The sequence below is a fragment of the Fistularia commersonii genome, chromosome 34 (genome assembly GCF_037954325.1).
Source record: "Fistularia commersonii isolate RoL2024-O1a breed Wild chromosome 34, RoL_Fcom_v1.0, whole genome shotgun sequence".
NCBI classification, from domain to species: domain Eukaryota; kingdom Metazoa; phylum Chordata; class Actinopteri; order Syngnathiformes; family Fistulariidae; genus Fistularia; species Fistularia commersonii.
In genome coordinates, this window is record NC_141317.1 from 2,367,379 (window position 1) to 2,511,557 (window position 144,179).

At 39.8% G+C, this 144,179-nt stretch overlaps 7 protein-coding genes across 10 annotated transcripts in view; 6 read left to right on the forward strand and 1 right to left on the reverse strand.

The window, feature by feature from the left end:
* The first annotated feature begins 13,231 nt into the window (after positions 1-13,231).
* Positions 13,232-45,050, forward strand: cntn3a.2 (contactin 3a, tandem duplicate 2). The gene is made up of 23 exons (XM_086142006.1): positions 13,232-13,675; positions 16,191-16,328; positions 17,570-17,705; positions 21,354-21,529; positions 22,551-22,646; positions 23,085-23,288; positions 24,060-24,162; positions 24,574-24,758; positions 25,565-25,701; positions 27,072-27,201; positions 27,673-27,823; positions 27,991-28,118; positions 32,563-32,732; positions 34,034-34,151; positions 37,781-37,939; positions 39,892-40,041; positions 40,167-40,237; positions 40,734-40,968; positions 41,418-41,527; positions 42,747-42,933; positions 43,028-43,140; positions 43,261-43,429; positions 44,511-45,050. The coding sequence occupies exons 2-23, from the start codon at positions 16,274-16,276 to the stop codon at positions 44,606-44,608; spliced, it is 3,081 nt and encodes a 1,026-aa protein (XP_085998132.1). The 5' UTR covers positions 13,232-13,675; positions 16,191-16,273; the 3' UTR covers positions 44,609-45,050.
* A 7,911-nt stretch (positions 45,051-52,961) lies between these two features.
* On the forward strand, positions 52,962-64,133 carry exosc10 (exosome component 10). Of its 2 annotated transcripts, none has more exons than XM_086141787.1 (25): positions 52,962-53,122; positions 54,120-54,256; positions 55,453-55,576; positions 55,660-55,764; positions 55,942-56,101; positions 56,223-56,331; positions 56,427-56,502; positions 56,589-56,699; positions 57,334-57,477; positions 58,058-58,248; positions 58,525-58,681; positions 58,848-58,996; positions 59,179-59,229; positions 59,338-59,449; positions 59,552-59,599; positions 59,684-59,759; positions 59,827-59,936; positions 60,025-60,117; positions 60,207-60,275; positions 60,406-60,511; positions 60,592-60,665; positions 63,299-63,476; positions 63,580-63,644; positions 63,733-63,812; positions 63,924-64,133. In XM_086141787.1, the coding sequence occupies exons 1-25, from the start codon at positions 53,000-53,002 to the stop codon at positions 63,952-63,954; spliced, it is 2,679 nt and encodes an 892-aa protein (XP_085997913.1). In that variant the 5' UTR covers positions 52,962-52,999; the 3' UTR covers positions 63,955-64,133. The 2 variants fall into 2 exon arrangements, with proteins under 2 accessions (XP_085997913.1, XP_085997914.1); XM_086141788.1 differs by having other exon boundaries at positions 63,302-63,476.
* Positions 64,134-72,924: 8,791 nt separating this feature from the next.
* srm (spermidine synthase) lies at positions 72,925-75,793 on the forward strand. Its single transcript, XM_086141833.1, has 8 exons — positions 72,925-73,128; positions 73,350-73,470; positions 73,550-73,642; positions 73,748-73,901; positions 73,979-74,062; positions 74,188-74,333; positions 74,507-74,629; positions 74,726-75,793. The coding sequence occupies exons 1-8, from the start codon at positions 72,977-72,979 to the stop codon at positions 74,741-74,743; spliced, it is 891 nt and encodes a 296-aa protein (XP_085997959.1). The 5' UTR covers positions 72,925-72,976; the 3' UTR covers positions 74,744-75,793.
* Positions 75,794-79,914: 4,121 nt separating this feature from the next.
* LOC147214194 (somatostatin-1B-like) lies at positions 79,915-81,767 on the forward strand. The gene is made up of 2 exons (XM_086141707.1): positions 79,915-80,214; positions 80,460-81,767. The coding sequence occupies exons 1-2, from the start codon at positions 80,110-80,112 to the stop codon at positions 80,685-80,687; spliced, it is 333 nt and encodes a 110-aa protein (XP_085997833.1). The 5' UTR covers positions 79,915-80,109; the 3' UTR covers positions 80,688-81,767.
* Positions 81,768-96,513: 14,746 nt separating this feature from the next.
* On the forward strand, positions 96,514-100,504 carry masp2 (MBL associated serine protease 2). Of its 3 annotated transcripts, none has more exons than XM_086141233.1 (6): positions 96,514-96,626; positions 96,699-96,921; positions 97,013-97,190; positions 98,627-98,761; positions 99,861-100,057; positions 100,259-100,504. In XM_086141233.1, exons 1-6 carry the CDS (start codon positions 96,619-96,621, stop codon positions 100,424-100,426), a joined length of 909 nt encoding a protein of 302 aa, XP_085997359.1. In that variant the 5' UTR covers positions 96,514-96,618; the 3' UTR covers positions 100,427-100,504. The 3 variants fall into 3 exon arrangements, with proteins under 3 accessions (XP_085997359.1, XP_085997361.1, XP_085997360.1); XM_086141235.1 differs by having other exon boundaries at positions 96,521-96,626; positions 96,737-96,921; positions 97,013-97,116; XM_086141234.1 differs by having other exon boundaries at positions 96,522-96,626; positions 96,737-96,921.
* Positions 100,505-103,203: 2,699 nt separating this feature from the next.
* Positions 103,204-108,778, reverse strand: dffa (DNA fragmentation factor, alpha polypeptide). Its single transcript, XM_086141405.1, has 7 exons — positions 108,698-108,778; positions 108,074-108,290; positions 106,915-107,073; positions 106,666-106,820; positions 106,237-106,441; positions 104,440-104,567; positions 103,204-103,841 (listed from the first exon to the last, which is right to left on the reverse strand). The coding sequence occupies exons 2-7, from the start codon at positions 108,168-108,170 to the stop codon at positions 103,638-103,640; spliced, it is 948 nt and encodes a 315-aa protein (XP_085997531.1). The 5' UTR covers positions 108,171-108,290; positions 108,698-108,778; the 3' UTR covers positions 103,204-103,637.
* Positions 108,336-144,179, forward strand: part of pex14 (peroxisomal biogenesis factor 14) — a 46,754-nt gene continuing 10,910 nt past the window's right edge. Inside the window, exons 1-6 of the mRNA XM_086141404.1 lie at positions 108,336-108,823; positions 109,749-109,799; positions 126,814-126,898; positions 133,312-133,440; positions 139,918-140,003; positions 141,734-141,836. Coding sequence (XP_085997530.1) covers positions 108,788-108,823; positions 109,749-109,799; positions 126,814-126,898; positions 133,312-133,440; positions 139,918-140,003; positions 141,734-141,836 — 490 coding nt within the window. The 5' untranslated portion in view covers positions 108,336-108,787. The remainder of the gene's footprint in view (positions 108,824-109,748; positions 109,800-126,813; positions 126,899-133,311; positions 133,441-139,917; positions 140,004-141,733; positions 141,837-144,179) is intronic.

The window sequence follows — 144,179 nt, forward strand, 5'->3', positions numbered from 1 at the left end:
TTAATATTTTGTTGTGATTGTATCGTCTTGCTAATGAGAAAATTTCCATCAAATGTGGATTTTTTTTTTAATTTTTTTTTTTTTTTTATGATTCAACACCAAGTTGATATAAGTAAAATATGACTTCAAAAGGTTGTGATTTAAATAAATAGAGACAATACATAAGATGACTCTTTGCCATAATCGGATTTATGCCTTATGAAAGAGCATTGATGCGGCATCATTTTGTGAAAGGTTTTCAAAGATGTGCCTCAGAAAGACAGCAAAATATCAGCAGGTACCGATTTGCGAGTCAGAAGAGTGAAAAGCCCATTTCCCAGCGGTTAGTGTCTGGTGCTGCCCAAAATGTCACCCGCCATCCCATCTGTGAGAGTCTCCATACAGTTAAAGGGTTAATACTGTAGATATTAGCATAATTAAGCCTCTGGGTGTAAAGAACTGTAAAAAGCAGTCATTAAATGTTAAGATTGATACATAAATATATAGCAAGCAGGTTCACTCAGGTGAAATATTTAACCACCCCAAACACGGTCTTATTGCCTTGAAGCCGTTATAATTACCATGTGAACAAAATGAAGGTGATGGAGTCAGGCATGGTTGATACCTGAAAGCAGGATATTACTGAAATCTAAAAGAGAAAACTAAAAGCATGGCCAACCTTGCTTAAATCCTCAGCTTCGCATCATTTTTTTTTTTCGAAATTACATATGTAGGTTTAGATGAATCCACCCACAACTGGTTCCAATATTATCTTGCAGGCTCCTGCAGCTTACAGTACCTCGGAAAATCCTCTTACTGTCAAAGATTGGTTGACGCAAGGGTCTATTTCTGGTCCGGTTCTGATGACATTACTTAAACAATAATGTAATGTGTCGGGATCAATGTTACAATGTCCAGTTTTTATAAATAATATAATTTTGCATGCTGCAGGCTCCACCACAGCTGAGATCCTGTGGTCTGGTCAATGGCATCTATAGAAATAATTCTCTTTATTTCAATCAGCAAACACTTAGTGATAATTCTAATAAATTAGAAACGGCACCATCATCCAAATTGCCTTTTCTGAGTCTAACAAACACTTGAGATCTGATTTGATGACAAATATATATTAAAGGAGCTGTTTCAGCATATTATAATTTATTGTTTATTATTTTGATTGTAAATATTCCTTATTTTCAAGCTATTTTAGGAGAAAATAATCTTAATCTTGATAGATTTGCTTGATCAAGAAGTCGCTGCTTTGATTGGTGGATTGTAAAGGAAACATTCGTCAATATAATCAGGATAACTGTGATATTGTTCATGGCAGTATTTCATAATCTGACCAAATAGCTGTCTGTAGGAGAACACTTAACTGATGAGCAACTCTTGAGGGACAACATGGTTGAAACAGGAAGCGGAACATAGGCAGGTGCAAAAAACAAAAACAAAACAAAACAAAACAAAAAAAAAGATAGAAGATCCAAGGTTGTAGAACAAAGCCTCCAGGACCAATCCAAGTTTTCATTCATTCATTATCCATACCGCTTGCTCTGTACTCTGAGTTTTGGGGGTCACTGAGCGAGATGCTCGGTACCACCGGTCGATCACAGAGCCACATTCAGACACATACAATTATTCTTTCTCTCAGTCACGTGTCATATAGAGGATAACAACCGTTCACTCTGGACAATTTAGGGTCTCCAATGAATTCACTGCTTAGGACTGTGGGAGAAAACCAGAGAATCCGAAAGTCACCTGGGGAGACACACATGCAAACTCCACACAGAAAGTTTCAAGAAGCTCAAGAATGATCGGACCAGATATTTCCAAATTGAAAGTTCTCAGATATGTGAAGAATAGAGCTTTTTCGTTGAGATGCGTAGTTTTCACATTTTCCAAGTGGGTCAATTACTGTTCACGGAAAAAGGGGTCAAAATTAAGTATGTAAATATCGGTTGCATAACCGCTCGATTAAAAGCAAAGCAAAAATACCTTCGGCCGAAGAGCAATTAATAAAGTGCGGTGAGTGACAGTCTTAAAAGTTTATCTGGAATAGTGTCATTCGGTGACGAGGGTTTGATATGAGAAACAGCGCTCTCAAACACAAAGGAATACGTCCGATGAAATTGGGTCAGATATGTAGAGTTTAAGGAGAAGACAGTGAGGAAAGGGTCGTCTTTAAAATTCTAAGACTTCATCCAGTTGAGTATTGATCTCTATAGAAGTCCAGCCACTGAATACATCAGCGCGTTAAATCACCCTGAGTATTTTTGATAAGGGAGGCTGACAAGGAACCTTATTCATGACTTTTACTTGAGCATTTTTTAGTACGTTACCTGACTTGTTATAAATGTTTTTTTTTTCTTTTTTGTTGCCGTTATGAAGCTGTTATTCGGTGCATAAAAACTACTTCAAAGATTATCCACGGGGTCAAACTAATTTTACCTGAATGACTCTCCAGAGTTGAGCCTCTTTCTTTTGAGTCCCAGCATGGGGGCAAACTGACCAGATGTTGGGAGGCTTTCTCATCACACGTGATCTTTCAAACATGCTACACCTAAGCTTCAAGTGCCCGCAGAATCAAAGATGAATGTGTAGAGAAAAAAAAAAAAAAATGCTGCGAGAACTCCACATGATGAAGTGTCCTTTCAAGAATACAAAGAGCATGTCTGCTTTGTGAAGGGCAGGCTGCAGGATGAACGCCATTACAAACGCAGACCGCATTGTGTAAACAAAACTGTGAACATCATGCGAAATTTCTGTTATCTGGAAAATTGAGTCTTTTGTGTTTGTCGCAACACAAGATGACATTCTGAAAGCGCTGTGATGGATGCTTAATGCAAGTGGACTGAGAAGAAATGTAGACTGATAAGTGCAATCAAAGACAGCTGCCTACATTTATTGACTTGAGACCCGGGGGTTTGAGTATGTGGGAATACCAGTAGCATCCGTGTTGCGGTGGAATGCAAGGAATTACATCATCAGCACTTAACAGTATTACAGGGAGCTTGCTAGACTGTGGGAGCCGATGGGGAAAATGGAAATTGAAACGTTAAATGACTTTAATACACACGTTCCGAGGGAAAATGTGACTCGGGGTTGCGGTGAGACTTTCTGGAGATTTGGGGAATTTTTCAATCCAATACTTATCAGTTCAATTTTTTATGGTTCGTGTGTGTGTGTGTGTGTGTGTGTGTGTGTGTGTGTGTGTGTGTGCATATATACATATATAATCCATGCATACATGCCTGTATGTATACACACATATCAATGGCTGGAATGCAAAACCTCCTATCTGAAAAAAACACTGTTTTCTGGAAATGAAAAAAACATTTCATTTGATTATAGTATGGTCTTTGTTACAAGAATATTCTACTGTTCACAGACTATATTTCTATGTTATAATTTAAAAATACATTGCATGTATTTTTACTCAAACATATCGATGGCTGGAATGCAAAACCTCCTATTTGAAAAAAAACAGTTTTTTCAGGAAATGAAAAAAACATTTCATTTGATTATAGTATGGTCTTTGTTACAAGAATATTCTATTGTTCACAGACTATATTTCTATGTTATAATTTAAAAATACATTGCATGTATTTTTACCAATGACAATGCAGATAAGTGTTTTTTTCCTAATTTGTTCTGCTTCATTGTGCACATAGGAGTTTTGTCATGTGACATTTATGTCAAAAGAAAGGACGGGATTATCCTGCAGATAGACTGAAAATGTGGAGCCATCCCATTTCTCACCATTCAATGCAAAAACCCAAAATCGAAAAATTTGCAGATAGGAGGTTTTGCATTCCAGCCATCGATATATAGATCTACATATTCATACATGTTTATGTAGATGTACCCATGTATAAATGTCTGATATGCATGACTGAAATCCTTCAATATATATTGTATGTGTGTGTGTGTATGTGTGTGTGTGTGCGCGTGTCTGTCTGTCTGTGTGTGTTTGTGTACAAGATTAAACTAAATTGTAACAGGACATGAAGATGATTAAAGCAATTCAGGCTTTAGTCAGTTTCCTCACAGACCAGTGCAACAAATGTTTTATCTTCTTACACTCATAATATGGATTTTCTCTTTTAAGTGTACTCATCAATCAGCATGTTGACCACTAAAGGATCCCTTATGTTAATTCCAATGTGTGAATAATTCATGTGTCTGACATCCTGACTGCTAAGCTGAACAAAGACAAACAAAGATGTGTTCATCTTTAACCGTCTCAGAATCTTGCGTGAGCCTCCCGTAATAAAATCTTTGCTCGTTCCACACGGTTTCCGCTTTGTTCGTCATCGAGCAACGTGAAAGGAGAAACATGACGTCCTCCGAGTGAAGCTTCATCACTAGATGTATCAAGATGATTGTGTTTTGGCTTGCAGACTTGATGCTATAAATGAGACGTTTTTCGCGCTGGACGCAGGGGTGATATTGATGACTAATTGCAAGTCTTGCACATCTTTAAAAATCAGGAGACATTTTCTTTTTAAACTGAAGCCAATAAGCATGCAACTGTTAAGTGGAGTGGATCGTTGCATTATTGACAAGAAAAGAGTGAAAACAGTCGTTAGGAAGATAATATAGAAAATCAATAATGCGGTCTGCACCTTGAGCCCATACATGGCCAAAACTCAATCACCACACAAAGATCTTTTTATCGAGCGCTCGAGAACAGTGCAAGAAAATAAAATTCAGTGTTGGAGGTGTATGTTATAAAACCAACTTTGGTGATATACCCGCTGCTTGTTCTATTAAATTGCAGGTTCAGTAACGGAAGCTGCTAATGCTCTCAAAATGAAAGTAAACCCACCAACCAACTAGATTTTTTTGTGAAGGGAGCTAAAATTGTGTTTATGGTGGCATGCCATTCGGAACGGTAGGAAGTTGAGGAGCCGGAGAATTTTATTTTGCCGACATCTCGTCCTAAGTGGAATAAAGCATTTTTCCAAGATATTAGAAAGAATTTTTGCTTGAAAACTGTCAGGTATTTAGGTTACGGTGTATTGTACCTCTCCTTCCTCCCGTATCTATTTCCAGCAAATATTAGAGAGAAATATATAATATCTCACAGCAAGGAAAAGAGTATTTGCAGACAGAAAGAGTCATATACCTTGTTTTCAGAAAAATGCCACACTGAGGCAGATTGTCATGTTATTTGTGATCTTTAATTTATTGCAGATGTCATACAAGCAAACATTGGGCATCAAAACTGAACACTAGTAACGGTATATAGTCACATACATTTCCGCATATGGGCAAAAGGCAGTAATGTAAAGGCGGCGAAAACAAGACCAAAAATATTTATAGCCCATACACATAGATGATAGCTCATATATATCGTCATGCAGATCAGTGTTGCATTTTAAATATTTATAGCTGTTTATATATGTATATAAATGGAACAGCCACACTGTCTGTGTGTTTAAACACATGGCAAATGAGGCTTGTCAGTCTTCGTGGCTGCCAAGAGTTTCGGTGGTTTAAAAGCATGATTTAAATCTGTATGTTTCCCTCATGCTGTCACATAAAGTGCCCCTGAATGTGTGAACAGGACAGACTTCTTGAAAATTGGTAATACATCACGAGTCGTTCCATCAAACAATTCACTCTTCCCACCTTCCACCACAGCTAACACCCCCCACCCACTCCCCGATCCTGAATGAAACAAAGGTATTAAAGCTATTTAGATTCGGTTATCACTTTATGCGGTGCCATTGGCAGAATTTATAGTCCAACAAGCAACACTGAAAACGTCTATAACGATTGGCATGAGGGGGCGGTCAGTAAATGTCTGCTGCCACCTGCTCCTTTCCCAATGTTTTCCGCTCTGCAGTACCAGGCCACGGGCTATGAGTCTAATACTGTCTGCAGTCTAACTTCAGGATTTAGGGACCTTTTACCACCACAAATGCAACGGGAGATGATGATAGTACAATTTAATCTTGTCGAAACTTTCAGGTTAGCCTAAAGGTACGAACGCTGACTATATCAGCAAACTATGAAACTGTAGATTCCTGGCGCTGGGTGAGAAGTGTTGACCATTAAAGTTGCACACTCTCAGCCACAAGGTTGCTGTTGAAATAAACCACAAACACAGGCAAAGAGAGCCCGAGTAAGCCATTAAACCTCGCATTATCGCAAGGGTTGATACACGGCTTCTAACACGAAGAGACCGCTCAATGTTTTTATGCCTCCCTGCAAGTTGCCCTCTGTTGACTTGGAATTTAGTTAAAACTATCATTCTCAGATATGCGTTACACAGGAGATGGCCAGCGCTCCCGGTTCGTGTTCCGCCGGGAACAACTCCTATGTGCGAACCCGTGTTTTAGTCGAAACGTTTGTCACCGCCGAAATTGCCGGTGCATCACCCCAAAAAACAGTGTGTAATTTTACAAGGCTGCAAAGGGAGCTTCTCAATTATCATATTCCACTCACAGGAAAAAATGCTTCACTGAAGTGTGCCAGCGGTCACAAGTAGACCCCACCAGAACTTACTCAAAGCACTTAACAGGACACTGGCCTGATAACACTACACGCTGAAGCCTCTGAATGACCATCGAGTTGAAGTTGTCGGGCTCTCGCGCAACTGACCGTGATCAACACGTCGCGCGTCCGTCCCGGTGTACAAATCTAAAGGACATTTTCGATGTAACGCTGCTCGTGAAAAACAGAGGGTTTCACTATTATCAGGAATCCGTTAATGTTATCAGTGTATATCGGTGTAAATTAATTGACCGGATGAAACTAAGTTCCCGCTGCACAACATCAATTTGGTGATATTAAAAGGTGATTTTATGTGTTACTAGGTTTAAGCGTGGTTTCTTTTGCAATAAGGGGGGCAGCTGTTTGCTTCCTCTGTCATCACTCTGTGTATTACAGTTTTATAGCAAGATGGATTATAAGCGGCGACAACGGATCGAGTCACTTTTACCATCAGGCTTTCACTCACACTATCGTCTGATTCGGTTTACTTCATTCTGTATGAGTGCTGTCAATAGATGGTGAATGGACTTCATTTATACGGTGCTTTTCCTTGGAGCAACACTATTTCACCTGCTCAAACACAGACACACACAAAAACTCACATACATGCAGGAAAATAGGGTGGCTGCCATCTGTATGAACAGATATTACATGATTATGTAAGAGCCTTGAACTTTCAATTTCCCATTTTTTTATTGAAATAGTCTGAAAGGAAGATTTGAAAAATAAATCTAGATAGATAGATAGATAGATAGATAGATAGATAGATAGATAGATGGATAGATAGATAGATAGATAGATAGATAGATAGATAGATAGATAGATAGATAGATAGATAGATAGATAGATAGATAGATAGATAGATAGATAGATAGATAGATAGATAGATAGATAGATAGATAGATAGATAGATAGATAGATAGATAGAGCAAATTCCTTATATTCCTAAGTAATGGCCTTCTGCTGCCATGGAGCTGCTGCATGCAATAAAAGGTATGCTGCCTCATTAGTCTTTTTTCGCCAGAGTATTGAAAGCTGTCTGGGTAATGAACTAACACCTTCACAACAGGAACAAAAAAAGTGGAGGAAAGTTTTAAAGAAAGAGGAAAATGGATTGCATATGAGTGAGGCACTGACAACTTCTACAAGCATTTGTTACTTCAAGCTCATAGTGGTGCTTTCACACCTCCTGCAAATTATTGCTTTCTTTTTACAGCCATATAGGACAGTATCATCTTTATGTTCTATTGTACCATGCAAATTTATATTGAATACAAAAAAAATAAAAAGGCATAAGACATTATCATTTTCTTCACTAAGATTAAAATGCTAGAGCAAATCGCGCATATTTACCTCATTATTACATGAGTTTTTTCTATGTAGGTCATCCTGTATGTTGTTTCCACAAATGAAATTCAACATTTTAACACTTTGGTGCCGAGTCGCTTACACAGTCAGCTCGGTATTTGTTTCCGTGTGTTCAGAAAACACATTCATGAAAGCTGCTGTGGAAACTTAAGACTTGTGAGGAGTAAAAAAAAATAACATAAAATTAAAAGCACATTTCTAATTATCATGCGTCCAATTTTTAAATGTCTTTCAAACCACAAATGGCTAATTATGCTCCCCATGAATGTACAAGTGTTTTGTCCTTTATCCTTTCCCAGAAAAAAAAATCTGTCAGGTGTGCAGTGAGGAAAAAGAGAAATATCATAATTAACATCTTGGATCCCATTTGAAGGGAGTACATTTATGATTTTATGATTTCCCCCCTTTATGGCATTGGAAAATTGCACTTCCTCTCTTACGGTGTTGGAAAATTGCTGCGTTTCGCTGTCTGTTCACTAACCTGCCGAGTGTGCACATTAAGTAGTGATGTTTTCTTCTGCCGAATTGGGTTAAACATGGGGGATGGTGCCTTGTACGGATCCTGCTGCCATTTGCACTTTTCTTCATTCTATTCCAAATTTAGACAAGCCAGAAGAGTCCAATGGCGCTTAACACCTTACGACTTTAGAATTCGGTACATGGATTACGGACACGGCACTCGTTGCCGTTAGACGTGCGCTTACAGCAAGGCAGGAGGAAGCAATAACTTCAGGGGTCTGTTATTAAGATGGTTAATCTGTGGAGCTCAAGAGGAACGGGATGAAATATTCCTAGAGGAAGCGTTCACAACAAGCTCTGAGGATAAAGCGCATGAATAAATTACAGGTATAATTAAAGGAAATGTCAAATGGCTGCTGTTGTGGAGCATTATTAACATCGCCAAAGCTACGTTAAAGAATCCTGCGCCTGAAATAAAGTTGATCAATGTGGGTCTAATGGGTCTCCTAGCGGACCGAGAGACTACGGGACATCAAATAACACATTTAGGCTTCATCAAGTCCCAGAACAGATATTGATGTGCGTTTGTTCTGACTGCAGAAGAGAAGGCGAGAGCCACACTGGTAACACGATTGTGTTAATGCAAAAAAAGGGGGATTCGGAGTTCCCGTCTCAGGGCGGGGGAAGTCATAGCAGGCAGGCAGCGAGGGGTGAAGGGTAGCTGTGCATGTGAGGGAAATAGTGCGAGGAAGGTTAGAGATGAAGGGGGGGCGGGGTTTCTTTTGATGCTTTCATGGGAAACGCATCTTTCGACCATGAAGCAGAGCTGTCAATGGAAACTTATCGAAAACAGAAAAAAAAAAAAAAAAACCTGCCTCTAGCGAGTATCAGTCTGCACGCAGCAGCACAGTCAGTAAGTAATTTATTTTAAAGTTTCAGTCAAGTTAAGCAAAGTGCAATTTCAGTATATAACCAGAAATAAATAAATTCGAGGGTGCTTTAAAGTCTACACAACAAACACCTCCTCACCATCCCCATTTACTTTCCCTTGGAATTTTAGTTTTCAAATAAGGGTGCATTACATACTTTAACAGGGTAGGAGGAATTGTAGAAGAACTGGAGGAAAATGCATCTTTCAGGGGAGGGAAGCCATGCAGAAGGTGATGTATAGGCAGAATTAGCAGAACTAGAGCTTTTAGAGCAATAGACTGTTTGACTTACTATAGTACGGAAAGTGCAGGTGTTACTGATAAGCGTGAATAATGGTTGTGTTATGTTCAGCCGGCTCTAGTAAGTGTGACATGACAGTGTTGCGGCCGACCAGTAATTGCAATACAAAACTGTAGCAGTGGAATTAAATGGAAGACCTGCTCTTCCCTCGGCACGACAGGAGAACATTCACCCGGAATAAAAAAAAAAACAAAACAAAAAGAAAACGGTTGGGTGGCAGTAATCACCATTAGCTTTATCATCAGCTGTAGTCTGTGTTTTAAGTTTTAACCTCCGCAACATGCTCTGCAACACTTCCATTACTGCCAGGTGCATTTTTCTACATGCCCTGAGTGGAACAGGTGTAGTTCTAACCAAAACACTTCAGTCCTCCCAAAACAGAGACTAATGTGACTGATATCATTCAGCCCCCTCACAGTCTTCCATAAGGTAGGATTCAACAGAAAGAACACCCCTCCCCCCGACAACACACACAAACACACACACACACATAACACTCTGCAGCAGCGTGTTTTCATCCACTTTAAGCTCATTATATTGGATTCGTGGTACACGTATGCTTGAGTCTTAGTGCCTCTCCAGGACCCTGATGTTTGACGTTTTAATGTTATGCCACATGTTCTCGTGTAAATGTGAGCCTGGCTGAAATAGATGAGTAACTTGTAAACAGGTAGGTATAGATTACATTTAAGAACGAAAATCGCAAGGTTTCGGAAAATACCGACAACCTCTAAGCGCAGCGCTACGGGGTGTGACATAGAATCCGTTAATAGTAAATACTCATTTGCAACTTTTCCATGGAGGCCTTGAATATGGGCCACTCCTATCCAATGTCCCCAACCTTCTTTGGAATGTGGGTCCTCCACGAAACACAAAACGCCAAACACAGAATGGCATGTTTGGGTTTCTAAGGTGCGCCCAGTAGGCTCCCACCTCCACCTGATTCATCTCTCCACCGGGTGGTCAGCTGTCAGAGCTGTGCTTCTCTCCCCCACCCAATTACAAGGAGACCATCCTCTTGTTCAGCAGAGAAACTCAAACACCTTGGCACTCAGCGGGGGGTGATTATGAGTATCTCTACACCATGTGTGGGGGAGATTCAAACTATTACTACCTGGTATCGCTCTACCGCTGCCCCGAGCTCTGATTTCTTCCCTGCAGGTAACATTGCAAGTCCCAAAGCGGGTGTGCTTGGACGATTTCGACCACTTTGCCTCATCGCCACATCTGAACGATTCCACGTGGATGCGGTGACGATCAAGTAGGACATAAACGTATTTGCGAATAATAAATAGCATACTTTGTTGTAACAAGAGACAACAGCTTATCAGAAGTCACTGAACATCTGAGCGGTCAGGATTTATAAAAGCTAAAGATTTGGGATTTTGTAACCAGTACAAACAGGTGGGTCTGACATATTTGTGCAAGACTCCAATGCTGTTTGCTTAATTAATCCATGTTTGATAACGCATAATTCCTGGCTTTTTGGAAACAGTGATTATAATTAATATATGCTTATTGACAAAGCCACCATTAGCAAATGTTGTGATTTCAAAATTAAATGTTGCAAGTTGTATTATGATAATGTAGGTTTGTGCTAATGTGTGTGTGTGTGTGTGTGTGTGTGTGTGTGTGTGTGTGTGTGTGTGTGTGTGTGTGTGTGTGTGAGAACCTTCTGAGCTCATTGATGTTTTTCATTACCGGTATTTTTATGCAAAGAGACGAATGGATCTGCTGTTGTGGTTATATACACTGCTCAAAAAAATAAAGGGAACACTTAAAAAACACATCCTAGATCTAAATGAATGAAATATTCTTGTGAAATACTTTGCTCTTTACACAGTTGAATGCGCTGACAACAAAATCACACAAAAATGATCAATGGAAATCAATTGTATCAACCCATGGAGGTCTGGATTAAGAATCACACTCAAAATTAAAGTGTAAAAAAAAACTCCAGGCTGATCCAACTTTGATGTAATGTCCTTAAAACAAGTCAAAATGAATCTGTGTTGCTTCCTTAGTGGACACTATGATTTCACAGAAGTGTGATTGACTTGGAGTTACATTGTGTTGTTCAAGTGTTCCCTTTATTTTTTTGAGCAGTATATAAACCTAGTATACATTTTTTTTGCTTTGATTTGTCTGTATCTTTTTTGAAAATAAAAAAGCCCATACGCGCTGCTTTGGGATTCACCACCGTGATGTTGCCAACGGACACGTCGCGAGCACACCTGCCTCTTCAAGCTCGCACTCTCAAGTTGCAGTGTATCAGGACGAGCTCTCTGCATTTCATTTCGATCACACCTTTCCATTCAAATACAGCTCCCGCTGAATGCAGATAAACCCAATTCAAAATTCAAAACTTAGGAAGAACAGCACTGATAAACCCCCCACCTCGCATAATAATCATGTGCTGCATAACAGCCTGGCTGGGTATTTCTCAGCTTTTAACAAATAATGCTTCCTGAAATTATATCTTGGTCAAGCCTTCGACTTTGTATTTCATTAGGGTTGTTTGTGCAGGTGAACACTTCATTACTAATCATGACTGAGGTGTGACTGGATTGAGCAGTGAGTGGTTTAACATTAACCTAACTGGTTGAGAAAAGGACACCACAGTATTTTGCACATCCCCAACGGGTTACATACAATAACAACAATAGCAACAATGCTTACACTCCTCCTCCAACTGATTCTAAGACTACTACTACTTCTACTAATTATTATTACTAGTCACACATAGCCTACAACCCCCCCCGAAAAAAAACAAACTATGAAATGAATGTATGTATGTACAGGACTGCCTCAGCAAATTAGAATATTGTGATAAAGTTCTTTATCTTCTGTAATGCAATTACAAAAATTAAAATGTCAAACATTCTGGATTTATTACAAATTAACTGAAATATTGCAAGCCTTTTATTATTTTAATATTGATAATTATGGCTTACATCTTAAGAAAACTCAAAAATCCTGTCTCAAAATATTAAAATATCATGAAAAAGTCATTTTGGTTTTAAACTGCATTACAGAAGATATAGAACTTTTTCCACAATATTCTAATTTTCTGAGACAGTCCTGTATACGGTTCTGAGATGGCTATTTGGTTGAGTGGTCACTTCTAACTTCCAACTACTGGTTCTTCGGATCTTCGGTGACTGAATTGCACTTTTTATAAGTTGCTTTGGATAAAAGCGTCTGCCAAATGACTGACTATTAATATCATATAATTGGTTATTTTTATATTTAAGGATTATTACCATTGTTGTTGTTGTTATTATTCAAATTTCTTCTCGCAGTCCAAAAATATTCAGAGGGCTATTTGGAAAAAATGTAAATGACAAAAATGCTGCAAAAAAATAAAAAAAATTGCTATTCGTTTGCAGACACGTTCGGTTTATCGGTGGGAATTTCTTGACAATATTCTGGTATGACGCAGGGAGGCGTAGTTCCCGAGCAGGTGCGTCCTCTCCTCCCTCACACACTCACACACTTCAACCATCCTGCCGCCGCTCCTCCTCCTCCTCCTGCCGCCGCCGCCGCCGCCGCCGCCGCCGCCGCCGCTGCTGCTGCTGCTCCCTCTCCTCACCAGCTCCTCTTCACCAGGGAGGGAGTTGACTTGATTCGCATAGTAAATCATCTCTGCGATATTCTCCCCCTTTATTCCCAGAATTCTAGAAACCCACATCGGTTGGATTTTTTTTTTTTTTTTTTACATTTTTTTAAAAAATTATTTTTATGTTGTTTTTTTTTGTTTTTGTTTTTTTTTGGAGGGGAGAACCAGCCGCTTTAAACTGAGGATGATTTAAATGTGATCTGCACGGGAGACAACGTGGGTGTTGTGTGCGTATATGTGAGTGTGAGTGCGGTTTTTTTTTTTTTTTTTTTTTGTTATTTAGTGTGTGTTGTTTTTTATGGTGATGTGGAGTGGAGGAGAAGGAGGGATCAGCGATATGAAACGCGTGTGTTCCCCGTCATTACCGACTGACCACCGGCTCTATTTTACCTGTGTGAACGACCTTGCGATTGCGACCGAAATGTTCCCAAAAAGGTTTCCATGGAGGACAGAGCTGTAGCTTTTCCCCTCAGTGCTCATTTCGGTTCCTGCGTCTCTGAAGATCTTTCAAGACAAGAGGTAAGGTTAAGAAGATTTTTAAAAAATAAATAAATCATCTATGCAGTTTTTTTTGTATTTATACATATTTATCTACGTATGCGTTCATGTGCGCGTTTGGCGGTTGTGAACGTGCGCCAGGAGATGTGAATTATTGAAAATGATCTATATATGAAGCTGCAAGATTCAATTAACGGGATCACACGTCGGCCTCTCGTCCGCCTCCTGCGAAATCGCTCGTAAATTCCCAACACCATGTCAGACCGTGCAGAAATAATAATGATTATAATAAGAACCGGGTTTCAGGTGGAATAACGACGTGCCCTCCCAACTGCAGCAATTCCTCCACGCCGTGGTCTGGATTGGGAGGGTTGGGGAGCTGCTGTGGGGGGGTTTGGGGGGGGGGGGGGGCAGATGCAGAAAACAGCCGCTTCTTGATATCTTTCTTAAACAAGGAGTTGTTTTGTGACTCACTCACGCAGTTCATGCACCAAAGCGGTCAGATATGAAGTGAATGTTGGCTTGTGTGCCTCCGGTTCTCCTCCCCTCAGCCTCACACTGCAGCCCAACCTCCACTTTCAGCCTCATTCTCAAATGCATATCAAGAGGCCAAGACTGATCTGTATCAGGGCCAGATCGGTGCTGATGTGGGTTCACCTGTGTGTTGTTGCGCGAATAATGTATAATCAAGGGTTGTATGGAGAATCCAGTTGATGTTGACAATTAAAAGAATCTGTGACTGAGCATCGATTGCTTCTACAAACAAACACACACACTGAAACATTCCCTAGGTAACTGCATACTGGTATGCCAAAAATCTGTGATGAATCAATCCTTCAAACTAAGTACACTCCCACTCCTACAGCGGAGCTATTTGTCCAAGCAGCGTGTTACTTGGAGGCTGACGGGGTGTGATGGAGGTGGCAGATATTGTGATTTTATATTGGTTTGTTGTTTTTTTTTTTGTTTTTGTTCATCTCAGTTGTGCACAGAGAGGTACGCCACTTGTTTCGAAATGACTTAACTAGTCAGGCTTTCTCGCTGCAAATCATTAACGCTGTTCAGTTTGAGATTAGAAGTATTTGCATGAATCTGTGGAGTCTTTTTGGATGATTGTGCGCATAAGCGGGCAGACATGAACAGTATGAGGATGTGAATCTCGGCTTTTGGGTCCTACCAATGGCAAAATTTAATATTTGGACATTGTTTTGTTATTGAGACGCACTTAAATACATGACTTGGCTACTGCCCTGACAAAACCCCATTACAAATGCAAACCATAAAATGCAAAGATGGCAGTAGTGTAATACCAACTGTACCTTCCATACTCCAATCCTCTGTCCTGAGGTGCCAGCAGTTTGCACAACGTGGGCCTATCACTGAGGTATGGCATGCAGGACTCTTTTTTGAGTGGAAGCGTATAAATCCAATTTTGCAGACTTTGGAGGAAGAAAAAAAAAAGACTAAGCACACATGAAAGGTAGGGAAGAAAATCCTGGCTGAGATCCCATGTGTCTGATTTGACATCCAGGCAGCTGACAAACAATTAGACCCTCTATAAGTAGTGCTCTGAACCAGGCTCTCCCTAGGATTAGGCCACAAATGAGCCACACATCATGTCTTATGTTTCTAAAAGGAAGAGTGTGTGTGTGTGTGTGTGTGTGTGAGAGTGTGTTGAAGAGGCAGTTGGTTGTGTATCGGTCATGGTGGGAATGTGAGTCTGGTTTGTAGGTGTATGTGGGTTACATGACATTTCGCAGAGTGGTTTGGAATATCCGTCGCTTCCCCTTATTATGTCTTGGATACCTTGTGAAGACATCCAGGTTTTGGATATGTGTATTTATACTGAAGTTGCTCACTAAGCAGATCTTCATATACTCTGCATACATGAGCGTGTCTGTGCGGGACTCCTCACCTCAGTGCTTTACTTGTGTTTGTTTGACATTTCATAATTGCATTACTCGCTCAGTCCCCCGCCCGCGAGGAGCGAGCGTGCCACAATTTGCAACACATGCTACAGGCAGACCGACACTTGTCCTTGATTACGGACCTGGGTGGAATGGCTTTCTCGTCTGCTGTCTAGATTCACCCCGGCATGTGGGGAGACACATGCTGCTGTGGGTGAATCTAATTGATTGGATGGCACCCAATTCCCAGGTCCAAGTCTTCACTGGCAGCCAGGGAAAGGATCTGTCCAAGTAAAGGATGAGCTCGGGCATTGGTTACTCCACTTATACATTGGCATAGGATTCTTCTGATATGCCTCTGCTATTACCCTCGGAGCCCAACAAGTGCAAGTTGAGCACACGACAGGGCGCAAAGATTGCGAATCGTCACAGTTTGGGAGTGTGAGAATAGGCCGAGAAGATGTGACGCTTCGCATAACACATCTGAAAAAGCTCTCACGGTTTAGCTAATTTTTTTTCGCTCCCCCCCCCCCCCAAAAATAAATTTATTACAATGTCGAAAATTGGATTTAAAAAAATCCCAGGGTTTGTTTTTATGGCCTTTTAAATCAAGATGCTTGCTCCAACAGGTCAAGCACCCCTCTCCCTGAGATCACGAGTGCCATTTCAGAGCTTATTGGATGAAACTCCCATTTGCCCTTGGCTGCCAAAGATGATGTTGCCATGGAAACAGCTTCTCCTGTTATCAATCATCGACTGTCTGGCAGGTAAACCACCTCTTTATAAGAGTAATGATTATCTCTCGTGTCGACATTTACAGTCGCACGATGATAGTTGAAGAGATGAAAATCATGTCACTGTCAAAGATGATGGGATGGCCCGGGTTTAAAGAAAACCTCCTTAGTATTGATGTGCACTCACAACAGAGATGCAAACTTAAACGGATATTCGACATCTTCACCTTTATGCCATCTCATTTTGCGTGTTTGAAATGTCCACAGGTGTTCTTTATGAGACAAAGTGAATATTCACAGTTTTTACCGCTTAATGTTTTCAGTGCCACAGGGATCGTTTCAGACCGATCGATCCGTCGGATTATTATCCATAAGACAACATTATAAAATCAATTTTCAGTTCAGGAAATCGATCATTAGCTTTCCTCACTCACTGAGATGTCACCACGCCTGCACAAAGTTGAAAATGGATGATTCTCTGACAGCTGACTAGGTTAACATTCCATTTATCTTATTTTGTTTATAGTATCAAGTATGCAGATGCCTGCAGAATGCCTGCACTCATTGCTAGTCATTTATAAACACTGAGATCTTAATTGTTGTTTGCCATCATTCATGCCACCCTTCTCTTAAGCAGCTTTGACTGCGCTAATTGAGGGTCCCTTACTTGCAACAAACATAAATTATTTGTCAAATGCTGCATTTAATGTCCGCTTGAAGTATGGAAAATCCCTCCTCCTGCCAGCAAAAATCGAATAAATGAATCATCAACTCGGAGTTCTTAGTCTACCACTCTAATAAGTCACTTGCGCCATTTTACCACGACAATGCACGGCAACAAAAAAAATGTGTGAAATTTACTTTTATAAGATTTTGTTTTTTGTTTTTTTTCACTTTCAAGCTGTCAGACCTAATCACACTTATAGGTGATGTGCAAATAGTGGGGAGGATGTGCTCTCCACTTCTGTCTTTCCCTCTGTCAAACACAAACAAAGACATTTAACATGTTAATTTATTATTTTTCACTCTATCTCAAAATGTCATTACAGACGACGTTGTATGATAAAAAAAAGTCATTACATTGTAAACATTCATTTCCTTCAGTACATTAAGAAGTAAAATGTCTGAATTCGATCATACCCAAATTCAGCATTTTAATAAAACTTAACATTTCCGCCTGCGATTAATACTTTTTCCAGTCTTTAAGATCAGTCAAGACTCCCTCCTGACATATTCAAGCCTGCATTTTCAAGATGTCACTGTTCCTCTAACAGATTGTCTGGACAGCGGATCATATCACGGTCCCAGATGGCGGATGGAGCCGGGTGACTTGTTTATTCCTATAGACTCCATTGAGGAAGAGGCCACTCTGACTTGTGACGCTAAGGGTACCCCACCCCCACAGTACAGGTACGTACACAGTCAAATTTGCTTTTATTTTATTTTATAGCAGTTATTAGATTGATGTTTAGCTTTTTGGCTTATTTCATGTCTATTGAGTCGGAATTAGTTTAGCAACTCAAAAGTGTCTCGGAAGGAGCTCATTTAAAACACCCACTTCCGATCAAAACACATCATTGAGGTCATTAGTCAGTTGTTTCATGGAGTCTACTCACAGTTAGTTAAGCAAATTTTCTGTTCTATCATCCATGGGTTTATATTCAATCACAAATTAAATCTAATAAGAATTTTTTTCACTCAACCGCTCAAATGTTTCACGCAAAATTTTCGACTACTTTTTTCGCTCACATATTTCTCGATTTTTTTAAACTGTTCTACCGATGAATGATTGAATTTTTCAGCTTTTTCCTTTTTCTTTACGCCTTCTAACAATGTGTATAACTTGATCAATTTCAGCAGTGAATCTTTGTCTTTCTAAATGATGCAAGAAACCTTTTGAGGCACTGGCCAATTGTAAAATAAATTCATATCAGCGTAGGCTTAAGTATGGAAAATCACATTATATCCACTAACAAATAAAGTGAGTGGTTCCACAAAACAGGGAGGAGTATTGTTAAGAGTATTATTTACAATTTACAAAGCATAACTGATGTAACAATTTCGCTATAATTTCAACAATAAAAAATAAATTGCTTCTCGTTTGTTTTGCCCTTAATGCTTATTTCAGGTCATATCTCGCCACTTCTCGGTAATCGGTTATTCCTCGACGCAAATTTACTAAACCGAAAATATAATTTTCCCTCCATAAGAAGTAAACATAGTGTTTTCTTCAAAATAATCACTGGCGTGACGTCACCGTGGCCTCACTAAGGCATATTGACCAACATGCCACCGATCTGTGTCTCGTCTCACCAGATAGTATCTCAGTGACACACGCGTAGCATCTTAATGACGGCCTCTTCTCAGCAAACACTAAGAGACAAATGCAGGTTGCTAGACATCCGTTGTTACCAACTGGCACTGATTACAAGTGTCTTTGGCGTTCGACGGTGGAACTACTGCGGCACAGTTGATCTGAGCGAAAACGGAGTCTGCTCCATAGGCTCGTTATTTCAGGCTTTTCACATTCCTTGCCTAAGACCAGGTATTTCCATGTCATGATTAAAGGTGAGATGAACATGTTTAACGCGGTGTCTTGCGAGACCGGCTGTGCGAGGCTGTTCATGCCCCCAGCACCTTTCTGCCTCCTCTCTTGAAGTGTAAATGTGCTCATACCGCTACCTCAACCATCTTCTCTTTCCTCCCTTTTTCCTTTCTTCTGTCAGTCCTGTCACTCATAGACAGAGAGGATGCTTCTCTCTCATGGTGTGAGGACTGTAGTGTTAAAAAGAAAAAAAAAAAAAAAAGTCATTGAAGAAAGTCACTGCTTGTATAAAATTGCATCTTCTACACACTTGGTGATAAAATAAATGGAGTAGGAGTTTCAAAATTTGCACAGAACAGGTCGTTCCGTCGTTCGTGGCTCAGGACTATCCGGTCTGAGCTGCTCTGTGGCGAGACGGTCGGACAACACGTTCACAAAATGAATCTCAAGCGGAGTAATTCGGTTTAGGGTTTTTATTCAATCATCTGCCCAATGTTCAGAGCCAGTAAACAGCAGAAACACTTTAGAGTAGGTCAAAAGGAGGTGAAAGTGGTGACTCAGGGATACAAACCTGCATTTGTTCCAGTTGACACATACCCTTAAACACACAGGATTACGTTCCACTTAACACTGCATAATTACATTCCTACAGCTTTTCGAACAAAAAATCCAAACAAGATCGTGTGGTTAATGCAATCTCGGTTACACTCAGACGCACAAGCCAAAATATCCAGATTATGGCAGTTCGCACTTAGCAGGCATTCATCAATATTAAGTGGTTCGAAACTATTCTTCAAGAAATTAATTTGAAGGTTAAACTTGAAAGCATTTTGGAGAGTCAGCTATTATAGCCTCCGAACCTTCAACTTCCACTTCAGAAATCACTGAATACAAAAATCTGGCTGCAGGAAAGAAATTGTAATTATTTGAGAAGAACGATTGGACATCCTTGAATGTGCTCCGTCCTTGAACCCATCAACAATCTATTCTTGTATAGCGTATACAGAATTACAATGTTAATTGAATAATGGGACTTTTTGAAAAACACAAGTCGTTTTTCAAGAGTTCTGTCAATGTGCCGCATGTATTTGAATGTGCAAAATGTAACTTGCTATCCAAAGTATTTTCTCTCAATGCCAATATTAGGTGTGGAAATGATGCAGCAGGAGGTGGAAAGTGCCGTGAAAGGAATCCCTTTCACATAAGCCCACAGTTGCCAATTGCTAATGTTTAGTGGTAATGAGAAGTCAAAGGTGGAATAATGTCACATTATGATAATGTTATGTGACAGAGAAGCGGTGATTATGGTTAGAACTGATGACAATATCAAGGATGTCTTCTAAAACCTTTGTCTTCTGCTTCCCTTAAATAGCAAAGGACAGCTTTGTGTATGATACCAAGATTAAAATTTAATGATCCCTCTGGGCAAAATGGGATCGTTGCAGCAGCAACTGGTTACACTGGATGGAAATTAAAGGGAGGAAAGAATAAACACTTTAGTAGGATGGTATAAACACTACTTGCGCATCATGTTTCTTCTACAAACACAGACATGCGAGGCAATTTTGCTCTACAAAAAAAATGTTGCATGTTGAAATTAATATTTAGAGGCATGTGAAATTCAATTGGTGTTTAGTTTAAAAGCTCAATATATGCAACTAGGTCTTCATATTTGTAGATATCAAAGAAAATATTATTGTCTGGGAAAAATCCTTTTTCAAAGTGTAAAGGAAAAAAGCCAAAAGGAAAAAGAAGAATGGCATTCATTTTTAATGTTCATTTAATTTGCTTGATAGTTTTGAAAAAATAGATTGAAAATGTCAATTGTATATATATTTACAAACCTCAAGAGAAAATTCCCCAAGCAATTGATCTATAATAATTTCGAAACAACCTTAAAGGATAAACAAGAAAATTCCAAATGAGAATAAAATCAGCATATAGATCGTAAAAGAAATCAGCAAAAAGAAAATTAAAGAAAAAAACAGAAAATTAGGAGCAAAGTATAGCTAAAAGCAACAGATCATTCTGAGAATACCAAAAAGGTAAGAGCCACGATGATCTATTCAGTTACCATTAAATGAGTGAATTCTAATGGAATAAAACAGCTCCTTATTATTTGATGGACACCAATCTTTTATGTTGTGAATCTGACATGATTTTCCTCATTAAAACGCATACGATTTGACATATTTATATATAGAGATGGGAGAAAGCAGCCCCTAAGAGCAATAATATATATTTTTGTATCATACTGCCCAGCACTTGTCCTTCAGGAAAGTTGGCATACCACAGCTTCCAACTAAAACTCACAGTTTTTAAACCCGATTCTAGAAATATCAACGCGCAACTCATCCTAAACACAACTGCAAGAATGCAGTGTGAATTATTCATACCACATGTAAGATACGACAGGGAGTTGTGCTGTAAACTCAGCCCCTATCGGACGGCATCAGTTGAAAGACACTGATAAAGCCTTTTGCCAGCAATTGATGGCGTCTTTGCTCTCACAGATGGTCATTGAATGGGACTTTCATAAATCTGGGACTGGATCGCCGGCGGCGTCTGTCTGGGGGCAACCTCGTTATAAGCAGTTTGGACCGTTACCAGGATGTAGGCATTTATCAGTGTATGGCCTACAACACAGTTGGAGCGATCCTCAGCCGGAGAGCTAGTCTGCAGTTTGCCTGTAAGTTGCATTCATTTACTGTTGTTCATGACTGAGATGTGACCGATACACTTTGTATTACTGCACTCAGCATATAATGCAAAAGTCACATACAAAGGGGTGGGGAGGTTACTTAAAATATTCATCAGAGAGCTGCGCCTTTGGTTTCACTGCAATTACCAGTGTCTACTTAACACGGGTGTCTGTACGCACGCACTCGCGTAAACAAGAGTGACTGACTCACTCGTGTTGCTTCATTCGATCAAAAGTCGGCGATGTTTCATTGGATAAGCGATCCATCACATGGTGAGTTTTTTAAGACTGTCTTTGTGAAATGGGTTGAGACTGGCAAAAGAATGTAATGTAATAGGTGGGTAAATTGATAACATAATAATGCAACTCAATTAAAAGCAACATTTTATATATGCAAACAGCCCAGACTGGTCATAAGAGCGCCACTAGATGACAAACAAAAGTAAGAAAGACATTTTAAATCCTCAACAGTTTAAGTAGAAATAATATGAAGCCTCTGGTTTGTTTATGATAGGAGTCTTAGCATTTATTATTATTTCGGAGAAGATCTTTCACAATTAAAATTGATTGGAGCAAATTGCACTTAATACACGTAATAGCTGCTGTCTTGTAGAAAAATATGATGAAAAAATATTTTTTGGTATCCTGACCCTCACTGAAATAAGGCAAACTTGAAAGCGCATGCTGATATTGTTATGTGTCATTCCTATCTTAAATTGTTCATAATAAATATGAAATATAACATATGCCTTGTGTTTCCTATCTTGGATGGTCCCAGTGAACGCTTCAGGACTATGTTATGTTTTAAAACCTAATAAACCCTTGTGTACTCTACAAAATCTTGGCCTCTCTCCGTTTCAAGCTCTCAGGAATAGCAGGAGTGCAATTCTCCTGACAATTTCTTTATGGGCATGTGTTAGTGTCTTGCTGAAAGCTTTTACTCTGCACGGTTCTCCTCTCGATATGTAGGATCCTACAGTGATCTTTTCACTTTTTTGTTTTTTCGCAGACTTGTATCATTTCAAAGTCCACACCAGAAGTGCAGTGTCAGTCCGAGAAGGACAAGGAGTGGTGCTGCTTTGTGGAACACCCACTTCCTCAGGAGGTAAATGTCTATTCTTCATGTCAACGTCCAAACAACCATCAAAAACAAATTTGACTTTGCTGTCTGTGAAAAATGGCTGGTAAAATTAGGGGTAGTGCAGCGGCGAAATGGTTAGCATTTCTGCCTCGCAGCGCTGGTTTGATTGAGACAGACCTTCTGTGTGGAGTTTGTATGTTCCCACAGATTCCTCCCACTGTCCAAAAATGTGCAAAAATTGCCAGAGTGTGTGAATGAGAGAATGAATGGTTGTTTGTCTCTTTATGTGGCCCGAGGATGCACCCCGCCTCTCGTCCAGCTGGGATGGGCTCCAGCACCCCGCGTGACCCCAAGTCTAGGATAATGGATAGATAATGGATGGATGGATAGTTGGATGGATGGATGGATGGTTAAAAAAAAAGTTTACCTTGCTCATTTAATTCTTCTGGGATTATCTTTCAGACCTTACTTATGCATGGGTCTTCAATGAATACCCATACTTTGTTCAGCAAGACAATCGACGATTCGTCTCTCAGCAAACAGGAAACCTGTACATTGCCAAGGTGGAGCCCTCTGATGTGGGTAACTACACATGTGTCGTAATGAACAGCATTACAAAGGGCAAAGTTCACAGCTCACCTACATCTCTGATCCTCAGGACAGATGGTAAGATTCATTTTAAGGCCGGGATGTGTTAAATACCGCCTTTCAGTTTTGTATTTAGGGTTTTTTTTTCCCCTCAAAGGTAGCTTCAGTCATCATGCCAGCAGGAGTGCTCTTTGTCCTGGCATGCAGCACTTAAGTTGAGTCACCCAAGTGCTAATGCCTGTAAATAAATAGTTCCTCTTCAATGTAGGCCAGCAAACAAAACACCCAAATCTCTCCTCTGCTGACTTGGCTTTCTTACAACATTCGCATTCCCTTTAAAAGCTTTCCCTGTGCTTTCACATGAATTTGTAAGCCACGGTCTCTTGTCCGTTCACTGTGTTGTGCTTTCATAGAAAGAGTGAATAAAGATTGCTTTTGAAATGAATTAAACATAAGACGCACATCGGCGGACTATTACACTGAGTGTTCTGGCGACTCAACTAGTCAGCTTCCACTCATTGTACCGTACATGTAGCTACATACATTTAAATTCCATCACATTAAATTTCACATGCTGATCTTGACATAAAGACAAGATTTCTTGCTCAGCCTTTCTATTCGACCCAGAAGCAATTCAGATTATTCCTCGCCGGTATTTGATTGCACTGCTGCGACTGCATACGTACGTGATATGCTACATTGTGCTTGCCCATGAGAGAATGTTTGCTCATGTGTGTTTTATTTCTCTTCTGTTAGTTTCACAGTGCTATTGTTCGGTCCACAATACAAGCCATATTGCTGTAAGTCATGAATAATGGAAGACTGATTTCTGATGTTTGCTCTTCATAGGAGTGATGGGTGAATATGAGCCGAAAATAGAAGTTAATTTTCCAGACAATGTACCCGCAGCCAAAGGATCAACAGTTATGCTGGAGTGTTTTGCTCTTGGGAAGTAAGCTGCATTCCTTGAAGCCTCTTTTAAGTCTTCTGCTGTCTTTCATCCCAGATGAGGAACTTCAGGATTACTATGTACTGAAGTTACTGTGCCCATTAATGTGCATTTCTCAGAATGTAGCACAGTGCCTTTGGTGGGTCTGAAAACATGAATACGGCTACTTTGTTGCTTGAAATGGTTAAATATAAATCATTAGTCAAAGTATATATATATATATATATATATTAAAAAAAAAAGCCTCATTAGTCAAAGTATAAAAATGTCAAAAAAAGTCAGTGAATAGTTTAGGTGACATTTTAGAATTCACCGTAGAACCGTTGCACATATATCCTATATTTACATCCTGAGGGATAACGTTGCATTCAGAGGAGGTTAAAGCCGTGCCCGTGTTATTGCTGCCTGTTCCAGTCCCGTCCCAGAGATCACCTGGAAGAGGGCTAATGGCGTTCCATTCCCCAGTAAAGTGAAAATGAAGTATGCAAACGCCGTTCTGGAGATCCCAAGCTTCCAGCAGGATGACACCGGAGGATACGAGTGCGTGGCTGAGAACAAGATGGGCAAGAACACGGCCACCGGTCGCCTGGCCTTCTATGGTGAGGAAACACAAAGAAGAGAAATTAAAAAAAAGGTCGCAATCGTCAAATCGCCAATCTCGCCTTCATATTAGTTCTTACTTCTCTTATTTGTAAATTCGACTTCCTGTTCTTTACTTAACACCAGTTTACGAAAATGACAAACACCCAAGTACGGTAATGCTATGGAATTGAAATAATCCTATCCACTATGTATAGGAAATCACTACGCATTCATATCTGGGATTGGCTTTTAGGAGATGAGGAATAAAATGTGGTGATTTTGATCATTCTATTAATTTGAAACAAAAGTAATTCTACATTCCCCGAAAATTAGCAGGACTGGTTTTAATTGCACTGCAGTTGCTACATTGCAATAATTGGCTTGTATCCGGCGCTGTGTTTTCCCGTGAATTTGAGCAACGGGAAAACTCAAATGTGTGAAAGCAGACTCGACAGCATGTACAGTGCCTGCGAAGTGAGCCGGCACAGCACTCTGCCCACGAAAAAACCTGAAATGCGAGGGGTATGACGCAGAGATTTTTATACAAGACAACATACAAGTAATTAAGGCCGCGGTTGTGGCCGAGTAGAGATTCTTAGCACATCAGAGTTTCCTGCTTTTGTGGCTTGGTGAATTTTGCGAATGAAACGATCAAACTGAGTGACACCCTTTCATACTCTTCCCTCTTCTTTTGTCTTAATGGTAAAACGAAAAAATATGGATTTGATATGTCGATCCGCACGCGCCTTACTTGATTTAACGTATTCGGGATTCTGTTTTTACGGGATCTGTTAATCCCCGGTGTTTATTTGTGTTTGCGAAGCCAAGCCTCAGTGGATTCAGACCATGAAGGACACGGCCCTGGCCATCGAGGAGAGGCTGCACTGGGAGTGCCGAGCCAATGGCAAGCCTAAACCTTCCTACACGTGGCTGAAGAATGGCCAACTCTTACCCTCAGAGGTAAATCACCGCCTGCCGGCAGCTTCCGACCAATGTTTCATTTTAAAGGATTAATCCCCAGCTTCAACCTCCCTTGATTTTTTTTTTGGGAGCGCGGCGTTAAACGCTGTCTTTTCCAAGAGCATATCAGAATTGGAAGAAAGACGGGTGTAAACATAATGCTGAGGTGAGCTGGTAATGAGACATGGATATAACCGTCTCTAATTCTGCTCTACCTTGGCAGATTACACAGTCTTAGAGAGAACATCATTGTATTCCCCCAGGAGATAGCTCCATTTCATCTGAATGAAGCCAGTGACTCTTTTTCATTATTCATGGTGCATATTTAAGCTCCTCCTGATTTAGGGACAATCAACTTAATCTGCTGTGAAATACTCAATATAGAGCGGCGCACCTTACTGCGGACCACCGGAGTATTTGGTGTAAAGGAATGTACTGTATGTTGAGACATGCAACTTTGAGTTTTGGTCGCTTTTAATCTTGCAAAAATGCATTTCTATTGTAGTGCCATTATGAAGCTCCGTGGGAGGCATTTCAATACCACAGTTATATATTACCCAAGTTATATATTTGTATCATCCCTTTATAACACTTACTTATTTATTGTTATTTTTCACTCATTTTTGCACATTATCAATCTTTTTTTTTATTACTTGTTATGGTGATGCATCATTTAGATTGAACATGCTAACTAACTTTATGATTATATTTAGCCTTTTGTAAATGTCATTTTGAAAATGTATTCATTAGTTGATTAAAGTGAGGCACATTGAATTACTTGCGATTTTCATTTAATACCTCAATGAAGATGTTATCTACATAAATAATTAATCAAACGGTTTTCATAGACATATATAATAGATGGCAATCTGTCTCTCGTGAAATAAATATACTCAGTTATTGAGATACTCAGCGGATGAAGGTAATTGACAGCATTTTATTTAGTCGAATCTGTCACAGTAGCATTCAGTACCGACAATTTATAATAATGATGAAGGTGATCAACTCCATTTTCATTTGTTTAAAATGCTCCTTTAGATGTGAAAATTGGAATGTGATGTATGTAACCAACAGGAGCCCTAAATTGAAAGCCTCCTCTCTCGTAAAGAACCCTTATGCCAGAAACAGGGAAAAACAGACTCAAAATATTGTTTTACATGGTAGTTGGAATTAGCGGGGTAATATTTGGAAAACAAAAACAGGATTTATGCCAGAACTGATTCATGCTCCACAACAAAGTCCTGATTTGATCTATGCCCATTGACTATGCCTCTAACCCAATCCATTTCTGCGCCAGAGTCCGCTGAGCAAAGCAAAAGCTATCTGTAAGTCTTGAGCAATAATTGCTTTCTCTCATCCTTTCTCCACAGGATAGGATCCATGTGGAGGATGGAGTCCTGTCAGTGTCAGTGCTGACACTATCTGACGCCGGCATGTACCAGTGTGTGGCTGAGAATAAACACAGCATCATATATTTTGCGGCTGAACTAATGGTTTTAGGTAGGGTGGCATTTATCTTTCCTTTAAATCCCCAATTCATTGTTGCCCAAGGATTTTAAAGGTCATTTTACTGTCATTCGGAAAGGTTGACTGGATAAGCGGATAATGGGGTCAGCTGGGATGTTTTTGCTTGGGTCGAACATTTAGAAAAACATTTTTATTGTCTTTGAAGTGTAACAGTGAGGGTGCGGTGATAGATGGAGGATTCTGACAATATGAGAGGAAGTTGTTGAAGTTGACGGTTGTTTGTTTCCTCCGCGTTTTTACACTTGAAAAAAAAAAGGGAAATCGAGTTGGGGGGGGGGGGCGCCCTCGGACCCGATTTGATTTTCAACTATCTATTTGATTCACGTCACTGATGTTTCTTCAGGTTTTAATTATTTGATTAATCTCACAGGCGAAAGAAAACAAGGCTTTAAACCCTGGCATTTGCTGTCTCGCGTTAAAGTCACTTTTACAATTTCTCATCAGCCTCTCCGCCAGACTTCACGGGGAATCTCCTCAGAGCCCTGCTCAAAGCCAAGGCAGGAACTACCGTGACGTTGGAGTGTAAACCTCAAGCCTATCCCTTAGCCAGCATTTTATGGAAGAAAGGAAACCTTCCCATCCATACCAATGATAGGTAAGGTCAACACTCAAAAAGGTCGTTTTTCCTGGCTTGAAATTGTTGACATCTACAGATGTCCCGGTGTCACTAATATATTGTTTAGATTATATATTTTTGCGAAATGAAAGTCAAATTTTCCATCATACTGTATTTACACTGTCTCTGTGTATGCACTCCTATAGGATCACACTCTCACCAGATGGAACTCTGAGGCTTGCCAATGTGAGCAAGTCTGATGCGGGCAGCTATACGTGTTTCGCCAGGAATCGATTTGGCATGTCTAGCACGACGGGAAGGCTCCTTGTCACTGGTGAGCTCTACTGTTCGGTATATGCATGTCGGGGCCCCTCACTGAACATGCAGATTAATATTACACGTAAATAAAAAGCTCTTGCTGTTCTTCTGTTCGGCAAGACAAAAACTACTTATGCGGCAGTTTTTTTTGCAAAATTGTTGACACAAATGTGATAATGCAGCTCCGCTGGAACCTCAGTTTAGCCCGTCGGTGCAAACCAGAAATGCAGCTAAAATCATATTTCATCAGACTAATGTAGAGATTGGTTTGATATGTGTTGAGGACTGCAGAGACGGGGCCAGGACTGCAAAAGCGCCGCCACAGAAGAGTAGCGGTGCAAATTTGTTAGTAAGTTGGCACCTTAGATGCAATCAACCCACAGTAGCATTTGTAGTAAAGAAGATAAATATTTTTGGAAGATGCCCAAAAAATCAGCAGTAAAAAAACTGTGACCTTCATTATGCTGATTCCCTGCTCTCTATTCTTTATTCTGAGTATCAAAACGGAGTAGCTTTGTAGAATTCACTGCTTCAGTTCCTAGTTTATCTGATATGAGCTTCCTGTTTGCTCCTCAATTTGTCTTTTGTAGGAAACACAATTGTGAACATGTTTTGCATAGAGCAGATGATTGTATAAATAAATCTGCGATAGCAGCTTGTAAAGATCTCGTTGGTACTTGAGTATGCAGAGCAGAAAGTTTTTGCTCCAAGCCTCTTTCTATTTTTTTGAAACACGTCATTTGATCCTTTGGCCGTGTTTAATCGACAGAAATTATCGCGTGAATACTTTCACGTGAATACTGGGAGAGCAAGACCAAACCAACTGCAATGCTTTTTTTAAAAGTCAAATTATTCTTGAGCTGAACAAATTGAAGTAATGGAAAGGGTGGGCTGGTGAGGTTTCCATTTTCTGTGCTCTTGGTGAGTTTCCTGTGGAAAGACAACGGTGCACTCCACAATGGTAGAGGGTACAATGTGTTCAGGAGAGTGTTCTATTTATGTTTCACAGCGGCAGTCAAAGCAAACAACTGGATGAGAAAGCTGTTCATTAACAGCAACTCAACTCTGAAAGTATTTGACTGTTGGTAAAGGAAGGAGAGTATTAGAAGTCGCTCGTATCAGGCTTTGAACACCGACAAGGCAGCTCCTCTCCTACTGTTGAAGGAAGCCAGTGTGTAACCCTACACGTGTGGGTGTGTGTGTGTCACATGCCTTCTGTAACCCAGATAAGACTAACTGACAAAGTCACCCTCCAATTATAAGATGGCCACTATCTTATTTCCCAGGGGATTAATACAAATAAGAAATGCCGCACCACCGGTCCCAAAGTCAATAAGTGATGTGAAGAAAGCATAAACCAGCTTCCAGTGTTTCTTTGCTGAGTAGGTTGACACCACCAAGTTTAAAATGGAAGTCGCCATCAGTGTTTTGACCCGATGACGTGGCAGCATATTTAAATTAGATATATGTATATATGTATGAGGCTATAAAGTGAACAGAAGTATCCTTTCTGTGAGGTCTCTGAGTTTAATATTATTAGGTTGTTCGGTCCATAGCAACTGCAGTAATGTAGTAAAAGGGTATTTGAGAAAAATACTCCATCTTCACTTGAAACACCCAATTTGCTGCATCAGATAAAAAGTGGAGGCGATGAAAGTTTCACTGAGGAGGCGGTACACAATTTTTAGATGTCAATAGTCAGTTTTCTCCCTGCCATCACTCCACACATTTCATCTATATTATTAACCTTTTTCTATTATTCCAGATTCCTTCGTTTCCCAACGCTGTGCACTTACCACCGCATATCTGCTCTCCACATCGCCCGCTTTCCCACAAGCCCCTTATTTCCTAATCTCCTCCACATCTATATACACCACCCAGACTGATCTCTTTGCTTTCTGTAATTTCGACAGTTTACCGGTGAACCACAGACTTCCAGTGTTTCAGCATTTGCTGACAATTCCTGGTTTGACTTCACCTGCCCCTGACTGCTGCTGATTGCCAGTTACTGCAGCTTCGCCTTTTCATGTACATTTGATTGAGCCCTTTCTCATCAAGACACTTTGCAGCATTCATAAAGGAATATTCTACCCAAAACAACATTTGAAAAAGGACCGTATTTTCTGCACTATAAGGCGCACCCGATTATAAGGCGCACCTTCAATGAATGGCCTATTTTTAAAAAAGAATCATATATAAGGCACACCGCATTATAAGGTTGCATAGAATAGATGCTGCAGTAGTGGCTGGGGTTGCGTTATGCATCCACTAAATGGAGCTGCGCTAAAGGGAATGTCAACATAACAGTTAGATAAGTCATTCAAACTTTATTAATAGAAATACAAACCAACGATTTGACAACTCCGTTCACTCCCAAAACAAGTTAGTGCATTCACAATACAGTACGGTACGTACCGGTAGCTCTTACCGGTATTTGTGCCGCCTTCGTTCAAACAATGAATTTCCAACTCCATTTGTCACAGTTCAAAGCGTTTCATAAAATGAAAGCACCAAGAAGGACCGCCTCTAAATTCATTGATGTTCATGTCGCTAGCTAGCGCTGTTGCCTTCATTGGAATAGTGACTGTAGAGACGCTTCTACTTGCTGCTCTGTGTTCAACAACCCACTGCTCAAGTCTGTCCTCTAACTGTTAACCATCTCGCTTTGTTTCCCCAGAAACTCTGTTTAGTCTTCTTTACTTGGCGCAGGTCATCTTGTTGCTTCCTCCACTTCCGTACCATTGATTTGTTAATGTTGAATTCTCTCGCTGCTGCTCTATTCCCATGTTCTACTGCGTGACTGATTGTCTTGAGTTTAAACTCTGCGTCGTAAGCGAGTCTCTTACAGCTCAATATTGATCCATATGTAAAGTGCACTGGATTATAAGGCGCGCTGTCGGTTTTTGAGACGATTAAAGGCTTTTAGGTGCGCCTTATAGTGCGGAAAATATGGTAGTCATTATTTAGTTACAAAACATGCCAAGATAAGGTCGATTAAAGGTCTTGAGTACATAAAACACTCCTGGACATTCGAACGGCTTTGCAGCTAGCTTTCTCCCAAGCATTACAAGTTGACTACCTTTTCAAGCATGGAAGCAAAATGGCTTGAAAGTCTGAAGATGGCCTCATGATACTGACTGAACAAATAGATTTCCGTATACAATTTCACACCAAATTTGCACAGATCTGTTTTTTTCTTTCTATCTCTGCAAAGCATTTACCACAAACAGCAAGATGAGATAGTTTTTCTTTCGTTGAACATGTACTGTAGTCGTTGTTCTTCAGAAACAGAAAACAAATCAGGACAATAAGTTGCCTCAAGAAAGATAAGCTTGCATCTTTTAATCCAAGAGTTGCCTGTACTGTTTATCCTACTCAGGGTTGTAGTTGAGCTGCAGCCATCCCGGCGGATATTAGGCAAAAAGTCAAGCCCGCAACAGTCAATCACAGGGCAACATACATCCATTCATGCTGTTTCACACCAACTGACAATACAGAAACTACAAACAATACAACAGACTACAGGTTTTTGATCTGGGGAGAAAACATGAGAACCAAACACGCTAACTCCACAAAATAAAGGCATCTGTGTGCCATTTGTTATTGTTTTTTTTTTGTCCAGTGTACTAGAGTATAGTGTCTGCTGCACTAAATGTCGAAGTTGGTAGTATTTTTCAAGGTCATGACACCGAGCCACGATCCTGCCTAACTACGAGGTGAACACTCCTCCCGTGTCATAATTCTATCCCGTGACAGTCCATGTAAGGCAGGGGTGGGCAATTCATTTTTCCAAGGGACCATATAAGAAACCTGTATGGTGTGGACGGCTCAACAAAGTATAACAGAAAAGCAAAACGCTTGTATAACATTAACGGAAGAAATGTTTTTTTCATTCATGCTCTGATTGAACTCACGCATCCAAACGGGGATGCCCAAAGGGCCACATGTTGTAAGAGAGCCGCTTCTTTATTTGATTCGGAGACATTTATTCTCTTTGCGTTAAAAGGACAGCAGATTTATCCAAATGATGGCCGAAGTAGACGTTCCTTTTCTCCTCATTTCATTTGAGATGCACAGAGCAGCCCATTACATGAGCAGTTATCTGATCAACAGTGGATTGTAATTGCCATCAGGCCTTTAGAAGATTATACCTGCACGTCACCCTGCACTAGGCCATTTTAGGCATGGCAGGCTGCATGTTATCACTTATTTGACTAAGTAGCTCATGAAACCTGTCTTTGTGTAGATAATACGGCTCTGTGTCAGACTTACAGTATTCAAGTTTTTGTGTTCCCGCAAGCGGCATGTCACTTGCGGCCTCTTTTGGACAGTCAACAAAGCACAACTCTTTTCTTTGCTATTGGAAAGCCTCATGTTCTGTGAGGAATTGGCTGCATCCCATCTGAGATAACTCCCCCTCAAAATGTGTCGTTTTTTTTTGTTTTTTTTTCCTGGGCTAGATCCAACCAGAATCACCCAGGGGCCAGCGGACATGGAAATTATTGTGGGCGAGAGCATCGTGTTACCCTGTCAGGTCACCAGTGATCCTGTGCTCGACGTGTCTTTCTCTTGGGCCTTCAATGGACAGCTCATTGCCAAGGGCGACGGCCACTTTGAGCTAGTGGGTGGGGTGAGTGACACAAGTCGTACTTCTTCTGAACGTGTGAATGAGCAGTTGGCACCTTTTCCCATCTTGCTTCACTTCATCTCAGCTTAAAGTTAATAGAGAAATCTTGTGCTTTGACTTTGCGGTATTCCTTTAAAATGCTATGTGAGTAGTATTGCTGTAATTGGTATGATACCATCCCCTTTCACAGCCCTGAAAGTCGTCTCAGATGCACAATAAGCTGTGGGAATGTAAAAGGGAATAATCGCGCAGCCATTTTAAGCCATCAATTGTGCCGCATTGAATGGAAATACGCTGTGGAAAAATACAATTCCTACATATAAAATCATCATGTAACTAATTTACCGAGCGTTCAGTCGTGCACCATATTTTCCATTGAAGCTCTGCCCTCTGAAGGAACCTATTTCGGCTGCTCTTGGATTCTCTTCAGATCTTGCTTTGACATTAGCTGTTTCACGTAACAGACAGAGGATACACATAATCAAAGGTGTCTCTAAAAGGAATAAAAACATGGCAGAGTCCCAGAATGGCAATATATTTTCAGGAACAACCTCACACTCTTCAAAATGAACAATCCTTCATGTGTGTTTGATTGAAGAAAAAAATTATCTGAAAAGAGACTCCTTCGTGAAAGAAAATGTTGAATTTTCTCCAGTCCAAGGAGATTATCAACTTAACTTTGCAGCTTCAAGGAATTTAATTTCCATAATTAAACCATGTTGGCTCAACTGCACCGTTCCCCTGCCAATGCCAATAGAACATTTTCACCACTAATTTACCATTTGCTGCTTTCGGGTGTCCTCTTAGATGAGAATCGAGGGGTGCTTTTTTTTTCGCCCTCCCTTCAATCGAGCAAAACCCATCTGGTTAACTCAATAGTAATAGCTTATTTGTAAAATTCCTTGCAACAAGTCATGCAAAAAGCTGCTGGAAAAGCAACACATGTGTCAAACATAAAATCTCCATGTACCGCATGCCATTTTTGTGAAGTTCATACAATGATTCTTTTTCATCTGACCGTATTATGTATATCAGCACGTAACTTAAGTGGTGTATCTCATTCCAAATTAATTATCATTAATTCTAACTGCTTTAAAATGGCAAGATTGACAATAAAAAAATATAATATCCTTTTAAAAAGAGACCTAATTTCACCATCCAGAGCCTGAGCTGAATGACTGCAAAATCCGTAAATGTTTTTGGCATGTCTTTGCACCTTGTAAATGCTCCAATACATTCCTTAATAAGCTGTCATATCGTCTGTTATCTTCCATGCTACATAAAGCTTTCTTTCCTGCTTGTAGAGAACAGCAGGAGATCTGATGATCAGGAACATTCAGCTTTACCACGCTGGCAAATATATCTGCGTGGTGGATACAGACGTGGAGAGCCTGTCAGCTGTAGCCGTATTGATTGTGAAAGGTAAGAAAACCTGCTCACCGTTTCGCTGTCACTAATTAAGAAAATGCTTACAGCATAGGAAAGTGTGCCCGGGTGCCCTGTATCAAAATGTCAGGAACTGAACATCAAATCACAATTTCAAAGACGATTATGAGCCAGAAATAGAAATATCAACTTTGGCATCTGTGATTTGTATACGTTACCATACATGTTTATTTTTTATTCTTTGTTTTTCTTTGTTTTTCAAAAGGTGAATGAGAATCCTATTTCATGCTTTAAAAAAAAGTGCATTTCGGAAAATTGGTGAAGTAGTGAATTGGATTTCAATTTTACTGGAGTGAATCTAAAAACCAACACATTCTCTCCGATGTATGTCTTGTTATCTTTTATTTATGAATCACATGATTACCTCCAGTACCACAGGTTTTTTTTATTGTATTTTTTTTATATTACCAGTACAGATGTTTGTCGTGACACAAAACTTTTAAAAAAGTTGTTAAAACTTGGCAGATATATATATTTTTTTTACCTCTTTTTTTTAATTTTTAACAACAATACTCAAAATTGGGATTTATTTGACAGCGGGATGCTTGGATGCTTGTGTGTGCTCACTCATGCAGTATGTATAGCTCCAGAGAGACAATTTGTCAGCAAATACATTGGGTAGTTCTAAGTAGGACAAGTTTTGTTCGATGTTATGGCTGATTCATAACGCTTGCAGAGGGTGAGGAGGAATGTGTCTCGCTGTGATCAATATGCCAAATAGCCCAGCAAATTGACACTACACAAATATGTTAAATGTCAGACGAGGTGAGGGATGATTCGAGTGTCAAGCTTTGAAAAGGTTGAATCCATAGCTCTATCTTGTAAAGATACCCGCCAGTTATTCACTTTGGCATGTAGAAGATCTGGTAGGCACAGAGTATTAATAGGCTTTCAGATTGGCTGATGACTGAGATAAAATAGGAGTGTGTCTTGAGTAGAGGCGATTGCAAGACCATGAGAACTTCTTGGCCCAATATCAGCTACAGAGGAACTCGTGTGTGACTCAGTGTGTGCATTATTGAAAAGTCGCCCTCATGGCAGCTGTCATGTAAGTGTCATTCCTCAGATCAAATGGGATCAGATCATGAACCGAGACAGAAAATCAGCTACTGCTGGCAAAGATTACCTTTCCTTGAATATGGAGTCCAATTACAAAGATTTTTTTTGTTGTTGTTGTACATTTAATGATTCTAATGTACTATAGCAGTAAGTCATGGTAACTATACGTTTAAATGAATACAAAAATAAGAAGTAAGAGGCATAGTGCAAAAGTAAAATAGGGGTATTTTTTTGTCAAATAAATGTTGAAATGGCCGTGGCGAAAGAGCTGAGAGGCTTCAAAGAGCAGCCAGGGATGTGAACGTGGAGCCGGTAAGAGGGCAGGCAGAAAAGATTTTGGAGGTGACCCGCAGAGAGAGCATTGGGTAGAAGTTGAAAAGCTGGACTGACAGAAACAATGGAGGTGGTTTGACCCAAGCGGAAAGCTCAGTTAGCTGGCATGATCAAAATGGTTTTATAAAGCACAAAGCCAAAGGCAAATAATGATTTTTTGACTCTCCTGAAAACAAATTCTCAGGGTTTTGTTTGTTTCAGCATACATATATATATATATATATATACTGTGTGTGTGTGTGTGTGTGTGTGTATATATACATATATATATATATATATATATATATATATATATATATGTATATATTAGCTTGAATATCTGAAAACTTGAGATTTTCCATAACATTTCTAAACATAAAAAAAAAATACTACTCACCAGTATTTCTCTTAAGGAATTCCTGAAGATGGTCAAACAAATCCACATGTATCCTTCCCTGGTGAATTAAAAGGGCTTGGAAATGCAATTTTAATACTAAGATAACAATCTGAATAATGCAATGATGATGATGATTATAAGTGAGTGTGTGTGTGTGTGTGTGTGTGTGTGTGTGTGTGTATTCCCTGGAGACACTGCTTTAACGATTGTTCCCTCATTAACAGGAACATTTGGTTATTGTCAGCAGATACATTCCTGTAATCATGTAATAATATTGGAGCAAAGTAATTTTAAACAAAAACTACACTGAATGTCAGTGATAATCACTCCAGACACGATGACACCTGAATGATCAGTTAGAATCCTTTTCTAAATAGCAACCAAATGTTTTTTCATGTAGCACAACAGCTACGTAAACTTGCCGATGATTTGAATTGGCTTTTGAGAAGGTCAGGGACATGAGATTTAAACTGCTTACTGAACACTTTTGCATGTTTTGACAGTTACAGCATCATATTCAGTGTCTTAGAAGAAAATATATTGTATATAATATATTTTACATAGGTTCAATTCTGTGTTTGATCAGTATCTTCATCACATTTAAAGATTTTCTTATTGACATTTTCTTTTGATATTTGTGATATCCTTTATTATTTGTGCCAAACTGAAATGCAATGATGTTGCTGAGGCTATAAGTATCCATACAGCTGACAGATATTCATTAGCCGTAAGCCAAGTTCACTGCAAAATCCCAGACAGTCTGTCCATATTAATAACAGATTATGTGAACACCCTCAAGACACTAACAGCATCTTCTCGCTTCATCCAGTGAAATATAATTAAGAGGATCAGGAATTGATCCTTGATTGTGTGCTCCATTAATATGTATTAATGAGGCCAGTGTATCAGGGATTTTTTTTTTCTATCAGGAGCCACTAATGAGTTTTACGGAGATCAATATCTCAAAAGCTAGGGCTTTAAGGGTGAATGTATGTGTCTGGATAAACAGTCCTAGTGCAGCAACACCTCACTTTGTATGCATGTTGAGCGCATTTGTAGTGCAGATGAACTTTAGAGCCGTAATAGTAAAATGGTTTGTTTTTAAAAGGATTGAAAATGTAAAAATAATTAACTCTTTCGAAAAAAATCACAATATATATTATGCAGGAGATTAGAAATGACTTTAGTTGTTGGGCAGTGAGGAGTGAGAAAAGAGCTTGGAGCGTTATAATGCTGCGGTCTGCCTCACAGCTCTCCAGTGGTCTATTATTTTGATAAGATGACACGTTCATTAGAAAAGGAAACAGTAGATGAGGTGAAAATAAAACATCACAACTCTCAACTTGTGGGATAATGAAAATGAATGATAAAAGTGTGGTTCTTCAGCACCACAAGGCCCTTTTTCACACGTTTACTTTTTAATTCAAATCCCTGCATCTACTTACTACTGCTGCTGTTTCATCGATCAATTACTTGGGGGGCCATGGAAGGGAAAGATTGCAAGTTGAGTGAATATTAGAGGATAAATCTTGAATTAACTGTTAATTCCCTGTGAAGGGCATTATTCTAATTTTACCCCGAACTTCACAAAGTGTTTTTCTGTTGCTAGTTTTCATTGAAAAGTGTCAAAAGCTACCATCTTTGCACAGCAATCCCTTGCACAATTCAGTTGATCTATTCCCTGGAATCATGGCTGTTCTTGAGAGCTGGGCGATAATTTTATTTGTTAATTAATTCACACTGACACTGACACACACATGCACACAAACACATAATGACCGCTTATTTTGATATTTTATGATGTGTACGTCAATGTCTGTTTATGTGATTGAGCCAGGCCCTCCCAGCCCCCCAGACTCAGTGACAGTGGAAGAGGTGACAGACAGCACAGCGCAGCTGACCTGGAGCCCTGGGAGAGACAATGGCAGCCCCATAATCAATTATCTCATCCAAACCAGGACCCCATTCACTGTGGGCTGGCAGAGGGTTAACACAGGTAGGCAGTGTTTAAAGATGCATTTTCATCTCTCGCACATCAAAGTCTACCCCTGCAATTCACAGATCTGTACGAAGAGATTATCTGCAAAGGGAGATGCATGAGGGATCTAATGGGGAGTGGTGACGTTCAAGAACCTGAATGTACATCGGTGTTTCTCTCCAAAATTCTGCTGTAAAAGTCTTTCGTCTCATTTCAGATACGATGGGTTTTACGTATATTTATTATTTGTATTAATCAAGTATGATGATTTTGATTTCATGATTAATGAAAAACATCATAGTAGTCTACTTTAATTTGTTCATCTGTAGCATTGTAACTCACCCTACATGTACATGCTGCCCTAGTGTTATATGTAGTGCTACAGGTGCACAAGGAGAGATCTGAAAGAATGCTGTTGATAAAAAAAAGGTTTATAATAATAAAAAGATCAAGAATAACATATTTGTCAAATCAGAATAATGGGAAAAAATACACATTCATTCATTCATTACGTCAACCCTGCAGTGAGGGACACAATGGGTCTAGATGTTTCCAGATAGGCTACTATCGGTGCATGATTTTGGGTTTTGGGAGGACCCCAAAGTATGTGGAAGAAACCCACAAAGACGTGAGGAGGACATGCAAACTCTACACAGAAAAGCCTCCTGTCGGGATGCAACCAGAAAGCAGGGACTGTCTTGCTGTGAGGCAGAAGCCCTTACCACACCGCCACTTTGTCAGCTGTAAAATAAATAAATAGATAAAATAATTAAATAGAAAACTCAACAACACCGCTCAGGATTCATGTGAAGCGGCATACAAGCAGGTCTTCAGCTTAGGTGTCCACGAAACAGGCCTACCTGATGTCGAGAAGCAGACGGTTCCACAATGTATATATATAATAAAACTTAATGAATATATATCATAAACATATATATATATATGTTTATGATAAATTATAAATAGTCCTATAAGGGCACACTTTGGTTTTCATGCAATCCATATTGATTTATTTTTCACAAGGTGACAAAATAAAGAGCCAGGTGGGTTGAAGGCAAGGAGTTATTTGGACAAAGAGGATGCTAACAGGGGATGTACAAATTGAAAATGTTGGAGAACCACTGTTCCGTAACACCCAAAAATAGTACTGCAGCTTTGCCAGTGAAATTCCTAACAAAATAGAACACACATTTAAATAATTCATACTATACCAATCTAGAAAGCTATATCCCACTTTAAAATGTAAAGTAGGAAGTGAAGTGGAAAAAGTAATGCCAAGTAAATCAGTGTGATGAATACTTTATCATGAATTGTCCCCCTTTATGTTTTATAAGCCATTATGACATTTCACTGCCGGGTAAACACAGGTTTAATTAATAATATTAATGACGTTGCTGTTCTCGTTCTGCTGCCCAGGGCATTGGTTTAGTGCACGCTGGCCCACTGAAACAACTCTTTTACTAAATAGAATGGAACCATAACTCATGTAATCGATTTTTCACTCTGCAAGAGGCTATATCAGGGAAGGCATTTCAAATGATCAAATACTTTAAAAGTATGTAGGACCTAATTATCTCATTTAAAGCCCCACTTAATCATACATACTGCAGTTTGATAAACAATCTTTCTGTCTAACTGCCTGTCTGGTTCAAGTCCAAAAGTTTGCTTTAAAAATGGTTGCTAGACTCCAGATCTCTTGTCACTGACCTCCTTGAATTCCAGTCAAGGTCCACAGCCACTGCAAAGCCTTGTAAACAACCACCAGACTGCACTTGGTAGCTCTCCACACTCTTCAGAATGACAAGCTCAGAATACAAATGCTTAGACCCCTGAAGTATACGCCTAGGTTTCTTAGACTAGCTGCAGCAAAGGGTGCATTCTACAGGTTGTATGTTAAGGTTTTTAGTTTTCGTTGTGAAATTAGGCTCTATTGTTTACGATTGAGTATTATATTTCTGTGCTTTTATTAGTCCCAGAAATAATTGATGGGGGCACTCTAACTGCCACTGTGGTGGACCTTAACGCCTGGGTGGAGTATGAATTTCGGGTATTGGCCAAAAACAGTGTTGGGGCTGGAGAACCTAGTCCAGTGTCTGTCAAGACCAGGACAGAAGATGCAGGTACAGCTTCTCGCGTTTCCCTTTAAGCATTCATTTTTGGCCTGACATGGCATCGCTAGCCCTTGTCTCATATTATTTATGAAGTTTTCTTTTATTGAGTAATAAATCAGATTTGTGTTATGTAGTTCCTGATGCAGCGCCAGGTGATGTGGGTGGTGGAGGTGGGAGCAGGTCGGAGCTGGTCATCACATGGGAGGTAAGTCATCTGTCTTATGGTCTTGTCTATTCACATAGCCTTTGGTTTGCTTTAAAGTCCTTAATATTTTTTCTGCAACTCCCCTGCATGTGAGGCAGCACCAGTATGCACAACGGCGGATCTGACATTTATCTTCATGAGGTTACGTATTTGTGCTGCTCAGACCAATTCTCAAGGCATACATCTAGCAAGAAGTATAGCGGAGTCATTGAAAAAGTCATTAGTTTGCTAATGTCATCTCATTATTTGAGTTTTCACCACATAAGCAGAAATAACTTGACTTTTTAAAAGATGCATAGACATTCTGTAATGAGCTAAGATATATATTTGATTCCAATTTACTCCTCATTTCATTTTGTCAAATGGGTCGCAAAAGCAATTTGTGGGTCATTCACATCACGAGAGCGGGTAGGGATTCTGTCAGCCAAGCAGCGGGATGAACGTGAGTAGTTTGTATATATTTTAATATCACTATAGTTTTGTGTTTCGATCTCAGCCCGTCCCCGAAGAACTACAGAATGGTGAGAGCTTTGGCTACATCATTGCTTTCCGGGCCTTCGGTGAAGGTAGCTGGACTCACGTGGCCACCTCCGCTCCCGGTGCTTCACGGTATGTGTACCGCAACGACAGCATTGCGCCCTTCTCCCCATTTCATGTCAAGGTTGGCACTTACAACAGCAAAGGACAAGGCCCCTTCAGTCCTGTGGTCACCATCTATTCTGCAGAGATAGGTAAGGCTATAAGGGGGAATGGGATGTTTTTTGTTGTTTTTTTTTTTTTTTCAAAGCTCAAAACCAACAAAGGAGAGTAGTCATGGAAGTATCTCTTTATTTTCAGTTCTTAATCTATTAGCAATGGAGAAAGGCAGGTGGGTTAAAAGAGCTCTGAAATGCAATGTTGAAATTATGCGTCAAGAATAGCACCGTGCTTTTGAAATGCTATTCCCAAATGAAAATCAGTTTGGCATTTGGAACCGTGCTTCCTCGCACAATGCTGAGAGGGTCAGTCCGCGCTAAAGAGTTAGTGCATTTACCAGCAGCACCTGTGTGTGATGACTCACTGAAGAAGTGTACTGTAGTTTTAAAAAAATAAATAAATGAAAAATTGAGGAGATGTATTCTCCTCGCCTTTGCTCTTGTACGAAGGCGGCAATGCTCAGTCTCCTGTTGCTTGTTTTCAGAGCCAAGTGGAATGCCAGCGGGAGTTTGGGCCAGAAGTGTCTCAGCCTCTGAGATTGAGGTGAATTGGCAGGCTCTCTCCTTCACCCCTGAAAGGGTTCTGGGCTATGAGGTACATTTCGCTCTTTCAAATGGAAATGGAAATCACACGCAACACGATTCAAATGCTTGTCATCACCACTGTTGTACCTCACAGCCATTACTTCCAAACTTTTCATTGCCATGGAAACGGCAGTTGAGTTGCTGTTATAGCCAAAATTATATAGTTCTTTGTACCAATATGACAGGAAAACATGTCAAACTGTTTTCAAGAGAACAAAAGAAAATTGCCCGTCCCCACACCTTTTCATGTTTCTGCCAGCTGCAGGGTATCTTGAAAAAGTGCCTCATGATAGTCCATTCTGCAGTACTACATCAGACTGCATGTTGGAGTTGGAATAAAATAGGGCCCTTTATATACCAGAGCAGCTTTTACGTTCCAAAAACAATGGAAAAATAATGTTCTTATTTACTATTAACTTTATTTATTTACTTTAGATAAAAGAAGTAAACTTTTCAATTTGAAAGAGAATTTTTTTGGCCCCCTGGCATTTAAATATCGCAGAAGGGCAGATTGATTAAATGTCATTAAACTGAGCTCAAATTGATTAAACTAAACAATTAATTGCGCAGCCCCAGTGCTAGTCACATCTGAGCTATCTGAACAAAAGCTAACATTTTGTAATGATGACAGAAAATGCAATGCAGGTTGATTTTTAAAATTATGTGTAAATGGGGTAAAAAGACGTGTCCCTACATTATCAATGGTAACTTTATTTGTTGCTTTGATGATATTGCTATTTAAAAGCAAACGTAAATTACCTACTTGATTAACCAGAAAATTAAATACAATACACTATGGATTCATTAATTAGTTGAGCAAAGCATCTTGATATGTCACGTTGATGTGCATCTGCTTTCTGAGTCAATGGCTTTTTTTTTTTAATCTTGGAACTTGCCAACATTTGATAAAGATTTTTTTGACAATATTATTAAGAATAAAATATATTTGATATAGATATCCTCTACCAAAATTAATCATAACTCTCCATCATGTCAAGTTCATGACAAGGAATATTTTTCATTAATAAATGGTTTTTAATGCAGGGTCAAAAGATTCACTGCATATCTGAAAGAAATCAATGGTGATCATGTAATATTACATCCTTGTCGCTGGGACACCAGAATCTACTGCAGAAATGCTGAATGTGATAAATTAGGTCCCCCGTCTAATTTACACATAAGGTTACAATCCGAAGGCATATCTATAGGAGAAACTCTCTCTCACGTAGGTGGCATACTGGGAAGATGACACGAAGCCAGAGACAATGGGGAAGGTTAGAATACCTTGGAATCAAACCTCAGTCACAGTGGGTGGCTTGGCAGGACACACACAGTACTTCCTAACAGTCAGCGCCTTCAACACGGCGGGCACGGGCCCTTTCCTTCCAGCGATCAATGTCACCACAAAAAAGCCACGTAAGTTTCAGCTGGTGAATATGTTAAAGTCGATGCGTTCTGTGTCAGTGGGATGTTATGATAGCGCTGAAATGTTATCGATTATGTCACTCAGCGCCATCCCAACCACCCCTGAATGTTGAATGGACGTTAATTGGGTCACAATTGTCGCTTTACTGGGAACCTGTGGTAGCGATGGAATCTGAGTCAGAAGTTACAGGATACCAAGTGAGTTGCACATAGAACAGATGAAAGCATGAAACCGTCTTTTTCAATAAAGATTCCAAGTCGTACGTGGTAAGAATGTATTCAGAATATACGTTAACTCACTTTGTCTGTCTTTTGCAGCTGTCATACAGGAGAGGTAAACACAAAGAGCTTAACACTCTGACAACAACCAATTCAACGGCGGAACTGACCCTTCTCGTGGACGACGACGACTATATCATCTACATACAAACGTTGAGTGAGGGGGGTCTTGGCCCAGCTTCGGATCCCGTTAGAATTCAACATCTTAGTAAGTTTATTGATCTGTTTTGTCGTGCTTTAGCTTTCACATAGCAAGAGGAAAAGGGTTCAAATGAATCACCTTGCTGATGCAAAAACAGTATGGCTGCAGATTTGGATTCTGTTTCCCTAAAAGTTTTTCAGCAATGGTGAACTGAGGCTGCCATCTTCCTCAGTAAGACAGCAAAATAGCAGCATTTGATATGTGGATTAAAGAACCTATAATCTTTCAGACCCGCTCTATTTTTCTTATTCACCCAGGTCACTTTTTAGTTAATTCTGAAAGGGAAATCCTGTCCTCTGACTTCCACTCACTTGTGTCTCCATCCTACCCCAAAGGGTTTGAAGGGTTTACATTTTGCAGAAATATGCAGGAATTTTTTCTCCATCTCAGGTTGACGTTCTTGTTATCAATATGGTTTTAGTGTTCAGGGGGCTCTTTTTCAGGCTTTAAAACTAATTTGCATTGTTCTGCTTTGAATCTTTTAAAAAAAGTAGTTGAGAGATAGAATTTCCTACTGTTTTTCTTTCAAACCGCTGTTGAACAGTAATCTTTTTAATCAGTCTTTGTATCCCCCGAAGAAGGATATAAAGCAAAAAAGTAAACCGCTGGTTTAACAGAAATAAGTACCTTCCAAAAATACTCGGTTTTTGCATAAATGCTATTTGAAGATGGAAAAATGTTTTATAAGGATATCGCGTAATCAGTGCAAAATGGCCATTGATCCACAAGAGCTTGTACATTCACATTAATCCAGTAAATTAAGGATGTAATCAGCGTGTCTCTCTTGGTCCCTGTAAACTAAGATATAGCGATAAAGGTTTTACTTTTCAGTCACTGTCATAAATGTACCTTTATTACTTAGTAGTTCTGTGAGAGTCACAAGAGAGCTGTTTGGTTTATGTATAGAAATCTCTGGATGCCTGTTTACAGCCGTGTCTGCAGATAAAGCTGCAGAAATGTGAAGTAAGAAAAAATAGGACAGTATTTTCAAATCAACATCATTTCTGTACAATAATGGCTTTCTGTATGTGTGTGTGTGTGTGTGTGTGTGTGTGTGTGTGTGTGTGTGTGTGTCTGTGTATTCCAGGTATGAGCGCCCGTGGCTCAAAAGCCTCCAATGTTGATATCTCGCCCTTCTCACTGCTCATGGTCATCTCACTATCAACGTTCAGATCAACTTTGTGACACGATGGCAAACTCTGCTCTGTATTCTGCCTTCAGTATCATTTTCCCTTAATTTGTGTCTCGATTATTATTTTTTTTTTTTGCTTGGTTTTTTTTTTTGACAGTGTTTACACACTATTTCACTGTGTTGGTTTGCAAGAAAGAGGCAGCGCGAGAACGATGTCAGACCCAGTGATGTTTGGGTCTCTTTTTAGGAAGATCTGTTGCTCCCTTGGTAGCAATGCTCCATTTTGATATTTCTTTGACTCTAGAATGATACAGATGCCTTACTTCCATTCATGTGCCAAAGTAGTTTCAGCCTTCATTTTGTTATATCGAAGATGGCTAAAAGCTTTCTCAGCATCCACATAGATTCTTATGAATGAAGGTGTCGGTTTATTTTACGAAAAGCCTTTGTGACAAGTTGTATTTTGTATTTTTCAACATTTAGATTTTCTCCCTCCACCCGAATTGGCGAATACTCCCATTCACTCACTCACACACACACACACACAAACACACTCACATCCTCACACACACCTGTGCCTTTGGAGATTCTTATAACTGATTGCTTACTGATAGAAGCAAGTGATATGTACAGTCATCTTCATCTTTATATGGTCCATCAAGAATTGGTTGTGTCCTGGTTTGAAACTTCTAAAACACTTCTCAGCACCAGTATCAGCCCCTTATTTACCTTTTAATATTTGATTAAAGCTAGTTTGGTCTATCATCAGGGCTCCCTAAAGTTTTTAGTGCACTTATTGATGACAGCGGTATAACTCTTTCCTCAAATAGATCCCAGAAGTGGGGCAAAAGTGCAGTGACATTCTGTGCATCGACACAAATGATTCAGTAATCAGCTCGGTGATTTGTCAGGAAAAAACTTGTACGGGCGTGAGATTTGTCAATTAGGACAGTTTTGGGTGTGGAATTGCATCAGCGAATGTTTACTCAGAACATACCGTGCTATTCGCTTTTGTAATTGGAACATTTTAAACTCCTTACACAGTTAATTATATTTTACCCATCTACTCCAATTTAACAAGGTTAAAAACAGATTTCCTCATTTGATGCCAAAGAACGATGGCCACGGGCATCCTAGAGTGTTAAAAACGTATTAATTTTTACAAGAAAAGAATATAAATTCAAAACATAATCGGAACTTTCTGTTCTCAACTGGGGTTTCTATAAGAACAATCCACATTCCAACAAATTAAACACACAGTAATGTTAAATTCAACATTTGCAAGTAAGTCAGCATCAATGTGTATCCTTCCTCCTTATTTACAACTTGCCATTTGAACATGAAGAGGTCAAAAAGCACACATTTCTCTCTTCAGACAACCCACCCCAACCATAAACCAACGCAGGATTAAATTATAATGGCCATTTTACAATAATAGCCATATTAAATATCGATAAAATATATGAGAGGGACTGATGTCAGAGAAGCATTTTTTTCTGTTTTCGTTTTTTTTCCAGAATTACTACTCAGTTCCTGTTATTCTGGCTGGCTGTATGGCTGTAGGCAACACCAATGTCCTCAAAAGTTGGTAAGAGAAAGTGATTCATTTAACACTTGAATTGTAAGTGACATTAATATTCATTGAGCATCTAAATTCAAACTTCACATTTGACCTGTAGATCAGCTCTATAGAGTCACCTCTCCTGAACCTTTGGCCTGTCTGATCATTTTGTCCAGCCCCCGACAAACCAATACCTAAGAAGAGAGCCGGGCAATACATCATCGTATTGATTATTGTCTGTGATAATGCGTCATTAAAATGGGGTATTTAAGTGTTGATATTCATGTTTTTCAATATTTGCAAACTATGCCTTGCTAGAGTAACCTGAGTATGAGTATAAAATGGTGACAAAGCTGCAGAATTTTTAGGTTTTGTGCACTTCATTGCCGCAAGACTGGAAGTAATCCTAAAATGTTACTTGTTTTAGATTCTATAAACTACATACTTGATAGGACATTCAATCAATGCATCAACGCATCAGTAATGAATCCATCTGGCAATACACTTTTGCTTTGCTACACAACGCATCTCATTGCGATCAAGATGAGATATTCAAAGTCCTGCCAATTGTACAAGTGTGATATTAAAATCAACCATCTTGAACAGTATTTGGCACAATGTATGTTCAGCTGTGTTTGAATACTCCATAAATCCAGTGTTTTATGTGATTTATGTTGTCACTGCTCATATTTCAGCAAAGGGTCACTGCTTACTTTCGTCTACCTTTTTGATATCCCTGAACTGAAGCAGATTGATCAGAAATGTGGCAGCATATGTCACAAGAGTCTGACATGATGAATGGAAAGCCTAATATGTGCCATGATTTAGAAGACATTAAAGTATCTTAATGAATTAGAACAGACCCTTAAGGGCATGGAAGTAATGACACCAGTGACACCCACACAAGAATAATATGTCAGAATTTAAAAGGGATAAATCAGGACAATCTCATCAAGATGATGAGGGAAAGATTAGTTTGCTTGTGTGTGTGTGTGTGTGTGTGTGTGTGTGTGTGTGTGTGTGTGTGTGTGTGTGTGTGTGTGTGTGTGTGTGTGCGCTCGTAACAGAAAGCCTACAGTACCTTGCCATGTTAGGTGTGTTTTCAAGACCATTCTGCTGTTTGGAAAAACGCATTTCAATCTCCTTTTTTGTTCTTAACCTTGGTTCAGGGATGTGGGCAGCTGAAGAGCTGGGAATTTTCAAATAAAAGAATACAAGGTCGCCATTGGAGATAGAAAAATAAAGTTGAAATATCTGCTTTTCCGTCAAATTCTTGCCAGTGCAAAAGAACAAGTGAAAAAGCTCTAGAATTCCAGGTCATGTGAGGCCTGCAAGATAAGATTTGTATTAAATGTGAGAATTAATTGTTTAATTTCCCGATGGGTGTTAATAACTTCCGGAGAGCTCCTACTTTGTTGTTTTTGTGGCTTCGTGTCTTGTTAATTTATATATATTTTTTTTCCATCAAGGAATGTCATTGTTATACTTACAAATGTTTACACAGGAGATGCATCCTACTGATTATACTGAACATAAAAAAACAACAATACACAGTTAATGAACTGTAATTGTGGATAAATCCAGTAGAAGCATTGCTAACCTCTTTGTTTTGTAATGTAACAGTACTGTGGAGATATTTTAATTAATGCGAGAGCTGTAAAGCTCTCACACTATTACTGCTTTGATTTTTTTTTTCTTATGTTCGCTAGGTTGTTTTTTCTGTTTGGTTTTCTTCACCAAATCTGCACAAAGGTCAAGTGTTGCTTTAAGAAAGAAGAGTCACAGTTGGCTCACTTAAAAGCCACATGATTAGATCTTTTTTATTCTTTTTGCCTTCATACGGTATAATGCATACACTGTATGTGTTTTGGTGTGTTTTGAAGAAACATCCTCTGCTGGGAGGGCAAACTGTGGTGTCCTACTTTCAACAGGAGTTCTCAGATAAAGCCAGTTTTTGAAAAAATATATGTAAAATACTGAGTGGGGGGTAATGTTTCTTTAGCAGCTGCAACAGTGTCAAACTCAGCCTTTTGGTGCAGTTACACAAGCACTACCTGTTACAAGGTAGTTTGGCAGTACATGTGAAATAATATAAGTAGTGCTATCTATCAGTACATTTTGCCTTTTTATACCAGTACAGCTTTCCAACTTTCTTGCTACTCGATCTTGAAAGGTCAGAAAGGTGTAATTGATCAGGAAATGAAAAAAATAGTCACCAAGATCAATAATTCCACAAAAAATTATTGGGAAAGAAGGCTTAATTGGAGCCCTGGGTGACAACGCTTGGCCTTTCTGTTGACTCCTCGGTATTTTGATGTTCAGGTGATCTCTGTGAGATTGTGACAGTAACATTTTCACATTGAAAAGTCATCAGCTGATCTTGATATGCTGAAGCTGTGCATGTATGATATTGTTTGGTGCATTTGTGTTTTCTAAATGAGGGAGTTAATAAAACTGTTCACAAACAAGTGTGTGCCTTTTTTTGGGGGGGGGGCAGAGGGGGATTCATATGACACTGTGTAATTTCGAGCTTCAAAAGCTAAGTGTTTTACTGGAGGCGGAATTTGAGTAGAGCCATGGGGCAAGATGAAAGCTATGAAATGCAAAATAATATGGAAAGCATTTAAATGCAAGTAAATGGTAGCAATAATGGTTAATTCAGGGATGAGGAACACTAACAACTGGGTTTTGGCAGATTTGCCAATATCTCCCTTTCATATATAAATAGAGGGTTTTATCACATGTGGTGTTGATAACATGTAATGCCCGTGCGTGTGTGTGCATATATGTATGTTTGTGCGCAGTTTGCCTTTAGCTTGTGTTTGCAAAAAAAGCAGTTTAATTTCTTTGGTTCATTTGAGCATGTCCCAAAATTTAGATACTTTTCCACTAAAACAACGGAATGACGTGCGGAGCTACATCGAAATATTGATTCATCCAGCGTTGCAGAGATGCTTTTAAGATAATAAGAGGAAAAGGACCCCATGAACAGATCAATAAGGAGGGGAAGTGAAGAAAAGAGAGGTTTCTCTTGTGCACCACAGATCATCCATAATGAGCTGCTGTGTCAATACCGCAGCATTGGCTCTTCTCATTCTATTGACCACTGATCACACCAGGATACCTTTACTTTCTCTTAAACCAGAGACAGGGTGTTAACATAGTGTAACATAGTGTGTGCATGCACTTTATTGCTGAAAACTGCAAAACGATAAAATGTAACCGCTGCATATTTTCAATCCCCTTCTTCTTGCAACACAGTGCAGATACTGTGGCAAAGTTGCTACAGAAAGCAAATGTCAATGCTGCCCCCACATGTTTTTATCATCCTGGTGCAGCAAGTCAGTCGGAGCATGAAATAACCAGCACAGTGGAAGATAAGCCCTGCCTGCAGTGTCGCAGCATTATATTCCTGACAAAGGAGATCAGAATAAACAAGATGTTAATGACAATGTTCTTATTTTTGACATTGTACAACCTCACCAGTTTGTAAAATATCAAAGCGAATACATTTATTGAAACATTTCACCATTTGGACCTGAAACAATATTTCCAGTAGAGTAATGGTGCCACACTCAAACACAACTCAGAGTTTCTCAAGAGCCCACATAAAAATATTATTTTGATTTTCTGCTACTTTATGCTTGTCATAGCGCTTCATTTTTAGGGATACTTAATATTATTGGAAGTTTTAAAATATTCCACTCATGCATGAGATTGAAACAATGCAGCCTCAGGGCGGCATAGGCCAGTGTCTCCCTGAGCTAGCCTCAGGGAGGCCTGGACCAGTGTCTCCCTGAGCCGGTCCCGAGCCCAGATAAATGCAGAGGGTTGCGTCAGGAAGGGCATCCGGCATAAAACTTCCAAACATGCGAATCAAACTTAACAATCTCATACCAGATCGGTCAAGGCCCGGGTTAACACCAACCGCCATTGGTACGGATGACCTACAGGGCACTGGTGGAAATTGGGCTACTGTGAGTCGAAGAAGGAGAGGAGGAAGGTGTGTTCGGAAGCAGAGAGAGAAGAGGAAAGGCAAGAGTTTGGGACTGAGAGTAAGGACTTTGAATTTCGGAACTATGACTGGAAAAGGGGAAGTTGCTTGACATGATGCAGAGAGGGAAGGTGGATATACTGTCCAGGAGACCAGGGGGAAAGGTAGTAAGGCTAGGAGCTTACTCCTAAACTGCTCCTAAAGCTTAGGAGCAGTTCTTCAAGTTGCACTATCATTGTACTGACAGGAAGAGAAATAGAATAGGAGTTACCTTGAAGGAGGAATTTGTCATGAATGTTCTGAGGGTGAAAAGAATGTCAAATAGACTTATGAGTCTGAAACTGAACATTGAAGGTGTGATGCTCAGTTTTTTGATTGGCTATGCCCCGCAGGTTAGATGTGAGTTTGAGGAGAAGTTCTGGAATGAGTTAGATGAAGTGATGCAGAATATCCCCAGAGATGAGAGATTGGTAATTGGTGCAGACTTCACTGGGCATGTTGGTCCGAGCAACAGAGGAGATAAAGAAGTGATGGGCAGATTTGGTATCCAGTATAGGAACACAGAGGGACAGATGGTGGTAGACGTTGCAAAAATGATGGAAATGACTGTAGTGAGCACTTTTTTCCCAGGAAAGACAGGAACATAGGGTAACTTATAGGAGGCAGGTAGGAGCACACAGGTAGAATAGTACTTGTATAGTCGAGGTAACCTGAAAGAGATCAGTGACTGCTAAGTAGCTGTAGGTGAGAGTGTAGCCAGACAGCATAGGATAGTGGTTTGTAGGATGACTGGTGACAAGGAAGCTCAAGAGGACAAAGGCAGAGCAGAGGACAAAGTGGTGGAAGCTGAAAATGGAGGAGTGTTGTATGGTTTTCAGGGGGGAGTTGAGAAAGGCACTGGGTGGTCAGGGAGAGCTTCTAGACAACTGGACAACTACAGTTACTAGACAGATAGGAGAGTATCATCTGGAAGGAAAAGTAGATGAGGAGACTTGGTTGTGGAATGAAGATGTGCAGGAGTATATACAGAGAAAGCGGTTAGCAAAGAAGAAGTGGGACACTGAGGGGACTGAAGAGAACAGACAGGAGTACAGGGATATACAGCGTAATGTAAAGATAGAGGTAGCATAGGCGAAACAAAAGGCGCACAATGACTTGTATGCTCGGTTGGAGAGTAAGGAGGGAGAGAATGATTTATACAGGTTAGAAAAACAGAGAGATGGAGATGGAAAGGATGTGCAGCAGGTCTGCGTGATTAAGGATAGAGAGGGAAATGTCTTGACAAATGCCAGAAGAGTGATGGGAAGATGGGAAGAGTACTTTGAAGGGCCGATGAATGAGGAAAATGAAAGAGAGGGAAGGGTAGAAGAGGTGGCTATTGTAGACCACAACGTAGCAGAGATGAGTAAAAGTGAAGTGAGGAGGGCATTGAAGAGGATGAAGAGTGGAAAGGTTTTTCGTCCTGAGGATATACCCATGGAGGTATGGAAGTGTCTAGGACAGGCAGTGGTAGAGTTTCTAGTTAGATTATTCAGCAGGATCTTAGAGAGTGAGAAGATAACTGAGGAATGGAGAAGAACTGTGATGCCCAATTTTTAAGATTAAGGAGGATGTGCAGAATTGAGGCAACTATAGAGGGATAAAGTTGATGAACCATACAAACTAGTCTGAGAGAAGAAGTCAGCATTTGTAGCCTAGAGACAGTGACAAAGACGAAAAGACAGGATGCAGAGCCAGAGGTTGCAGAGATGAAGATGCTGAGGTTTTCTCTGGGAGTGACAACGATGGATAGGATCACTAATGAGTCCATCAGAGGAACAGCACATGTTAGATGTTTCGGAGAGAAGGTCAGAAAAGCCAGACTGAGATGGTTCGGTCATGTACAGAGGAAGGATAGTGAATTGGAGCTGCAGGGCAGAGGTTCTCGAGGAAGACCAAAGAGAAGATTTATGGACGTAGTAAGAGAGGATATGAAGCTAGTTGGTGTGAGAGAGGAGGATACAGAGAATGGGGTAAGATGGAGAATGTTGATTTGCTGCATTGACCCCTGAAGGGAAAAGCTGAAAGGAGAAGAATGCATAAGATTGAAACCGCATAGGAATTTGTATTCATATTTGATTTGATTATTCAAGTGTCTCATTTAAGGTCACAAGAAATGAATATTGAAATAATGGAGGTCTGTTTAAAAATTCAAATATAGTATTCTAAATGATTTCAATATGATGGGGAAACCTATATTCTGATTCTGATTGTGAAACCTTTATATTGGAGGACAATTAGAACTTTACAGTTACTTGTAAAAAAAAAAAAAATCTCGAATTCTTCTGCTTTGTGTTTATCAATTCTCCAACTATATTTTTTTTCCTTACTTGAAACAAATATTTTGAGACAAGGGCAAATATCACTCAACATATTGTATTTTCCAGTACATGAAACCTAAGCAACACTGGTAAATCGTGGACTATGTTTTGTAAAAGTAGTTAAAATGTGTTGCCTCATATTATATTATATTATATTATATTATATTATATTATATTATATTATATTATATTATATTATTTGTCAAAATATTTTCTTTTTCAACAGTAAAGCTGAGACGCATGTTTTTAAATTCTGTTTTAATCGATGTTGCTGTAAATTAAAACGTACTTTGCCAAGCAGATATTAGGGTGGAACAATGTATTACTTTAATACTCAGTCGACATCTGAAAGCATCGAGTTTAGAATGCCTATCAAATATTTACCAAATATTTCTGAATTCCCCGAATCGTGGTGTCATTCCACCCCGTGCCTCTAGATGGCGCTGTCTTCAGTTTTGTTTACCTCCCAGCAGCTCACACGGGCAGAAGGTTCCTGCGGCTCACATGTACACACACACGTAAATAAGCGATGGATTCAGGGAAGACCGACAATTTACCAAATAGATGCCCTCAGGACAGTGATATGGACAATAACGATGAGACTGACAGCGAGTTTACCCCCGGGTTTAAAGACGTGGATGCTTTCGTCAAAGTAAGTTGATAGAACTTCGTCTTCGGCGGAGGTTTGATCCCATGCTAGCTTCAGCCAGCTGAAGCAGCGTGGAGATGCTGCTCGGCTAGTTCACTCCAGTTAGCCGCATACTCAACCGAAACACTAGCTGTTTCTTGAGATAAAGAGCTTATTGTCAGGTTTATCTTGGGTTCCTAACTACCTTACTATTCTAATAGAAGTGTGGCTTTTGGATAAAATGCTACGTTTTTGTCACGCTGCCTATTTTTAGAAGTAGTCAACGTCGTTTTCCTCCGAAGTGTAATGCATGGACCTCAGTGAAATACGAGCGCAACCATCAAAGGCATTTCCAATGATAACTTAAGAGTGGTCATTTTTCTCATGTAATAGCTGCTTTTAGGCTTTACAAGAATGAATATTACATGTCTAGTATTAAAGTGGATATATTTTTATCCGGATACCTATGCTAAACAAAATATATAACATAGTAAACTGAAACTAGACAAACAACTTCTTTTTGTATGGCTCTGATATCCAGGTATATGTAGACGTTAATGTAATAATCGATTGAACTTTGAGGCTGTATATAAAAACGAATACATTTTGTATGAATGGAGGAAATAGATTTACATTTTAGTATGTATCATTTTTGTTGCCTCTATCAATACATAGTTAGTAATTGGGTATAGACAATTCAACTTGAAAAAATGCCCCATTTGTAATCTTGAAAATAATAGCTCTGCCTTTTATTCTAATACCTCTCCAGAATTATTTTTAGTTACATTTAACTTGAAATTATATCTGGTTTTGTTTTTGTTAATCCATATTTTAAAAAATCAGCAAACCACTCACATTTTTCATTAATGTCACATCAGCAAGTTTTGTTAGGTAATGTCCTTGTGTCACACCATTAAATGATATGTATTCAATGCCTTGTTCCATAGCAATAAAGTATAGAATTAAACTGTTATTGTACATTTTACAAGTTTGAATCTAAATCCCATTTCTCAATCTCCAGTATGGACTGGGTGCAGTATTATCAGCCACCAAAGCGTCTGCTGCTCTGCCTCAATCTGGAGATGAATTTGATTTCTATCGCAGTTTCCCGGGTTTCCAGGAGTTCTGTGAGACTCAAGGAGATAAGCTCTTGCACTGGTGAGTTGATGGGCTTACTTTTGAGACCAGCCTTAGTAGGGAATTTCACCCATCTGTAGATGTTCACGCCATTGCATATTCTGAATCTTATATGGGTTTTTAAAAATTTGCTCTGTTTTTAACACACACACACACACACACACACACACACACACACACACACATATGTGTGTGTATATAATTATGTAGCCTAAATGTCTGCTGGCTTATGCATGGATATATTGCCAACACTACGGTTTACAATTACACCACTCTCAGGGTATTTTAACTAGACTGAATCCAATTCTGCTTAACCTTTTTACATCCCTGTTCTGTAATTGTGAAGTTGACATAAGATTAAATGGTGCTTAATTATGTCATATAAAGTCGGCAGATACAGCAATAGGTGCTCCTCTCAGTGCTCTGTGCAGTTTGCTTATTGAAAGTGATTGGTGATTGGGAATGTTGTCAAGCAGTGATGATGCTATCCTTTCCCTTGACTTAAAGAACCTAAAGAAGCTAAAATGAACTGCCTGCTCCCAAGTGCTTGGAATTATTGCAGTCCAATTTCTCCCCTTTGTTGCTGTGAATTGAGGGATGTTGTTTTGTTTGAGGAATAGCTCTTGCTGGGCCATTGAGTTGATATCAATAAAAAAACATTCAGTAGCAAACAAATTAAAGCGCTACTGAGAAAAACCGGGCATGTTAAACGGGTTGCCTCAAATACATTTTAATCTAGATGATGAAATTAATAAGTCTTTGACAAAATACCTGTAAATTCAAGTTAGCATACAACAATAATATCTAATGGGTATTCAGTTTCTGAAGGTAGGCTATACCAAACACTGCGCATCTTATGTTTGAAATTGTTCATATTGTGTAATGTTGTGATACATTGTGATGTTGGAAATTTGATGATGCCAGTTGTCCCCCTTTTACTAAATGTATGGATCGTAAGTACTTATTAAAGTTACTGATGCAATTCATATGCAAACAATAAAGAAATGGTACGTCTCTCTGCTTTACAATACAATTTCACAATGATAAAAGTAAGATTTAAAAAACAGAAGAGCGCTCTTAACTTATAAAAAGGTCATAAAAGTTTACTTTTGTGAAATAATTAAGTAAAAAATATAATTTTTAAAGCCTGTTTCTACACAGTCTGCCATGAACATATTACTGATATTTATATTTGCTTTTCATCGTGTCCCTGCAAGTATGAGCCAGATCATGCAGTATCACAGCTGCAGGTCTCACATGAGAGACCGCAATACAATCACTGGCATGGAAGAGAGGTTCGACCTGGTTGTGGATTCTAATGATGCAATCCTTGAGAAAGTGGTACGACCCGAACATTTTTTAGGCCCACTTCTACATTGAAATGTTCCTTGACATCTAAGTGAACACTTGCATCTGATTTTCAGGGGATTCTTCTCGATGAAGCTGATGGGGTGAACAGGAGCCAACAGCCTGTCATGCCCGCAGGGTTTCAGCCACCCAAGATTGTTGTTTCCAGCTGGAATCGCAAGGTTGGCTAATTAACTTCTCAGGTGTTCTATTGCATGTGCCAGTTGCAGTTTTGGGCTGTGTTCAAGGTGAAACAGTTTGTGCCAGTCAATCACCAGAAGTGCTTTTTATGAAGCTGGAACTTTCAATAACAATGGTTGTACTTCGATCCTTTGTTAAACAATACTTGTCTCCAACAGGGTTCGGGGTCTAGCAGCCGATCTGAGACCTTCCGACTACTCCACGCCAAGAATATTGCAAGGCCTCAGCTGAAATTCAGGGAGAAAATTGACAACAGCAACACGCCCTTTGTTCCCAAGATCTTCATCAAGCCAAATGCAATAAAGCCTCTTTCTTCTTGTGAGGCATACTTTCACATTGATTTTTCCAGCTTCTCTATATTATGACGTTAATTTCAAACGTTAAACCCAGTTTTTTAAGCTATGCAGGGTCAGCTTACTGCTATAAACTATGGTTGCAGATTTCACCAACAAACAAATCCGTAAGGAAAGACCTGAGGACCTTGATGTTCCTGCAGCACTGGCAGACCTCATTCACCAGCAGAGAACTCAGGAATATGTTGATGACATGTAAGAATCTACCACAATGTACTGTGTTTTTTTTTTTCTTTTACTAATCTCATTGCATGTGCATGTGTATATAATCTTGATTTTAATCCCTGCAGGTTTTCACATCCATATCAATATGAACTCGATCATTTTACGGTTGCTGACAGCCTTTTGTTGAAACCACAACCTCAGGTAAACTAAGGACAGTCTTTCAACTGTCATAACATATATGCTTGTAAGAGCCTCAATTTCACCTTTTGGGTGTGGCTTACTTTTAGATGTACAAACCCATCACTGAGACTGACTGCTTCTTCATTGAAACACTGGAGGATCTAGCAGCACTGAACGAGAAGCTTTGCAGCTTGCCTGAATTTGCGGTGGATCTTGAGGTACGGGATTGATGGGTAGACACTGAGTCATCATAAATACCCATGTAATTATATTGAACTTCATATACAATGTTCCTTTCTGTCCTGAGAAAGTGTTGCCCAGTTCTTTAGTTATTTGAGTTCAAGTAAAGAGGTTTGCAAAATGTTCTTAGCGATCCATTGTTCCTTGGATATTCACATGTTTTCCTTCAACAATTCAAGCTCTAATAGAACTAGCAAAAGTATTTTGAATAAAGTGATTGAAATTATGTTTTTTTATTTTCATTTTACAGTTTTTCTTATATTTTTTCTATTTCATCTTAAATAACCATCATGTTAACTAGAAAGTTCCAAACAGTGGTGCCAGTCATCTAAACAATTAATAAAATATCCTCAATTCTTAACACTTTTCCCATAAAATATCCTCAGTTCTTAACACTTTTCCCAAGCACAGCACAGAGGAATGTGTTTGCTGCTCGACATCAGCTAAGCTTTCTCTGACAATGTTATGAAATAAAATTCCAAACAGTGGAATCCCTCTTGGCATTTCGTGTCTAAGACATCTCTTCGTTTCTGCCTTGTCTTGTTTGTTTTTGACAATGTCTGCAGGCGTTTATATTGAAACAGACGCTGGGTGTTTTGCTCTCTTTCACAGCATCACTCCTACAGGAGTTTTCTTGGCCTCACCTGTCTGATGCAGATCTCCACCAGAGAGCAGGACTACATCATCGACACCCTGGAGCTTCGGAGTGAGATGTACATCCTGAACGAGGCGTTCACTAACCCATCTATTGTCAAAGTAATGCAAATGCACCCCAAGTCCTTTGCCTGATATACTATCCCCTGTGCTTATTTGTAGTCATTTCAGAAAGACTATCTAAACCAGACCTGGGCTCCTTTCATGTTATACAAGTATGCTGCTTTTCTGTTATCATTGGTTTGGCCCTCCAATACCGTTCAGGTTTCTCAATGGCCCCTTGTAAAAATTAATTGCCCGCCCCTGGACTAAATGATAGACATAACTGTGAAAAGCTGGTGCCTAGTGATCTGACTGCTTTTTCCACAAATTGTTTTGGTCTTGGTAGTGCTTTAGGTGGGAGTTTACTTAAATCATCACAATTGATGATTTAAGTAAACAACTTCCAAGTTTTCTATCTTTTGTCTTATTCATTTTTTGTTTTCTTTGTATTGCAAGACACTTATTTATGGATATGGACAGTGAAGCAATGTATCACTGTATTTGGTTTTGAAATACTGACAAGTGTATATCACTGTTTGACAGCATTTGATTTTTTATTCATGTACTGGCCACCAGCCTCCTTGTAACTGATCACAAACATTCTAACTTTTTTATCTGAATGTTATTGTCCTATTGGCAGGTATTTCATGGCGCAGACTCAGATATTGAGTGGCTCCAGAGGGACTTCGCCTTGTATGTGGTCAATCTGTTCGACACACATCAGGCCAGTCGTGCCCTGAACCTGGCCAGACATTCCCTCGACCACCTGCTGAAACACTTCTGCAGTGTTGACTCAGACAAACGCTACCAGCTTGCTGACTGGAGGATTCGGTACGAGTGGGGGGGAAGATTAATTGCTTAGTTTGGTGCCAAATTCTTCTGGGAACTTCATTTCATGTGTTTTGTCAGTAGTGCATTTAGCCCATAGCAATATAATCGCATTTACTACAATGACTACTTCTTTCCTCTACTGCTTCTTGCACGTTTGGTACATTGCTAGTTCTTGTACCACTTATTATATTTCCTAGTTCTTTTTCTACCACTACTACTTAGCACTTCTATGCAGCTGAAGTCAAAAATGTAACATACAATAATTCAACATTGTAGCCCCATACCAGAGGAGATGGTGCAGTACGCCCGGACCGACACCCACTACCTCCTCTACATCTATGACTGTGTGAGGGCACAGCTGTTGGACTCTAACCATGGCCAGCCTAGTCTCCTGCAGAGTGTTTGGAACAGGAGCAAAGATATTTGCTTAAAGGTCTGTGCGAATCTCACCTCTTTGACTCATCATGCTACATACTCCTGTTTGCTTTTCGCTATTCTATTCCCGTTTCTGTGATGCATTCGTAATTGAATTTGCATACCTGAATCTCGTGCATTTTATGACCTTCACAGTAATTCCAATGTGCTTCCCTTCTCTGCAGAAATATATGAAGCCTATTTACACCGAGGACTCTTATTTGGAAGTGCAAAGAAAGCAGAAAAAGTCCTTGAACACTCAGCAGCTTACTGCCTTCAGACTGCTGTTTGCCTGGAGGGACAAGCTGGCCAGGCTGGAAGATGAAAGCACCGGGTGGGGAGTTTGGATGAACTTGCTGTTCTGGGATCTGCTAGAGATGTGTTGCTATTTATAGTTTCGTTTTAGAATCCTATTTCGCAACCCACACCTTACAGACAGTATTGTGTGATTTTAGACCCTTTTCAGACATTTGACATCATCAATAATTTAATACCATTGCGTTTGTTCTTTTTCAGATACGTTCTTCCCACTCATATGATGAGCAAAATATCTGAGGAGCTCCCCAAGTCAGTTTAGATCGCCTGTTAAATTTTGATACATTTGCTGTCCCTTTTTCATCAGTGCCTCTCAATTCAACCAATCTCAGCGCTGAATGTTTGTCTTTATCTGCTCAGAGAGCCTCAAGGCATCATTGCATGCTGCAACCCTGTCCCCCCAATTGTGAGGCAGCAGGTCAACGAGCTCCATTTGTTAGTGCAAGAGGCAAGAGAAATGCCTCTTCTCAAGGTAAGAAATGATGGATTTCTGTAAAGGGAATAGGAATTCAGCTGTATACAGTACTTGAAATGATTGGCTTTTTAACACTGCAGAGTTTTGTGCTTCTCACAGGCTGAGATTGCAGCTCAAAAGAAGAAAGGACTCACACCTGTAAAAAAGGTGAGTTCAACTAGTTATTCAATATTCAGTTTTTGTTATTTTTTCATGAACACTTAGCGCTAAGGAAATGTATTTCTTTTTCAGCCTGAAGTTATTTTGTTTGGTCCTCATGACACATCTAAGGTCTCTGAGAGTAATCTCCCCCACTTTTCTTCTAATGGTGAGTACAGCACTTCTGTTGGTCTTGCAGATTTCATATGTTATGCATAAGCAACACTTTTTTCCAGAACTACCTGAGAAACAAGGGATGCTCTTCTCAGATGATGAACATAAAATGGACGACGATGTAAATAACACAAGTGGTCTCTTTGCATCGGCCAAAATCACACTGTTCGAGGTACAAATTGTCTTTTAGTTTAAACATTGTCGCATTTTAAATGAATGTGAAATCTAATTGGAGAATGGTCTCTACTGTATTTTTTAAGGTCCAGGAAAAGAAGCCTGAACAAGAGGTTCTCTCTGTGGCTCAAACAAAAGCCAAACGTATCATCGAGTCTTTTGAAAATCCTTTTAGAATGGTAAGAGTTCATCAGTTGCATTACTTCAAAGCTTGTGGTATCCATTCACCAAAAATGATGCAGTATCTAATTATCCTTCCCCATTTCAGTATTTACCATCCAGTGGTGCACATATTAACAAGAATGCTAAGTGTGACCCTTCTTCAAAAATATTTGAGGCAAGTGAGCTCCGGTCAATTGTTCATATACAGAATTAAACTCTTAAATGTGTTTCCATCCACTAACCAGTTTGTGTCCTCTTTGCATCATGTATTGAATAACTGTAGCTGAAGCATCTCATGTTTACAGATCAGTAAAAGATGGAAATTACAGAGCACTGAACAACAACAGAAAGAGTTAGAGTCCAAGCGTAAAGCAAAAGTAGAAGCCAAGCAACGTGTTAAGAAAGCAGCAGGTAAGAGAATATCACTTGATCTGAAATTGAAATTCCACTGTGATATTTACCTCATACTGTTGCTATTTAACCCACGACAGAAGAAAGAACAAAGGCTAAACAAAGCTACCAGGAGTCGCTACAGAATGTTGCCACTGTTCGTGAGCAAGCAGGGGTAAGTAATTTGTGCTCTCATCCTTCTGTGCAGATGGGCTCTGCACAGCTTTCCTTTTTGATGTCCCTAATGGGACAGCTAGACTCACCCAAGGGCCAGTTAAAGCATATTAAAGAACCCTCTACATTTTCTTTCGCAATGGCTTATGAATATGCACATCACAAGTGAGCAAAGCACTGCCAACAATCTTCAATACAGGCATGGCACAAGCCCCTTGTGGTTTTTCATCAAAGGCATGGGGCAGGAGCATGAGATACCTGTCCACTGTTCCTCATCGGGAACATGACTTTTTGCCCAAAGCCTACTGTTAGCCCAGCCTCTGGAGGGTACTGCGTAGTTCCTTTCTTCTTGGTTTGTCATATGCTCCTGTCTTCTCATAATATTTCCATCCATCCATCCTTCCATTCTCTTCCGCTTATCCTGCACTCAGGATAGGCAGACTTGGGGGATGCTAGAGCATATCCCAGCTGTCATCAGGCAAGGGGCAGGGTACATATATATATAGACAAACAACCTTTCACTCATTTATTCGGGGCAATTTTCCCAATTTCTTCCAATTAACCTGCATGTTTTTGGACTGTGGGAGGAAAACGTAGGACACAGAGGAAACCCACGCAGGAGAACATGCAAACACCACACAGAAATATAGTGTTCCCATCCCGCCTTAATGGTCAGGTAGATAAGTAATGTCTTTTTTTCTGATGTCCACAAAGTACTGTAGAAAACAATGCACTCACAACCATTTGACTCTCTTTCTCCCTGCTGATGGTGCCATGAGCCATCATTTGCTTGTGCACAAAGTAATGGTGTGTCCCATGGTAATCCTCTGTGTTGATGGCTATGAAAAACAGTGAAAAACTGTTTTTGAGCCACTCCATTCCTAAAATGACCGGTAGCATCATATCACAATTCTGAGAAAGATGTTTTTTTGGCAGTGGCCCTCAAAGTCGTACCCCTCTTCCAGCCAACTGCTGCGAGTTGTCGCTTCCCATCTGTCGGATTTTGCTTTTATTTTGGTTGACTCTTTCTCAAATTATGAAAGATTAATGATTTCCCAAGTTTTTACATTTTCTGGGAAGAATGGTTTTGGATCCATCCATTTACCCAGTGAAAATTGGGCAAGAAAATGGAATTTGTCAAGATGTACCACTTTTTGTAAGGTCAATAATTCTCTGGCTGAAAGGTTGAAAAATGTTCCGCAGTATTTTTTAATAGTGTTAGGTCACAGTTTAAAGAAATGAACTGATCTGGTATTACTGAGATAAAAGTAGTTCAGGTCCTTTTTTTCCCCTTGCTAGGGTCTGTGAATATAATCATTATCTTTTCTTCACTTTTCCTCTCTAAAACAAACAGACACACACAAACACACACAGGCAAGTCCTTGTGCTGCTTCGGAGGTACCGGTAAATAATACATGACTGTTTTAAACAATTATTCATCACCCAGAATACAGCACTAGTAGAAAATAGGCTTGCTGAGTCTCGTGGTTTGAGTCTTTGAAGCAAAACAAACATGTTTAACATGGTGAAAAGAACCAACAAACTTTTAACTCCACGGCCAAGTGACAGTCACCGTTGCACTCTTGCTAAGCATTCATCATTGACAACTCGGTGACTGATACTTGAATTGAGTTGATATGCTATGCATACAAGCCCCTTTGTGGGGTTTTCAATTCAACTTAAGGTTCAGATAACTACTCCCAGTTCCAAAATAAAACTTAGACATGCCATTTCAAAATCTGAATTGCTAGATAAATGAAACATGTTGGTTTCTTTTTGTCCCTTTTTATTTAATAGAAACCAAAATGTTTTTGTCAGGCTTTGTACATTGTAGAGACTGTAGAGACCTTCTTTGTGCCAAGCATATAGAAGGACAAATGGTTTTCTGGAAAAATCTACTAAATTGACTGTCAAGATGGAGAAAGAGTCCTGGGAGAGTTCGAGGTCAAAAGAATGTTTAAAGCTGAAGATGGCTGTGAAAGCTGTATTTATTCATAAGGGATTTAGCTGTGTTGTAATTGCCTGGTCACTCTGGAAAATACAAATTTGAGTTCATGTAGGGAGAAAACAAATATGTTTGACTTAATATCATTGTTAATCTGTCACCTCACGTGTGTAGTTTGTTCTGTTTGGAAACATATTCATTCACGTTTTATCTTTAAAGCTTATTGCTAACATAATATTACAACTTAGGGCTAAGGGATATTTCATGATAGCTAAAGGCTCCTCTTTTGACATTGACTTGTCTCACACTATTAGCTTACGTCCATTATTTCTTTGCCAAACTATATATATATATATATATATATATATATATATATATAGTGATAAATTATCTTTTTCCCTGCATAACAGAACTGTATGTCCACTTTTTCTAACTGCTTTTTATCTGTGCTTGGTAGGTTTGTTCCTTCTCATTATTTAATTAGAATACTGGAAAAAGTCATGGATTGCCACAGAAATAGCTAAAGCATCAAACACTTTAACAGAAAGAAAAATAAATACATTTTTGTATTACAGTGTTCAATATTTTAGCAAATAAATGTTGTATGACAAGGAAAGGTGTTCATTCATCAACCCAAGATTTTAATAGGATGTAATGTATGCATAATAAGTAATAATGCATTTTTTTAGCAGCTAGCCAAAGGTGAAGCAAAGAAAAGGGAGAGGGTTGCCAGTGATGTTGGAGAGTCGACTCCCAAACCAAATAAGAAACAGAAGTTGTTGGAAAAAGCCAAAATAACAGAACCACCTCCTGAAGACACCTTCAAGCCCTTTGACTACAGCCAGTCAGATCTCAAAATCTTTGCGGGTATAAATGTGGATTTCATTTTTATTGATGTTTAGAAATCACAATATACCTGTCTTCGCAGTTGTTAAGGTATACAAAGTAATGCACGGTTTCAATTTTACAGATCCTAAATCCAAGGATAATGAACAGTTCAATCCTAACAGGCAAAGCCAAGACTTTAAGAAAAAGGTATGTATGTCAAACTTGTCACTGATAAAAGTGTGTGCCTATGCACAAACATAATATTTGTGCTTGATGGATTTTATCTTCATCCAAGCACAAGACAGCCACGGGGCAAAAATCTAATTTTGGACCTGGAAACCGAAGTATGTCATACCTTCCTGGGAAGTCTGATAGGTAAGTCAGTTAAATAAATATTACAAGTTTTTTTTTTTCAATTTTTTTGTTGCCCCAGTAAAGGCAAACAACTCAAGTGTGCTAATCGTTATTTATTTTTATTCTCCACAGAGGATTCCGCCACAACTGGCCGAAAAGATAAACTGTCGCAATGCAATTTTCTTTTCATAAAACTTTTTCATCTTAATTATTTCAAATCAACCTTTCAGTGTTTAATAAAGTGATGATTTGTGATTTGTTTTTGTTTTTTATTTCATCTGTGTAACAGTTGAGTCTGTAAATACATATAACAGCAATCCACTTTATTAAAGATGCTTTTAAATGAAACATTCCTTGGCCACCTGTAATCTTTATAACTTATCGTTTCACTTGTTTCACATCTTTATGTAAATCTTTTAGTGAAATGAAGTGAATGAAGTCAAACTTTCCCTCCGAAATAGCCGTAACTGAAGGCTCTTGTAGATTTTTGAAATGTGGTCTATTTTTTTGCATCACGACAGGAGGTGAACTTAACTTGATCATAAACATGATACTTGGCTATTGCTGTGATTTTACAGGTAGTTATTTCATAAAATAAAGAGGTTGGGGTGCTTATCTTTGCAAATATCAGCTTGCTTCATGTTTTGACCTCTTGAATACAATTTAACTGAATGGAGTTCATCCTTGAGCTGAAAGCACCAAAAGATTTTTAGCAAAGGTTTCCTTCCAGATGTTAAGATTCTCCACAGAGTTCATTATGACCAATTTGATGTAGACTGAAAGTAAAATGATGGGCTTTTTTATCTCTTGTGTTATGGAATACTTTATGCTTGCTCTGCAACTAACATACAATATTGATGGATGAGACACAGACTAACGGCAAGAATGTATGCTGAGATGATATGCCATATCAGTAGGTGATACTAAGAAAAAATGAGCTGCTGTTGCTGAATCAATTATGTTAATTCCTTCTATGTACACAATGAGCAAAATAGAAACTATGTTTTAGTACATATGGAGAAAAAGAGGAACTACAGCGGGGAAAAAAGTATTTCGTCAACCACCAGTTGTGGAAGTTCTCCCAATTAAAAAGATGAGAGAGGCCTGTCATTTTCATCATGGGTACACTTCAACCATGAGACAGAATGGGGGGGAAAGAATCCAGGAAATCACATTGTAGGATTTTTTAATTAATTAATTAATTGATTGATAAATTCCTTGGTAAAATAAGTATTTGATCTCCTAGAAGCAAGCAAGATTTCTTGCTATCACAGACCTCTAACTTCTTTAAGGGGTCTCTGTCCTCCATATGTTACCTGTATTAATGGAACCTGTTTGAACTGGCTATTTTTATAGAAGACAACTGTACACAGCCTCAAACAGTCACGCTCCAAACTCCACTACAGCCAAGACTAAAGAGCTGGCAAAGGACACCAGAAACAAAATTGTAGGCCTGTGCTAGGCTGGGAAGACTGAATCTGCAAGCAGCTTGGTGTGAAGAAATCAACTTTGGGAATAATTATGACAAAATAGAGGACATACAAGACCACCGATAATCTCCCTCGATCTGGGGCTCCATGCAAGATCTCCATGGGGTCAAAATGATCATAAGAGAAATGTACAAAAATCCCAGCATCACAAGGAGGGACCTTCTGTATGACCTGCAGAGAGTAACAAAGGCTACCTTCAGTAACACACTATGCCGCCAAGGACTCAAATCCTGAAGTGCCATGTCCCGCCCTGTCTGAAGTTTTCTAGAGGGCATTTGGATGATCCAGAAGAGGGTTGGGTAAATGTCCCAACAGTCAGATGAAACCAAGTTAGATGTTTTTGGTAAAAACTCAACTTGTGCTTGGAGAAGAAAGAATGCTGTGTGGCATCCAAATAGCACCACACCTACTGTGAAGCATGGGGGTAGAAACCTCATGCTTTGAGGCTGTATTTTCTGCAAGGGGACCAGGACAACTGATCTGTGTAAAGAAAAGAATGAATGTGGCCATGTACCGTGAGATTCTGAGTGAAAACCTCCTTCCATCAGCAAGGGCATTGAAGATGAATTATGGCTGGCTCTTTCAACATAACAATGATCCCAAACACACCGCCGGGGCAACGAAGGAGTGGCTTCTTGTAAGAATTATTTCAAGGCCCCGGAGTGGCCAAGCCAGTCTCCAGATCTCAACCCCATAGAAAATCTTTGGTGGGAGTTGAAAGTCCGTGTTGCCCGGCAACGGCCCCAAATCATCACTGCTCTAGAGATCTGCATGGAGGAATGAGCCAAAATACCAGCAACAGTGTGTGAAAACCTTGTGAAGACTTACGGAAAATGTTTGACCTCTGTCATGGCCAACAAAGGGTATATAACAAAGTATTGTGATGAGCTTTTGATCTTGACCAAATACTTATTTTCCACCATAATTTGCCAATAAATTCTTCAAAAATCAGACTGTGATTTTCTGGATTTTTTTTCCTCATTCTGTCTCATAGTTGAAGTGTCCCTATGATGAAAATTACAGGCCTTCCATCTTTTTAAGTAGGAGAACTTGCACAATTGGTAGCTGACTAAATACTTTTTTCCCCCGCTTTTTGTCTTGGTACATAGATTCATACTCAAGGAACATGCCTCGACAGATTTGCCTGGCTCCTGAGAATCTTATCGAATTGAATTTCCATTACAAACTTGTCACCGCTAGAATCCAATGAACCCAACAGAGGAAAGCCTATGAGCCGTATGTTAAATCTCCAGAGGATATATCAAAATTTTTGATCTGACATTCAGGAGAGGCTTGTGAAGCTGGTATACCTGTATCTCCCATGGGATATTAATGCTGATGCCAGGGTATAAGTATACTTCTTGAGAGTAGATAAAGGAACCATTTACTAAGACATACGTGTCTAGGATCTGCAATTTGGGACGAAGAAAGTGAATTGCAATTCCAGAAGACATTTTAGAATGACAAAAATAATAGCACAAAAAAGGCTTTGAGTCAAGTCAAAGTTATCCCTCCACCTGATGGTCCTTTCATTGAGCTCATGAGGAAAAAATATGGGAATGAAAGCACAAATTAATTGGGAATCGGGACGAAATGCCATGGATTCCTAAAAGGGGGAAATTTAAGCCGCAAAAAGATAATGGAATTAGAAAGACAGTTAGGAAAGTACTTTGAACGAAACGGTCTGAGGAAAAGAAGGTAAGGAGGGAAGTGTTTGAAGAAGTCAAACTTCATAAAACATGTTTGGGAATGTGGAAAAAGGAAGCAGAAAGTAGGGAGAGAAAACAGAATATGAAAGAATTACAGTGAAAAAATTCCATATATGTGGGACCGTCTGCTCCGACTGCGCAATCTTCTCTCTGTCCCATGAAAGCACTACAAGCTTTGAACGTAGATCCAGACTTTGACTCTTGCCCTCCAAGGCATCGCCCAAATCCAGCTCTGCAAGAAGCAGAATAGGGCCATCTGCCCTTAGGGGACCAACCCAAACAAAAATCTCCTGACCGTTGACAACATTAACCCGACAGCCACAGACGTGCAGAAATAGGAATACTGGTGACTAAGCTGAAAAACACAGATGTGTACCACCACCCAAACCATCAATGCCATCAGAAACACCTTCCAGGAGCATGTTGACATTACCAAGGTAACACTCATGGGGGGATGGAACGTCCGGAACCTCTCGGGCTAAACCTCACCCCCTGGGAAAGGGGTAATTTCTGCAACCTGATATTAAACGGACTCCAACCTGATGTTGCTGCCTAGGTCCAATACTTGTATGTGGACTGTCACGAGGAATACGGACCGGCAGATCTACAGCGACACACCAATGTTATTTTGCAAAGGAAAAGGGGCACAAAGACAGAGAAGATACAAAAAGACTTGTGTCTAGCAAGTCAAGTAATTCATATAAAACCTTTTCTGAATGAACTTACAGTAGCAAAAGAAAGAATTGTTTTTCTTGCAGATTCCCGGAATGAACTCTGTGAACTGTGATGTGAACAAGGGCCTTTGCAGACCTCCGAAGTTGAGAGGTTGCGTCATGTACCCCATGGGAGCTTCAGGACGGCGGTCACAGGAAGATCAACGGCCCCACTGACATGTGAAACAGAAGTGGGTGAGAGACTCAAAACTATCATTTGTACTATCAGACCTCTATCCAATACATTTACTGGGTCAAGACCTTACGGGTAAATTAGTTTAATCTCCCCTGTAAGCAACAGTACCCACTGAAAAAGGAATCAGTGGATGGCATTACACCGGTGTTCAACTCCCTAGTCATTGAAGGACTGATAATCCCATGTGAAAATTCCCCAATACGAATTCTTTTGTTTAGTAAAAGTAAAAGTTTAATAAAAGTCACTGGACAGCCAACTGATTGACTTCTCACTTATCAAACGTCCGTTGGCTTTGTAACAACACCACTCTCTTGGAAATGGCAAATATTACTGTTTAGTAGATGTAGCATTTTAAACCCCGTCACCAGAGGACGGGGAACCTGACTGTGTCGCAGCATTGGAGCAGTTCTGCACACCTCGGTGTGATCTCAAAGAAACTTCAGTGGCCAATGCCAACTTAGAGCTTTTCATAGACGGATCTGCTTCTCATGACCCTGGTAGTAAAACAAACTGAGTAGGTTATGCGGTGTTCCCATACTGATATTCTCTTATTCTCCCTGATCACATCTCAGCACAAGTGGCTGAGCTGGTTTATCTAACTGACGCTTGCAGGTTGGTGGAGGGAAAGTCTGTCACTATTTATACCCACTCTCGCCCTGTTTTCGGGGTAGCACATGACTTCAGGCCTTGTGGAAACATTGGAATTCCCTCCAATCGGATGGCAAACCCATCCTATGTTGCATCCTAAGTTGCAGCCTTGTTAGATGCCATTCTTTTGCCTTGCAAAATCGCTGTATGGAAATTCCTTGCACATACTTCTAACAATGATTCTGTCTCCACAGGGAACTCTCGGGCAGATGCAGCGGCGAAAAAGGGCTGCCCTCTCCAAATTTACCTCCACTCTTTTCATATCCACAGATTCACCACAACCCCCATCTCTGTCCCTTAATGCCTTATAATCACTTGCTACCTCACAGGAACAGGCGCTTTGGAAGAAGAATGGGGCAAAACTTTTTAACCACGTCCAGATGATAAACCCTGCTTGGCCAAACATTTTTTTCCCATATTGCGCAAGTTTGACATTCGAGTCGGACCTTGCGTTAAAACGGGGGATCCTGGAAGCACTCACAAAGCATCAGAACACAAAGGAATTTTCCGCATATAGGCAACAAAAGTACTGTGAGTCGTGCATGATTTGCACAGCTCACAATATATAGGCAATATGAGTGAACAGGCAGCACATCCGGCACCACAAGTCCCATTTAGTCCCCCATAATGATGGACTATGTGAAATTAACACCATCAGAAGGGGAAAAGTACTGCTTGGTGATGGTTGATATGTGGTCCAAATGGGTAGAAGCATTTCCAGCGAACGTGCCAACTGTAATGTAGTAGCAAAGGCATTATTCATAGACATAATCCCAGAAGGAGAGGCAGACTATCTGAGGGCGTTTTCTGAGACAAGATATGCCAAATCAGTAGCTGATACATATCAGTATCTACATCAGACAGATGTTCATGCACACTATATGTACACAATGAATAAGAGAGAAACTGTCTAAGCACATAGGGAGTAAAAGAGAAGAAGAAGAAGAGAGACCTTCATTGTCACATTCAGTTATACATAGAGCACAACATCAGCAAAATTGGACCACTGCATTTAACCCATCATGGATGAATCATGAGCAGAAGGCAGCTGCTGAACAGTGCCAGGGGAGCAGTTCGGGGTTTAGCATCTTGCTCAACAGCACCTCAAAAAAACTAGGAGGAGCCGTGACTCAAACCAGGACTGGGCGGTTCCAAGGACGCCCGCTCTAACCCCCCTGTGTCACGCCGCCAGGAGTAAGAGGAACTATGTCCATGCACATAGATGCATACACAACATGCATTAAGTGACCCATCTGTCACTGTCTCAAGGTGATGCCCAGGTCAAGTATAGGAGGCATTCATCGCCCTTACTTCAAGATAACACTGTGTTGCAGCTCTGTTGTATGTGTGTACTCCCTTTGACCAAAGTTTCTCCGAAAAAAAGTATCTTTGCAAGATTTGCCTGGCTCCTGAGAATCTTATTCAATCGAAGCATTGCCACAACACTTGGCCACCTTTTATATTACTGAATGAATTGAAGGCTGCAATAAAAGCAGGTCAGTGTATTATGTAATGTTTCATTGTCCGATTTCGAATGAGAGAGCGAATGATTGTACTTGTGAACGACTGGCGACCAGTCCAGGGTTAACCCCGCCTCTCGCCCAATGACAGCTGGGATCGGCTCCAGCATCCCCGCAACCCTAAGTGCAAGATAAGAGGAAGATAATGAATGAATACATGAGAGTGAATGGTTGTACTTGTGAACAACTGGTGACCGGTCCAGGGTAAACCCTGTCTCTCCCCAATGTCAGCTGAGAGGCAGTCCCCCCTTGACCCTGACAACTGGATACAGAATGAATGTAAAATGTGTGATAAAAAGCTTGGAAATTGTCCCTGAAAGAAGTCCCAGAATCACTGCGATCTTTGAATAATTCATCCCACGTAATTTATGCATTTTGATGTTTGATTGAACTGAGAAATTGCTTGTTCTAATGAAGTTGAAGCTTAATGTACAAAGCCAGTCGCTTGAATTTATCGTATTCCTCCCTTCATCAGTACCTCATTTCTTCCCCCGAGTCTTTGGGCTCTCTCAATTTGCGGGTCCCAAGTGGTACAGTTTGATCTACTGAAGCTCTCTTCCTGGGCGTTCACCATTTTAGTTTAATTTATGAATTATTTAAACTATGAATGAATCATTTCAACTATTGCCCTGTTACTAACTAATACTTACCCCTAATAATGGTGCTATTGTGGTGTGACCACACCCCTTTGTGTCCGCCACACTACTGTAATTATTAGTAAGAGTTTATTTGTGTCTATTCCTCCTAATCCTTATATCCCCGCTGCCTCTGTCTCCTCTTTCAGACCTTTGGTACAGGATCCATGTTGTTTGATCCTGTCCCATTCCACCCTGACACTATGTGTGGGTGGATCCTGCGTGTTCGTTGATGAAGCAATAGGAGAAGATATTTAGGCTTCAATCAGTATTTAATTCAGCAGTTAAAATAAAGTGTTCAGAGCTCTGGGTCTGATGTTCTATCCCCTGACAAGCACCAAAGTGTGACAGTTCACAAAGTCAGACTTCTGAAAGTCTTCTCTCTCTTTCTACTCCAAAATGTCGAGACAAGAGGCCGTCCACATTGTGCTCCAATTGTCAGATGTTTTTTTTGTTTTTCCTTTCCAATGATGGTAAGTGCTTACTCATGGAAGAATGTTGGGTTCCTGTAAATCTTAAGTGTGACCCAGACCTCCACTACATGTTAAGTGTCATGAGACAACTATGTTGTGATTTGGCACTGCATACTTAATATCTGACTGACTTGGTAAGGTAAAATAAGATAAACTTTATTGATCCCCATAGGGGAAATTCTTTTGTCACAGGAGTGTAACAGTAATAGTGTCAATGAATATGATTACAAATATGAATAGACAATTAGAAAGTAGCAAAAGACACCCACAAATAAATACACAGCAGAGAGAACAACAACAAGGATAAGAATCGACAACCGAATGGAAAAAAAAGACAGTGAGGGTGAAAATAGACTACCAAAACTAAATAACAACATAAACAGAATGACAATAGCAATGACAAAAATAAAATAAATAACCAAAATAAGCAGGATGTGAATGGGCTGAGACCAACAAAGATAAAATAGAGTTGTGAATGGGTGAGTGAGGCTGTGGAAGCAGCACAGACGCACCTCCGGCCGGTCAGAGTTGTGTGCCGTCCAGACTGCGGTTGTTTGCAGTCTGATGGCCTTGGGCACAAAGGAGCGTCTAAAGCGTTCAGTTCTGCACCGGCGCGGGATGAGACGCTGGCTGAATGAGCTGCCCTTAGGCCACAGCTCATGGTGCAGGGGGTGGGAAGGATTTCCAGGATCGCTCCCAGTTTGTCCTTCATCCTCCCCACTGCCACCGATTGAAGATGGTCCACGTTCAGTACCACCACCGAGCGGGCTTTCCTCACTAGCTTATTGAGCCTATTGACCAGTCCTGGCAGACTGGTAGGTCTTTAGGGGCCCGCTAGAAGCCAAATGACCTCAGTCTCCCATGGAAGAACATCCTGCTCTAACCCTTCCTGTACAGAGCATCGGTGTTGTGTGTCCAGTCCAGTTCATTGTAAATGTGGACTTTAAATTCCTCTCCCTACAGCCGCAGGGAATCTCAAAATCTTTGTACTTAAGACCTTAAGACACTTTATAGCCTTGACTTGTTACTTTGATACTTAATAGTTTTATTTGTATTTCTTATTCTCCCCCCTTTTTTATACTGTTTATACAATTTCCTACTATTATTTCTTATTGTTATGTTTAACTTGAAACTCTGGCACAACAATTTCCTTCAGGATAAATAAAGTTGTTCTTATTCTTACTTGCCATTTCAGCACTTTCGTATAATAGAATTGTCCAAAAGCAGTAAGAAACTGTTCTTTCCTGTACTCATGACAATGGTGTAATCCTTTTCTGCGAAAAATAAAATAAAAAAATTGTCTCATTTGTACCACTGAAACTTCAATTCAAAAATGATTCGTTTGCTATAGGAACATTGTGGAATCGTCCCAGTTGCTGCTAGCTAGATAGCTAACTGCAAATAGGAAAACTGAAAATTCTTTTGTAAAAAAAAAGGGATGATTCCCTCTTTTGAAATGTATCCGTGGGAACATGATACTCAAATACGCAATTCTCTTCGGGATGTAAATCATTTAAATCAAAAGCGAATCGAAAAACTGGGTAGTCCCTTCTGTAACCGGCACTACCCGCTGGTTCAGTTTAATTTGAGCTACTGGGTGGCGCCGGCGGTGCGAAATCAAACAAACTATACGCGAGCACATACAACTCACCTTCCCATTGGCTCTCGTTGCGGCGAGTTAATGACGTCAGCACCGTCCATTCGCTACAACGCGAAGCAGCACGGTTGGCTGACAGACACCGAGCAAGTGTCAAAGCTTTGTCGACACTCTACGGTGCCACACTTTTAAAAACACGTTCACATGTGCTCCTCGCCAGCTCGCATGGACAATATCAAAGACGGCTGGTTTACGGAAACGTGTACGTTATGGCCGGGGCAAGCCACCAGTCTCCAAGTGGAGGAGGTCCTGTACCACAAGAAATCCAAATTTCAAGATGTTTTGGTGTTTAAGAGGTAGGAGCGCCCAGCTTTATGACTTGGCTAACATTCCTAGCTGTTAGCCTCTAGTAGCAATGAAGAGATTCCCCAAACTCCGGGGTGTTTCTCTATGTAAATAAATCAGATTTGTAAGGGTGAACCAGTTGTCCAGATGTCAAGTGCCATTGCCGTAGTCTCGGAACTGAATTCAGGCTTGGTATTTTAATGTGAACTTTGCTGTTACATAATGTTCACAGTAAAACCTACGGGAATGTGTTGGTGTTGGATGGTGTGATCCAGTGCACTCAGAGAGATGAATTCGCCTACCAAGAAATGATAGCCAATCTTCCCCTCTGTAGCCACCCTTCTCCCAAGAAGGTAATGCACAGATTCGGGGAAATAAGTGGCCGGGAAAGTGCCGGCAAGCAGGCCACACTGAATCTATAATAATTTACAGGTGTTAATCATCGGTGGCGGGGACGGTGGTGTGGTACGGGAGGTGGTGAAGAATCCGAAGGTGGAGACAGTGGTTCTGTGTGAAATCGATGAGGTGATGCCACTGTACTCACAAGCCTCCTCTCCACACCCATTGTTTATTTCTTATTACACATTTCTCAATATTAATGACACCATGTTGGTGTTTTCCCCTGTGCAGGATGTTATTAATGTCTCTAAGAAGTTCCTCCCAGAGATGGCCAGAGGGTTTTCCAGTCCTAAGTTGACCCTCCATGTTGGGGACGGTTTTGAATTTATGAAGCAGAACCAGGATGCCTTTGACATCATCATTACAGATTCCTCGGACCCCGTCGGTGAGAACCGGTCACTCTCAATTTTCTTTGCCAAGCATTGCAGGGAACAGAGTCTTGAGTTCTCCTTTGCTTTGCAGGCCCCGCTGAAAGTTTGTTCAAAGAGACGTACTATCAGCTGATGAAGACTGCCCTGACAAAGGGTGGAATTCTTTGTTCCCAAGGTGAATATTCTGATATGCCGGATTAGTTGTTAAAAGTGTAAACTGGTGTGAGTGACTTTTAATAGTATTTACAAAAGCGCTGTTTTTTTTTTTTTTAGTCATCTTTTCATGTGTCAATCTTATAGGGGAGTGCCAGTGGCTCCATTTGGAACTGATAAAGGAGATGCAAACCTTCTGCAAGACCCTATTTCCTGTGGTAGACTATGCTTACACCACCATCCCAACGTATCCCAGTGGCCAAATTGGATTCATGCTTTGCAGTAAAAATCCAGTAAGTGTGCTTTGTACTTTTCCAATGCCCCGCATTCATTGTCAGCATTGATCGGGCTGCTTACTTTTGTATGGTAGTCCCAGGTGGCGTGTTTTTTTTTCTTTTTTTTTCCAAAACCTAGGATTTGATGCTGCCAATTTCAATGACTCGTGTCTCCCTTAACTGTCACATAGGAAACAAGTTTCCGGAAGCCAGTAAAAGAATTAACAAAAGAAGAACTGGGAAGTATGAACCTTAAATATTACAATGCTGAAATTCACAAAGCGTCATTTGTGCTCCCTGAGTTTGCAAGAAAGGTACGCTTATTTTGTTGATCTTTACTTAGTAATTAGAATAATGTGAGACATTTTTCTACTTTTTAATGTTCTTGTCATTTTCTTGAATATTGACAGGTACTCAATGAGGCATGACCGTCAACAGCTGACCCCAAGTGTGAGACCACCCGAGGCCTCGCTGCAGATATTCACTATTGTTTTACAGCTCCTTCATCTCCTCACAATCCACAATTATGAGCTGCATTTCAGAGAGTACACACACACACGTGTGTGTGTGTGTGTGTAGGTGGTGGGGGGGGCAATGTTGAGTTGAACAGAAAATGGTTTGTTCTGATTTGATTCCTCCTTCCAGTCTTAAACACTATTTGTGTTTATTTATTTGTCTCATGTATTGTGTTAATCAGAACTATTCTGTATTTGTTGGTTCAGCATTCCGCAAAGAGCTATTTAGCTTGAGCTGAGTGGGAAGAGCATCACCACCAAATCTGACCTCACACTGAAACGGTTATGTTTATCTGAGTAACACCGTCTACACTGTACAATATATTGCATAGCATATGGAGTATGTATAAGTAATGTATTGCTGCACTTTCAGGGGAGTGTTTTGGCTGCTCATGTTTCAGTTTGTGCTCATAGGAAAACACACACGCCATTTGTCACGACTTTGTCCAGGAAAATATTGCCCTCTACACAAACAAGAAGTCTTAAGAGTGCCTAACGTTGGTTAATTGATAAAAATTTGAATTTGTTCTACATATATCATCGTGATCTAGTCAGATAGTATCTCTGGTGAAATGTCAACTTCCTAGTGGTGATAAAAAAAAATCATCCTTTTAAAGTATTTCTGACTTGGTACTCTCAATATGAAAAAAATATTTAATTTTTCTTTCCCAGCAGAAGTATAGCACCAAGGCTTTTTTGTGCAAGACACGTCACCTGAGATGGTAACTGAATGTGCAGCTATATCTTGCATAATGAGATATTGGGCGCTGATTGTGGGCTCAAGACCCTGCGCGCTGAGTCTTACTACAGGATGCAATGATTTGTTCTTTTTTTGTTTGTGTATCATGCTAACATTTCTTTTAGTTGTAAATCCACATTCAACCTCTCAAAAGTGAAGACATACCTTGACGATAACGTTTTGTTTTTATAGTAATTACAAACGGTAATAAATCCGTAACAAAGTGATAACCGGATCTCTGTATTCAATCTCAGAGATCTTGTTGGGAGTTTTTATCGGACAATACTAATGTTCTTGCTCCTTTGAAAATTAATACAATTGCAGAACAGGGACTTCTCTTTAAATAGCCAAACATTTCTATTTCACTGGTTTATTGGACATGGGAAAAAATTCAATACAAACCCCGTCATAAGTTTGCCTCAATTTTTACCAAGTGCAATACCGTGTTATGACTAACCTGAGGTTTATGTTTGATGTGTTTTAAAAGATTCGCTGTAACTGCTTTGCATTGAGTTTGTAGGTGGGTAGCAGAGGGTAGGGCCTGGGTTTTCGCCAGTTTCCTGCAAAACTCCAAAGACGTGTATTAGGTTACAAGAAGACTTCTACACATATCATAGATGTGACTGAGACAATGACTGGTTTTGTGTCTACAATTGGCCCCGAGATCAACTGGCGTCCAGTCCAAGGTATACCCCAGCCTCTGGCCCAAAGTCTTGTGGGGTTGGCTTGTGGTCGTGACCCTTGGTGCAGAATAAGCTGAGCAGATCAAGTAATAAAGAGGTTGGAGCTGGTTGCAATTACACTATTCTAACGTTAGATGGCAGCCTATCATTTGTCAAACTGCAAGCTTAATTCCTGTATTGAGTTGATTCTGATGTATTCCAATTAGTGCACGCTGAACTCAGATAAAATGTTTTGTCTCAGCAATGAATGGATTTCTTTAACTCATATCGAACTAAATGTAAAAACTTTTTTTGAACAGGTATTTTTCAATTTACCTCTTTCTAGCAGACTCAAATTATAAGCCGTCAGCAATCGCAGGGTCTATGTAGGGTCTACAATGCTGCAGTAATTTGCTACCTCTCAAGACCGATGATACTCATGGTACATTCTGCATACTCTGCTTGTACTGCTGTGAGTACATAACTAGGAAATCAAACTACATACAATATCTTACTAGAGGCTGACTTGTGCTGTGTTTCAAGAGATCATATCAATTTTAGAGTTAAAACATGTTCAATCAGTAAATAAGGTGATAAGATTTGAGCACACATGTGCAGGCAGCCAAATGCATAAACAACATGCAAAAAGGCACGTTAATTTGATTGATTTTATACTCACACACACACACACACACACACACATATATATATATATATATATAGTTATGTATTACATTTATATATATAGGTATTATGTATTACATTTATATTTCAGTAGCATTTAAATGTTGCTGTTTGGGAGCAGATAAATGTGATGTCGCCAGATTAAGAGTTTATAATCTATCCCTTTTTATTGATGACAGTTAAAATGAAAATTTCAACGTCACTTTCACAATGAAAAAGAAAATCCTTTCAAAGTCAAAATCTGTGCCGGACCAACCAAAAATATTTTGCCAATTTATTTGGATTTTGGTTAGTTTTTCTGCACAGCACAAAAAAAAAGTACATCTGTGTCAGTTGACATCAATACATGAAATTTGAATGTTGTCCTTCCTGGAGCGTTTTAGTCAGTGAAACACCCAGGTGACAATAAAACATCTTTTTAACGAGCAATAGCAGTTGTTTGCCATGGCACACAAGCCTGCAATACAACTAACTGTTCCTGCTCAAGTCCAGGTAAAAAAAAAAACAACAGAATTCAATGTACCCAAAACCACAACAGCATCATTCCCAGCAACCCCAAAATCACACAGAAAACAAGCATCAACATAAACCCAGACATTCATGACTCGCTACATTGTACTGAAAACATTTTCTCAATTAGGACGCAGAGATTATAGTTAGAACAAATTGGACTGCAAGCCAAAACATATGCAGACACACCTAACTGTTATTAAACAGTTATCTGGCTTCGATATTTGACCCAATAGCGATCATATTTCATGTGGACGGAGCGCATCTAAAGATAAAACCTGCAATGCAGGACGCTGCTAAAAAGTCAATGCCGTCTTTAAATCCTTGTTACAAATAACCCAATGGGTATTTCCCGGATTAGATAATAAGGTTTAGCAAAGCTACAGAGTGTTTGTTGCCTGACAAAGGTCATGGTAAATGTTCCACTGAGGCATTAGAGGCCCCTAGGTCAAGCTCAAAACTCACTCGGAGATCAAGATGTCATAGAAGCGAAACCTTAAATGCAACTTTCTAACTATATCTTCTTCTTTTCCTTCCGGCTACTCCTTTCTGGGATCATCAGAGCAAATCAACGATACGGGATCTTTCAATTGAAAACATGCTTATAAAAAAAAGCATCGCGTCAACAGTATGAATGTCATCAAAAGCTTGACTATGACAGATGTTGGTTCTGTGTAATATCAACACCACAAAACAAGATAATTTGAGTCTTTTTTTTTTCCTGGTATCCCTTCAGAGAAGAGTCAAGGTGCAATCGGAGGCCTCGTGTGGCACGGACATTGCTGAAATGCAGACATCATCGCTCTTCAATAAGATCTTGAAGCATTGATGAAAGTTGTAATGCAGACAATTTCCACAGTTTAAAGTCTCTTGCAAGGTGGCCAGCAGGGACTTTTAAGGAAACCAGTTGTTGTCAATTCTTCAAACAAACTGAACTGCCAGTATAGGCAGCAGTCAGCTAATCTTTGGACTGGCTCCAGGGCTTCTTAAACTCCGCACTATATGAGGTAAACACCTCAAATACTTTTTTTCAGGGCGCAACAAATCAATTTGAACATATCCAACTGGAATATAAGTACTGTATGTTCCCTGCCAGTAGCATCATCTATAGACGTCACAACACAGAAACTCTTCATTTTTGGAAATCTATCTTGGTTTCTTAAATCCATCCATCTTCTGCAGCTTTTCCTGCACTCAGGGTCGCGGCGGAAGCTGGAGCCTATCCCAGCTGTCATTGGGCGAGAGGCGGGGTTCACCCTGGACTGGTCGCCGGTTAATCGCAGGGACACATATACAGACAGACAACCATTCACTCACTCATTCGGGGCAATTTTCCCAATTTACAGGGGGAGAACATGCAAACTCCACACAGAAAGGTCCCCTTATCCATATAGAACCAGGGTCCTTTGTGCTCTGAGGCCGAAACATGAACCACCTCGCCACCATGTCGCCCTGTCAACTTGATTTTGTTCAATAAACATCACTGGAGAAAAATTGTTGATTGACATTAATTGTTAAAAAGACATGACAAATATATAAATATATCAAAATATATAATGATTCCTATTCAGCATTTTCCGCCTGGAAAGATTTCTCAACTGCTAAGCAGACAGAGCTGAAGTAAAGTGAACATACATACATATAATATATATATACACACACACACACACATATATCAGCAACAGATTGTAATCTCACTGTTAATCCTACTATCAAATTCAGCTTTAGACATTTATCCTTTTTACAACTAGTCAGAATACAGTTAAACAAGTTTGGCAAGCATCTTTTATTTTGACGGCCATAATTTTGGGGCGGAAAAGCGAAACAAAAAATGATTGACTTTCATCGATAGCTCATCTTGATGTCGAAATAGAGCATCTGGCGCTACGCCTCTTGAAAATTGCTGGCTTCTTTTTTAAATGTTATGTTTACTCCAGCAGGTTTATGATGTGCATTTCCCCCCGGGGCACTAAATTCGAGTCATGTTGCGTGTCAGACCATTCGATCGCAATTTTCAAGTGTCACAGAGCTGCATGGTAGCACCCGTGACAGGAGTCAAAATATCTGAAATAGAGTGGCAAGCACTTGTGTGTGGGTAATTGTCAAGGGCTCATCTCTTATGTATTTTGTAATCTCGGGTCTTAAACATTAATGGTAGTCAGAATGGCCTCGGTGGACAAGTGGTAAAACTGTCTGGCCGCCCTCTCGAGAAGGTTGTGTTTGAAATTCTGTCATCACGGTCAATGCGAGGTTAGTCATGATATAGTTCTCCCTTTCAGGTGCTTTCACTGATATGAATATAGCCACCATACACATTGTTCAGTCCTCCCATCTCTTCTGCTCTGACCCCTCATATCCCCTTCATCTTCCACACTCACGTACACATCCAACCCCCCCAAACACACACACACACACACACACCCTCCGTCATACTCCCACCACCCTTTACGTCAGTGGCAGACACGGAGACAGCCATATAAGAGTCAGGGACCTTGGAGGCTGAGTAGAAGCAACATCACTGGTTCCCCCAATCTCCTGACCACCAACTGCACAGCACTTTCTCCACTCTTCTGGATTTGTGGCTAATCTGAGGTCTCTCTCTCTCTCTCTCTCTCTCTCGCTCAAACGCTCAGTCACACACCCAGAGTCCTTTTCCACACAGTCACTTTCACTTCTGTCACAGCATGCAGCTTCTGGTGGTGTTAGCGGCTCTGACGGGGGTTCTGTTCAGTGTTAGGGCAGCCGCCGTGCTTCCTGTGGAGGACAGGAGCTCCATCCATGTGAACAGGGTGAGGAAAGATTATTCTTCATGCATTCATTTTGTATTAACTGCTGATTTATGTTCTTGTTTTTTTGTTTCTTTTGATTAACTTGCAGTTTTTTTTTGTAGGTAATTCCTACCACCTAAAATTACAACTAAATATTATTTGATTATGAACAATTTTTTTTTTCAACCATGAATTTTCACATTTTTCACAACTTGTTCAGTGACAATAATAAGTTTTTTTTTTTTTTTTGTTTTTTTTTTGCACAGGAATTTAGCAAAGAGCGAAAAGAGCTGATTTTGAGGCTGGTGTCGGGCTTGTTAGACGGAGCTTTGGATAACAACATGCTGCCAGGGGACGGGGCACCTGTGGATCTTGAAGAACCGCTCGAGTCTCGTCTGGAGGAGAGAGCCGTCTACAACAGGTTATCGCTGCCTCAGCGTGACCGCAAGGCCCCCTGTAAAAACTTCTTCTGGAAAACTTTCACCTCCTGCTAACAGCGTCAGAACCACACGGCCATGCCCGACGATCGCACTCCTTCCCTCCTGGCTCCACATGAACTGTAGTAGACCTCGGCTGTACATATCATCCAACCTGTCAGACATATGACTTCGATGGACTTCACTGAGACATTGTGTCTGTATGAATTTGAATTCTCTATGTATTTATTTCTGTATACAATATATGTATTTATGTATGTAATGCTTACGGGCAAAATAATAAATCACGGATATAATATTTGAGGCGGTACTTGTAATTGTAAATTGTTCCAAAGGCATTTTCCACCTACTTGCAAAAGATAAACACAAAGTCAGATTTAATACAAAATGAGCAGCTGCTTTTTGTGTGCAGTGTAGAAGAATTCCAACACGTAATGTGGAGATATTTAGGTTCCGGGTTATCAGACAAACATAACACCACACTTACAAACAACCAAGTTGTGGTGAAATTGCATGCTGAATGTACAAAAGATTGTTTTTGCCTTGTCCCTTTGTATTGTTAACTCTCAATAGACCAATAAATGAAATGCAATACTAGAAGTTTAAAAACAAAATGAATACACGAATGAAAAACCCTCCATTTAAATATAGGTTAGGCATTACCAAAATGGGTGTTTGACATTGAAGTTCATTCAAACCAATAAAAAAACTTGAAGTAGACTGATTTAAAACTTAAATGAAATGGAAATTGTTGTGGATTTAAGATTTGCATTCACATAAGTCGAGCTCCCTGTTGTTTGAGGATAACGGTTAGAGCGAGCGGTTCACATTTATTCCCAGTTACAGGTTGTGCGAGACGCTCTGATGAATTATCACAGGTCATTAAACATGCCGGTTTGATGGGAAAATAAATTAGCAGAGTTCCTTAAATCACACAGTGTGATGCGTCCGCTCGGCCGCCCAGAACAGTCATACTGTGTGAAGACGTGTGCATTTGCTTTTTATTAAAACAGCCGAAGCCTCACAGAAATCAATTTGGGATGTTACCCCTCCCCCAATAATCCCGGTGTTCAATTTTTGCAATTAGCTGCGTTGATAATGGCCAATAGGACAATCGGGCAAATGACTGTCACAAGATGCTGGCGTTGCCCTCGCTGAGTAGATATATATATATATTTTCGACAATGCGAAAGGGTTGAGCCGAGAGCAGGGGCCGCTCACCATCCCCAAAATGATCATCCCATGTTTTTTATCTGTTGCAACAGGGACAAGTGGGCTTTTGCTTTTTGCTGTGAAATAAATGAAATGAAAGTATTATTTGCAGATTGGACATACGGTGACTTTGTTAAAAAGTTCTGCGGTGAAGTCATGCAAAAATAAAGCGCCTGACTCGCATTCGGCCAAATTGACATTTTATATTAATGTGAAAAGCGATCAAAAAGACATGAGATACAACTGACCTGATGATGGTGATAAGGTCAAGCCATTATTTATGTTAGTGGTAAAAGTCCAAACACATTCTTCAGTCCTTGTTAAGTCTCACAGCAAAAGGCATGAATTATTCATTCACATCAACTCCTCTCTCTCGTCATCTGTGAGATTGAGGAGTTCTGGAACAGAATCCTGCGCTTTTCTCTATAAAAAGGAGACATCCGGTTGTTTCTGGTTACCTGACGGAAGAACATCGCCATTTAACCGCCCCAATACCTCAAGTTTCTGAACAGCCGTTGTTAATGTTCATTAATTTGCTGAGAACTTTTACGTGTCTGACGATGAAGAAATGACCTGTATGTGAGTCAGACGGGTGAATTATCAAAATAACTCATAATAGAGGCAGAATCCATAGAAAGCCCCGCTAAGCCGGAGGTGAGGGAGAGCTCGCGTACACCCTCAGCAGCTGCGTCACTTTCCCACCATCTTTTCTGAGCAGACTGAATAGGTGTTAATGGCTCATATTTGTACTTCTTTTACAGGTGCAAAGGAATCAATTAAACATAATTCTGTGCCGACGACCGGATCGCGGGTGAAAAATCCGAGGCTACGGAGAAAGCATTCTATCCTTTTTCTTTTTCTGGACGCATTCTCCACATTCGGAGAGAAAAGCTCCTGAGTGAGCCGTCTGCGTTTTTGTTGTGAAAGACAATGTCAAATCCCAAAACAGCGGCTGACGGTGAGGTGCGGTTCGTTGAAGTTCAAAGCGGTGTAATTACACGGTTCTTGCAACATGCCGGGAACACGGTTGCTTCCTTCGATGATATTGAATACACAAAAGCTCCCACGGACTTACTTAATTACGATTCATCGTTTTCTTTCATTCCGATTTTCAGCAAAAAGAACGGTGCAAGAAAGAAACATTTCAAGGGGTTTTTCACCTGCTTCATTTTAACTGTGCAAAGCACAATTCAGAACAAAAAAAATCCCACTCTCATAATCTTGATTTAGGGTTATAAACCCAAAACAATTTGGTGTCGGAAGGTGCTGCACTCTGGACTCGGTGCCCCTGGGCCCAAATGAGCACGCAGAGGAGCAACTTCAAAGCTGATGCCTGCAAGCAAAGCATTTTATTTGCTTTCCTTTTGATCTGAAGGAGGAGGAAACGAGCGCTCTGGCCTAACAGTGTATTTCAAATTTAAATGTGACTTCATATGTGCTGGTGTTTAAAAATAACAAAGGCTCGGTTTTGTCGATGCCCCACGCGGGAGGAAAAACAACTTCAAAGTGATCTCGCCGTGACCACCAAGGTGCAGAGAACCGCTCTAAACTTTGTGGGATGTGACTATAAACGGCTCGGATCCAGCAGATGCTCCACAATTACATGAGTGTCATAATGTGTCTCCTCTCAGAGCCGTTTTTTTTTTTTTTTGGTCTCCCCATACAAATCTCAAAATAACTTTAAATCAAATTCATATTGGTTATTCACCCTGCCACCAAAAATTCAACATTTACTGTGCAGGAACTGTGTGAACACCTGGCAGAAACAATGCCATAAAAAAAAAAACTCTGGCACAGATCAAAAAAAAATTTGATTAGTTTAACAGATTTCTGGATTTAAAAATAGCATACTAGGAGGAGAGACTGAGTCCTTCCTTTTAGGTAGGATGCTTATCCTCTTGAGAAATTAACGGCAACAAACTTTCAAAATAAATCCACAAAAGTGCCGAAAATGGAAGAGTGGTTTCCTCTCAGTTTGATGGTTGACAATGTTGGGATAAACACATGAGGGGGGGATTCATTATTTCAAATCACCATCATATCAAGTACAAATTGACAAGCAGTGTTTAGGTAAGGGATAATTCTCACCTGTAACATGTAAATATAAAGTCCAGAGCGAATTGCTCATGATAGCTTGTGATTTGGGCTTTGGTGAAGAGAAATAAGTAACCTTCATTTACATCAGACACATTACATGACCTTTCACTGGAAATTATGTCGTGTTTTGTGATACAGTCATTTGAGAACATTTTTTAACCCTAGAACACTAACGTTAAAATAAGAAAGTATATTTTACCCAATACAATATCCTGGATAAAATACAGTTTTCGTCAATTTATAGATGATGGGGCCGATGTGAGAAGGGAAACAAACATACAATTAATAACATCAGTGAGCAGCCTGAAGCCACCCAAGGACCCATAAAACTCAGACAATGGCAACACAATGAAAATCACATGACAAGAATTGTGTGGGTGAAAATCACCCGACATTAGTGTTCTAGGGTTAAAAGCGATCTAAAATGAGGTTGTTAAAACATTTCTGTGTCGAACATGGAATGCAAATGGGAGAGAACGTCCCTCTTCTTAAATTAAGCCTGGATTTGATAAGACTTCTCCATTATTACTGGAAATACATGTTGGTAATATCCAAAAACAGTGCGAGCGCCGCATCTGTACGGGTAGGTTAAGAGAGCAGAACTTTGCCTCGGACCTCAGCTGCGACACAGACCTGACACAAGACTCAAGATGGAAATGGATCTCGAACGTAATGCAGGAATCTGACGTTCACCCAATCTGGGGTATTTGGGTAATTTTGTCTTGGATTAAGAATCTATGCCGTTCCAAATTTGGTACGCACTTAGAGAGGTTAATGTGATTTCTAGCTTTGGGAAAGCGGGAATACATTTGTTAAATCCAAACAAGAATTTCCAGTAGGTCAAATGGTGCATATAATGATAGAACAAGTCAAATTTTGCTAGATCACCTCAGAAATAACTCCATTTTATTTTAAATACAGCACAATCATTTCAGCATATGTTATGAATCATAACCCCTGCTCACTACATTACTCCCTCAATCTTCAGCCCTGATTGCAGCTACAAGAGGAAGCTGCAGACAATCTGTAAGCACATTTAAGGAGGCCTGACTGGCACCAAGGTCCAGACAATTCACGGAAGAGATGATGAAGAAAAGCAGAGACTGGAAGCGGTGAAATACATTTCTTTGCTACTTCACCTGACCTGAAGCCAGACTTAGAAGGAGTCTGAGAGCCCCTTCTTTTACACGACTAACAAGCGATTTGGTTATTACATGTTGATGATATGTTAGAATCCTGAATCCATCATTTTCAAGTTGACAATTAATCTGCTCTCTTTTGGACAAAATAAATCATGCATTTGAATATTGGAGTGATATTTTCTAAAAACTTTATATAGCTGATGCAGATGGATATTTTCGCATTAATCATCTTTATACATGATCTTGATTACCGCTTGTGCTTGCCTGGCGGTATCGCTAAAAGAGAGTAGCTTCACTCAAGAGTCACCGCAAACTTAACAGTCCTAATAGGATTTCGAGGACCATCTGACTAAAAATTGGTATACATAGATCACGATTATTCCATTTAAAACATTTATGGCAGATTTGTGTCAGACGGTAATGATGTGCAAGGCTTGAGTTTTAAAAGATGAGGTTACGTGTGCTTCAGTGACATGCCAGTCCTGTGACATAATTGAAGCATGCAATGTTATGCCTCCTGTTATCAAATGGATGCAAGTAGTCGAAATGGCAAAAAATTGACAACAATTACTGGAGTCATTAAAAGAAAAAAGGATGCGTAAGAAGACGACAGAAGCAACTCTTAGGATTTTGAACTGAATAACTGCTTCTTCTTTTGAATAACAAGATGAACAAATTACACCGCATTGGAGTTCAAGATAAGGTCAAGCTGTGATCTGATTGGAGAAGAAGACACAGACGTGCGGGGCTGACAGGACCGAGTGATTGACAAGGTGAAGACAATGAACAGAAAAGGCCGCTCAACATAAGACGACATAAGGCGACCAAAATTTCCTTGTTACAACCGATCATCCGTAACATACGCTCTTAATCTACATTGTTTTTTAACCAGTCCCCCCATCAACACCATCGTCTCGGGTGCTAAAACGCTCAGCATCTATTCATAGAATTTCATATTCAAGTCACTTTTGATTTGTATTCGTCAAGCAAAACCCCTGTTTGGCAACTCAAGTCTGTTTTGATTCAAGTCGTTTTATCGGATCCCACCGCGTCCGTGTCCGAGACATGACTGCATCTAAATACGACGTGTAACACCGGCCTGATGTGCTTTATGTTCAAATCTACTCCAAGCTCCTTCCCTCTTTGCTGTATCATCCTCACTGAATTCTATTTGTTCACTGTGTTTGACTTTGAATTCCAAGTAAGCGTCAGAACTCATTTTCATCCCTGCTCGAGTAAAAACTTAGAAACGCTTAGCATCAAATAGTTCTTAACCTTGCCTCGATTGGTTAAGACAGGCCAAATTAACACTCTGAATTTGGCACTGCTTCTGAGGAAAGGTGTGAACAGACAGTTTGCGTGGCGATTCTAGGTTAAAACAAAGGCCGCGCACTAACACTAACAGCGGTTGCATGACGCAGAAAACGTGATTTGCATAATTTGTGCCGGGTAGGTCGTTCAAAATAAAATGTTTGCAACGATCAGATTGCTCCACGTTATGGATTTGGCATAATCTGAGAGCGCGATTTGATTAAATGTAAATGAAATCCACGCAACATTAATTTTACTTTTGGGAGAATCATCACAGCGCACTGTTTGCTCAATAAATTGCACAATAGATGTGCATGTTATGTTTGAAAAATGGAAATAGCAGTGCTGTGCTGTCTGTATTGGCTACATGTACTTGCTCTTTATTAACCCAGTGACTCTGAGCACTGCCTGTAACAGCCTTATTCATCTCTGTCAGCCAGACTCAATTTGTTTAGTTGTGACATTTTAGATGGGTTGTATCCAGAGCACTGAACAAATGCAATACGGTTGACTAGCTCACGCATTCTGAGGCAAAATAAATGAATTAAAAAAAAAAAAAGCAGCATTTCTTTTTTTTTTTTTTCTAAATAAATGTTGCTGTTAGGAAAGACATACCGGTAGGTATAATAGACATGTCTGTTTGAGTACCCGACAGGGTTATATCACTTCTGAGACTGAGAGATCATTAGTGCCTTTTAGAGAAGGCCTGGTGTATATAACTGTAAGTTCTGTGATGTCGTGTCCCCTGGCAATTGATCAGTCCCCGCCTCCCTTTATTTTTAAATCAAGACTAAAAGTAAACACGTGTCGGTGTAAATGATCAAACCATCAACTGGATATTGTTTCAAAGGGACCACAAAGAGCTCAGTCATTAGTACTATGGAGCCTTTTAGAGCAGAAAGCCGATAACATTCTGGTCCACGCGGCACAAATACTGAAGTATCTCTGATGTATTTCTCCTTGTTCTCCTGTTTGGGAGCACCAATGGGAACGAAGAGGTTTTTTTTTTCCTCCCAGTGGGGCCTAATGATGTCTGATGGCTTATTCAGCTACGCAATGCAAGCTCTAAAAGCTGATCATTACAGGGCCGTCTGTTCTATCGGTGCTACGCCGCGGCTCAGAAAATGAGCTGTCGCCAGCAAGAGGAAAGGATGCAGTGCTTTGGTCACTATCGTGAAAGCCAAATACCGCTTCTTTCAGAAGCCGGGTCGGCTTCTGGTGTGCAAAACAAAGGTACAAACACGAGGTTGAAAGGATTTAGTTAACAATGGCATTGAAGATGTACACAGTAAGATAATACGAGATACACATTTTGTGTCACATCATTGAGATATGTTTTAAACAAAATTCATTTCAGTGATCACGTGAAATGTTTTGCTTTACTGTCATGGAATTAATTTGACTTGGGAGTAAAAAATAAGTTTTGATTTATTTATTTGCAAAACTCAATGCTGAAATAGTTTAGGAGCGAGCTTTGTTTATGTTTTAAAGGTACAATGTTTAACGTGGCATTATGTCAGTGATCGGCTAGAAGGTAAGAGTGGGTAAATTGGACGGATTGAATAGTTCTATGTCTCCATATTGGGCCCTGAGATCAACCGCTACTGATAGGCTGGGATAGTGATAGGCTCCAGCTCGCCTGTAACCCGAGTGTAGTGGCGTATCAATAAATAAATAGCGAATGTTTAAAATTTTGCAAATGAAAATCAAGGAAAGTGAACCGGTGGCTAGTGTTTTTTGCAGCTATTCAACCAAAAATAACACCGGATCATCTCCATCGCCGTCCCTAGAAACCGTTCTTTTTTTTTTAAATTATTTTTCTTTATCTTGGGATTATCCTTTTTTGCATTTTATCAGAGGAATACAGACAGATGCCTGAGGAGTGCAGAAGGGATGGGCCCCGAGACGTCTCGGCCTTATATAAGAGCTCATTTGGATTATAACGCTGTGTCTCTGCAGGTCGCTCATTGCCTCATGTGAGACGTCGCAAGGAAATGGTGCAGACCAATTGAAAGGACTAAAGTTTACATGTAGGCTTTAAAAATGGAGGCTAAGAACTCCAAACAAAGATCGCGGGGTTCGGTCAGGTGTGGGCTATCTGCATTTCTTTTTGTTCGTTCTGCGCCGCCCGCATGACCCCGTTCATCGCTTGGACAGTCATGACGTACCGTGCGTCTGGGTTTGTCAAGGATTTGTGAGAACTAAATTGAAAACCCTCTCCAAACTCTTCCAGACAGGCCAAGGTGACCATTAAATGGTAAAATAAAAATACCTTTCTATCACATTACTTACAATCAATAGCATGACAACAGTTTATGTCGCAAAGTGTGCCGGACGACAGAAAGCTGAAGAGTTCTACATTTTTAACTTCTATGTAAAGCCTTCTTTTCCCAAGCGCTCGCTTTTTTTGTGGTTTCTAAGACCTCCGAGCCGGAGCGATCTATCTTGATAAAGCATTGTGAGTAGCCGCTGTTCATTAGTTTTGTTTTTACACTCCGAGTGGCAGCCTCATGACCTGGAGACTCTTGTGATAACAGTGTCATTAGAAGGACCGGACTACAGAGAGGGGACAAAGTGCCACTAGATAATATTGAATGCCTTATTTAAGCACAGCGGTGTCCTACGTGATGTGTACAATGCACGTCTTTAATGACAATGCCGACACTCTCATGATTAGATGGCAAAACTGTCCTTGTTTGTCTCAGCCTTTGCACCTGTAATAGATTTGTTGCCACAGCAGCGGACGAGGATTCTCCAGTTATGTTATTTTCCCCCGCTGTGTGCTTCTTCGGGCTGTTTTGAGGACAATCGGGCTCTTGAAGGATGGCAATACACCTGATTGCGGTTGAGCCAACAACACAAAATCACCTCATGTCAAATGGTCCGGCTTCGATAGAAACACACGCATAAACTGTACACACACACACATACGCATACGCGCACAAAACAGCCATTATGATCCTAAATGTCACCACAGCATTATATGCAACATCGCTGTTTTTTCATTAATTAATAGCAAAGTATTGGAAATCCATGTTGACTGTTCAGGCCAGCCATCATTTTTCTCATGCCTAACAGACCCGAAAATGTTTCATCAATTATACAAGAAATCAGCGTCCATTAATATCCCGACCGGAGTCTTTGTGTCGCGACCCGTCGGTACATTTATAAGATTTAACATCGGTGACACAGAATGATTATGACAAGTCGAATGCACCGGGTGAGATTATTCAAGGTTTACCGAGAGGCATTTCCAAAACTTTCCTGAAACTCTTATGTAATCCTGCATTTCGTCAGAAGAAAAATCCGGTCTCGGCCTTGAATTGCATTTCAGCACTCTATTTAAGAGAGCTCTTTGAAACATAATGAAGGAAAAAGCATGGTGCTGGTTAGGCAACATAATGAAGGGAAGAAATAAGGGGCAAATGCAGCACCTGTGTGCCATTTCTCATCATCGCTTCCTCACACCAACGTCACTGACTGCTTTACTGCCTCATGGCAGCCCACTGAATCTCTAAACCCGGGGCCAGTTTGAATTAGCAAGGAAATGACCGTATTTGTTATCTGTGAAAAAAGACCCAAGCCTGGCCAAATTGAAAGACTAATGCGCCTGATGTCAGGAGCAAAATCCAGCACAAAAAGGCTCACCATCAATTCATCAGGGGCCATTCTTGATCAGCGGCATCAGCGGGCGCTCGGAAACTGGGTGAGCCATAAATTATACTTTTTTTTTTCCAAGACTCTTGACAGAAGACTTTTTTTATTGTCATTATATAAACATAGAAACTCACAGCTATACTGTAGGCATGCATGGAAAGAGGAAGCAAAGATTTATATAGACAGACATACTGTAGTATATGCACCATGGGCTAAAATATATTGCAGTAAAAAAAAGTATGTAGATGTAATATATGCAATGTATACACACCATGCGATGAAAATACATTATAGGAGCATTGAAAAAAAAATGTATTAAGTGAATGGTTTCCAACTCTTTCTTAATAGCTTAATGCTGTGGATCATTGAAGGGATCCTTGATTTAAACAAATTACAAAAAAGATATTATTATGTACATTTGATAGTAATACATCAACCATAAAAATAAATGTCTCCACTGATTTTGTGGTTTCTCTGACCTTTTGGCAGTTTGGAGATATTAAATAATGGTGGTGGGTCATGTTATATCAAGGGATTCTCTACAAGGGTTCGCTACAAGTAGGGAGAATCCATGAAAGAGCGTTAGGAACATAAAGTTTAAAGTTGCCATCGATGTTGGACAGTGATTTATGATTTCTATTTACTTTTCCAAATGTACACGGAGACTTGACTTGGCTAATGACAATAAAAAATACTAGTAAACCCTCGGGTATCCCTGGCGTCGATTGGGCTGTTTGTAGAAGGATCAAGAAATAGATTTAGGCTTTTAAGACACACACACACACACACACACACACACACACACACACACACACACACACACACACACACACACACACACACACACACAAAGGACATATGCCACAGGGAACCGGTGAAACTATAATTTGAGTTTAATTCTCTGTGAATAAGCCAGCTACATTATTCATTGTAGCCATTTGCAATACTTAATATAATGATTTGGCACTTTTTCTGTCAGCGCCACCAATTGATGTCACATGTACTTAAACCAAAATAAATAACATTTCTGATGGAATCTAAAATTTAAATAATCATTAGGTGCATTCTAATGTTGAGCTGAGTTTATTAAACAATAACGTTTATGCATACTATATTGTTTGAGTCTATCCTACAGCTCAGCACACTAATACAGACAGGCTCCCTTCATGCTTTGTTAACATTTAGACAGGGTGTTATTTCTTTCCGTTATTTGGCTTGATTTATTTCCTTTGTCTTTCTGTTTCTTTGACTTCAACATTGATCCGACGGGGTCATTATTGCCTGAAAAGTACCGTTTCGGCACAAATTTGGAACAAAAACACGTGAGCAATTTGGACTATTTAAATAGTAAGACAAATCAATCTCAGGTCCAATTTTCAAACGTTATTTTCTGCCAAAGCATTGCTGCAGTGAGCTTATAAGTGGACAGGATCGTTGAAAAATGTTAAAGGAGTCCACAGAGAGCGAGGGTGGCGAGATTCTTTCAAGAGTGTTGCACACCATTTCACTTTGCACCGCCTCAAATACACACACGTGTGCATTAAGGACACACAAACATGCACATACACACACACACACACAAATGCACACCAGCAGTTTCAAATCTAGGAGTGGAACCTACCACTTGCCTGTGAAAAAATATGGCAATATGACTTGTAATCAATTCATAATTTCCATTGACATTGGCGTTCTGAAGACATTGGTTTGCGGGTAGAAAATATAAAGTTAAACCGAAAACTGTCGGTGAACAGGGATGACGTTTGTGCTAAGCCAACTGTTATGTGCTGAAGGTAGTGTGTTATGCAAGCTTAAACTGTATTGCTTCTACGCTGATATAACGGACGAGCAAATTACAGTGGATTAACAGCACATTGTTCCGCAGAGTTCAGCTCAAGTGGCACGTTCTCACTTATTCAAGTCCATAATTACAGTTTACAGCATGTGGGTGGTTAGGACTGCATTGATTGCAGGCAGAAGTAGAAAGGGTGACAAGAGCAGGGCCGAAGATGACACGTATGTCACACCGAGAGTAAATACATTCACAAAGTGCACTAGCGAGCACTTGTTTCTTTTCCGAGATCTTAACACAAGCCTCGGAGTGTGTCGACGGTTTCCCGGCGCAGCGACGGAACCGGTGACCAAATATGCGAATCGTTGCAAAACAAGAAAAGATGAATGATGTTCTTTTTGCTTTTGCAGTCTAAGACATCATATTTTTGAAGCAACATCTCTGTTTCATCATTGTACTCTTTGACACTCCAGAGGCTGCGTCTATTTCATCTTTTCAGTTCATCTCAAGTGGCTCCAGTCTTTGTTTAATGACTGACTTCCTATAAGGAAGCACTTTGTTACCGCATGGTAGAACAAGCAAGTGAGAAAGTACTTTGAGCTCACCATCTGTCTTGCGCACAAGGATATTCAGTTGATCATGCTGAAATCAAAACAACCTGAGCTGAGTCCCTGCATGTTTGGGGTTCATGCTCGGCTGTGTGTGAGCCCATGCACGTGCACGTGAACGTGCGTGCGAATGTTTAAATTACCTACGGTACATGCACAGGCACACTGAGGCAAGTCAGGGTTTCGCAAATGTGCCTTGCTCATGACGTATATATGTAATAATGGACTCGATAGCAAGAATCTATCCGGCCTCGATGTAATTCACACATAATGACACACGTACTCAGCCTGTCATATTCTGATTCTTGACACTGTAGAAATTGTATTTTAAAACAAAATCCGAGCAAATAACTAGGCTGCAAATAAATTGAGCATTTAGCACAGGGGAGCCAGAAAAGCTAAATATTTCTAAATATATTTCATTGAGTGCCATACAGTATTTTTAACGTATGATAAATTAAAAATGTCTTACTTTTAATGCGACCTCTGGTGCATGGATTTGTTCGAAGTGCCGCTTTATATCTGACCCTTTCATCGATGCAATTTTATCATAGCATATTAGACATGCCGCAGATACAAATGCAAATTCCTCTGTCCATGCAGCCTGGAATGCACAATAATCATAATCTGTTTTTTTTTCTACATCTTTTCCGTTACGAGGGTCGACGCGGATAAACTACTTGGCTATCTGATAAAATGTATTTCTTCACCTTTACAATGACGTTCTCGGAAGCCATCGGTTCCCGACCCGACAGACAAGTGATCCGTGAAATTTATCTTCAAAACTAATTTCTGTTTACTTTAAAATGACACAGTATTATGAAGAAATATCACAAGTATTTTAAAATCAGTTCCAAACTGATTTTTTCTTTTTCACCTCAAAATTGTCTGGGAGCCATATGCCGTCACCAGAAGAGCCATATATGGCTCGCGAGCCGCAGGTTCCCGACTGCTGATATGGTAAATCTTAAAACTACACATGTAAAAAATACATATACTGAATGCACTCCTGGGATTTGAAATCAAAACATTCAGATGCGCATCAATGAGATTGTTTCAACTCCAATTTTTCAGATTCAACCTTAAATTGTGACCTTGCTTCCAGTCTTGGACAAAATTAGACCGCGAATCCATTTCATGGGATGTCTAATGGAAGACTTTCATTCAATTAAATAGTCACCAGATGTGAATCGAATCAAATACCACTATCCCAGTAAGACCTCCATTAACACTGTCGTGGTGTCAGCAGTCATTCCATTACTCATCATTTGCTCAACGGCTCTGTTTTTTTTTTGTTTTGTTTTTCTTTTGACTGAGTCATCTCTTCGCTTGCCAAACTGCTCTGCACTTAGGCTGAAATACACAGTGATTATATTGCATTCTTTTTTGGATACCTGATATCTTATTCTTATCACATCCTCTTTTCATACCTGGGATCTAGTGTGTAAATTATACTTGTTTCTCTTTCATTCACGCAAAAAAACTGCCCCCAGTCCTGAGCACCGAACACCAAATTGAAAGTATTTTCACACCGCAGGGTACGACCTTAGAATGTGAAAAGGTCATAAAACAGTTCAGCTACAACAATCATGCAATTGGAAAGGTGCTGGTATCAGTAGCTGTGGGCATTTCTGACAGATGAGGTTATTTTTCCACTTGAGCATCAACAATCAGCAATCTTTGATCGGAAAAAAAAAACATTATTTAGCGGGCAGTCAATAGAACGAAAATACACTAAATTATGAAGGAGCAGCTGTCTCGTAATGTCTAATTTTTAATGTTGTGGCATTTCAGTGCCAATCTCTGTGGTGGCATTTCCAACGCAGTTCAAAAACAGCATTAGTAGAGTCAAATCTTAAACACTGGTCCAAAACAAATTTGTCTTTTCCTACAAGACACACATTTTAAAAATCTTTTTGGATTGAACATTTTTTCAGTCTTTTACAAGACATGAAAAAGAAATATAATATCATGAAACTCAAACGCTATGAAGATTAGTATTATTAGTGTATTTCCAGTGGTAAATTAATACAGGCAATACACTGAGACAAATCTTACTTTTCAAGCTTTAACAGTGGAAATAATCATTGTTAACTATTTGATTTATTACATTCTTCTTTGAAAGTGATGTCAAACTTGTGTGCATTTGGTAATATTCAATCTAAAAGACAAAGACAAAAACATGGCAGGAGGGGGGTTAAAAAAATGTGGTTTTCATAATAAAACCATATTTCTATCTTACTTTCTACTATCTACTTATTATCTTGAAAGAACAGCAGTGAAGAGAAAAATCTGCAAGGGGATGCTGCTGCAGCCACCGGAGGCTCCTGTCCTCACATCATATATAAATGACTGAATGTTTAAATAATTTTATGGAGCGCAACGGCTGGAAGATATTTTTCATTTGCAGGTAAATGTCAAAAGGGAGAACAAAGTGTTGGTACATTGAGTTTCTCTTTATTTATTTTTTTAATTATTTATTTATTTGTTTGTTTGTTTGTTTATTTATTTATTTATTTATTTATTTACTTACTTACTTACTTACTTATTTACTTACTTACTTACTTACTTATTTACTTACTTACTTATTTTTATGTGTTTGTTTAATTATTTATTCATATATTTATTAAATGGTTTATTTATTTCACTTAAATTTATTTTTATATTTACTGCAAATCCTTTATTTTCCCTGTAATTGACTGGCAACCTGTCCAGGATGCTGTGTAGGCTCCAGCATCCCATGCAACCGTGAGTGCAGGATAAACGGTAGAAGATGGATGGATGGATGGATATTTTATTTTCCTTCATAAAGAAGTTTAATGATGCTCTCAATGTACTTAAAGAAAGACCAGCTGGGATATCTTTCAATAACTTAAAAAGGACAAAAAAACAAGATGTTTTTGAGGAGAGATGCAAGGTCAGGAGAACGCAAGGAGGGTAAAACTATATGCAACGCACAGAGCAGTTCTAAGCTCTCACCTTTAAAGATTCCCTCGGGATATGGGGATATAAAAGTAGTCTCCGAAGGAATTGACACTTCCAGAGGCAATAGAAACGAGATAGCGCGTCTGAATAACTGATGGTGGTAAAATTTGAAGAAGTAGGATTTTTTTGTGAGTGACAAAGGCAGATTTTTCGTAATACCGTATTTTGCACCAGCGAGCCTGTTGCCATGCTGCTGCCAGCTGGCTGATATACAATAGAAAAGGGGGGGCGACCAGCACAGACCCCATTGTGCCTTAACATATCGCCAGCTCCCAATAACACTAAAAGGTAAAAGGTTCTGGCTCTGTTTAATAACACTTCCGTCCAAGAGGTCATCTGCTAAGAGAAGTTAACGCATGGGAAATTATTGTCATTTGAACTCAAATTCTAGTTATTAGTGCTGTAGGATTCAGTAAATGGCGGTTGAGTATTATAATTCCACTTATCGTAGAAATGTTTCTGCTTGAAAGGCACCATTGTTTTGGTGACATCAATAGATTTGTTCTGTCAAAACAGACAGCATTGACACTCTGAATTGAAGACGTGTGTGTGTGTGTGGAGGGGATGGGAGTGGAGAGGTGTAGAAATGGTTATTAATGCAAGTCTTTCATCCCCATATGATAACCTGATGCAAACACAACAGCTGCAAACAAACATAATGGTTTTGTGTGTTTGCTTTTTGAGGCCCTAATTTGACAACCTCAACACTCAACCTTCTGTAAAGAAGATCTTAAATCATTAGTGGCATGAGTCCGCCCAGATTAGCGTCACTGTCTAAGCAAATATTAGCGTCGGGGGGCACTGAAGTTTTGATTTTAAAATTAAAACATTTTCACACCTGGAAGTGACATAAACTCGGGTCTAATCTACATAGGAAAGGAATTGTATTGAAGTTACAGAAATGAGTGGTATAATAGGATTTTGCTGAACCAACTGAAACGTGTGAAAACAGTCCACACGTTTTGTAGATATTAAACAGAAAGAATGAATGAGGCTGAACAATCAACGATTTTGTTTTGGTCATAAGTTCAGGAGGTTTCTTGGTCTAAAGGAGGAGGAGAATGATGACACCAATCACGTGCCTGTCCTGCTTTGTTTACCCAAATGTCGGCCAGCGAGAACACCTGGGTTCATTTACCCTCGGATCTCCGCGAGAACGCAAAATATTTGGGGACCGTGAAGCCGACATGACCAGGTGAGTGTCAGGAAGAATTTGCTTGTGTGAAATAATCCTTGAAGCTGCTGCTATCACACTAATTTTGCCCAGCGGGGGCTTCATTTCTGTCGTATTTTCCCTCTTCCAAGTCACACTGAGCGTTGAAATGACAGGGTTATATGGCGGCTTCACCTCCCCCAACTTCCCCGAGCCATACCCTGATAACCAGCACGCGGTGTGGAACATCACCGTTTCAAAGGGCCACAGGGTCAAACTCTATTTCACACACTTCAGCATCGAACCCTCAAACCAGTGTGAATATGACTATGTACAGGTATATTTACGTACACGTATGTAAATCGGTGAAACTCCTGTTATTCTATGGTGTACTGGATGACCATTTTCTGACCTTTTTGTCAAATCAGGTTTCGGGGGATGAGATTGAAACCTCGCGATTTTGCGGTGAGGAAGACAAGAGATATGAGAGAAGCCCCGGGAACGCTGTCATCCTGTCAGCCAGGAACCTCATGTCAGTGGTCTTTAAGAGTGACTATTCTAATGAGGACCGATTCACTGGCTTCCAAGCATTTTACACCTCAGAGGGTGAGACAGAATGGTGATAATTCCGCCAGAAGGCATATTCTTGTACAAGAGACCCTATAGGATGGGACATATCACGTATGGAATCCTAAATAAGGATATTATTGCACGATATCATAACATATATATCTGCCCCTAAACAATCATATGTATGAGTAGCAGTAAATTGAAAAGCAATTGCAATATGTACGTTTCTGAGAACGGCACGATTCCTAATTGGAATGACTAAATCTAGATGGTCACTTTAAATATGAGCTTATTTCTGAAAACATTACTTCCACATGAGGTTTAACACAGTGATATTCACATTTATAAACACCTCAACATGCAGATTTGATGTGTGGTGTTTGGACTTTTCCTCAATGTCTACGCTTCCATAGCTTCATAATCCTCTTACGTCCGTGTCAATGAACTCACCGATCAGAAGTAGAAGAACTCAAACTTGGGGATCTGAGTGTGAAAATCTCAAAGGCGCCTGCTCAAACCCTACTATAAATATTTGATCATGAAAATATACAGGACTGTCTCAGAAAATTAGAATATTGTGATAAAGTTTGTTATCTTCTGTAATGCAAGTAAAAAAACAAAAATTACTTTTTCATGATATTCTAATATTTTGAGATAGGATTTTTGAGTTTTCTTAAGATGTAAGCCAAAATCAGCAGTATCAAAATAATAAAAGGCTTGCAATATTTCACTTGATTTGTAATGAATCCAGAATGTATGACATTTTTGTTTTTGTAATTGCATTACAGAAGATAAAGAACTTTATCACAATATTCTAATTTTCTGAGACAGTCCTGTATACACAGCTGGAAATGACTTTTTAACCAAATCAACTAGAATACACTGATTAACCTCACTTGTAAATCTTACAATACAGATACTTTATTTACTCTGGTTTCACAAAAAATATATTTATAGAGCACATTCCATCAAAACGCTGTCCGAGTGAAAAGAATCAAAGATACACATTAAATTGTAAGATTCTCTCAAAATATAAAAATTCTTTATTTCCATCTAACTTAGATGCATGTCTTGCTCTTTCACACCAGCCAGCATTATTTATGTAGGGAATATAGTAAATACAAGTGAAGATGACGCATGTTAGGACCAGGTCAGCATGTAGGTGTTGGATTGTGCTGAAAGCATTTAACCGTCAGCATGTAGTCACACCCAGCTGTTGGCACAATGGCAAATCATATTTGTGAGGTTATTCAGTAACATTAAAAATAGCCAGCTTTTCCCAATTAAACTCCTGCTTGAGTCAGATGTGATAATCAAAAGCCGACGCACTACCTCGGAGTCTCTCAGAGCCTAAAAATGAGCTTTTAAATCTCCGAATGTCACGTTGTTTCGGTCTTTGACTACATGCATCCGTGTAAGACGGAGTCAACACAAACCAAGAATCTCTTTTTTTTTTTTTTTTTTCCTCGCAGACATCAATGAGTGTATATTTCTGACAGACACTGGAGACAAGGCGTGTGATCAATTTTGCCACAACTACATCGGGGGATATTACTGCACATGCAGACAAGGATACCTCCTCCATGAAAACAACAGATCGTGCACAGGTAAGGTCAGGTCAAAGGGAAGCGCACTCACGTTCACCTGATCGGGATCGATTTGAGTCGAGATCTCAGTGAAAGGGGGTTCGGTAATTGAATTTATTAGATTCGGTATATATGACGTCTCTCAGCTTCTTATTACTGGACATGTGGAATTTAGGGGAAATATAAAAACACATATTTAAGCATTTTCACCAGTGAGTACTTCTTTTTCTTGCATTTGAGAAAAAAAACAACACACGCTTGACTGAACTTTCCCAGTGTTCACATTGTTGATGTCGTAACCGGATTATGGCCAAAAATTCACGATCCGTTGACTCAACTTGTTTATGAGCAGGAATTTGAATTCACTGATAAATCAAATAAATAATTCTTTTTGTTTTTTGAAACGTCCTCGCTACTTCACAGAACCACAGAGATGATCCTCTGAACAAAATTTCAGGCATAGTTGAAGCCGCTCTGCATCGGAGTTCTTTCTACTGCAGCCGGCCTTTTATATTAAAGTAAATTCAGACCGAACGGGCATACTGATGCATAAAGTAGTTGATCTCTGCCAGCTGGTGTATGGTAAGGTTAATTACCGTCGATTCCCGAGGGAAAAACAACTTCAAAATGGCATTAAAAATTGATACCTGTGCTCAGCACTAATAGTGCACTGACACAAGGTAATTAATCACAATTATCCATTGATGTGCCTTAACTTATTACTTTTTGCCAAGGGAAAGGAGCTGACAAAACAAATCATCCAATAAATAGGCGAAAAATGAAATGACGATCTGCCTACAGATTTTACTAATTATATGAATTATAGCCAGTCAGCCTCTTTGCAGTGGCCATTTGTTTTTGTCTGTAACAGCATCTGCACGCTTCCTTGACCAATAATGCCACATAAATGAATCTTTGCTGCCAGGAAATGTCTCAATTGACATTAAAAACACCCCCACCTCTTATGATTATAATAAAACACACCTACTTTCATGCAGTATCCACCAACAGTTTTATCTTTTACTATCACCCATCTCTGGTTTTCAAATTCCACTTCCGAGCCGTAAACATGAACACGTATGTGTTTTAAAATGTATGACCTTGTGAGTTTTTCCTTCAGTTCCGTGCAAAAGCCAGGTGCTGACCACGCTGTCTGGGGTTCTGATGAGTCCGGGTTACCCCGGCGTCTATCCACCCATGAGTCTTTGTGATCACACCATTCTTCTGCCGGAAGGCTATAGAATTATTCTCGAATTCTTGGAGCCCTTTGACATAGAGGGACATCCAGATGTTCCCTGTCCGTATGATATGTTGAAGGTTAGTCACGTGACCTTTTAATAGCAACCTCACGCATAGAGGATGTTGAATAAACAATGTATTCCTCCTCATGCACACATAGGCAGTCTGTCACTTGTTTGACGTATTTAGTTGATATTCCGTGGTTTCCAGCTAAATTAAATTTGGCCGGACATCGGTTTGCAGGCGATAAATAAACTAACAACCTTCTTTGTTTACAAGATTTCAACAGCAGGACAAGAATACGGACCCTTCTGTGGATCAAGACCGCCAGAACGCATTGACACGGGAAGTTACCAAGTTCGTGTGTTATTTCGATCCGACTCAACTGGAAAAAACAAGGGATGGAAGATCAAGTACACCAGTGATAAAATTAGTAAAAACGTCTGAAACTAAAGTCTAATTTTCTAAACAAAGTATAGAACAATTGATCATTTAACATGAAAATAAAAAAAACACTTCACTGTATTTTGGTTATTTTGTTATTTATTTGATACTGTATATAATATAATATAATATAATATAATATAATATAAATAATAGTTTCAAAGATAAAAGCAATAGGTTTCGATTCCTCTTTACTTTGACCGAAAGCCTGAAAGTAAAAGTAATTCTATGGAGCTGTGCGTGCTGGTCATTTAACTTTCATACATAATTTGTTATACAGTTTCTTCTTAACAAATACCGGCTAGTATCCTCACAGGGTTCTCCAAGCCCATGAAATTGCCTCTCATACGGAACTTTTGCATTCCCTCACTATAATTTACTCCATCATTGCCCACAAGTAGGTCAAAGGAGCGTACCTGAATGTGCAAATGTGAGAGAAAATCAGAGTGATTTCTCTGGGTTACCTAACTGCTTTCTTTCACACATAATAACCCTTTGTCTTTGAAAAGAATGAGACATCATTTTGTTGTGTGCTAACTTCAACTGAAAAACCCAAAACTTGCTTTTTCGGTTTGAAGGTCAGCGACCAAGCAAGCAGGGTGTGAATTTCTGTAGGTCCTAGGTTGGCATGTGTTCATCTGACCATATAAAATAAGGCAAGGTTTTTTTTTTGGGGGGGGGGATAATACACCCAAATCCTACTAAAGGCAACCTTGGCCACGCAGACCAAACATGCACTTTATACCTATTCAGGATAAAAGCAAATCTAGCCCACTGATGCAGCAGAAAAAAAACATTATTGTACAATTGGCTTTTTTACACCCCACTGACATCTAACTCTTCAGCCTATTTGGCTCAAATTCAACTGGAATACACACACCATGCAACCCATTAAGTGACGGCTCCAAAATACCCAGCAGCAGCGCGCTGCCAATTGGCTTTTGGTAGTGCCCATCATTGCAGTCATGTAACTTAGTGTATGGAAAGAAATAAACGTGACACTTCCTCTGTAATTTAATGTATGATAACGAAAGGACCATCATTAACCATTGGCTCTGGGAATTATCGTTTCAGACTTGTTTCTTTTGTATTTATCGAAGAAAAACATGTCTCATCGGGGGCACTTTAGGTCCTTTAAGTCAACTCACCGGATGTAGTCACGCCGGCTAATTGCTATCTCTAAGCCCGTCAGGTCGTGGCCTCATTAAGGTACAAAGCTCATTTGCAAAAAACAAAGGTTTTGGTAGGAAATATGCATTTGCAATGACAGGGTAATTATGGAAAAACAAAACAGAATAAAACAAACAAAAAAAACAAACAATATAAGAACAACAAAGCATGAGTCAAATCACATGCGCACAACCAGAGGTCATAAAATCACAAACAGCTGGGAGTCAGATTGTGAAAATCAGACATTAAAACAAAGGCGGAGACATAACTCCACTGTATGACAGCACAGCTTTTTATATTATAGAAAAGGAGTACTTCTACAAATTCCCAGTTGTGTGGGAATCATCCAGAATTTTTACAATTAAAGCCTTTGAGTATCATAGATCTTGTTGATGACTTTAGATTTGGAGAACGGATTTGAGCTGTCCTGTTCAATCCTGAAAGGGCACTAAAAACTGAATTTGTCAAGTACATGACAAAAACTGCATGTATTAAATGGCTTGGCCTGGTCTCTTTTGCTTTATTTAGTGTAGGAAATTCCTCACCCAACTATATTTCATTTGTATAAATAAAGCTCCCATAATAGTGCACGATTCCGATAAGACCTGTCATTGACATTTAGATAAAGTAAAAAATAAGAGTGCATAAAGTGGCCTAAAGAGTGTCAGAGTTTAAAGTAAAACAGCAGTCTACCGGGAGACTTTGGCCAAAATAGCGTCATGTTTTGTCTCAACATTTTGTCCCAAGGACATTTATAACTGAGTCAATGGACGGTCATGAACGCCTCGATTTCCCGCATATCTAATAGTCAAGTACAAGCCCATAATGACCTCTAACATTCAACAAAACACAAAAATGATCCAGCTTACTGTTCAAATGCATCTGCTTGCATTGCTTAGCAGAGAGATGATGCACATGACAATGGCTGTCTACACGCCCGACCAATCACAGGGAGCCGCGCACACTGTAGACACGTTACATCACTCACTGTGTAGACAAATACATAACTTTCCAACCAGTATATGATGTGTGGTTTTAAATTAGCTATTGTTTGAAATGGTTGAGGGCCTTTTGCCAGCAGCCTGGCAATGAAGTCTCAAAAACATATTACATTAGCTGAGTGGTTCAGTGATGCCTGCATGTACAAAAATGATGTACATCTTGATTGGAGAATGATAAATTAGGCGGTATGTTCCGCTTTAACACATTAATTTACTTAATAGAGCGATGCCAGCATTTGTGTCACTCTCAGAAATAACACTATGATTATGGTAAAGCAAAATACTTTGGTATATCCTAATAACGAGTTTTATTGTGTTCTACAGATTACACGGATAAACACATATGCACTATAACCTAAACAAAAACATACCACTTCACCTAAATAAGGTTTGTCTTGAATCGGACCTCCTTTTGTGTGCATACTTCTCATTATAGATGTTCAATAAAAAATAAAACAATAAATTCAATAAATGAGACAACCGAGATTTTGGCGACATCTTAATATCAAAAACTAGCTTAGGGTTAAGTTCACTGCGTTGCATTGAAAGTTGTACATTTTAAAAGGTAAATTGATGCCCTCATATTCTGTGAGATAAGTAGGAAGTAGACATTGTAATTATAGTTTATTGTTCCATTTCAGTGATCGCCCATCTAAATATACAAATGAATACATGCCAAAGTTCAGTCAGATTTTTCCAAACCTGCGTTAGATGGTTTGCACTGTAACGGACCGAACTAAAAGGTTGTTACCACAGATAAAATAGAAGGAGATTCACATGTACCTTTGTTTTTGTTTTTTTTTTTAAACATAGCACAACGCTAATCAAACTAGGATCGTAGAAAAATGTAATGGAGGTTTACCTCCTCGAGTGGTTTGGAGAATTTACAAACATATTTTACAAATATCAACATCATTGACATTCATGGATTCCAGCATTATGGATAAATGCCAATTTATTGACCCTGAGGCACGAAATGGGAATTCTTATCAGTCTCTGCTAAGGTAAAACCCCATTGCGGAGCGAAGTGTTGCCTTGAGCGTTTATTCTCCCCCCTCCTCATTCTTCTCACTGGACTGCTTGCTGTCATCGACCGACGACACGTTGCTTCTGATGGACTCAATAGCCTGAACCTGCTGCAGACGCCTGGCGAGCTCAGCTTTGCAGTCTTGGAGCAGCGCTGATGTCCTTTCTCTGTCCCAGCCAAGCACTTGCTCCATTTCCTGCTCCCCTCTGGTCACTACCATCTGAACAGACAAGGAAATACCTTTATTCAAAAGACTGGAAACATAAACACATGTAGCAATTCACTTGTGTTTTGTTTTTCAATGGTAAAAACACATATGGAAATGGCAATAACTGGAAAACAAAATCCAGGCTTGACATATATATCTTGTCGTTGTATAAACCTTTATCAGATGATTTAAGTTACAAGGGGCATAAATAAGTCAGTAACAAATTCTTTATTGATATTGATAATTATTTTTTAAAGGTTCAGCTCATGCTATAGGTATGCTGAACAAGCACTGGTTCTTGCATTATGTATGGGAGTAGAGTCAGATTTAGCTACTACAAATGTTTCTTTGGAATAATAATGGTACAATATAATCACTGAAATATGAGTGTTTTGCAAAAACATCTACATGCTTATGTTATCACTGATCAAAGACTCAGTTGGGCATGTTTGTGCATTAACTCTGAGCAATCGAGTTGGTGGACAGGCTTGCCAAGATCTGCCTTAATTTCTACATGAACACCTTTATGAAACATATAAAAATACAACCCAGCGTATTTCTATCCACTGAATTTTCAAGGCAGGCAGTTCATGCGGTATGAGAAAACTACCTGCAGATCTTCGGTCGAGAGCCTGGTCTCTGGGCTCGTTTTGCCTTTCAGAACCATCAGAGTCCTGGACATGAATCCGAACGGCAGTTCTACCTCCATCCCATCTGGCATATCTCCAGCCCCATCTCCTGGAATTCGGAAATAGATTCGCTTTCAGCCTCTGGATCGCTTCCAGAATTATATCGAAAGGAGGTTCATCTCGGCAGCGACAATAGTTCCATCTAGTGACCAAAAGGCATAAATACAGTTGTCCGCATCTGAGCGAGAAATCATTTTGAGCTGTTTTACGTACTATGTCGCTGATGTATTTTATCACAATTTGCTTCTTTAGCAAATAACAGAATTCAAGTCAAACTCTACTAAAACCATTCCAGGAAGAATTCCAGTATACATGCAACTGCAACATCCCGGCTTTGCGGTGGAATATTGAACTAACACGCTATGTGTTACATAAAACAACATTTATTAATTATGAAACAATTATTTTATTTTTTGACCCTGATTTGCTGATTGAACTGGCCCAGTTTTGAAGCCTCGCCCGTGGAACACCTGAAGTAATTCATCACAAAGGTAATTCAATCCCTGAAGGGTTATACAACACCGCAATGAAATTGATAACTCTGCTGAATCCTATAGTAACAAGTATTGATAGGAAAATTCAATTAAATTCTTTGATAAGAAAGAAAACACATTTCAGCGCCCGGAGCACTATAACAATCCCTAAATTAGAGCACAATAGAAAAGATTCTTAGAAAGGACAAAAGACGTTTAATGACTGAGAACTCATTCAAATCACCTTGGTTTGAAAAAACAATATTCTAGCATTTTACAGTTAATGTCAACAGTGAAAGGCCTTACTTTTAACGTTGTATCTGTGTGACTATTGGCTCTTAAAAATACACAGGACATAGAGCTAAGTGGCACTACTTGAATGTTGACCATATCACTGATACTTACTTTAATACAATATAATGCTGCAGATGAAAACTGAAGGTGGTTTAATTGGTTTTCGAGGGACCTGTATATTACTTTATTTTATGATTGTATATGAGGATTTCCACATTTTTTTTGAGTCATTTGTGTTTGTTAACAAAGTATTCAAACAAAACAAGTTGAATGTTGTTTGGTTCCACTCAAGTAAACAGTCCTTACGGGGTTCGAAGGAATACAGAAAGATAAGCATTCTAGTTTATCTGCATTCAAATGTTATTTGCTGAGCTGAGATCCAGTGATACAAATGATCTGTCAACGCCTTTTTCAAATCTTAAGTATAAATGGGAAATAGTAGAGGCAATCTTGCCCATAGATCTCCTGGCTACACTGAGCCAAGTCTCACCTCAGGAGTAAGTCAAGTTAGTCACAGCCGATTACTTTTTAGATAAGGATTATTAAATTCAGCACTCATCACAAGTCTGTACTTTTCAAACTACAATTACAAAACCACCACCAGACCTGGCTTGACCTGCAACATAACTGCTCTGCTCGGACAGTAAACCACAAGCAAGCAAGACAAGGAAGACGAGGTTAAGCATGAGCCGTGGAAGGCAAGAGCAGAGTGAGTGAAAATGTGCAGATAATGAGGGAACGAAATAATGTTGACGCACGTGTAATCTACCTGACAGCATTGTGGTCATTATACCGTTTCAGTGACTCATTATTCGAGCAGTCAGCGCAGTCAGTTACGGTGCCATAAGACTGGACAAGCTGTCCAAATCATTCCCACATCTTGATTTAACTTTTTCTAAACTTTTAATTGTATCAAAATTGGAAAAAAAAGGCATGATAATGTGACTGTACCTCCCTGGCTTTGCTGACTTGGTTGCTTTTGCAGTCTGTCACCTTTCCCCACAGCTTGGAGGAAGAGTTGAAGCAGCTCCTTTGACTGTCTTTCTTCCTCCCTTCGATCCAAAACCCTCTGCAATGTCCCCTGAAGTTCTGCAGCCTTCTTCTGTTCGAAGCCAAGAGCTGCAGCCAGCTCAGGGCACGGGGCGTCAACTAGGATCTGAAACAAAGGGTCACAGGAATTCAACTTAAACAGTGATATTGAATAAATAATGTCACAATAGTTGGGATAATGGGAGAAATGATAAAGAGAAAAGCGACAGGCAATACAAAAGATGCTCAAGTAACTTGGCTCTCTTAAGTTTGGTGTATTTGGAACTTGTTTGCTGAAATAAACATGACAGCAGATCCTTTTATGGCAGAATAGTTGAATATCATTTGTACCTGTAAGTCTTCCTCAGACATGAGGATGATTTTCGCTAGATCCTGCTTTAACTGCAGAGCCAGGCCTGACCAAGGCGCTGCAACATTAGCAGTGTCTACAGAATCTGGCTCAATGATCACAGAATCCCTGACCATCCATGCGGTACCGCCATCAACTATATTAGGAAACAAATGAAATAAACAGGACATCAGGTGTTTCTGTAGTTAAATAACATTAGAATGTAGACAGAGCACCATATATCTGCTTACGTCTACGAATCGGCGACCATGTCTCTCTTTCATGTAGCAACATGAACTTTGTATTTGATGGCAAACACAAAAAGTAGGCATCATCCTCCACTATAGTTCCATCATCTTCCAAAACAACTGTGACTGAGTCACAGGAGGAGAACCCCAGGGACTCACCACCTGCAAGAACAACCAATGATATATAAATATCCTTCATTGTTAAAAAAAAAGAAAAGGATTTCGGGAGAGTACACTTGTTACATTTTCTATAACTTTTCTTATATTTTGCACATCAAAGATTGGCAAAACTGGTAGCAAGTCAGCTTGCAAATTAAGTATAATAAGCCAGCACAGTACATGACCATCAGCTGACTGTCCAACGTTGCTATGTGTCAAACACTGCCACTTATTTGTGATGTCATCATTGAGTTTAGCTTTGAATCTTTTATTTCACAAACACCTTAGATAATCTGTTATCTGCAAGTTTTACTGGGGAAATCTTTGAATTAAAGTTAAGATTTCTTTTGTTTTAGGATTTGTTAGAGACTGATAATATATTATCCATCATAAATCTGTAACTGAAAGCAAACTATTCATCTTCATATGGAAATCTTTGGGAGGTTTCGTACACTGTGTTTTAGCAGGGTAGGGTACTTCTGTGCATGTTAAAATCTTATAATAATTGAATTTTCTGCAATGCAAACGTTTTTATCCGTGTAGTACTTGAGACTCCCATAAGCAGAAACGGGCAACGCCTGGTGAGTAGCATTCATGGAATGAGCAGGACAGGAGGGGATCCAGCCTTACTTTCCATCCTGTTCCTGCAAGTTTGAACACGATGAAAATGTTTTTCATCGACACTCGATCCTGACCATTTCTGGGCTTTAAGCGCGCCGGTCACGGTGGCTTTTGCTCGGGACATCCCGGTTAGATTCACCACAAGACAGACCTTGTTATAATTAATAATCGCCTTTTTTATGAGTAAGCACATTGAAACGCGCGTTTTAATACGGATGGGGAGATGTGTTTAAAATGATTTAACAAATGAACATTTATGCTGATTTTACCTCTGTCGAAACTTTGTTGCGCTAAGTTACAAACGAATTAGGCAGGAAACAATAATGTTATTTCTTCCAGGCTTTGCAGACGTTTTCAAACACGTTTAACATGAATGGCTCACCTTTTATCTTGAGTTCTTGCAGAGTAGGGACCACCAGCCCATATGATTTCTGTCTTGTGAAGTTACACACCTTACACGGCTTCCTATCTGTCATCATGCGAAACAACTTCTTTTTCCTCCTCCTTTACCAATATCTATCTTGCCAATATTTATGTAGTGAACAGCTCCAAAGGGTCTCTGTCGAAGCGGTCTCGAACGCGGAAGTGCCGCGCAGGCGCTGTGGATTGTGGGATATGTAGTTTTTTATATGAAAGCCCACGCTTTAGACATCGTAAAATGTTGATATGCTCCAGTTTTATCGTTTGCGCATGCTAACTTTTTTTTTTTTTTTTAAATTCACGCTCCGGGGGAAACAGTCAAACAAACTTTTCAAACAGTGTCTCCAAAAGAATTCCGGCTAATGTGGCAGCCGTATTTGCAGACAATTAGTTTGAAGCAATGGGAATGAAATGTGTACTCTGTGCACACAGACGGTCGTTATGCAGATGAAAAACAAATACAGGTGCGAATGGCATTTTGACATTTTCACGCAGCACCGGCAGCGTCGTATATGATATTAGAGTTGTTTTACAATAAAACGACGCGTCGGTTGTTTAGAGTTTGCCTCCTGGACTCTACCGTTACCTCAATTGCGCTACGGTGTTCAGGAGAAGCAATCGACTTCGATCCGCTCGAGCATCCCATGAAGCTAGGCTTTCCGTGAGGCACAGGAACATGGCATCCACCGATCAGCCTGATCTACCAACACAGGTAACAATTCTGAAAGTATGACAATAGTTAGCCCATGTCCAGATTTGACCGTGCACTCGTGTAACGAGCTAATCCCTCACCAAAGGCAATTGCTTTGGTCACTTGGCCGGTGTTCTGCTGGTAGTGGTTAGCAATGTTGCTAGTTAGCATGCTAGCTCCTGGAACGTATCATAAGTTGCAAAACAAGCAGGGGTTGTTTTACCACATGTTACTCCCATTTATGTGGCTTTATCGATCATATGTGGGTTTTACGTCACTAACTCGATCGAATGTATCTTCATCCAGAAGAACGTGTAGCTCTTGGTCCTGAACAGGTCAATGTTTAACAAATTATACTAGTAGTTAAAATGGTACTTCTGACTAACTATTCAAACAGGTATCACGGAACTTTGGCCACAAGCGGCCTCTTGTCAACATCCCGTAAATCAGTCATTTCCATTTATTCAGTCTGCACCATGAATGAAACATTCACAAGAAGAATGTACAGAACGTCTAATAATTTAAAGGAGCCAGTGTAATAAGCAATAGTTCAACTAAAGCATTTCCTTGTACTCGGATAAATCGTGTTGCACACACATGCAGTGTATTGATTTTCACCGGATCGCCGTACTTTAATGGCCCCCTGAGCTTTTACAGGTCTTCTCCAAGTTATGGTATTGTGGGGATCATTTTCTGTGTGCAACCCCTGATGGATGTTATGCAAAGTTTTTATTAAAAAAAAAAAAAAAAATAGGAAAAAAAACAAGGGGTTTGCGTCATCCTTACTATTTGGCAGGCGTTTGTCAAATATTTCAAGATGCTCACAGCTGTTTTGCTTCACAGTTGGGTTCAGTAATTCAACTGTCAATACTGCGGTTTCAAACATGCATTACCGCCTACACCCAGCAGATGTTAGTCTAACACTAGTATTTGTTTATCATTGTAGCCTGCCGGTCCACCTGCTGATGATACAGAGGCGCCCCCCAGAGAAGCATTGGTAAGGACTGAAAAAAATACAACTAATAAGTCACTGAGACTTAAACTAGGATATCAAAAGATTTGCTGATTTGTGGGCAAAAAATAATCGGATTGAATTACAACTGGTGGAGTCTCAAGTAAGTGAGAGTACATTTTCAAAGATGGCTAGAGTATGTCAGGAATATTACTGTTCATTCTTTATGTCCCAAATCTCTTTCATCTGTGTCTTATTCAAGACTAACCTTCACAATTCAGCTTCTGTATTGTTTTGGAATCATAAAAAATAATCACACTAGGGTACAATTTATGACCCAGCTACTTCAAGATACTTGTTTTAATGAAAACATTTTTGCTTAATAAAAAAAAAAAAAATCATACTCTTCAGATAGATTGATTAAAGCAATCAACAGAAGGCTTCTTAAGAGCCACCCAAGTGAACCTAAACATAGTGCTGAAACTTTATTGTCTTTGGGTCGAAAAAATGTGAATTAATCTTGAAGATGGTCCTCTGGTTTTGCAAACAACCTCTTGTCATGTCGGATTTCTATTTCTATTCTTTTTTTCAATAATGTCTTATAATTGTGACAGGGTACTAAGATTGTTGACTGACTTTGCATAAATTCAGCAACCACCAGCCGATTACAAAAAATAAAAATAAATACAGATAAACTTGTGTCAACCATCCCCCACCCACATATTGCAGTTTAAAGGAAACTGTCTTTTCTTCCGACTAAATTCTCCACCTGCAGAAATACAAGTGAGTCATTTAATTTTTGCAAATATCTCTGCTGTCTGCACATATCTGTGCAGACAAGTTACAGAAATAAAGCATTTGTGAGTTCACTTTTGTACACACTTGTCTGGAGTGGAGCATTTTAAGTTTGAAGTGACTTACATCTTACTCAGGTAGCCCACTGTGCAAACTCTTCTCATGAGAAGTTCAATTTGCGTATGCAAAATTGTTTGACGACAATAAATGTCAGCTTTTTTTTTCATTAATGCTCATAGTGTTCATAAATGCTGTGCCCGAGTGATGACAACGATTATGCCCAGAGATGTCTCATCACTTAGCGAGATGAAACGCATCACATATACATTCACAGTCCTTGTATGGGCACCGCATCCAGGTTAGATGAGAGCTGTATTGTTCAGCCAACATGTCTCAATGTCATTCACCGCCATTCACTCTTCATCCTTCCCCCCATCATCCCTTCATGCCAAGGCTAATTTAATCCTGGGGTTATTGATTGTGGGAGCATTCTCCCAGGCTTTCTTTCAATTTACTTCAATTTCATCATCCCAGTGCGCTTCAAGACTGCCTCCTCAAAAAGGGAAAGAAATTCTTGTTATGAAGGTCCTGATTCGAGGCTGGTTGACAAGTCCCCCCCACCACCACCACCCTCACTTCCAGCCCCTTTTCTCCTTTCTCTTTTTGATGAGCTGCTCTTTCCCAGTTAAGTGGATTATTACAGTAGGGATAATTCTTGTCACATGGCATTATTTGGATGAGGTGAATAATTGAAATTTGTGTCTGAAAGGATTTTATCTGGATGAGAGGAAAGGGAGTGCTGGCAGGGTTGGGAGGGCAGAGATCGAGAAGGGGAGGGGGGGGGGGGGGGGGGGGGGCGCACACGTTTGTATAGCATTTCTGTGCACATGTACATGTCAGACAAGCCACTGTGTCAGGCCGGGGACACCAGTCATGTTAAGAGGTTCTGACTCACCTCGCCCAGATCAGCAGGCCCTGGCACACAGAGTTCTGTGGGTTTTCCACCATGGCAGGAGGGCCCAGCTCAGGGCCTGCTGCCATAGCCCCTGCCCCCATCCAGTCCAGAGGCGCAGGTCTGGACCTGAAGTTCAGAGAGGCGAAAAGAAAAAAAAAAAAAAAGGAGACTGTGAGTGTGTGTTCCATGGTTGACTGGTATACCAGTTTCTGCCAGCCGCTGCTGTTGCCTCTGGCTCTGGTCTTTGCTTGCTCTCACACTACTTCATCCCAGTGTATCCCCCACCCACCTTACACCCGGCAGGGTCTGCTCCGACCATTTTTCCTACCAGCGTTCTCCCAAGTCGCCCCCCCCCCCACACACACACACACACACAGATACACAGTCACTGGTACTTTCCATACCGTTGCCCAAAAAAGTGAAATTTTTGTATGTGTATATGTATGTTTGTAACAAAAAAAAAAACATCAATCACATGATGGTGTCACACCTAAAATTTACTTTTCTCTGTGAAAAAAAATCCTTTGACCAGTTTAGTTATTGTTTTTACCCCTTGAAAATCACCTCCCACCTCCCCAGTATTTTTTAATCTTTATTTGTGTGCTAATGAAATCCTGCTTTGACAGGACACCACGTGTTCTTTGTTTTTCCTTTTTTGTTGGTATCTACTGGAGCTTTCTGGTCTGGGGTAGAGGACCTGTCACATTATATAAAGACCCCCTTTTTTTTTTTGACGGATGTCATGATATCTTAAGTGTGGAAAATCGTATTAAGGTTAAGCTACACAAATAATTAACTGTGGTGTTTCTCCAGTGCAATGAAGATTACTTAAATCCAATATTTTAGCTAATTGATCATAAATGTATGTAATGAGTTCCTTTATTTGCCTAGATTATTATTATCACCATGTCTAAATTAAAGCTAGATAGCATATGTCCTAGATAGCATATGCAAGCCCTAGCTGCTGTGTTTTGAGAGAAAACTGTGTCCAAATGATTTCCACAAAGGCTTTACAGTTGATCTGCCGCAGATTTAACCTGTTAATCGAAATATTGTCACATATTCGCATGTTGAAAAAGGAATACTAGGCCCGCAACTTAAAAAAAAAAAGCATGTGCTTGCATTTTGGTACGGTTTCTGTGAGCCAACAACGCGTATGTACCAATTGCGCACACCTCAGAGTGTGGATTGTGGGCATATGTAATATAAACTGTGTGTGAGTGTGTTTAAGTTTGGGGGCTTTAGTACAGCAGAGATGTAATGGGAGGGGACAAAGAATTGTAAGAACATCCCCGGTCTCACAGCAACTTCAAAAGCTCCCCTTCCCCAGGATATTAACCGACTATGATGAAAAATTTAGCAAGCGTTAAATAAGCTGCTTTGAAGTGATCTGTTTTGGCTCAGCAGTCTCCAAATTTCCGTAGCCCCTCTGCAACACCCATCATACGATAGAGGGAGAGGGTGGGATGGCGGAACAGTTTTTTCTAAGGGCAGAAGTTGCAGGGGACCTGGCTAGTTGGCAGAGAATCTGCCAACGGTAATAGGTACAGCCAGAAACATGAAGGCTCCACCGCAGATTCTGTCCCCTTATGTCTCTGGACCCCCCCCGCCCCCCCATCATTTCATTTCTCCCACCCTGACAGCTTTGCTGCTGAGCACCGAGACTCAGGCAGACAGATGTTCCTCATATGTTCGCCTTGAAAGAGTTTTTTTTTTTCTTTTTTCTCTTCACTGACGTGTGGGTGTAACATAAATGTAACACAGTGGTGATACCAGGAAGTCAGAGGTTACTATGGGGTCTTGACTCTGTTATTTTTACTCTTAACAAATTTCCCTGTGGAACATGTGTCTTTAGATGCCTTTTTTTTCTAAACACTTGGAACAAACTCTTTTGCGTCCATTTGTTTCTCTCTCAACATAATTTCTATTCCACAATAGTTAAAAAAAAGAAAAGGAAAATAAGTGATTTGGATGTTTTTCATTGCACATATCCATTAAGGTAACAACAATAGTCCAGACTCATATTTGATCATTCATATTTTGCTTCATTTGACATTCATCGCTTCACTCATTATTTCAATATTTTGAGGTCTGCAGGTTTTTACACACTCAAAATTAATTATTAGGGCAGAATAAGAAATGGAAGCGTTTAATGATTCTGGTATGTTAACTCAATTCTGTCAAGAAACCAGACTACCATTTAGTTAGTCAAGGGAACCTTCTGTGAGATTTTCCTTTTTTCCTCTTTGCTCATTACTTTAATTGTAATTGTAATCCTTTATTGGAGCTGTCTGCAGTAAAGGAGAGTTATGGTCCGAATGGGGGCATGAGCCATAGAGATATTTCATGATTATTGAAGAAGACGGTCACTAGGTGGCAGCCACTAGTTCGGCCTCTTTGTAATTACTGCTTGGAAAGTAAAATTGTGTGTGCCTGTGAATGTGCGTGCAAGAGAGAGAAAGAGAGAGAAAGAGAGAGAGATTCCTCATTTTTGAACTCACTTCCTGAAAGGGAAAAGTTGAATAAACCTGATTACTTGTCATCTTACTGTCACTTTGCGTCACATCATCTCCAGCGCGAACATGATATATGCTCCGCAGGTGCAAAAAAACAAAAAAACAAAAACAAAGGCATGTCTGAAATGCATCCTTACAGATTTCCCAATAACGTGATATGAAAACCTGTTTTTAAACGACATCAGAAAACTGCACCGTCCTTCGGCATCAAGAGGAACATACAGGATAGAGACGTCCTGTTTTTTTCCCCCCTGTATTCGGTTGTATTTTTGACACATCTGCCGACGAGTGTTTGAAACGTTTGTGGGGAAAAGTCACTCTAAATTCTGTTACTGTGTGCAACATTCATAGTGCATCACATGCTGCTTGTTTCAATGGTTAATGATACAGGAAGGACCCTCCATTTTATTGTTGCTGTGTTGCACTTTTTCCCCCCTCCTCACTCAACCCCTCAGCCAGCTTCCTTAGAGGACTCTGTATGAATTCTCACTGTCATGTCCAAGGACGAGTGGCGCAGGGTCAGCTAATTGCTTTTATGATTATGATTTCACGTCAGATTTATCGTGCATGCTCGGAGCACATCTTCCAGGTCCTGCCGACGTTGCTGGCTTGAATGGGGGAAAATGAGTTTACAGCTTCTGGCTTTGACTTTTTGTTTAAGTGCAGGTCACACTTTTTGACTCATTAGAGTTGAATGCTGGGGGGTGAACCACACAAGCGTTTCCTGTAAAGCCTTTTGTTTTCTATTTCAGTAACCGTGCTTATTTTTTCTCCGAAATGCCACATCCAAAATAGCATTTCTTTGTCAGAAACACTCTCAAGTTTAGAGGTCATCAGCGAGTGGCGACGCGATATGATGATTTTGGTTCTTTCGTGGAACTTTTTCTAAGCCGTAAATCCTTCAGATACGTTTGTTTGTAAATGAATTCAATTTACTTATTCCCCTTAGTGGTACGCCAGATCTATTGGATGATGTTTTGATGATAGGGACATTATTCTTCTTTCCAAACCATGAGGGCCGTCCAATTTCATAAATTTTATTTATTTTGTCACTCATGTGCTGAGTAGGACACACGCTTTTAATGATATCATCGAGGACCCTTTGAAAATAATAATTTATTGCACACAAAGAAGAAAAAGTCAAAGGCAGAAGAAAGAAGGAAAGATATATCACTTTATATTAATAGTAGATTTTTTATATATTTCATGCAGATAGCATTTCATGTCATGACCCTGACTAGCTGTGAGACGTAATCTGACCTCGTTCTGACCCTCTTGCCCCGGCCACATGGTGACTAGTCGCGGAGGCAGCAGGGGAATATGGTCCGAGTAGTTTTCCCAGTGCTCTGAAGGATTTTTTAAGGAAGTTTTAATCAAAGTTCATTTTGAAGACCAGATGTTAAGTCTGTGATTAAGCTGAATTCAATAAACTTTAATGAATACGTTGGAAATTTATTTGTAGGATTTTCCTTTCTGCCAGCAAATTAATGTTAACAACTTGGTAACTGAACTGTAATTTCTTATTCTCCCACAATCTAGTGAACTGTCATAACATATTTACGGAAGAAATGATAGAAATACGACACCAGCTTAATTACAGCACAGTCATTTTGCCTCAATATACTTGGGAAAGTGGCCTTATTGAGCCGAGCTTCCTTTATACTCTCTCTTCTGCTTTGTAATTACTTCAGCTTGATTTATCGTCTTTTCTTTGTGTTTATGGCTGTAAACTGCTCGAGTGAGTAACTTGGTCTGAGAGTGGCTTGTCTCCTTGCAGCGAGGTTGGAAATCTCCCGATGAATCTGAGATGTCTCCGCTGTCAAGACTGCTCACATCGCTCTCAGCCTCCAATGTCACTTTCAAGGCATAATTACACAAGTTGTGTTGATTAGTATGAGAAGCAATTACGCCTGCTTTCCGCTGCAAATGGAGAATGTGATGGCTCTTGATTGACAGGAAGCATCCTGGCCTTAATAAGTAAATGACTATGGTGATTCAGGTACTGAGACCCTTTGATTTGTCAGCATATTTAATAATTTCCCCCCAACCCCTCCACCCCCTTTTGCCTCAACCTCCCCACCACTCCCTGTCTGTCCCTGACCAGCGAGCGCTCGAACGCAGGAGATGTACGCGTAACGCCCTCAGAGCCGAGACCGTTCTGAAGCGCGCTCCCTGCACAAATCCGGTGTGTAAAAAAATTAATAAATAACTCGAATAAAATCCCTGCAAGTTTGACACTCCTATTAGAATGCGTTTTAGCATATCATGCTCTCACAAGTATGGAAATCAGAGGAAAAATTATTTGTAATTGACACTTTGGGGAGCATTTTTTCCTGCTTTTATCTGGCTTCCCAGTAAGTTATTAGCTGTTAATTTGTCGGCAAGCTTCCCTACAGCGCCAGATATTTTTTCAAATGCCGGGATCCCCTCAGCGCATTTGTAACTACACTTCTGAAAATGCTGCCCTGTCTAATTATGTAATATAATACTGCCTTTTAGGCGAGTTTCTTTTAATTAACTAATATTAGTTCTAGCAAAGGGTAAGACGTTGGAACAGCAGTAAATAAAAGCGCCCTCTCTACTATATAAAATACATGCCGTTTTACTGTAAATGTTTTCGATTGTGTATGTTGTTTACTCATTACACTATGCTCGTATATCTAAAGCTTTTACTGTAAGATCTATGTATTTTAGACCTTTTGAATAGCAGCCAAACATTTAAATAATGCTGAAATTTGACTGGCCCTGTCCTCAATCTAATATTTCTTTCTTTGTTAACCACAGTTGGCCTAATCAAGTAATTCCCTGTTTGTCTTAGTAACCCCCTAAGAGTCATACATGCATAAATATAATAAAATAATTTGTTCTTGCACCGCAAAGCCTAGCTGTAATTTATATGGATTGAATGAGCGCCGCATTGTGGAAAAGCACGAGTGGACCAAATGCTCGTTTGTCACCTCTAATAAATGTTGGAATGTAAATTATGAAGTTATGCTTCAGATGTAAATGCACTTTATTCCAGTCCTTTAATGTAAACAGCCCACTCCAATACATTAGAAGGTGGGGGAGGCAGGGCGGGAGATGGAGGGTTTGGGTTGTGGGGGGCTTCGACTAGGAATTTTGACTGTTTTCACAATCAATAACAAACACAAAAGAGCCGAGATGGGGAACGCTATAACATATCTGAAGTCACGTTCATAAATTATTGCATGAAAGCTGGCTTGTAAACCAAAAATGTAAATACATTAATGTTATTAATAATGTAGTGACTAATAGTTCTATCAAGACTGTAATGGCAGTTTAATGGAATATGACAGCAAGAACATATTATACTTCTTCTATTAAGATGGGACCCCATACGACATTTATCAGGCATTTCAAAAACATTCTTTTTTTAAATTATTACTATTTTGTTAAGTTAATTGCCTCTTTCCCCCAACATCTTCTCTTGGAGTGGGGCAACAACTGTTAATGGATATTAATTAATATGTGTCAGTTTTCTGGTTTTGATTAGAAATAATGAAAGCAAAATGGTAATGGGATTTCAGAGTTTCGCAGTGTGTGGCACCCAGAGACCTCTGAGACTAGGGTTTTTATCAGGAGAATCTGACGAGAAAGAGGAGAAAAAAAAACAAAACAGATAATAGGCCTTAAATGAAAGTGACAAAAGACAGAATCTCTGATGAATCATCTTAAAACCAATATAAAACAGAAGACATCTGTTAAACTGTTCAGCTCTCATTAGCCCAATAATGATAAACTGTACTGACTGTAAACGAATGCTTAATGGATGTTATAAAAATGTTAAATCTTGGTTTCAATTGATTCGCCAGTCTCGGTATGATATCATCGAAAACAAGAGGGCTTTTTTTTTTCCAGAATGAAAGATATGCATCAAACGTTTCAGATAAGTTGTCATCTTGGTATTTCTTAATGTGATGTTTGTGATCGTGTTTGCTGTGGCTTTTTTTTTTTAGCCTAAGAAATTGGAGAAATGTGTTTTGACCAAGATGTTTTTCCCCTAAATGAAACCGAAGACACTGTTGCTAAAGCTCATCTTTGTGTTTGTCTTCACAGTTCCACAGTTGTCATCACATTTTAGCAAAGTAACATCAGAACATGATAAAAGTATAGACCGGTAAAATTTCCCTGAATTTCCCCTATGGGGATCAATAAAGTGCTATCTTAAAAAAGAAAAACTTTGTCTGCTCGGTTGCTCGGGCCTCGATTTTAGTTGTAGATGAAAGGATTTCAACAATCGAGACGGTCCGAAGACATGGTATGATGAGCCCCGCAACGAAAACGAAACGAAAAGAGCCCCGCAGTCCTTTGACAGAGTTTTCTTTTGCGTCTTTGCTTACAAATCCCGGTTTCCCCTGCTATCTATGGTCACTGTGTGACCGCTCATCTGTCTATAGGAACCATGGATTTGTACCTCACTGTGTAGAAAGTGGTTTTAGGTATCGTGGGGATGAGAAAGGGGGAAGTCAAGGGGCTTCATCAAATGCCCTGTACTTTTGAAATGCAGAGAGTGGCATTGTCATGTGTTTTCTGTGTCAAGGTCGACAGAAAATGTCAGAACAGGTGTGCGTCTGCTGCTGAGCTGCTTGCCAACTCAGCCCTTTGCTGTAACACGCCACCCTGTGTGACATTATAGTGGTTCACTGTGGGTTGTCTGTTCTTCTTATTCTTTTGGACCCAGTATAACATGCATTTTTCTCCCGTGCCTACATGAGCTTATGAAAAGCTCGAACGGGTTTTCACGCACCAGATTTAATTCTTTGGAGCACCAAGTATGGTTGCTGTGTACAATGATTAGAAAACACTTATTTTTAATTATTGTGATTTTATTTTGCTCTCTAGAGGAGATTACTATGTTACTTTGGATTGATAGGGAGCCCAGCTCTCAATAGATTTGTTATAATGTCCTCTATTCTGTTTCTCCAAAAACATATTAAAACACCACGATGAATGATTTTTGCCAACTATGATCATAAAGCTGACAGTCTGCATGTGAGAAATGCTGCAAAACCTGAAAATTGTGTCTGAACTTTCAAGGATCAGACATAGGCGTGCCTCGTATAAATGACAGAAAATCTCACACTTTGTTACATCAGGGTCTCTCAGAACACTTTTTAATCTTCACTTGCAGTTGAGTCCAATCAATACTTGATTTAGGATGGCATGTATCAATACTGATACTTTGATGCAATAAAAACCACCCATACGTCCATAAAAGTGCTTCAGGATTTTAAGGAGCACCTACAGTAGCAGCAGTAAAAGGATTCTCCATGCAGAATGGCCCAATTTAGATTGTCACATTGTAGAGTAATCACATCACTAACTTACATTTATGTGAATACACATGTAGTGTTTTTATAGGTGAGCTAATGTTGTGATGCGTTCAGTATATAGAATGCACTTGTAACTATCTGATCATGTATTTGTTTTGCGTGTAAAACTCTTCTTCTGAAAAGTCAGCGCATTTTAACGTGTCACCCGGCCTCCACGGGACCACCGATGTGACTCTCACAAGGCCAATGTCAAATGTATCATTCATTCTTCAGTGTGTTGCCTCACTCGTTCAGAAAGCTTCAAATGAAGAATTATTATTTGATTTGACGAGCTGTCGTGTTCATACCGGCATGCTGTGAAATGAGAATAAAGAGAACTCTACTTCTGTGAGCCTGGTGATTGTTGCTTTCTGATGCTGTCAGCGCCACATTCTTTTTATGCTTATCCTGCTCTAGAGGTTAGATTCTTGCTGGCAGCTGGAGGCCTCCCAAAAAGGAGAGTTAGCCAGCATTTTTCTTTGTCACTTACTGAGATCTGGAACAGACTCAGCCTGCACTCAGAAACCCGAATGAAGCTCTTCTGCCTCAAGTTTCTCCCCGTCATTTGATTGTGATTTCATTCTGATTTATCCGCCGCTGTAGATGTGTGGCCCATTGTCTTGGCAAGTGTGTCTAAATGTTTCTGACAGGTCTCAGTGAGAGACAGGCCACAAGGGTAAAGTGCCAGCCTCCCCCCTCCCCCTTTGCTTCCACTCCCGTCACCCCTAACCAGTAGATGGCGATGTTAATCTTCTCTGGCTTACCAGCCGCTTTGACTCGTCTCCCTTAACACCATCTTTTTCCTCTCCACTCCGTGGCATTCGCTGAGGAAAGAGGGGTCTAACCCTGTGCGGAGGGTCATGCCACCAATTCCTGGCCCCCTTTGAAGACCATGAAATTGCTGATCCAAGACGCACGATTAGTGCGTTCAGCCTTTTGACTGGAGAAGGGTTGACGTGTGATTATAATGTCACCGGAATGTCACAATCTGTCTAGTTGTCTCGGCTGAGCATATTCCGATCGCGCGTACATCCAAGAAGTAATAATTTGATCAATAAAAGGACACCCTCTGTTGTCACTGGACCGTCCATTCCGGTTTCATAAGACAATTTGGCAGGCCGGTAGGACGGCTCACACGAGCGAAGCCAACTCGCCCTGTCTTAACCCCAGCTCTCGGCCTCATTTACCTATCACAGGGGTTCACTTCAGGTATCTGTGTTTCGTGTGAATTTCTGAGTGCGTGCGTGTGTGTGTGTGTGTGTGTGTGTGTGTGTGTGTGTGCGCGCACGCGCTTGTGTGGATGTGCCGCCTCAATGAGAAAAGTTCTTTGGATCAACAAAGGAAGATAGGCCTGTCAATGTAAGTTGCTCGTGATGGAAGCGGCTCTCCTCCTGACACCGTAACACAACTTCTGTGGTGTGTCGCTCGGACACAAGCTCCACGTTGTTTGCTGCTGGTGCTGCTTGCATTTTGCCTCAATCAACTAACCGAATGTGAAAGGCCAGTGGATCTCGGCGATAAGGAGGACAGCGTGCAGTGCAGTGGCAGTTTTAAGAAAAGCCTTTGTGTTTCTCTAACCTTTTCCTCATTGGAGTATTTTCAAAGAATCCATGTTAATCACTATATTGCAGTCGGGGAAAAAAAAAAAACGTTATTAAATTGAAATGCTTTTTGTCTTTTTTTTTTTTCCCCTTTATTTTATTGAGCGCCACGTTTCCCTCATTTTTTCTTTTGAATAGTTTTAAATTGATTTGATCAAATAAAATAAATTCATTGTATAATGAAATGGCATTTAAGAAATTGTATTATTTTTAAATCGCTTTTGAACAAAACTTCTCCTCTGTAGCACATTTAGTTTGGATTTAATTTTTGCCAGGCTTGTGTTGTCAGTAAAATTTACAAGTCCTACTATCAGGCACGCAGAGCTGCTTGTCCCAAAATATCAGGCTATTGTCATGCCTCACTTTATATATATATTTTTTTTTTGTCCTTTTGTGATCATGATATTTACACTTGTGTTAAAGTTTTTGTTTTGTTTTCCTCATCAGACAAACTTGACTAGATGTCAATTTAATAAATGACGATACAAAGCAATTTTCAGGTTCACCCTCCAGATCTAAAGTTTTGTTCAGGAACGCCGTACAGAAATGTCAATCCTCCACGCTGAAGAGCACATGGTCCTGTTTGTCACAGAATGCCATCAGTGAATGCGGGGGAAAAAAAAAAAGCTTCAAATTACAGGGAAGAGGCACTGCATTAAAGAACAAAAGAGATCGATGGCAGTACATTAAATTTTATGCGATTGAAAAAAAAAAAAATCAACTAATTAAAATTGATTACTCCTGCTTTGTAAATGTGTTTCTGAATTAAATTATTGTATGAAAACATTTTGACCAATCGAGGAGCTGAGGAAGTATCCATTACTGGATTGCAGCTGAGAAGGGGCTGGAATGTTTTGTGGTGGCTAAGTAGTTTGTTGTGCTCCACTGCGACTCCCCTCTTGCACCCCCGCTGCTAAAGTGCCACGGGTTAATCTCTGATGACCCTCGTCTCTCAGAGCAGCCCCAGACTCACGGTGGAGGCCTTTTACCTGAATTAATAGGAATTTCGTGGGATATAGAAGTATTTTTTTTCCCCAAAGTGGGTAAAAGAGAGGTGTCACCGATGGAGTCGCTGCTCTTTATTCATCGAGGCTCTCTGGGCTCTCAGGGCTCCGCTGGGGATGTCCTTATCTAAACAGTCATCTGTCTCGCCAGTTTAGCAAGGGCAACCCCAGGCTGCACCACTGACAGTTGCGCGTTAAGAAATGTCAGGCCCGGCTTTATTCAGTATGTCTGCGATGAGTTTTGATTTGGCCGGATGCCACATGTTTCTCGTCAGGTTTAGATCTCGCAATAAAAGAAATACTTCACATAGTTCTCGCTTGGTCATTTTTTGTGAGAGGAAAGAAAAACATATACTTCATACATTTCATGTCAATCATGTTCTTGTCTTTCTTCCAGATCTTCAGACGGTGAATCATTTAAATCTTGCAGTATAATTAGTAGTTTCAAGAGTTAGTTTCCCAACTCAGCTCTAAACACTGAATCATGAATTTATGTAATCATAATTTTACATTTTAATTGTTTAAAATCTTTATATGAGCGAACTTGATCTTTAGCATAATGTCAGTGCTGGTTTATTATCTTAATTATCTGTACTCACAGTTTTACAGTTTGATAGTCCTTGGCAGATCAAATGTACTTTAGCCCCCAGTGTTTCCTACTGCTGAACCTACTCAACTTTTCCATGTTTGTGATGACAGTGCTGATAGGGAAATGCTGCTGAATGGAAAGTTTGGCCTGCACATGCAGTCTTGAAAAAAAAAAAAAGCTTGATTTCTGTTCGCCCCCCCTCCCTCCAAAATTGCATAATCCCTGTTTGATGTCATGATTGTTGCCTTGCCCATGGCTCTGACACTGATACAGCGCCGTATGTTATTTTTAAACCTTTGCAAAGAAAATGTCAATCAAGTTTTCCATGACCCATTTCGTCTCCTGAAATGTTAACACTGACCTTCTTAAATTTGAAATGTAGGAACATATCAATAAAAAATAACCACATTCTTACAGTAGAACACACAAGAAAACAGAAAAGACTGTATCTGACTTTCACTGCCAGCGCTGCTTCAACAGGTGTTAACATTTACTTGATCATGCAAGGACGCAAATGTAACCTTTGTCTTCTTTAACATTTAATTTGAGTTTTGAGCTAGATTTTTTTTCATTTAGGCTTCTCACACCTTTCCTCAAAAGACAAGAAATGAAAAAGGCAAAATTTTGCAGCGCCCGCCTACATGATTGAACCCTAGCAGCACTGTAGATGCAGCCCGCTGTGTCCGTATGACTGGATGTGGCACTGCTTCGCCAAATGATAGGCTCTGCACCTCACTTCCTGATATCTCTCAGGGTCAATAATTCCCCATAGCTGCTCCCATGAGGCCTTGCTTCAACTGCTAAAGGTCATATTAAGGCGGGAACAGTGTCACAATTAGAAGGCCGTTTAAAGCTCCTCTTTTAAAAAGATTAAAAAGCACTGTTGGCCACATCAACCGGCGACAAAAGGAAATACAGTAATTGCATTAAAACTTCATTCCTTTTTAGCCGGGCTCTTATATCAGGAAGGTATTGGGTTAAGTCATTTAAGACAGCTGCTCCTGATAGCAAATCATCCATGAAAGCACCAAATTAATATAGAGCTTCATTTTTCACCGTCTCTCACTTTCTCTCGCTTTTGACCCTCCAAAAGTGTGTTTGGGGGGAAATCCGAAACTAGCCTAACACAATTTTTGTCCATGTCTATCAGTCTATTATTATATCAGGAGCACTTCTCCACAAATGTACAGGCCAGGGCAATTTTCGAATTAATTGATTCACACTGAGACTGATCCTGTACTTGCAAATGATTTCCTCCCAAGCCCCTCTGTTGTACCTTCTACCCAAATTGTAGTTTCATCATGCCAGCTGAAACCCTTCACTGTTGTGTTAAAATTCTATAGTTTTTTTTTTCTCATTGATTAAAGAATGGCTGAGTATAGAGCAGTAAAATAAAATTGAAGCAATACAGTGCTTGTCATTTTTTTTTATGTGTTTTCTCCATGGAAGATGTGTCTTAAAGGAAAACCACAATATGTTTTTTCTCTAATCCTAATCCGAGTCCTGGGTTGGGTTGACACATGAAACTAAATTTAAGCATTAAAGCTAATACAGACCCTTCCGATACCTCAATAAAAAAATTGATAATTTTAAGTTTCTGGTTTTTTTTTTTTGTTTTTTTTTTCTGGGATCCAAATGCCATCACTAAATGCCTAAATTTGACTATCTACCCTATAAAAGATAGTCATTCAAACACTTCAAATCATAAATCCCTCTGTCTTGCTGCAAAATATTCTCAGATCCTCTAGCGATACTGTAGTTAAGTGCTATTACTCGGTGTATCTTAAATATACAACTGGTTACAACGATTTCCCCTGCTTTAAAAACAATGCGGTTCGAACATAAATGGATTTCGCTCTCATTTCTCGCATGTCAAAGTATCACGGTGGTAATTTTCAGACGAGTGCAGTGCAAAGTCTTGTCCAATTCAAATTCAATAACACTGCTGTAATCTTGTCCGCTCATCAACTTCACTCCCTTTAAGTGTGTTGGTTAATGTTATCTCTTCCTGTGATTGAGTTTTTGCCTCTTTTTCAGCTTTACCTGACACTTTATTGGTTATCTGGTTTGTAAAGGTTATTGCTCTTATTATTGAGCTCTTCGATGCATTTGCGGGGTTAGCTTTGCAATGCAGTTTTTTTTTTCATTCATTTATTTTGTTTCAACCAGAAACCATTCACGAGTTTTCTGAACAGAGTGATAACAAAGTTTTGGTTTTTTTTTGTTGTATTTCTAATGTCGACCCAAATGCATCTTGTACTGTTATCCATCTTACCCCCTAAAAGCTCAGTAGTATGCTACCCAACACTATAACTGAGATGATCCATAAGTCAATAACAAGACAAGCCTGAAATCTGTGCAATGTGGTTATAATTGATTGAGATGTCTGGGTGGAACTTGTGCGAAGCTTCTATGTCATCAGCTAAGAAGTGCACTTTTCCTTTCCCTGAAGATTTACCACTAACCAAATGGACATGTGCCTCATTAGTTTGCCGCTGAGCTTGCTTTGGTCCGTACTAATATGTTGTGCTTATGTCTATTAACATTGCCACAATTTTTTGTCAATATTATTCTATTGCAATGTTAAGGAAATAAAAACATAGTTTGCTCATTCAGCATATTCCTGTTCTATTAGGTCATTCGGTCCTTACAGCATCGCCATTACTCTCTTATTTACCGGAATGAATATTTCACTATTAGATTTCAGCGTGTTTATTATATCTGCTTTCTGCCTTGACTTTGAATAGTTCTGCCAGGTCACTTGCTCGAAAGCAACGAGAGCCTCACCGGCAGCAGAATGATTTTGTCTTGTTATCAAAGAGATATTTTCTCTGCGTTTTGACTGGATCCTTTGGCCCCGAACATGAGGAGGGGGCTCACCATGCAAATGGTTTAATCTGCTTGTCACAATGAAGGTTCCGGGTGACTGACTTTAATAAGCCTCAGCATATAGAGATCCAGGAAATTCTGTAGCCCTTGTGTACATCAAGGTCATGCTAGTGTCACAGTGAAAGTGCAGATTAGTGTTCTAAATACATTCTGGTTCCATCTCTTGGGATAAATCTGACAAACTTGGATAAAATTCACGGTTGCATTTTCAGTGCCGCTTTTCCACTCGTACTTTTGCACACGTACAGCTACCGAAATAGTAAGGTTTCCCTTACAAGAGTTTTGAAAAGTCCAATTCGTTTCTCAAGGGCCACAAAGTGGCCTTTATCGTGATCCTGTTCCTAGAAGCGTTTGTCGCAGAAACTGAGCTATTTAAACTGCCACACCCACCCACTGGACAAGTTTAAACTGCTATTCTTTTGGATTGAAACATGTTCATACTATATGCAATGCATTACCCAAAATGAATTACCACTGGCAGGGCGCTCAATCACTTTGTATCTTTCAACACTAAGAGAAAAGAAGAGTAATCAAAACCTTTCAACCTATTAGAGGGATGACTTTTACAATTGAATCACAGGGACCACAGGTGCGATAATAAGTCATCTAAACCTTCCCTCCGGTGTGTTTCCCCTTTCCCCGCGTTCTTACATATTTATCTGTTTTAGGAGGCGCCACTCATGGCGCCCGCTTGAAATTTACGTTTTAATGCTATCTGAGTAACTTCTTTTTTTTTTTTTTTCCCTCCTCCATCCAGTGCTTGGAAATGCATACCAGGGTGGAAAATTAAGGTGCATCTCGAAGGAAAACATAATAGAATCGATGAAAGCAGTGCACTTAAAACTTCTGATGTTCTGATGCTATTTAACGTTCTAGTGCATTAATGTTTCAAGTCATTACAACATTCAGGCTGGGTGATTTGATCATGGCAGGTTTTTAACTGGAAGAATTACAAAACTTTTCAGCCTCGGATTCTCAAGTTATTAGTTACAAATGATCACCTCTGCATTAAGTATAGATTTTCTTTCACTGCGCACTTAAGAATGGAAGTTTGTCTTTAAGAGGGTAATAGCAAATTAAGCTCCATACTCCATTTGTCCAGAACTCTTGATGGGCTAATTTTATAACTGCTGATTTGGTCATTCTCCACATTTAGCTTGAAAGCGTTCAGGTGGTCTTTCACTTTGCTGTTGGGTGTGTGGGTTTAGGGGTTTAGAGGTAACTTTAAAGTACAACATTTTAATTGCTGTCTGGAATTATAATCAACCATTTTCTTACATGTTTGTATTATTGTAAGCATCACTGGTTGCACCGCTTATCTGTTTCCTCTCTTAATGAAATTATTGTGAAGCTTTAAATGACATCTTTCTTTTCCAGATTGCCACTGCTGTCAAATTTCTACAAAACCAAAAAGTACGTCAAAGTCCCTTGGCCACCAGAAAAGCTTTTTTGAAGAAAAAAGGTAAAGGACATTTATTTTGTCACACCCCTGATATGGCCCCCAAAACTGTATTTGAAACCCTTTTCTTTAAAAAAAAAATGTAGGCCATACATATGTGCTTTTTTTCCTTTTTTTTTTCTTTTTTTTTTTTTAAATTGCTGGGTCAAAGGTTATGGTTGTAGCTCTTTTCCCTGAGGGAAGTAATAGGGGTCGATTTAGCTTCAGAGTGCATGATTCAGGCCCTGTGAGTAAATGACACACCAGTTGGGATGCTCCTTTGGGTTCAGGAAAATTAATATTGACTAACTCCCTCTGCATTTTCAATGGAATTATCAATATTGCCTTCCAGCATTTTAACCCTTTTACTTAATTTAACTGTTATTGTAAATTTGAGGCGTGACAAAGGGAGGTTTTCTAATCTGTGACGGTAGGAATGTTTGCTCACTGCTCAGTTTCTGTGCAATTTATCGAGATTATTTTCGACATGTGGTGCAATAATGTTTGAGCAATAACACTTGGAAAAAGCTTTATTACTTTGAACTCAATTAAGTTTACCTCAGATAAACTCTGGTGATTCTTCCTTTTTTTTTTTTTTTTGCATGTTCGGTACTTATGAGACTGTATCACATCTGCAGTGCTGAGGGACTTTGCTTCTAGCATTAGAGTGGCCAAACAGTGAAAAGTGAGCCTAAAAGCTCCATGACAGGGGAAGGTAACCTGAAACCAAATCCATGGCTGCCGGCTGGTCAAACACACATCTCATGTGGCTCTAATGACTCTTGATATCTTTTGACATTTCTTCTTTGTCTTCGTCTCCAATAATCGACAGCTGAGGAATACTCCAAATCTTCTCTGGGCAACCTTAAATATAACAGGACTCATCAATACCAAATGATGTCATACTCTTCTTTTTCCTTTTGTTTGATTTTCTCTGCTGTTTAAATTATGTGGCATGTTAGAAATAGCTTTCTCCTACTGTACTTCATGTACATAAAATATGCATGAGGCTTTAATGTAGATTTATTTTGGAAAGTTGGTTCAACAATAGATCTAAAAAAGAATCCCCACTTTGAAATAGGGCATCGATCATAGGGATACTGATGATAAAGATTAGATAAACTAGAGCAATGAAACACAAAGCACAGAACACTAGACAGCTCCACTGTATGTAGTGCCATACAACAAAGAAGCTGCCTATCTTAGTCATCCGTAAGTAAGCTTTGCCGATTTGTTTCAAAGAATCTGCTCACCTCAGCCCTTTATATATTTGTAGAAATGCCATTTTCTGTTCAAACACACACACATTCTCTTTTTTCACATTTGTTTATTTTAAGGTACTGTGTCGGGGAAGGCTGTCTCCATAGGAGCCTGCTTGATATTGGATTTTGGAGCTGATAACATTATTACTGTGCAAACCAATCTGATATAGATACATGTTCAAAACAAAATGAATGTACAAAACATATGGAATTCCACAATTTGTGCTTTATTGGCAACATGTATTTAATTATCACGTCATTGAATTTTAGCAGCATTTCAATGTAGTCATGGTAGAGTTAATGCCTAATCAATATACTGTCAAATAATTCATACCAACCAACTGCACTGGACATCAATTTGATATAAGATCTCAATTTAATGTCAGTAAGATGTCAAACAGAAGTGAAATATCACTGATTTAGTAAAATCAGAATGATGTTAAAGTTCACTTTTGGCATTTCAAACCTCAATGTATCAGTGAAAAAACCAATAGATCGCCATGTTGATATATAACTATAACGTTTTCATATCAGCCGAGACATTCAGCAGTACTAATTGATCTGTGAACCGCCGATACGGAATGATTAAAATTATCTGATGATACTTCGGTCTGACTCGAGCCTCCCCTTCCATTTTTTGATGTTGCTTAGTAAATGCAGGTGTTATTTCATGAATACTTTAGTTATCATGACACCGAAGGTCCAAAGTCTTGATTTATGAAGTCAGGAGTAGTATTTGTTATGCTTGATGAAAACACTTTGTACACACTGTTTCTTAGCTTTTGCATTGACAAGATCTCTCATTTCAACAACACCTTCCCATAAAAAAAAAATAAACCAAACACGAGGCCAATATTATGACTCGCCCTGTTTTTGTACCCAGTCTGTGTTGTCCTCTCAGCCATTTGACCTAGAAACTCAATCATCCTCCTCCTTCCAGTCACCACGGCAAATGTGCCAGTCTTAATTTCTAATACAGTTTAATGTCATATTTATGTAAATACTTCTGGATTTTACTTTATATTAACAGCCAGAAATGTCAAAGCACACATAAAATGAAACAATACCATCTCTCGGTGGAGTGGAATTTAAATTGGATTCCTCTTGCTGCCAGTATTTACGCTGGACAGCTGATGAAGGGGGAAATAGGGCCCACTTTGATTGCATGTTGCAGAATCTTTACACAATAATCTTGCTCCTGCATATTATTTCACTGCACATTTGAGCCCTAATCTGCAGTGAAGGATGTCTCAATGGTTACATCGCCCTCTTTTTTAAGGTGATCTTAATAGTGCGGTTTATTTCAATATTCATTGGAAAATATAATTTTCTGTTTTCCTCTAACTCCCAATTTCAGGTTATGAATTGGCAATTATGCAGTCCAATATTTGTAGCTGACCTTCTTGAGTCCTTGTTGAATCAACTGGCTGATATTGAAAGTACACTTTACTTTTCTTGGATATAACGTAAAAGCCGATATAATAAAAGGTGCTATTCCTTTGTTTTACAACGGAGTCTGGTAATGAATTGCATTTAATGTCTTGCTGTGGTCTTGAGGCAATTTAATTGTATTTGTTCAGTGCCAAGATCAAGTGAATTTTATTGTGCTAAAGTGAAATATAATGTGCCACCAACTCATTTAGAGAATTGTACCTTCTACCACCTCCACAATTACAAGGTGCAACAACTAAAGTGTTGAAACCCATTTTGCCACCACAATTTAGCCCAGACAATTAGCAGTTACATACATAATTGGCAAAAAAAAAAAAAATCGTATTCTCAGGACAAAGCTAGCGCATTTTCCAGCTTTCAGCACATCATTTTGACCATGGCCCCAAAACTATCATCGCTTAGGTGCACCCAGATCTGCAAACTGCCTTCAGTTTGTGTGGGGGGAAGTAAAGGACAGAGAGTTGTTAACATTGTTGTATCTTGGGTAAATTCCGAATGCCAAACAAGCACAGGACATTTTCTATTGGTGACACCTAAATGATGGCTTGACTTATTTCTTTTTTATGTTGTCCCAGTTGTTATTGAGTTGAATAAATAATGCTAATAGATTTCACCCTGAGTGGACGGCCTGTGATCAAGGGTCACGGAAAACACAGGTAGGCTGTTGGTCTATTACTATACCTGGTATGAAGGTAAGGCTAAGGATAAGGTTCATCATTCCAGATATTAATAGGGTGCTGTTTGAGAGTGGGGTTATGCGACTCACCTCTCGGACAAAAATGACAATGACCAAGGCCTGTATAGAAGGTAAAGGGATTGATGTGGTTATAAATTACTCCACGGCGCCACCTAGCCTAGGCCTTGCCTACTTTGTCATCAGTACAAGGCAATAAAGCAGGGAAATGAGAGCAGAGTCTCTTTTTTTAATACATAAATGAATACTCTATGAGAGTGGTCATTATTTAGGGTGTAACATTTTCAAGCAGTTGTACTAAACCCAATGACATGTAGTAGTTCCTTTACCATCGTGGCGTCAGAAACAGGTTGCGCTCGACTTCGTAATAACCCATTGACCTCTATCTATTTATGACCCCTGCCATGCATCTTTTTATAAATACGATATTCAAAATGTAAGTAATGTCCCTCAAGGGCAACTTCATAATTCAGGCCGTAGATGAAAAGGCGTTCGTCTTTTACCACCCAAAATATTTTAGTAAGCAATTTTTATAATTGGCTGTCCTGCCGAGGTCTTGACCCATAAAGTCCAGAAGTGCCAGAATTGGAGAAATGGATTTAATGTAAGAGCCTTACTGCCTCTTTGCCCTTAAAAAAATGCCCAGAGAATATGAGCCACTGAAAATAGAGCTGTAAATAACCTGACGAGCAATGGGTTTTCCTTTAAATAAATACCGATCAGGTTTATGTTGAAAGACAATAGAAAACGTAGCCCAGATATGCAGTTTACAGTATTTATAGCTGTAATATCGAGGTGCCAGCACCGTAATTTCATGCCCCAATGAGAATGGCAAGGTCAAAGCAAATGCTTTGGCTGAGCATCTGCTAATACGGTGACTCATAAACAGGCACTGCGTGTATCAGGTGCACCAAATAATACAGTATAATGAAATACAGAATAGCTTTCCATTATTGTTCTTTTTTATGGTGTCGTCATTAGGTGTAATTTATGTCTTAAAAATTCATCTCCACACAGGTCGATCTGAAATGGGGGTCCAGGGGTCATTCCACAGGTTTTGGAACCTCTAATAAATTTCGCAAACCCTTTTTTCTTCTTTGCCTTTTATATGTAAAACTCTTTTTCACCTTGTTGCCTTTTCTTTAGGATCTGAGTGCGCTTTCATTTGCGGCTTTCTTCACCTCAGCAATAAACAGATCAGAGCCTACAGCACATCTTGGCAAGCTATAATTTGTGTAGAAAACTGCTTTAGGAATTTCCATGTATTTTATTTTGATGCATAGTTATTAACAAAAAAAAAACATCAAAGATATAAACAGCCATTAAGATGTACATACATTAAGTTTGATGATGTCCTAAAGGTTTTTGCTTGTTTTTTTTTTTTTTTTTTTGCAATTCAAGGTGAAAGCAAAAGCCCGAAACATGTTTTTATTGTCATTCGGTGAAATTGAGATCCTTTCATGTTTCACTCAATAGTCTGCCACCATGCAGTCTGCTGTGGTCAGATGAATCAGGAGTCCAGGGACACATTATTGCTTATTTGACAGTGCAGTCTGACTGCACAAACTCAGCACATGGCGCTCCCCACTTCCTGGCACTCAGGACCTGCTGTAGACTAAAGGCCGGCCAATATTTGCCTTCAATTATTCAACAAATTTCATGGCCATTTAAGGTCCTTGGAGCATTTAAATAGGTGACGAGAGGGACCTCCTCTTGTCATGAGAACTGTGCTAGATTATCAGTGGGTGCTTCTGGGATGCAGCTTTATGGAGAGGTGAAAGTGTGATTTCTAATCTAGGGTCAGTGTGCTGTTTGGATTTGAATCCCATGGCTGCCGAGTGTCAGAATTAAGGACAACTACATCAGTCATCTTGTCTATGCTATCCAGTTCACACGTGACGAGTACATTTCTGTTTTTAAATGTTCGAAAGGCGACATCAACACTTCATGAGAATGCTTCTGTAAGTTCTGAAGACCAGTCCGGGTGGCAGTATCCGTGTTATTTCGAAGTACCTTTGAACGGCGACTTATTCTTGAAAACCTCAAGAGCCATTACTTGAAACACAACGATATTCAAGTTCTTGCTGATTCTTAATGAATGGAAAGTGCTTATGCTGAGAATTTAATTCTTCTGAAAATAATGTCACTAGAGAGGCTGCGCCATTAATGGACAAACAGGGAAATTGCTCAAAGAGGTGATGTAAAAAAGTAAAGCTAATCACTGCTCATGGTGGGTTTTCCATGTTAAATTAAACAATGGCCCTCAACGTCTATAAAGCATAATGCATGGACGTTATTGTCTTTAGCTTTCTCTTGTACGTTTTGATATAAATTGTATGCTATTTTGCATGTAGTTCATAAAAGTTATGATCCTCTGTTTAGCTGTGAAATACTCATTAAAAGATGGAAGCCACAACAGTGACTGGATATAGTGCCTGGAATAAACCCTTTTTTTGCCACATAAGAGATGTTCATAAGATTTTTTTTCCTCTTCCCCTCTGATTCTCCATCAGGGACCCCTTTGCAATTTAATCATCACTAAAATCATTAAAAAGATCTGAAGATTAAATTATATTGGCATTTGCAAAATTATGTAATACATTTACATCACAATGAAGAAATTAAAATAATGCATTTTAACTGTCAGGGGTGTATGAAATCTACACATGGGAAATCTAACTGGAGAAGTGGACAGACTTATTTTCTGTGCCTTTGGTGGCAGTTAATAGGCTTGCAGAGTTTCAGATTTCATTGAGTGAACCTCAGTGCACTATCTGCCTTGATGGATGTCCCTGAATCAGAGGCTCTCGATGGAATTTCGGAATTATGAAATGAAAATACATTTTTAAAAAGGCTTGGCAAAATTGAATAAAGATTTAACGTACTTCCTTAAAGTCTTCCTGAATGACTTGTGGGGAGCTTCGGAAGTGCTTCACAGTTCGTAATGATAGACAAGGAATCTTTTGGTGTTTTTCCAATGTCTCAACAACCCTTACCGATGTTCATAAAGGTTTGTCTCTTGATTCCAGGGCTGACAAATGCAGAGGTAGAGTTGGCCATCCAGCGCTCCGGCAGCGTAGAAGTAGAAGTCCTGCCCCTGACCCCTGTAGGATCCCCTCATTCACCTAATGCACATCATCTGGCTACCATACCACACAGTGAGTGCGCATTTCTTTTTCTTTCTTTCTTTTTTTTTTTCTTTGCTTTGTTTTATCTTTGACAGTGACGGTATGGGGGTTCTTTCTTGGATTTTTTTTTTTTGTTTTATAGTCCGTTTCATTTATAGATCTTTATCCAAAGCAGATTTGATATGAGAGGTGTTCCTTCTTTTTATGTAACGTACACCCACTTAACTGCATTATTCATGATCCCAAATACAAAGATCTTTACACAATAGCACAGTAGTATTATATGCCAAACAGCATTTGCCTTGATTGTGGTCACAGACACAAGGAATATAGCATTACATAGGACAAGCACATGAAGTCTCCCTTACCATTCTGTTTCGAGTGGTTCCACTCTGGCAGAACCCCACAACATATCCTGTATCTTTATTACCTTATGAGGTTATGAGTGCTGTCCACTGATTTACCAATGCAGAATGAAGTCCACGTAATGCTTAACCCATATGACAATGATTCCAGATGTATTCCACCCTCATTTATTACCACACTGTCCTTGACTCCCCCGGCATCTCATGTTTTGTAATGAAAGTGATGTTGATGGGATGGCCATGTAGTTAGGGAGACTCGTGGCTCTCTGTCCATAGTGGGGGTTTTATATCAAAACGGCTATAAGGGAGCTGCATAATGAGGTGAGAGCGGGGAGTCTTGTATGGGGGGTCATGCCGAAAAGAGGGGGCTACCTCCCTTTGATGTCCTTGTTATAGGGACGGTGCACGGGGACCCGCATCCATCTCTGTCGAAGTAATGGATACTCTGATCTCTATTTCCACACGGTAGAAGGACAGGAAGGCCTCCACTGAACCCAATAAATTTGAGAGGAGATTGGAAAAACGGGGGATGGAGACCACAGATCCATAGCTTAAGTGACCAAATAAAAAAAGGAAGATGGCTGAATGGAAGTGCAAGGAAAAAAAGGAAGAGACAGGAAAAGAATGAAAGGTCCTAAAAGGGAGGGCAGCAAGTGAAGACCCCAAGTGATGCAGTGAGTCTTACTCAGGGTCAACCACCCTTACCAAGGACTCCCAGGCCTTTCAGAAGCACAGTATTCGGGGATAGGTGACATTCTATTGCAGCCATAATGTTGATGAAGACCCAAATTTATGTGGTTACCATATGGATGTTGGGGAATGATTCAACATTTTCGATAGGAAAGGTTATAGGTTTAACCCTGAATGCTGCAGTAGCGATGAAACATGGCCTTGTGTAAAGAGAATAAAATAACATTCACCTTGAAAATACACTGTGTAGTTCAGTCTGAATGCGTTGTTCTCTTTTGATTTGCATGTCAAATCACGTAACTGGTAAGTCAACATCAATAAAGTTTCAGTCGAGCCAGTAAAAATACATCATTTCCATTCAAGCAGGTTAAGTCGGACCTGTTATATAATTTCATTGGTGCAGCTTTGTAAGCTACATGTTTTCCCCCTTCAGAGCCGCGCCAGAAAAACAGCTCTTATATTCTGATGATCTTTTTGTTGTTAAGTGACATTTTCAGCTGAATGCCTCGCTTCTGTGGGAAATTTCCACCTTGACAGACAGTTGGCCTACCCTTATGACAGGCTACACAATAACAAGCTTTCACCTTATCTGTCACTCAGCAAAACAGTCAGCAGCGTCTCAACACAAACACACACTTGACTCAGTTACTATTTTTCTGTTTTAGCTGTTTAAAGTGTATATAGTCCATTAGTTTGAGGCCACACCTTAAATTTAGTCATCCTTCATATAGCAAGATTATGAAGGTTTTCTTTATACACAGACTTGTATACTTATTTTACACTAGATGATATTTTCTATTAAAAAGATGGTCAAATAGATGAAATTATGGTCTTTGGATGGATAGGGTGTCATGGTATCCATAAAACATTGAAAAAAGAAAAAGAAAGGACGGTTTGCCCGGTGTTTTTGATTGGTGCTCATGTGTGCATCTGTAGGGGCATGTCTATTGTTTTATATATATGTTGCAGAGTGTGTGTGTGTGCGTGTTTTGTCTCCATCTAATCATGTCTGTCTTAATATGTGCCATATTGGTTGTTCCAATATTTTGTTTCCTAAATCTATCTTTAAGTCAGTGTAACTGACAAGCCTCAGACAACTTGAACATTTTTTCTCCATCAAAGACACACTTTAATTTGATCCAAAATATTGAAGGGATCCCCAGTTACCAATTATGTTGCTATTTGATCAAGATTTGTAGCAGGCGCATAAATACAATACTAAAATCTCTCTAAATAACTTAGTTTAGATACAATTGCAAAAAGCCTTTCACATGAAAGCTGCCAATGTTGTTTATGTCGCAATGCTGTCTGGGGAGTGACGTCATGTGGTTGCATTGGGTTCTGTCCCATTAATTTTAGCCTACGGTTCCAAAACATGTCACCTGTGCTATCCTTTTAATTTGAACCCGAGAGAGACCTGAGGTTGGAGTAGAACGCCGAAGACAGAAGTCAAAATGAGGGAGAGTCTGTTGTAAGGAGCTCTACTTTTTTTCATCAGCTGTTTACTGTAGACTTACGGGCCGCTGTGTTGATGGACCAGATGACTCGTCATCAGCGTCCTCCGTGATCATGTCGGTGCTTGGTCTTGTGTCATCAGATGGAACCTCTGCAGTGGTAGATTGTTGACATACTCGCAGGAGAACATCCAGCGTCTGCCAGTGGCATTTCTTCGCGCGGACGTCACTCGTTTCCTGAGGACCTTTTATATGCTTGTGAAACATAACTGTAGGCACGGCATTTGGCTTTAGTCTGTGTTTAAAACTAGCAGCATCCGTGAGCTCTTTCAGCAGCTTAGGTCGGCAAAATGCATCAATTGCATCCAGAGAAGTTAGGAAGTTGTGTATGTGCACGAGCAATCTTCTTCTCTCTTGGAAAGCTGTGTAGACTAACATCACATGTTTCCCTTGGACTGGAAATTTCACCCAAAAGAAGCATAATGTGTCATTACTACCATATAGTCTGTTCCATATCCTGCAAAAGTTCACGCTAGCGGAAAGCCAAATCACAATGCAACCAGTTTATGTCATCAACCCAGCATGCCTTGCACTCGTAAAACAATGGCTGCACCTGTAGGTTAAAATATGTGTTATAAGTTGCAATTTAAAAAAAAATGAGAACTTTTCAACCTTTTTTAACAACATATTCTTGTTTGAGACAAACATACTTATGCTAGTTAGTCCCCTCAGGTGGAGCTCTCTTTGATGAAACAATAACGTATCAAACAAATAAGATCTGCAACCACACTTAAACCAAAAAAACTTAAATACATGGCAACAAGGAATTAACTTTCTATGATAATCTGAACAAGTTCTCAGGCATACAAGAATATCATGTCTATAAAAAAGGGAGAACTGGATTATATCAGCCACTCCCTGTCAAGTAAAAGGGTCCTCTAACTCGTACCTGGAATGCAGTTGTTTCCGTTTAAGGTCTTGCACCTCAAAGGTTCTTTTTACCTTTAAGGGTTTTACTTCTTCACTGCTTTATCAGTGAAATTTATGGAAATGGAATAAACAAGCTTCAAGATTGATTTGAAGAAATTCGTCATATTAATGGCTGAACTTGGGGAAATGAGACCAGCAAGATGGCCATCAAGCAAATCACTGATCAGAGATATTAAGCCTCATCATTGGGCATTTAAAAGCACATTTAGCAAAGACATTTGACACACTCATTGCCAGTGTTTTTATGTGTTGGAACACGAGACACACCACTGCCCATTAACCAACCCTGATTTTTTTACATTTTTTAAAAGCTACTATGAGGGCTATTTTTTTTCTTTTTTTGAAAGGTGTTAAGGTAGGCAGATAAATTGCATATGCAAACCTTTTTACCCTGTACACAAACATTACATATATCATTCAGCTTTAATAATGTTGCAAAAGGGAACACCACATTATGTTGTCAGTAAAAAAAACAAACCAAACAAAGATACCCTATTGCAAGATTGAGGTGAATTGGCTAAACCCTTCGGCAAACCCTTTTTACCAGGGTTGCATATTTTTTTCCCGGATACAAGCTGAACTCATTCTTGCTAGAGAAGAGTACACTTATTAAAAAAATTACTCAAATTATCCACTGATACCAATATCTTTCAGATGAGCATACCCATTCTTAAATGCCTTAAAGACTGGACAAAATACAGTCTTTGCAGGGCAAGTGAGGTACTGTTGGGGATTGCATTATTGGCTCTCTAAAATGCACTTATTTGTCTTTTATCTGTCTTGAACTTCTCCCAAGATTACCATAACTATGCCTAGATAATCTACTCTGTATGTGAATGTCTAACATTACTAACAGGCTCTTAACAAAACTTGCAATGGAGTTCAAAAGGGATCTGTTCCAGGACCCACACTCCAGGACACACTTGCGCAACTGTAATCTTATGATGGGATTTACGGTGGGATTTATGTTCCATCCATCCATCCATCCATCCATCCATCCATCCATCCATCCATCCATCCATCCATTTTCCCCGCTTATTCGAAATCGGTTTGTGGGGGCAGCAGCCGAAGCAGTGCAGCCCAGACCTCCCTCTCCCCCGCCACATGGTCCAGCTCCTCAGGGGGGACCCCAAAGCATTCCCAGGCCCACTTGGAGATTTAGTCTCTCCAGTGTATCCTGGGTCCTCCCTCTGGTCTTTTCCCAGATGGAAATGCCCGGAATTTCTCCCCCGGGAGGCGTCCAGGAAGTATCCTGACAAGATGCCCAGGCCACCTCATTTGACTCCTTTCCATGCGGAGGAGCAGTGACTATACGCCGAGCTCCTCCCGGTTGACCAAACTTCTCACCCTATCTCTAAGGGGGAGTCCGGCCACCCTGCTGAGGTAACTCATTTCGGCCACTTGTATCTGCAATCGTGTTCTTTCGGGTCACCCACAGCCGCAGAGATCTGCCTGTTGATCTCCCTCTCCATCCTTCGCTCACTTGTGAACAAGACCCTGAGATACTTGAAGTCCTCCACATGTGACAGGACCTCTTCCCCGACCCAGAGTGGGCATTCCACCCGTTTCCGGTTAAGCACCATGTCATCGGATTTGGAGCTGCTGATCCTCATCCCAGTCACTTCACACTCGGCTGCTATCCGCTCCAATGAGAGCTGGAGATCATGGCCTGATGGAGCCAACAGAACCACATCATCTGCAAAAAGCAGAGACTTGATCCTGTGGCCACCAGACTGATCCTCTCAGCGCCCTGGCTGTGCCTAGAAATTCTGTCCATAAAATTTATGAACAGAATCAGTGACAAAGGGCAGTCCTGGCGGAGTCCAACTCCTACCGGCAACGGGTCCGACTTACAACCTCGCCATTCCACGTTCCTAAAGCCAGTTTCTGCAGCTGAGGATCAGACCGCCATTGTCCCTTGCTCCAGCTGCCGCCCAGCTCATACGTCACCTGACCCCCTTGGCCATTCCTGTGAGTGGTGAGCCCAGGGGAAGAGGGACCCATGTCGTTCCTTCAGGCTTAGCCCCATGGGTGAAGGCCTGGCCAACAGGCCCACACCATCGAGCCCTGCCCCCGTCCCTGGCACCCCCTGGGGGGGTGGAGCGGTGACCCATGTAAAGGGAAAACAAGGTCCAATGTTGGTTGTCTTCATGAGGGTCTTCTGAGCCACACTTTGTCTGGTCCCTCAGCTGGGACCTGTTCGCCTTGGGTGACCCTTGCAGGGGCATAAAGCCCCTGACAACATAGTTCCCAGGATCACTGGGACACGCAAACCCCTCCACCACGGTGAGGCGGCAGCTCACAGAGGGGGATTTACAGTAAGTTGTAGCACTATAAAAAACGTACTTTACTGTACATTTTTTGTTTTGTTTGATGATTTAAAAGTAAAATCGATTCACACTTTGACACCAAGTATAACTTGAAGAAAAAATTCAAGTTTTCTTTTGAGGTCATAAATCTGTACTGACTGATTCAAAACTATTCTGATGTCATGTAATTTATTACCAATGCGCAGCAGATCACTTAATACATGAGGGTTCATCTGGCAAAAATTTCTTAATCACAACCCACCATGAGAACATCTCCAAAATGTCTATGTGCTTGTCTTCCATTGTGTGTCTGTCTTGTTATTGTTCAATTTTGGCATGTTTGGTCTAGTATGTTGACAGTGTTTATCCTGCGTATTCATCCAATGGTAATATACACTTTTACTTTCGTTAATGTTCGGTTGTATTTAATGATCTCTCCTGATACAGCAAAATAAAACAAAGCTTAACTTTCAGGATAACTTTTGCTAACCCTGTGAAACAGTTGAGTGGTGTGTTTTGTGGCTGAAAAATAAAATCGTGGTCAAAAAAAGAATCCTTAACAAATTATCTGCCAGAATGTAGAATTACCACCTGTCAGGTTACGTTCTCAAGTTATGGTGCTTAATGGTGAAAACTTTAAATCTTTGTTTCTGCAGTTAGCTCTGCAATCATTTATTTATTTTTTTACCCCCCCTCCAGGACCAGCAGGCTACAGATGGAGAGACTATGGTGCCCTTACCATATTTATGGCGGGCATTGCCTTCGGCTTCCATCAACTATACAAGGTACACTACAGTTACGTTCTTGCCTTTTTGGCAGTTTCCCCCAGTTGTCTTCATTTTCATGATTAATGCGTTTTTGAAATATCTGTTTTGTATAATATTTTGCATGCTCAAATCAGTCACGACAGCCTCTCCTTGATACTGCGTATAAATTGGTGGGCTTAACAAGTACATCATTTTATGATGAATTAGGTTGCTAGAATAGAAAGCGCCTCTGCAGTATGTAGCGTTGCTCTGGTCTTGCTATTAAAGCTACCCTGTATCACATCAAACATGATCTCATTTGAACTTCTTTTTTAAATTTCTTGGTTCCGCCTCTTTCCAAATATGTGTTTTTTCCCTTTAAAATATATAGTTGCCAACGCAGCAGACAACCATTTTTTACGTCCTTCTACCTAAAAATAATCACCCTGGTTTTTATCAGGCTTAGCAACCCTTGAACATGAGCTCATGAGGCCCCTTCTCCCCAGTGACATTAATCCCATAGTGGTTGTTAGTAGCAGTCTGAGTGGCATGTGGAAGCCATTACTCTCATTTTAGACGAGGACAGGAGCTTTAGCAGTAGCTCTTGGCCTAGATGACAGGCCGTTTTCTCTGTGCAAGAGAGTGAAAGGGAGTACAGGCATATGCCTACTCAACCTTATCTGACATATTGGCTTCTCTTTAGATCCTGTTACATCTTATGATTCAATCCTTCTTTACACAGCTTTCATAAGGCTGCACATGCACTTTCAGGGTATTTTGTACCTTATTAATCTGCCCTTGCGGTCTTTAGCTTATGAAACTAAATAATGGTTTCATACATGAACAAGGGTTTTCCAAGCCTGGCCACTTGGGAGATGGGATTCCCTGGTGGGACAGCACAGGTTGCTGTCATGTCACTAGAGCGGAGCGCCAGTCGCACCATATGTCCAGGCTTCTGCCCGTACTTTATTTATGTTATTGTGCACCTTGTAAACACCTCAGTCCCAGCAACCCCTTTATTAATTACCACATGTTGACACTCATCTATTTTTTTTTTTCTTCAAAAAGTGTTTATTACACGCGCTGGTGTGGCTTGTTGCCACATGAGTTGGAGAGAAAACCTGGCTCGATGGCAACGGGCCACAAACTGGCTTTGAGAGATAAAACGGAGAGATTCTTTTTTTAACATGAAAACAGAATCACATTTGAATTTTTTAATCAGTCTCATCACATGGACTTTGCAGTCCCTCGTAGTGACGTTAAGAAAGATGAAGACATACAATAAATGGCAAACACCCTTATTTGTGTGTCCCTATATGTTTGTCAGACATTTATCATTTTTTCTTTTATGTTTATTCATGTGTTTGTTGTTGTCTATTCTTTATGCGCTGGGAAGATTTTTTTTTTACAAAGCCCCGTAGAATTGTATGAACATAGATTGTTTTGTTTGTCTAAGAGTCTGAAAACCAAAGATGTTAAAATGGCAAATCCTCCATCCTGAGGAGCTGCAACATTTCATACATTTATGCTTGATATGTAACTTAAAATTCAATTGTATTTATTAGTTATCAGAATTATTGAAATTCATTTTTGGACATCGCCTAATTCTGTAAACACTTAATCTGATTGTTTACATGATCACCAGTAGTCTTATGAACCAATGACATTTACCCTCCGCTGCCACATCTAGGTGGCCCCTTCTTTTCCTCATCTCTCTGTCCCCGGCCACCAGAGACGACTGTAATATTTTGCCGTGTTTTTAATTGCAGAAATGCATCCTTCCCCTCATTACGGGGAGCCAAGAGGACAAGAAACATCTGCAGAGAATGGAAAGCAACATTGCAGCAATGAGTGGCACGCTGACACAGACAGGTGAAGATTAATATCTTCATCACTTTCTCCCTCCTCAACATTTTCCCTCATTTATCTGTCTCCAAAATCGGGGGGGCCCCACACATTTTTAACAAATGACGGCGCTGTCATTTCGCTTTAATTTGAAATTGCTTGTTTACTGTCAGGCTCCGGCTCAATTAATTACGTTTCGCTGAAAAGCTCTTAACCTCAGAATATTAATGAGGAGTTGGGAAATGACAACTTTTCTCCCCCCAACCCATCCTCTCTCACCTCCTCCCTTCCATCCTTCTCCTGTTTCTCTCCCCCATGCATCAACCTCACAACCATCCGAATCTCCACCGCCATCATCATCATCCACCCTCTTCCCCGTAGGTGGCAAGAAAGTTCATTTTAATTTTGCATGTGCACATGTTGTCTGTGTGTGCACATGCAAGTGTGTATAATTTGTAGGATCTACAAAGTGTGGCACAGTGGCATCTGGGCTCAGCACTGGGCCTAGTGTGATTAAGTACATGGTGACAGGTGCAGCTCCCATGTTGGACAGGTGAAGAATCTCAACTTGGCTGTCAGACATGTAGAGAGAGACGCTTCCCTTGCTCTTCATTAGTATAATTAAAAATCCAGGGTGGCGTAAATAAGGGAGGCACTCTGAGAAACTTTGCTCTTGTTAGCAGTGGTGATAAGCAGACGTGTTTTCGCACAAAATATTCAAATAGTCATTTGAGATAAGTGAGAAGGCAGAAAAAGGGCACCCCAAAAATATTGTTATTGTTAAATACCACCGTTGAGGTGACAGCTGTGGTGGAATGCAATATGTTTTTGGATTGCATTCCACTATCTCAATGAATAGGGGATAAAGTGGTGATGTCTTTTCGGCAAGTGCAAAGATCAGAGTCCCAAGGGCAACTCTTCGAGGGATTTCTTCAAATTTCAAGAGTAAAAAGTAAATCAGTCACAATCGCCGCTCAAAAAGCATGATAAAACAAACACTCTTCTGGATACTATTAGCTAAACCCACAACTATTCAGGATTAAACAACATGTCATGTAGTGCATTGTGCTTCTCATCAGAAATACAGCAAGCACATCTGAATGTTGCTTTTTGTTCATCTTTAAAAGGAAATGCAATGTCCCAGTCATTCATAGCTGACTGCTTAGCAGATTCAGAAAAAAAAGTTTCCACTGAGGCAATGGCAACTAGTATGTGTTTGCAAACATGCCCCGACTGAACAATTTTTCATTGGTAATGGCATCAAAGCTGCTCCTTACAGGGTAAATGGCAGTGGCTTGCTTTGTATTCATAGCAACTTTGAGTATATCTGGGCACGGTTTGCAGGATCCAAAGCGTAAAAGAAAACTTGAACTCGTCCAGTTGGTCATATATTGATTGGGACAGACAAGGGGGTTCTCAAGGCAAAGAATCTGACCTAATCTCAAACACATGTCCAAAAAGTATATTGGAAATTTTCCTTGTAAACAGCCGGTCGATATATTTAGTATGTCTTATCGAGTGTATTTATTTTCAAGCATTACATAGAATGATACTGCACCTGAATTTACGCGAGAAAAAAGCAGGTCACTATTGTTCAACAATAGGGCTTCAAGAAATTTTCACAAGATAGCAGAGGTTCAATGAAATATCGCTTCACTTGGCAGAATGGTTGACTTTAATGGTTATGAATGAGTAATATTAAATCAAAATGAGTATTTTAATGAAATTAATTCCTCCCAAAATGTAAAAAAAGGGCACAACAGCTGTCTGTATCTACTCCCCTTAGACTGCCAAATAAAAAGTGTGTGTATGAACAAAACAATTGCCAGAGCAATGTCTGTCTTTCAGGTGGGGAAGAAAATAAAAAGGTAACAATCTTTCATCTGGGTTTGGAGCAGCAAAGAGACATAGAGGAGAGATACAAATGTAACTGCAGGAAACAACACTTGGAATATAATTGTTCATTTGTCAGTTTAAATCCAAACATTGCTGTTGATTTTTTTTTTTTCTCCCATATCTTCAAATTTAATATAAATGATAGTTTGGGTTAACAGCCCTTGTCTTGGTGCGCTTTACTGAAGATGAAAATATAGCTTATCCTGTCACACAAAACCAATTGTCTTCTGTCCGTGTAACTTAGGTGGAGGACACCAATAGCGTGAGACTGCATGCAAGGTGCACCACCCTGAATCTGATTAACAAATATGTTTTTGTTACCGCAATTTTTTTTCCCTGACCATGCAAACACACTTCCTTTGATACCTTCAACTCCTATTCATGCTCTACTTATCATCTGTAGATTATTGGCTCACAGACAAATTGTGTTGTTCCTAAAACAAAAAGATTCTACATCGTAAGTTGTGTTTATTT

Coding starts and splice junctions, on each gene's coding strand:
- cntn3a.2 (XM_086142006.1), top strand. CDS start 16,274: ATGATGTTGCCATGGAAACAGCTTCTCCTGTTATCAATCATCGACTGT. Junction 41,528..42,746: donor AAAGGGTTCTGGGCTATGAG/GTACATTTCGCT, acceptor TCTCTCACGTAG/GTGGCATACTGGGAAGATGA. Junction 43,430..44,510: donor CGTTAGAATTCAACATCTTA/GTAAGTTTATTG, acceptor TGTGTATTCCAG/GTATGAGCGCCCGTGGCTCA.
- exosc10 (XM_086141787.1), top strand. CDS start 53,000: ATGGATTCAGGGAAGACCGACAATTTACCAAATAGATGCCCTCAGGAC. Junction 58,997..59,178: donor CTGGAAGATGAAAGCACCGG/GTGGGGAGTTTG, acceptor GTTCTTTTTCAG/ATACGTTCTTCCCACTCATA. Junction 59,230..59,337: donor ATATCTGAGGAGCTCCCCAA/GTCAGTTTAGAT, acceptor TTATCTGCTCAG/AGAGCCTCAAGGCATCATTG.
- srm (XM_086141833.1), top strand. CDS start 72,977: ATGTGCTCCTCGCCAGCTCGCATGGACAATATCAAAGACGGCTGGTTT. Junction 73,471..73,549: donor GCCACCCTTCTCCCAAGAAG/GTAATGCACAGA, acceptor AATAATTTACAG/GTGTTAATCATCGGTGGCGG. Junction 74,334..74,506: donor TGCTTTGCAGTAAAAATCCA/GTAAGTGTGCTT, acceptor ACTGTCACATAG/GAAACAAGTTTCCGGAAGCC.
- LOC147214194 (XM_086141707.1), top strand. CDS start 80,110: ATGCAGCTTCTGGTGGTGTTAGCGGCTCTGACGGGGGTTCTGTTCAGT. Junction 80,215..80,459: donor GCTCCATCCATGTGAACAGG/GTGAGGAAAGAT, acceptor TTTTTTGCACAG/GAATTTAGCAAAGAGCGAAA.
- masp2 (XM_086141233.1), top strand. Junction 98,762..99,860: donor AAACAACAGATCGTGCACAG/GTAAGGTCAGGT, acceptor TTTTTCCTTCAG/TTCCGTGCAAAAGCCAGGTG. Junction 100,058..100,258: donor GTCCGTATGATATGTTGAAG/GTTAGTCACGTG, acceptor TTTGTTTACAAG/ATTTCAACAGCAGGACAAGA.
- dffa (XM_086141405.1), bottom strand. CDS start 108,170: ATGATGACAGATAGGAAGCCGTGTAAGGTGTGTAACTTCACAAGACAG. Junction 106,821..106,914: donor ATGGTCGCCGATTCGTAGAC/GTAAGCAGATAT, acceptor TTCCTAATATAG/TTGATGGCGGTACCGCATGG. Junction 103,842..104,439: donor TCTCGACCGAAGATCTGCAG/GTAGTTTTCTCA, acceptor TTGTCTGTTCAG/ATGGTAGTGACCAGAGGGGA.